Source organism: Phyllostomus discolor, chromosome 2 (assembly GCF_004126475.2).
Source record: "Phyllostomus discolor isolate MPI-MPIP mPhyDis1 chromosome 2, mPhyDis1.pri.v3, whole genome shotgun sequence".
Classification (NCBI taxonomy): domain Eukaryota; kingdom Metazoa; phylum Chordata; class Mammalia; order Chiroptera; family Phyllostomidae; genus Phyllostomus; species Phyllostomus discolor.
In genome coordinates, this window is record NC_040904.2 from 158,228,749 (window position 1) to 158,363,669 (window position 134,921).

At 35.2% G+C, this 134,921-nt stretch overlaps 1 protein-coding gene across 1 annotated transcript; it reads right to left on the reverse strand.

The window, feature by feature from the left end:
• Positions 1-22,108: 22,108 nt before the first annotated feature.
• SLC16A7 (solute carrier family 16 member 7) lies at positions 22,109-112,049 on the reverse strand. Its single transcript, XM_028533417.2, is given in 8 exon segments — positions 22,109-27,982; positions 30,010-30,825; positions 33,591-33,734; positions 82,523-82,769; positions 85,859-85,981; positions 87,149-87,156; positions 110,406-110,559; positions 110,562-112,049. Coding segments are annotated over 8 exon segments (1,863 nt in total). The 5' UTR covers positions 110,667-112,049; the 3' UTR covers positions 22,109-27,716.
• Positions 112,050-134,921: the final 22,872 nt, after the last annotated feature.

The window sequence follows — 134,921 nt, forward strand, 5'->3', positions numbered from 1 at the left end:
TCATCTGTAAACTGCATTGTGTTCACCACCCCAAGTCAAGTCTCCTTCTGTCACCATTTATCCCACCTTTACCTTCTTCTTCTTTCCCCCTGCCCCCTTTCCCTCTGGCAATCACCGTATTGTTGTTTGTGTTTGTGAGTTTTTTTGTTGTTGTTACTGTTCTTTGCTTAATCCCTTTACCTTTTCCATCCATCTCCATAACCCCTTTCCCCTCTGACACATGTCAAATCAGTTCTCTGTGTCTGTGAGTCTGTTTCTATTTTGTTAGTTTATTTTGTTCATTCATTGCACATATAAGTGAAATCACATGGTATCTGTCTTTCTCTGACTGGCTTATTTCACTTATCACAGTACTCTTCAGGTCCATTCAAGCTGTTGAAACAGGTAAGACCTTCTTTTTTATTTATGGCCAATTAGTGTTTTATTGTGTAAATGCACCACAGGTTTTTTGTTCACTCATCTATTATATGGGAACTTGGGCTGTTTATAAATCTTGGCTATAAATAACACTGCAGTGAACATAAGGGTGCAAGTTTAGAAAACTAATGTATGTATCTTAGCAGTGCTACAAGAAAGTACATTATTTAATTTTTATTGGAATGTTTCTTGGTAAGCAAATCACAGTACTTTATTATTATGAGTCATTAAGTATTCATTAGCATTACTTAGAAAAGTCATTTGGACTTGCAGTTAATAAATAAGTATGCATTTGTCACCTACTTTTTGCAAGGTTCTCTCCTAACTACAGTAAATAATGTGAACAATTTGTAAGCTATGTTTCCTGCATCCCCATAACTTGTAATCCGCAGTGATAGTATATAAATTTAACCAACTGCAATAAAAGACAATATGTAAATTGTTGATCATGGTTACTACAGAAAACAAGTTCTGTAAGAGTTCAGAAGAGGTGTAGATAACTACTAAAAGAAGAGACAAACGAGTCTTAATAAGAAAGGTGGACCTTAAGCTGGGCTTTGGGACATAAGTAAAATAAAAGTAGATAAAGTGAGACCAGAATTACAAACAAAAGGGTTGTTTGATCAAAAGTAACCTGATTCTCTTGACAAAAGAGCAAGTTTTGCACAGAAGAGTGGCAGAAAGGCAAATTAGGGATGGATGATTTGAATGACAAGGACATTGGACTTTAAATAATTATTTGTTGCATCGTACTAGAGACATTTAGGGAGATATTGTTGTGATACCATGTGAAGAGTGGTTTGGAGAAGTAGGGATTAAATGCAGAAAACCAATTAACGACCTTTGGCAATGGACTGGTTGTAAATTAATAAAATACTTCACTAAATATATTGAAAAGGTTAATGGAAAAGAACATTTTATTTTTCTCTTGATTCTATAACTTTTTCTGGAAGGACCTTATCAAAGTATTCCTGGAACTTAAAATCCATGTTTGTCTCCCTAAATGCAATTCTGCAAGGCTGAATAAATGAAATGAGTTTCATAAACTTGATATGAACTCATTAACTTCAGTGAAGGTGTGAAAGGCTGCACTTTTACATTTTCCAGCCAAGTGGGATGTCTATAATAAAACACCTATCACTTCAGGGATTTTAAATTAGCAAGCCATCTGGCAGAAAACAAATTAATGAGGACAGCATTACTCATTATGGAGGGCTTGGGTTTGACTCAGTGGGCTAGACAGCATTGGGGGTGATCTGATTATTTGTTTCTAAGTTAGTTTCAGTTGTTATTAAAATATAATAGCTCTGAGGGTCACATTTTAAAACAGATTGCTATGTTGTAAAACCAAAACTATGCATGCAAAAGTCGACAAGTAATTATGCATTAGATGCAAACACCATTGATTAGTTCAGATCTATACAGTAATACTGTGTGGAGGTCTCATCAGATGTTCACGTTCATTATTACCATAGGCACCTGTTAGGGTCCAGTAGTGCCCTATTAAATTTACTTGACTGCAACATCTTAAGTTTACTCCCCTGATGATGCAAGACTATTGCTCTTTGAGAAAACAAAACAAAAGCTAGTGTCGATGAGAGTCGGAGGGTTTATTCACTGCTGGCAGGTAGAAAGGTGATTGATTTAACTTTCAGAAAAGCAATTTAGCAATATTGTTAAAAACAAAAAAGTGTTTCAAACATTTCACCTATTGGCCTCATACATTTGACGATATAATAATTGTACCAATAAAATGAAAAAGTAATCCCGATTGTCTAAGAGTGGGTCCATAAACCATGCAAACCATGCCCTATTCTTGTGCTTAAATAGTGTCATGCTTATGACAGTTGGGAGGTTTTGAAGAGACATTGGCAAGGAGTAAAGAGGTAGGAGACTAGTTTATATTTGAGCTTCATATTCACAGAATCTGAAGTGTGGGCTTTCTATCCACATGGCATAAATGCTGTCATGGGTTTATATTTAATAAAAATATATTAAATATATTAATATTAATATTAATATTAAATGTAATATATATATACACATACACACATATATACAACTTCAAACTTATTCCATACTACCTGATGGAAATTCTTGCATGTAGACTTACAAGTAATATTTTTATATATTTTGTAATACCCAAATTTTCAATGATAAATGTGCATCACTTTATAAAGAGAAAATCAAGCAACACATGCCACAATTTAAAAAAAAAACAACATGAGGTGATCAGCAAGTCTTAAAGTTGTCCTTCCCAATCAGTTGTAATTTGGAATGTGAAGTACAACAATGTAGGATGGCTGATAACAAGCCTCTTAACACGAAAGGCAGACCGACTTTCCCCAACACTAAAATCCTTGCTGTCCAAGTTACGTAGTGTAAAGCTATTTTTATTGCTGCTAAATAATTGTACTTTTCTATTCTTTGTCCTACTTTGACTTCCTAGGCACCTGAGTTAATTGTTATGTATAATTCATTATACATACAAATCCTTATTTTTTCATGGTACATCATAATTGTTTTACTTTGAGTTCTCCCATAAACATAATCTGAGTGGCAAATTTTGGTACAGGTATTTTATTTGGAAGTCCATTCTAGAAAACTGGAGTAAACAAGCAAAATGTGACATGAAGTAGGAAAATGTGACATGAGGCGACACATACAGGCAAGAGCAAGGTCCTCTGATAAATGTATAGGATGCCTCCAGTGTCCACATGGAGGAGGTAAGGGTATTTATCTGTTAGATCTCAAGTCTTCAACCATTAACACTCCTGCACTGCCAGGCAATGCCTGTGTATGAGCTAAATGGGCTTCTGCAGCTTCAGTGAAAGTGATGAGACAGAAAAGCAGGAGAATGGGCAGCTCATGCTGGAGGAAGGGAACTGTCAGCATGCACAGATGTGTCTGCCACCACTGCAGCTGAAAGTAGGGATGAGGTAAAACGATGTGTATCAGGCCAGCAAGAGCATCTGCTCCAACCCACCCTTACACCACTCAGATCTACTTGTAACTCAGCTGCTCTTCAATGTGGTAACCAACCACAGTCTTTTAAGAAGACTCAATAATTATGGTTACTGCTTCATCTTCTTCTGAGACCATAAATAATGTTTGTTATCTTTATCCTCTACCACCCACTATAGATTGTTCCTACCTTTGTCCAACATTGTAGCTGGTCCAGGTACTTCTTTAGTCAGATAATGGAGATCTCTCCTCAGTCTTAGACTCTGGTTTCCTTTTTCTTGCCAATGCTTTGTTGCTGAGAAATGTTCTATTAAGTTCTATATTTTAGGTGAGCTGACTTAGATCTTTATTCCTGAGAGGTCTGAGCATTAGGCTGTTTTTGTTTTCATCCAGCTGTGGAAACTGCATTTTTCTTTTCACTCTTATCAGGCATGGAATCTCCAAGAGAATTTTCAATAACTCCAAGTTCTGGATACACTCCCTTAACAATAAGTCTAGCTATTGACAATCAGTTAATGTTTTTCCCTCACCAGCATGGTAGCTATTTGCTTTGTCTGCTAGTCTTCATGGTCATTTGGGACATATGATGACCCAAATGACCATGCAGCTGTCATAGCTTCAGTTTCAGTGAAAATGTTATTGTGTCTGGTGGTGCAAGTGTTCCTATCCTGAGAAATAAGGACTTCTAATTACCAGAGACTGAAGTTACAGGGATGGGAAAGATATATGTTCAAGTGGGTCTCTGGGACTAATGGCAAGAGGCCTAATTCTACACCAATGCCTTCATTCTAGATCCAAGCACTGTAACTATTTGTGACCCAACAGTATTACATCAGTGCTTTGCCACACATCATTCAAAGACTGGCAAAGTGCTATCTTCCCCACAACTCCTTATCTTTATTTGTACAGTACCACCCGGTACTGTTATCTGTGTACCCTAACTGAAACTGGGGACCCGTGGGTCAGTCTTTGAGCACTGTGTGTTTAAACAAGCTCTCCTCCTTTATGCCTCCTCTTTTTTCTCTGATTTTGTATTTTAAACACCCACTGAAGAGAAGATACCACCTCTCAGGGGAATGTAGCTTGTGGTTAAACAAAAGCCAGCTGTTGAAATGCTGTCCTATCATGATGACTTGTTCTATAGCTTCCCTACTAGAACATTAACTCCTTGAGGACAGGCACCATGTCTGACTGATATGTGTTACTCTCCGAAGAGTGTCTGACACATACTGGGGACTCAGTAAATAAAGGAGAGAATGAGTTATGCATACACTATTTATCTCACAGTTGTTATAAGAGAATAAAAGAATAAAAAATTTCAAAATACATGTTATAAAGTGTTATAATTATCATATTATCATTGTTATTTACTATGACCAAGTGGTTTGTTTTATTGGAAAAGAAGGATATGTAAACAACAGGAGTAGGATTGTTGGGACCTGAAGTTAGGAAGAATGCTCTCCTTTCTGCATACTTCTCTTCTGAAAAAAAAAATTAATGGCCATCGGTTACAACAGGAAAAAGACATGAATGCAAGAATACCGCAAGGAAGAGACCGCGTGTGTTCTGGAATGGCCATGAGCAAACAGCTGTCACTCTTCCATACAGATACAGGTAAACATAGGCATATGTTATTATCTCTTGATTCTTTGTATACTTTATGTCCCAATCTGCTTGTTCCTGTCATCCAATGGTGATGACAAATAGGAAGCCTAAATATGTCATCTCCAAAGTTCAACTAAATCCATGTAAACTGACTTCTGGATATTTTGAACTAGTATAAGATGCATATATTTGATTTTAACCTGGGATCCTTTTACATGTATTCTATGTTGAGTAGCATTATTGGGTTTTTAACTATCTGCTTATCCTCAGAGTCATGATTCATCACTTCACATCTTTAGTGTTGTTGGGTCAAATGTAATGGGACAGAATAAAATGCTAGTAACCGTCTACTCCTTTCTAATCACTGGAGTCCTGCTGAGAGGCTTCTGAGTCATCCTTTATAACATTAGCAGATATCTCCAGGTGTACTTGTGGAGGAACCGCTTTAACTATACACTGTTTTTTCAGTACTACCTAGATTTGGTGTTCTATATCATATATTAATACTCTTTTGTATCCTGGGCTAGTTTAAGAAGGTGTAATTATTTTATTTGTATTAAGACATTAATCCTTACTTACATAAAATTTATTATTGTTATTAATTAAACTATCAAATATTAATATATATCTAGTATGGTATATTATAGTCACAGTTCTTAGGGCTTAGAATAATTAAACAATAGAGGTGGTTTTCTGTATTATGGAACCTTCCTAGGAAAAACAAAACAAGAAACCTATCAACTGCATGAAATAATGATAAATAACGATTGATGCTATCAAAAAAGTAAGTAACTGGCTAAAATAGAAAATATGTACAGGGGAAGGGTGGTGTTGTGAAGGAGTTCTACCTTAGAGCAATTGAGGTGACATTTAAACTGAGAACAAAATGGGGGAAAGGAATGAGCCATTCAGACATTCAAGGGGAAAGAACTGGATCTGTATTCAGTGTCTGGAAGAGAGAAAGCAAGGAAGAGGATGCAGAGGGAAAGCAGGAAAGAGCGCATTCAGGGCATGGTTCGCCATGGGTAACTTTAGTCTTGTTATGAGTAAAAAAGAAAGGATTGTAGAGTTTTAGATACTAACACAATTAATTCACATTTAAAGAGGGGCATGGAAAGAAGAGTGGAGGGTGTGCTAGAATAGGAGTAAAAGGGAGAAAACTGCACTTGAACAAAGATTAAAATTTAAAAAAAAAAAGAAAAAAAAAGAAAGAAGAGTGGAAACCAGCTGGGAAGGGGTCATCGTGGTTAAAGAAAGAAAGGAGCACGTGCTGAGTGAGAACGGTGACAGTGCGGACAACAGGATCCTGGAGGGCTCTGTAAGGAGAAAAGATAGGCTTTCCCGACTGCCTAGAAATTAAAAGGAAATAAAGTTTGACTTGTTATCAGAAGAATTTTGTCTACATGTGACAAATTATATTCTTGTTCAAAATTATGTCCTTTACAATATTTTGCTTTCCTATCCCATTGACATCAGTATTGATCATATCACTTGATCTGAGAAACGAAGTGTGGAGGGAAGTGACATATGCTGCTTCTAAGCAAAAACCTAATGCATTTGTTAGCTTGTGACTCCATCGCTGCTCCTTCCCGCTGCCAGGAGAACAGTCCATCCCAAAGAGGAACTCTCTTCTTGTCTGAACCCTGAAATGAAAAAAAGATGGGGAGGCGGAGCCAGAGCTGATCTGCAAAATACATGTCTTGTGAGTAGGAAGTAAGCTGCAAAGATCTGAGGCTTGTTTTTTACTCCAATTAGTGACCCACGCAATGTGCAATTTTTCAGAACTCACCTTTTAGGTGTTTTGTCACATTCAGTTATATCTATAACTTGATATTTTCCCATTCCTATTAGTTACTGAATATATCCAAGAAAAGTTTGGAAGATCAATAGACCTAACCTCTTTTAAATATTTCCCATTATTCAATTCATTAAGTATCTGGTTATCTAATTCATCATAATTCCCATCATTCTCTCTTTACTTTGCAATATGGCACTGAAAAGAGAACATACAGGTTATTCTGATTTATATTAGCATAAGGATACATTTAATTGTTCTGGCAACATGAACCAATTAGAAGAATCCACTAGCACCATGTCACTTTCAATGTCACATAACGTAACTGTCACATTTTTCATTTCTCCTCACTCAGTCCTCTTGAAAAGTACAGAGAACAGGATTAGAAGAGGATCAAAATATTCTATCCCAAAATATGCCACTTTTGCATAAATATTATTTTGAGCTGAAAGCAATCAAGAGGCAGCAATTGTGGAAGAAGCTCTTTGTCCCTTCCGTGTCTGAGTAAAAGCGGAACATACACTTTCCTTCCAGAAGGTGTTCTCCCTCCCTTTGCCCTTACCAGGAGGGGGCAAGTGGTCAAGTTGTCACCGTGATGGGTCTGAACAGACAAGCCTTACTAAAGTAACCCTCCTGTCACTTGTTTCTCCACAGACAGGGTGGGGAAAAGGAGGTTTATAGTTGTTTGTATGGAACATGATACAGTAATTAATAAATAATAATACAAAAACAAACTGTTGTTTGCACTCACAACTGTAAACCTACTTTTGCCCCACCCTGTATTTGCCTTTCTACAATTTCCAGCCCCTGGAAGACCAAACTCTTTTTTTTTGTCTTGTCACTTCCCAGATTTATCACCATTTGTTAAGACGGTACTTAAGCCTCAAACTTTACCCCTTGGAGTTACTTATCACTGAGCTCCCCTTTATGTATGTGCTGCATGTGTAAGTAAACTCGGCATTGTTTTCTCTTGTTAACCTTTTGTCATTTTAATTTCCAAACCCCAGACATAGAATCTAAGATGGGAGAAGGTTTTTTTTTTTACTTTTTCCCTCTACTATACATTCAAATGTAATAATATAACATTCTTATCAATGGGTTATACCTCATATATGACACAATTCTTGTATACTCCTGACAGAGATATTTCTTATTATTGTTGAGCATTTGACTTGTAGCTGATTAATATAATCAATGGGAAGAAATCTGACATATGGAGAGAAATATGAAGGATGAAAAAACTTTAAGCACTGGTTTTACATTACAGAATGAAGCTTTAGAAATTGAAAAAGAAAAGAAATGTTTTATTATCTAAGGAAGTAGATAATAATTTTAAAGATTACCTGGAGACCAACACAGCAAATTAATGTTTAATATTAACTTATTAAGATTGGTTAAAAGGCAAGACTTACAGATAAATTTCTTCTGGTCTGGCTACACAAATAACTTTCATTAGGTCTGTCAGAAAAAAGCCCAGCTATTGTTAACATAACAAAAACAATTTCAGTGACATTGATGTAACCTGGCAGACGAGGAAAGTGGACTGAAATGTGCATGGGTGAACAATGATGACTTCAATATTTAGTCAGTGGAGGCATTAGACCACAGCTGAGTGAGCATGTGTACTGTGTGGCCATCACATTCAAAATGACAGAGCGAGTAGAACAATGATTCTGCATCAAATTTTGCTTTAAGCTTGAACATTCAAGCTCTAAGCTCTTAAGCTCTAAGCTCTTAAGCTCTAAGAACACTATTCAGATGATTCAGAAGCTGAAGCTACAAGCAACTCGTGATTAGCAACTTCATCACAACCGTGCACCTGCTCTTGCATCATGTCTTCTGCAGAACTTTTTGGCAATACATCAAATCACCCAGATGACTCAGCCCTGCTATAGCCCAGGTTTAGTGCCCTGTGACTTCTGGCTTTTCCCAAAACTGAAATGATCTTTGAAATGGAAGAGATTTCAGACTGTTGATGAGATTTAGGAAAATCAATGGAGCAACTGATGGAGATTAGGAGAACTGTGTGAGGTCCCAAGGTGCCTACTTTGAAGGGGACTGAGGTGTCATTGTCCTATGTACAATGTTTCTTGTATCTTGTATCTTCTTCAATAAATGTCTCCATTTTTCATATTATATGGCTGTATATCTTCTGGAAAGGCTTCCTAGATTTAAAAAAATACTTAATTGATGTGGAAGTTTTTCTTTAATGTATTTCTTTCAAATTTTTCCTGCATTCTCTTTTTTGATCATCTTTGTTTCTTTCTACTTTCTTTTATCATTAAAGAACACAAACATTTTCTTTCATTTCCTTCAGATAACAAAGCAAATAGTCTATTTCTATCAATTATAAATTAGGATCAGTTTTTATGTTATCTCTCTGTCACCCCTTTCTAATGTGCAACTAATGGAAAAACTGGGACAGTTTCTGCACTGGGAGGAAGTTGGATATTTAAATCCTCTTTTTTCCATTACTGACAATATGGGCATGCTGTGTAACTTCTCTCTGTTCTATTTATTTCATCTATAAGTGAAATGTTCTAAAAACAAGATAAAGAGATTTTGTAGGATTACATCTTTTTAACATCTTAAAGGCACTGTGCTAAAAGCCATTATTTTTTTAGAGTTAAATAGACAACCATTTCTAACTTACCAAAAAAATTCACAACTATGGACTTTCTACATATCTTATACATGAGCAGTTTCATAAAGTATTATTTAATTTTTCCCTTCAAAGTCCAGTTACAGTGAAAGGTAAATAAGTATTTAAAAATATCAATATTAAATAGAAACATTACATTAGAGGGCTATCAATGTGATTAGTGTTCTCTCAAATTTAATTTTAAATTGGGAGATGATAGATCTTCATTTCCAAATTAAAATAAGGACAAAACATTTGCCTCTTTATTTCAAAGTTCCATAATAAGAATAACAGGCTATTAAGGATATTTAGAAGATTTTTAATAAAATGTAACCTTAATTTTCTGGATTTTTAAATTTTTCATTTTAGTACTATCAATACTTTACTATGTCACAAGGTTATGCCTCTCTGACATCCTTTCTTATCTTCACAGTATGAACTTCCAAAAACTTATTTTCCCTAGTATAAAGCTTGAAAGCAAGCATTAAAAGTTGATACAGGAAATTCATCCCCAATGTATTCCTCTCTGGCCCTTGCCCCTTGCCCCTTGACAACTATTTAGCAGGTAAAATGTAATTCTCAAACTGGTTCTATAGATTTTTTTTCTATTTGTGTTCCTTGTGTCTTTGTCTGGGGAGGCCCTGGGTCCATGACAGATTCAAGTATCTCTACTCCCATCATTGTCTCAGGGGATTTTAGTGATTGAAGTTGTGATATTTCCATTCAGATATTTTATAAACTTATAACAAGTCAGAGTGATAATTTTCATAAGACATGTTTTAATGCCCAACCATATTGCAAGGCACAAGCAGAATTTCAGAAAAACTTCTTGAAGTTTCAAAGTGATGTGACTTCATTTTTTCTGAAGATCTACAGAAAATATCCTCCTATTTTGTTTCACTTGCTTTCTAACAATGGTTACTACAGGTTAAATAATTTCTCACATAGATTTAAAATGTGAAAAAGTCTTCCCTGGACAATGTGCCTCAGTTGTTTGGAGTGTTTTCCTGTAAACCGAAATGTCATGGGCTTGATTTCCGGTCAGGGCACGTGCCCCGGTTGTAGGTTTGGTCCTTGGTTAGGGCACATAGGAGAAGCAACCTATCAATGTTTCTCTTTCACCCCAATGTTTATCTCCCTCTCTTTTTCCCTCCCCTTCCCTCTCTCTAAAATCAATAAGCATGTCCTTGGATGAGGATACAAAAAATAATTAAAACAATGTGGCAGAGTCTAGTGATCTCCAACTGTCTATGTTCCTCAGGGGGTATAGCAGGGATTTAAATGAAATAATCATAGGTCCTTCTCTGCAACCCTCTCTCTTGCCCCAGCAAGAGAGGTATATATAACCTGCAGGTTCAGAGTAATAAAGATTTTCTCCAGCAGTGTGTCCCTTTCTCCTCCTCCTCCTCCTCCTCCTCCTTTTTTGATCCTAGGCAAGAAGAAATGAAATCTCTCGTTTTATGGCTAATTTTACCAGGTGAAGAAGTTTGATCATTTTGTTGCTTATGATGGCAAATGAAAAGGTGTTATCTAAATAACTACTTATTAATTTCACTTAGCAGCTATAAGATGAAGAAAGATAATAATTATAATTTCTCCCTTTCCAAAGTTGCATTTACATTTGATTTGTATTGATTTATAAATCCTATAATTTTGCTTTTAAAAAGGAAAGAATATGAATATCATGAATGCAGCAATCAGCATCTCAAACTTTTCATAGGTTAGTATTAAATTGAATTGAATCTAATATTTCAAATATGTCACAGAAACAAATGTAGAATATGATAATTATATCCAAAAACCTATGACAAGTATATAGATGAAAGAGATGTAGTTTTACATAATCCCACATGAAAATGAGTAGGGTTCCCTGGATTATAATTAACAATGTGATATGTATGGCTGAGAGGGTAACGCGACCTTATGTAAATTAATAGAAACAGAGCATCCAGAAGAAAGAATGTGGTAGTTCAACTATTTTGTTCACTTCTAAGGAATTCTATCTCATGATAGACACATTTTTGTCTAAGTAATCACAATGATGAGATGACTTTAAATAAAATCAGTATTACATTTTTTAAATGGTTAGAAAAAAAGAATATTTATGGGATGAGGATAAAATAGAAGGAGCATTAAGTTTATTTACTTGAAAGGCAGTTTAATGGGAAGTGAATATGTTCCATACTTACCCTATCATGCATTTCTCATGTCAAAATTTTAATTTAATTCAATTCGTGTTTTGAATGTTTACCTTATTTCTAGCATGATAATGGGGCTGAGAACCAAAAATAGGTTTTAATTCTGGCTACTTCATTCACTATTATATGACCCTGGGAAAATATTTCATTTGTATAAGTTATGATATTTTCAACTTTAATGTGGGAATAATCATACCTATTTCACAGGGTGGGGTCAAGTGTTAAATTACATAATGTATGGAATACAACAGAGGTCAACTCACAGCAAGCACCTGACCTGTCTTTGTGAATGTTGCTAGTATTAATATTATATTTAGTAGGCACCCAGTGGAGTGAACTAGGACCAAAATGTTAAAATGGCTGATATACCAGGTCTGTTCACAAAGTATCCAGTATGCACTGTGGAAAATAGAGATATTTATTGAAGAAGATACAAGAAACATTGTACATAAGACAATTATGCCTCAGTCCCCTTCACAGTAGGCACTTTGTGACCTCACACAGTTCTCCTACTCGCCATCAGCTGCCCTGCCATATTTTCCTGACTCTCATCAACAGTCTGAAATCTCTTCCCTTTCAAAAGTGATTTTAATTTTTGGAGAAGCCAGAAGTTGCAGGGCACCAAATCTGGGCTGTAGGGGGGCTGAGTCACCCACGTGATTTGATGTTTTGACAAAATGTCTGCACAAGATGTGTTGCAAGAGTGGGAACATTGGCATGATAAAACTGCCAATCACCCACTACCCATAGCTGTGGCCTTCTGAATTATCCAAATAGTTTCTTCAGAGGGATGTTCAGGCTTAAAGCAAAATTTGATGCAGATTCATTTCTCTTCTTGCTCAGTCATTTTGAATGTGACAGCCACACTGTACACATGCCTATTCAATGGTATCTACTGCCCCCACTGACTAGTACAGTGAAGTCATCATTGTTTACACATGCACATTCCAGTTCATTCTCCTTGGCTGTCAAGTTACATCAATATTGAGCAGACTGTTCTCTTTATATTAACAATGGATGAAGTTTTTCTGGAAAGATCTCATATATCTACTGAAATAAACAATAACTTTTTTTCACTTTCTTTACTGGCCCTCCTCAAACATTTTTTTGGTTCACAAATGCCTTGGAAATTTTGACTAAAGCTGTGAGTCCTCTCTCTCTCTATATATGTATACATAAGCAAGCATAAACTCAAACACAAAATTTTGTTAATTATTTCAGGAGTTGGATTTGCTCACTGAAACCCTTCCTTAGTATGGGTCTTCAATAAATAAAAATTAATTAAATTGGTAAAATTGGAAATTTTATAGAGAAAGGTAAAGAATATGCTTCCACTAAAAAAATATTTGAGAATTCTATCTGTTGGGAGTTAATATTATTCATTCTATTTGTCTTAGTAATGATGCAATAAGGAAAAAACAAGAGCTTGAAGATGTTATTCCAAGTCCAATAAATATTAGAGTTCATTGAGCAATAGCCAAAGGACTTATTAAACATTTTCTAGACATAGGATGGCAAATGAGTTGAAAATTAATCCTCGTTCATTTGCTGACTTATAGTCATTTTTTCCCAAAAAATACATTGAAATCAGCATCAGAGATTATGTTTTGTCAACAAAACAATTCCCATTACACCAGTTTTCTAAATCTTTGCAAGCCATGGTCTCTTTTGATAAACATAAAAATTCTAATTTCTCATTTAATGTGATTTGAAATTGCGAATAGCTAAATACTTAAATAAACATTAAATCACTGACAATTTTGAAAACATTTTTTGAAATTAAATTGGCTCTTAAAAATTCCAATATGCCTCTCTCCATATTCACTTTCCTTATGCTTTGTCCTCATTAACTCCAAAGCTTGTTATGCACTTAAATAATATTTTTATACTTCTGGCTCAAAGGGAAGCAAAAATAATAGAGAATTAAAGCAGTATTTCAAATTATTCTAGCCAATCTTATTCCTTTGGTTATTATGATACCTAATGTCATTGTCTGCACAGGAGTCCTCTTCCTGCCTTGTGCTAAGAGAACCTGGTCCCTGACCGAGAGGCAAGCATGTGATGAGAGAATCATAACCCATAACTTGGATTTAAGAGATTGATCCAGGTGCAAGCAAAAACTCAGGAAAGACAATAGGAATCACTCTCCTACATTTTAAACTGGAACAAATAAACTCATGCATTGGAGTTGCAAATATTTTGTATACATGCATGTGTAGGTGATCAGGGATATCTCTGTTTTCATGGTCATAGAGGTGTACGAATACATCAGAGGATTCCCTCATCACACAGACAGAATGCAGATGCACACAGATAGCAGCAGAGATGCAGGATGGCAGACTCTCCTGAGAGTGTCCAGTTCCAATGTGCCAGAGGTGCCCTGACACCTATAGATCTCCCTTCAATTCCATAAATCATGCTGTGTCTTGTTAATCAATTTTGTTTTACACAAGCTAGATCAAGTTAAGTTCTTATCAGTGGCAATTAAAATAATTAATACAGTAACTAAGAATTTCAGATTTTTATTTTCTTTGACTTTAAAACTTTTATTTAGAACTTTTATTTGGAATCTTTTCCAAATGAACTAGGAGGGTTCTCCTCAACTCCCCTCCATGAAAAAAAATCCTCGCTTGGATTCAAGCAGGTAATAAGTGTCTTGGTCACTTCCTGGACTTCCCTTTGCCCCAAAGGTGACTTCACCTGCAAAAAGGCCCTGATCTCTGCAAAACATTGTGTAACAATCACTGAAAAAGTATTCCTGGGAACAAAGATAAGAATTGTAATACCATGCTCGGAACGTTGATCTTTTACCTGCGCAAAACAGTCCACTGAACATTTGGGAGAGTGGTGGTGACTTGATTGAAATCTAGCTAGAATACGAATACATCTTCATGAGAGCAAATGGACTGGAGATATTGTCATTGGAGAAAATATATTGGGGGATTAGGTATAAAAATAGACTGTTAAAGACCTGTGTGAACTAGAACACAGAACACAGGTACACTGTGGTAGCATACAATGAGAAGGTAGAACACTATAGATATGGTTGTAGATTTCTACAATTGCATTATTTTTCTTGTTTTGTCATCTATCTTGATGAAAAATAATTGTACAAAATTGCTACTTTCTCTCAGTGTACCAATCAAGTCCTTTATTTGACCATTAAAAACCGATCCCTAATCCCTTCTGAGATCTCATCTACTTTTTCCCTCATGCTCTCTCAGTCCAGCTGGACTGACATCTCGCCTTTTCTTGAACTTGCAAGACATGGCTTAGATCTTTCACACTTAACTGTTTCCTTTGCTTGAAATGTTTCTTCAGAAACCTGCTTGTCTTGTTCCTTTTCTTCAAGTTTTTAGGTAAATGGTGCCTTATTTTCCTTATTTTACATAAACTTTACCTTATTTTCCATCTTTGCTAAAATAGCAACTTTCTTATTATCCTTCCCTTCTTTATTATTTTCCTTAGCACTTCGTGTTTGACATAATAAATTCTTTTTTCTTCTTTATTGTTTTCTCCACTAGAATATAAGTCCTAAGAGGTCTGAATGTTTTACCACTTTGTTACTGCAAACTCAGCACTTTGAACAATATCCCCACAGTTGTAGTGCTCAAATATATTTGTCAAGTGCATAAAGTGGTATGCTTTGCAATGTATGTAGCTGCTTACGAGATTTTTATATTTTGTTCATTGCAGTTATTTATACTTTATGTTACTACCATCTTGTGACTTTGGACAAATCAGTGTATAAAAAACCTCTGGATAACAGAGGCAACTCACCCCTTCCCACTTAACCAGGCCTCCACACAACCTCCCCACTCACCCACCCCAATGCTCAGCCTCTCTCGCTCTTTCTCAGAGAAAATGTGAGGGAAAGAGATTTTTTATTTTGACTTATTTTCAATGTTGAATAGGAGATGAGATCCATCTTAAAGTAAAAGGATATGTATATTTTATGTCACATAGTCTATATGTCTAATATATCACACAGACACAGACAACAGTGTGGTGACAGCCAGAGGTAAATGGAGTGGGGACAGGTAGAAGAGGGTAAAGGGGGGACAAACGGTGATGGAAAGAGAGTTGACTTAGGATGGTGAACACACAATACAGTGTACAGATGATGTGTTGTAAAATTGTACACCTGGGCTCTGGCTGGGGTGGTTCAGTGGATTGAGTGCAGGCTGCAAACCAAAGGGTTGCTGGTTAGATTACCATTCAGGGCATATGCCTAGGTTGCAGGCTGGGTCCCTGGTGGGGCCCATATGAGAGGCAACCACATATTGATGTTTCTCTCCCTCTCTTTCTCCCTCCCTTCGCCTCTCTCTAAAAAAATAAATAAAATATTTTTTAATTAAAAAAAGTACACCCGAAACCTATGTAATTTTATCAACCAATATTACCCCAATAAGTTCAATAAAAAATTAGTAAAAATATCTACATTAGAAAGAAAACTGTGTCCCTTTACAAACAGAATTGGGTGGCAGGGTGGGTGTGGTGGGGGTCACGGTGGGGGGAAAATAGACAACTATACTTGAACAACAATAAAAAAATTATAAAAATAAGTTGAAATAGAAAAGTCACTTTGTAATTAATTGCTATTTAGGTGTTTCAATTATTCCTAAGTTATTAAAATATAAAAGTTTAAATATTACATAAGAACTTCATGAAGATATTTGTCTCAAAAGAAAAATGTTACTGCTTATTGTTTTGCATATGTATCACCTGAAAATTAAATATATAATGCTGCCAAAAAGAAACCAAATAGATTTCCTGAAATACTAATATTAGTTGATGGTATTATGGGTGGTACTCATTTTTTCCTTATTTGTTATATTTAAAAATTTTATACTATTAATGTATAAATTTTAGAAATTAAACAAATGTTACAATATTTAATGTTAAAAAAGAATAACAAGATAAGTCACAGACTGGGAGAAGATATTTGCCAAGATATGTGATAAAATACTGTTATTCAAAATACACAAAGAACTCTTTTTTCCAGCTTTATTTATTTATTGTACCAGTCCATTAGTATTTATCTGCCCTTTACCGGGTCCCACCTCCACCAAACCCCACCCCCTCCTGCAATCACCACAATGTTGTCTGTGTCCATGAGCTCCTTCTCTTTTTTACAGTTAGAACAAAAAATGATTTAAAAATGAGCCAAACACCTAAATAGACACATCACCAAAGAAGACACACAGATGGCAAGCATACAGAAAGATGCTGCCTGTCACACGTCATTAGGAAAATGCACACTAAAACGACAGGATACCACTGCTCACCTGTTAGAACGGCCAAAATCCGAACACTGGAAACAAATGCTGGTGAGAATGTGAAGCAGCAGAAACAATCACGCATTGCTGGTACAGCCACTGTAGAAGACTGGCTGGTAGTTTTTTACAAAACCAAACCTACTCTTACCACGTAATCCACTATTTACCGCTCCTTGGTATTTAAAACCAAGATGAAAACTTATGTCTACACTACAACCTGAAAGTGGATGCTTTTAGCTACTTTCTCATACTTGCCAAAACATGGAAGCAACCAAGATGTCCTTCAGTAAGTGAATTGGTAAACTGTGGTACTTCCATACAATGAAATATCATTCAATGTTAAAAAGACAGGTCTATCAAATCTTGAAAAGATATAGATGAAGCTTATGTGCATATTACTAAGCGAAAGAATCCATATTGAAAAGGCCACATACTATATGATTCCAAATATGCACCATTCTGGAAAAGGCAAAGCTATGGAAACAGTAAAATCAGTGGTTGCCAGGGTAGATACATGTCATTATAAATTTGTCCAAACCCATGGAAGGTACAACACCAAGAGTGAACGCTAACGTGAACTATGGGCTTTGGGTGATAACAATATTTCAAATGTGTCTGTGGGACAGGGAGTGTGCACATAAAACTGCTCTAAAGATAAAGTCTGTTTAAAAAGTTAAAGGAAGGAAACTAGGCTGAGAAGTGGATTAAGGAGAACTTTGGTGGTGCACATTATGCTCTCTTTGAACTGAGTGTGTTCCTTTTGTGTAAATCCATTAAACTGTGTACACATAAAAAAGCAAACAGTAGGTGTTCATTTCAGCCCTTAGAAGTGGCTTGTATTTTGACTATATCTGACTTCCATTGACATAAATTGATTATGTGCATTCAGAAAAAAAAGTAGTGACCTCCATTTAAGCTGATGTTGAAAATTACATTTTGATTAGTATACTATTTAATCTCCTTTAAAAAAGAGGCAGTGTACCAGGTACAAAATAGACAGGGAGAGGTTAAGAATAGTATAGGAAATGGAGAAGCCAAAGAACTCATATGTATGACCCATGGACATGAACTAAGGTGGGGGGATGCTGGAGGGAATGGGAGTATTGGGCAGAGGGGGATAAAGGGGAGAAAGAAATGGAACAACTATAATAGCACAATCAATAAAATATACTTAAAAAGGCAGTGTACATTTTATTTTAAAAAATTAACATGAATATTTATTTGTCATTTTAATGTTAATTTTATAAGCAATACAGCTTTCTCTTACATATTATGTAAATATATATGCACATATTTTCTAAGAAACAGCATAGGTCTGCAATAAAAATTAGTGAGCAGTAAGAAACATTAATTCAAATACAATAATAGTAAAGTACAAAGAAAGATGTACAGTGGTAAGTTGAATAATTCAGGCAACAAATATATCACAATTCCACCCCCTGAAAAAAATAACAAATAAATCTCAGCAGACAAGAGCACTTATGATCATGGTAAATACTGGAAAATAAGTAGCACCTTTGGTCAATAAAATGATTGTCAACGTTTATCTTCAGAAAGCCTAAAGAACATTTCTCATTTTGTAAAGAAAATAAAACTAGTTAATACGTACCATGAATTTAGCTGCTGCATAATTCAGTATTTGCATAAAGTATTTACTGACAAAATAAACCTGAAATCTTCAAAATAAACTATCAATTTCAATATAAAATGCTGTTTGTTTTCTATACCTTACTTTGAAAATTAGCCTGATAATTTTTCTAATAATCATTCAGCCTGTACCCATAGAATAGCACAGTATTAATTTAATAATCTAGTGCCATTGTTTATCTCAATAAAGAAATTATTCTGTGCCTGGCACTTTGCTAGGCACTAAAATTGTTGTTGCAGCTAAGGTTATATCCTTGTCCACAAGGAGCTCACAGTCTAATAAGAAAAGGATAAGCTTGATAACATACTAAAAACTGCTGGCAAAATATGTACCCCCACAGAAGAATTCAACATTTGGTTTCAGATTAGTTATGTAGTGAAACTTAGAAACTACAACAGAGACTTTTCTAAAACAATATGTCAATAAAACAGAGTAGTATAAATGAAAAGTTGTGTTAAATGATTCAGTTATTCAAACAAGTGAGCTTAAAAATAAAGCAGCAGGGACAGATCAAAGGGAATATCATCTTAAAATGATCAATGACAACCTATTCTTGATTTAAATAAAATCTACATTGTGTTTAGCTAAAACCAAAAATATATTGTATGAAAATGCCAATTCTTGCCAAGTTTAGAATTACTATATATAAAATATCAGAAATATGTATTGCAAGATCAAATCACAATCACTTTAAGTGCATTCATCTGTAAGAAGGCAAAAAGTAGAAGGTTCTATTATATGTTTTAACTTTAAAAAGTATTTAAATTAATTACATTGATTTTTTTATTATTGTTGATATTTAAAAAATAAAAAGTATAGCCATGATTTGTATTATGTAAAAAATACTGACTGGGTTATCTCAGATTTCCAGAAAAGCTATCAATTTCACTACCTTAGTAACTGTAAGATGATAGACTACATGATAGTATGATCACTTGTTGAGTGGTGGTTAAGATACGTAAAGAACCAACAAATCAACTCCATTAAATTTTTTTCATTTAAAAATCATAAAAATACAGCCTAAGATAGAATTATACTTTAAAAAATTCTACAGCTTAACCCCTAACTCGAACCCCTAAAGAATTCTAACAAAAGTTAGCCAGGTGCAGCTGCAGCCAAGAAAAATCTTATATCTATATGAGCAATGCGTCATTACATGTAATGTTAAAGTAATACAAGTGGTAAATAAAATGTTTTCTAAAGTTCCTCAAAAATGGGGAATCATTCACTCTGGAAAATATTAGCACTCTATTTTAAAGCATTTGGAGAGAAGTGCTTGTAAATAAAAAGCTTCAAATCAAATATAAATTTTAGCCAATAAATGGAAAGATCCTGCATTTTCATCTCCAAAACAATGTATGCATTGTTGTAGCTGATCTCATCTTTGCCATCATCACAGAGAAGGAGCTGCTCTCTCACTGATGCTGATGCACTCACTGCTGCTGGGTTACACTGACAGCACGGACTGAGTCCATGAACATCAGTTTGGTTTAATCTAACAAAGCACATCACTGACTGCAAATGCATTTAGGGCCCCGTTTGTGAAAGATTTTACTGTGACACATCTGTCTATCAAAACTTTTATTAAAGTGTGTTCATAGAGTAAATATTCTTGATTAACTAAGCAACAAATACTGAGTACAGATTACTGTTTTTACATTTCACAGACCAAATTCCTAATAGCAACTATTCTTCCCCTTTAGGGATTTTTTATTTAGGAGTAATTTTTTTTTCTTTCTGCAATGGAATCAAAAAGGAAAAATCTAGAAAGGATTTCTATCTAGATAGAATGAGAAGGGAGGTAGATAGGACATATCTGTCCTTACTGTTGCAGGACACATCTTAGAGAGTTTATTATTGTTTAATAGGTGAAATGACCATTTAAAAAGCAAGCATTTTTGAGATAGATCCTATATTAATTATTTTATTAACCCATCCTCAGCTACTTAGGTCAAAAAATGTTGAGGTGTCTCCCCAAGATTATACAATGGCAATAGTTTCTTGCAGATGACTTAGTAATTCAACAAATTTGTATTGTGTGTTCTATGCTGTGGCATTATACTTTTGAGAAACCAGTAAGTGAATAAGGCTTCTAAAATAACATATGAACATAAGCTAAAAAAGGGAATTAATGGAATATTGACACACAGATTCTATAAACATATTATCAATGGGTATTTTTCATGACTAACATATTGCTATAACAATGAGTATTGGGCAAAAACATTCATCCCCCTAGTTATTATGACTAATTTACTCAGAATTATCTGTTGTGAGAATCAGCAAATAGTCTTCAAATTAAATTTAAAACCACAGTTTTGTGAGTGACATTCAGTTACTCATGAAGAAATATATTCATTCGGAAACAAAGGAAACTTATCTTTTCCAGACATGTCAGACTACATTTCCAGTAAAGTAAGCACTCACTCAGCAGAGCTCCCCACCACGCACAAAACGGCTCATGCAGTCGTCTAGTCGTGGGACAGGTGTGTGTCCATACAGAGCCCTTGGCCTGTTCTAGCATCATTTTCAAAACTGTGAATATCTAACAAACCTAACTTAGAAGGCTGAGAAGGTGATACAAATAAAAATTACATAGAATGCTTAGAAAATAAACAGTTCAGTACCCATGTCCTTTCTTACTAAACCCAGAAATATTTTATACTTAGAATAGCATGTGGTAGAAAAATAAAATCAGAAATGTGTGCTCTACTTTAATGAACAGCTATGTAAACTGGGTCGAACTTAAAATCCTTTATTTAGATGCATGTCAAAGTAAAACAACAACACACCTAGAATAAGAGTCTTAGAAGAACATTTTAAAATTTAACCCTGACATTCATGTGAGACAAGAATTCCATTCTTTTGTTCATCTGACCAGAACTCTTTACAGATCTACACCTAGACAGAATATTGAGTACCAGTGTTCTCACACAGAGCTTCTCTAGCTGATTTTGCCATATTTGAACTTAAAGGGCAAAAAGCTTGTTATACTGTGTAAGGAAAAATATTTGCTGAAAAGAGAATGAATTTATGATCACTGAGTAACACCTGCTGAAAGACTGAATATTGCACACCTTACTAACAAGTACCTCTGAAGACTGAAAAATATGGGGATTATGCAAAAAATCCTATACTAACAATATCCACAATTACATTAAAAATGCTAAAGAATTTGACCAAAACACTGTAAAAAATTATTAAAAGAAAATGATTAAATATTATTATACAAATAAAAGGAAGGAAGAAGGTAAAGTAGCATGGACTTGGTCGAAATGATATAGTCTAAAAATTCCCGTATGTTCCACTAAAACTGAAAAGCTTTTCTGAAATTTTACTTTTCCTCTTAAGGCAGAGATGTAACATTGTAACTCTCAACACTACCCCAATGATTCTTTCGTGGACTGAACACCAGTCAAATAGTGTGAGAGGAAAGCAGCCAGAGATAAAAGACTGAAGGAAACCAGACCGCAGGGCCCTGCAGAGTCAACACCCACTGTGTACAAACTGCTGGCAGCAGAGGAGAGAACAGCAGAATGAAAGAGTGACAGGAGGTCAGCGAATTATTCAATTTTTAATTATCAACAGAGATAGCTTATGATTTCGATTATATAAGTGTTATAATTACAGATAATTAGACCTCTCGGCTTTCTCAAACATGAGATCTTATACCAGGATATGCAGAAATCAAAACTTTATAAAACTGACATGAATAAAGACTGATTTCAACTTTTATCTCAATAATTTGGATGCTCTTCGGTACTGTGAAGTGTTGGGGTAAGAAATCTACTTAGTATGCTATATCAACACAAGATGGATATTATGGTGTTATGCTGGATGGTAAGTTTGGTTTCTCCAAGTTGTCAGGCACTTTAAGAAAATTAGAAACATACAGGATAGCAAAGGCCTAGGACAGAAAGATCGATATTTATAGATTTTTAAAAATCACGTTCAAGTATATACGTATCATACATAAGGAAGGCATTTTAACAAAAAACTAGAATATATGCACCTTCCTTATCCAGGAAACCTTGCATCTACATTCATACAAGTTCCTTTATTTGTGAAGATGAATGGTAATTGCCAAAAGTATACACTGTTGGCCCCAGAAATATGGCCATTGCCATGAATCGCAAATGAGACCAGATGCAGCATGGTGACATTGTGAAGGATTTAAGGCATTACAAGTGCACCATCTGAAATAAAGTTAAGGAGAACAATATTCTAAGGACACCAAAAGTCTAGAATTAGAGGAAAAAGCAACGGCACTTGTTCAAACAAATGGATAGAAAGAATGACCATGCAGATGTTTATGAAAACTTGAAAAATGAGTAAGGATGTAGGGGCCGTTGCATAAAATGATGGGGATGAATACGTATTGCATAGATGAACCCAACCATTTGTATATCACAAACTTTTTAAAGTTATTTTTGGCAACTCAGGATAATCCTGTAAATGGGTATCATGATTCTGAAAACAATGTTCCACAGTTAAGTACTCTTAATTCTTGAGTCATTATAAGTAGCAACCGATATGGGAATTACTTATCCATAAAGAAAATAACATTTCTCTTCTAAATCCAACCTCGGGGAAAATGTATTATGCTTGAGTCATAAAAATATGTCATTACTTTTATGAAAAAGTCACATTAAAACAATTATGGATATTATATAATCATTAACATAATCTGGGATAATGTGCATTGACTAGAAAGGCAGCCAACTTGAAATTATGTATTCAGGTTATACCAAATGCAGCCTCTAATAAACACTGTATAAATCATAATACAAGCTGAAGTTAAACCTAATTGGTTTACCACATCAGGTTTAAATTGTTTGTACCTGTACTGTATCATAGCTTTGCCTCTACAGCTTCTATTAGGAGGCAGCATGGCAGTGAACACCCTACAGACTCCTCCTGCTTTCGGATAAACCTGAGTTTTAGTTTGGATTCTGCCACATGTTACCTTTTAACATTGGTAATTTGCTGAATTCCTTTGCATGTCTGTTTTGGGTTTTGTTTCACTCATCTATTATATCAGGCCAGTATCAGTCTCTATCTGTGATTTGGCTTGAATATCAAAAGGTATTAGACAGGCAAAATGCATAATACATAAATACTAGTTCCTTTCCCACTTTGCATTCTTTCTCCCTATTAAATTGAGCCTAACAGTCATACTTTTTAATTTGGTTTATTAAAAGTCTGAAATATTATACAAATGAGAGGTTTTTTTTTTTAAGGAAATGTATTTTTTGGATGGAAAATAAGTTTCAACTAACTGATTAAAGGTAACTCTAGCTTTTATAACATCAAGTTACATCATACAAGGAGGGACCAAACCCCCCCCCCAGTATTTATAAAAGCTGTGTATTTACTCTTACATGTTTAAACTTCAGTCACCTTCAAAATACTCTCCATTTGATGTGATACACCTATTGAGATATCGTTTTTCCACTGCTCAAAATAGTTTTTGAACTCATCAATTTTAATGCCTTTTAGTGTTTCCGTCATTTTTTGGTTCACTTCTTCCACATAAGCAAAATGTTTCCCTTTCAGGACTTTTTTCATCTGGGAAAACAAAAAGTCACCCTGGGTGAGATCAGGTGAATAGGGAGGGTGGGATGTGGGAGTCATGTTGTTTGTGGTCAAACACTGCTGAACTCTCAGCATGGTGTGGGCAGGTGCTCTTGCAAATCAGCCATTATGAAATGCACAAATGCACTGAGTCTTCAAAAAAATTCACTGAAGCTGCACACAGCCTCTATCACAACTTCATCTCATACACTGATCCAGGTAGGTTCCTAGAACACTCATGTAGCTAGAGAAGCCTGTACTGCAAGGGGCTCACCCTCCCGAAGATGATTTTGTTTTTCGGGGTCCCCCTTCGTATATCTTGTGGTCTTTTTCTGTATCCTCAATTGTCATGTGCAACCAAAGAAGGATGAGTAAAAAATACCTAGATTTCTAAAGTCACATTCAAGTGTATCAAACCTAACAATTTCACGTATTTCCTAGTGTCTGGGGAAGGGAGTGGAGATCAGGTAGTTGGAACATGGTCCTAAAGAAGTGAAAGTTATGAGCCACATAAAGACGTGAAAGTTATGAGCCACATGAGAAAACATCACGTTTTCCAATGTAAGAGGAAATACATAAGAGCCTCATGCATTGCCTCTTGAATTTGTGCTGATTGGATCTAGAAATGATCAGGAAAGAGGGTGGGGATAACACAAGACAAGTTTATACCCAATATTCTACTCATAAATTAGTAAAGGCATATTTAAGCTGAAATGGTGAAAAATATGGGGAGCTCAGGTACCACAAATGGAAAAATAAACTAGCCAGTGGTTGTGAATTATGTTATACTCTGGTTTAAGAAAATCTTCCTTCTGCACAATTCCATTATGGGGGAATAGGATTGAAGAGGGTTAATAGTGTTCTCTGACTTTGCTTCATGGTATTTTGAACATCAAAATCCCAGTTTCATTAGGAGAAGAAATATATTCTGCACTAATACTTGCAGACACAGAAGCCAGCTACACTTCCTCCTCCATTAGTGTGACTACATAATAATCAATATTCTAAGATGATATTCTCTTTACAATCTTTGAAAGATTCAGCTAAAGCAACAAATATTAGATATTTTAACAAGTTTAAGGGAATGGGAAGAGTGAACCAGTAGAAAATTTTATTTTATCATGGAACAATTCTGAGTCTTGTATGTGAGTTTACATCACTGTTTCAGGTATGTTCTGACTGAATTTTCAATATTTATGTCTGGGAATTTGTGTGTGTGCATATTTCTAACTTTGTGCCTTGTCACTATCAGCCACAACTACATATATCATGTCATGTGCTTTGCACAATTTCCCTTCCCTTTCTATTTTTAACAGTTTATTATAATCAGTATCAGAAATGAAAAGATAATGAAAATAAGCAAGGAATAAATATGAATTGGTTTTTGACAAGAAATTTATCGGTATGTACATGAACCTCCTTTCATGGAGAAAGCCACTGGAACGCACCCACCACACCAGCATGTCTCTACTAGCAGGCGATAAAAAGGACTACAGCCTTAGACCTAAAACCCCACAATCTTTATTTTGCTGTTTAATGCCCCACCACCCAGGTCTGATATCTATATTAATTTAGTTACCTTCAGAGAATTTAAGACATTTTTGGGAATGTTTAAGATTGTAGAGCTATTAATTTATGATGTTGCATTTCTTGTGATGAATCAGTGACATATGAAAATAGATCCTTCAAGATTTAAGATTGGGCAAAATTGAATTTAAAAAATCAGTGTATATAGTCACATTTCCCTGATTAATTTACCTATGGTATTGGCACATATTGTTTTGCTTAATATTTGAAAAATATAAATAACTCTTTCATATGCAAAAAGTGAATGTTAAATGAAATATGGAATTTTATATAACTGCTTAAACAGTGCATACATTTTACAAAGCAAATCCTTAACGTTAAGTATCACAAAAACTTGGTATCCAGGTACAATCTTATTAGAAATAAGAATAGCACCTGCCTCTACTGCAATAAAAGAAAACAACAAATTTCTTTTGCCATCTTAAGAATGACAACACTTCAGTAATCAAGTACTGAATGACTTTTATTAAACATGATCTTAAACTTCAGATCTATAGATGTACTTAAATATTTATAGCTTTAGTCTCAATGCACAGTTTCCTTCTTGGTTAAAAGCAGAACTATCATATGCGACTGTATTCAAAAGTGATTCAGAGTCCCAGATGTTTTCACATAGTTATGAAAATAAGAAACTGTTCAATTAATCTGGCTGCAGTTGCAAGCTGCTTGCTATAGTGTTATACACGAGCCCTACACCTCCAAAATGTGTACCAAGTCACACACAGCTTGGAACCTAGACGTTTTTTGTTGCTCTTGTTGTTTTGTTTTTGTTTTGTTTTTAACAGTCTCCTGGCTTAGTTGTGTTCAGAGGCAGCAGGAAGTCAATCAGTAGAGGGCAGAATTTGCAAGTGCTGCCATTCTTATAGTGAGGCATTTTCAGTGGCTGAGTAAAAGTCTATTTGTGATTTTTGTTTTTTGCTTTTGCATTTTGGGGAAGGGAGGAGGATGAGACTTCAGAGGGTTCATTATAAGCACCTCCCACTCTTAGCTTTATGCAGTTGGATCACTGATTACAGTACACCACTGATCACCACTACATGTTGGGAAAAATTAGAGCTTGGCCTATCTGCATGACTGTCTACTGGATTCAGGCTGATTCCACTTGATGTCTCAGTATGAGTTCTGGTTAAAATGAATCCCTGGTTATTACTTTCTGGATTACTAACAAAAATCCTTTTTAAAATCAATGGACATAGCTTATTGCTTAGAGTAATGTAGGCTTTTAATATAATTTACACATTAGGTAAAAATTCTCAAAATTATTTGAGGATTCTATTCTCTAGCACCAGGTACTAATGGCCCTTTCAAAGAAATCATGTGCATGGATTAATCAAATCCAACAGTGTTCAGAAATAATGGTTTTAAATGGAGTGCTTTTTTCAATATTATTTTATGTATGCAAATGCTTTTCTTTTTTACAACAGTTAGCTATATTTTCAAATTAAGATCACCTCATTTTCACCCATGTTCATACCACATTGCACAGTAGTATACAGATATAACACACTTCATTTCTTGTTTCTCCATGGATTTTTTTTTAAGGTAAAAAAATATAATTAGTGATACTCCTTTTGAAATTATTTGTCTTGTTCTCCAGAGACTGCAAGTGGAAATTCATTTTCCTTTAATTCCATTTCACACTTTAATATAAAAAAGTGAAATGTGGAGAGGGAATTCTTATAGGATTAAACGTACTCCTAACTACTTAAACCAGGAGTTCAGAATTTGGATCTCTATAATCAAGACTGGAAGTCACTGGAAGAGTTGAAAGTTATTTTAATTATCACAATCAGAACTAAAGTCCTTGCATTGATTCTTTATATGCATAATCTCAAATTTACCTGCCTAAACAAATTTTTAAAAGGAAACATTTAAGATCTGCCACTGAGAAAAGTCTCATATCCATTGTTAATTATGGAGTTTTATTTCAATTAAAATCCTTTCCGATATTTTGGAAAAAACACTCCTAAAAAAGTCATAAACACTAAAATCAGAGATGTGATTCTTGCTACATATTAGTTTCTCTTTCTGAGAAATTACTCCCTCCTCCCGTACTTTTGATATTAACGTCACATTCTTTAGACTGCCTCAAGGGTTCAGATTCTCTGAACACAGGCTTATGAATTTTCTTTGCTTCTTCCAATTGCTTTTCCTTTGCAAGCAATCTATAGTTTATAGCATTGCCAACAAGCAGCCACACACTTGATAAGAACACAATAGCTCCACAGGCCAGATACATATATTTATATTCTCCAGTTTCGTCCACCAATTTACCTAAGAGACAAAAAAAACATCTTTTAGGAAAAAATAATAAATGAGCCATAAATAATGAAATTTTCAAATAAATTCTTCCACAAAGTACTTATTTCTTAAGTTAATATTAAATGATTTTTAATAAAGCAAAAGTAGTCTAGATAATACTTTTATATATGTAAATGAAGGCACATATGGGAACATCCAACATTATATTACCAGTATATTAAAATTATTGAGGGAACATTATTTCCCTCAATAAAAATGCACAATTAAGACAAAGTAAGTATATATGCTTTGGGGTGCAATTTCATAAATACATACATGTGTGAGATACATTTTTATATCTATACATGTAGAAGTAGATATACTTACCTATCTATTAACTTACAGCATACATTTTTAGATTGCTTCATTCCTTTCCATGCTTCCTATCTTTTCAATAAAGGGGAAAACTATATTCTTTAAGAAAGATCCAAAGGCTTTTATAAAGTTCAGAACAGGATGCAATGTTTACTAAATTCTTTTTCTATGCCCAGCATGAGGCTAAACATTTTTCTTTGCAATATCTCATTTAATCCTACCAGGTCACTCTGAAGAAATCTCACCTGGTTACATAGTCAGAGAGTGGCAGAATCTGGTTCAAGTCAAAGTCTGTATGAATCTCAAATTGGTAACTGATATGTAAAATGGCTTCACCAAACTTCTGGTTAAGTGTTAAGTCACTCCTGTGGCTTAATCACAGTTTTTTTTTCTAGTTTATCTGAATCTAAATTATTAAGACACTAATCAGGAAGAATTTATTTCATTTGATTATTAAAAACATTTAAAAACTAACCTGGTACCCTATAATCTGAGGGTTTATTAACTTTAAAAAATGTTTCAGTACACAGTTTTGCCTCTTGCTTTTGCAGAAACTTAAATCTTAACAATAATTATCAGAAAAATTGAGTGTACACAAATTCATGTTTTTACTGTCTGCTAATTCCTGGTGATTCTTACATAGACCTACTTGTTTAATCAGAATCTCTCTCATTCTGACTAAAATCTTGTCAGTAGTTAACATTAAATGTAGCTGCTTATAAAATTATCTATGTGGACAGGCTTCCTTGTTTTAACTAGGTAAATGATGGAATAGGTTTATTTGAATAAATATGATGCATACATGAGCATAAGAAAAATAGCATAATTTAATTTTCCATTCTAATTTTAAGTCAATATTTCTATGCATACAGTGACTATGATACTTCAAAATACATTAAAAAATTAGTTCTGTGACACCATCAGAGGTAATGTCGCCTTGGGCTACCATAGCTACATACTTTCTAAATGTTTTGGGAATTTTTTATCATTATCAGGGAACAATACATGATTTCCAGAACTAAAGTTTCAGCTCTGTGTGAGCACAGCAGTGAAAATTTGGGCTGAAACAAATTAAAACCATGCTTTCCCTACCCCTTACTGCTCTACTAAGAAGAGGAACAGAGACAGCAGCCATTGTGTGAGAAGTAACTACAGCAAGACCCATCTGTTCAAAAGTACTCCCAGAGTGCCAACAGAGCGCCAGACACCACTTGTGGAGTGTCCGGGGTAGCAGGAGGCAGAAACAGGATGAAAAAAATGGAAGTATTCTGGCTATAGGATGAGAGCTTCAAGAAGGCCCACAAATCAGTTACTGTCATAGCCACAGCGGGTGCCATGGTTTGGCAATATTAACACGATAATTAAAAAGTGACATTTTTATGATACATTTTTAAAAGTATAAAACAAATGATATGGGTAAAAACCTAAAAATTATGCTACTAATTGTCAGTTTAACTTAAATTCTTAAGTTCATATATTCAGGTTCTGAAACAAATTTAGATTTAAATTCAGCTAATTATGAGGTTTAAAAACACATAATAAAACCTAAAATTAACACACCCACAGCCTTCCAGGCTATTAGTATTTTTTTCCCTTACAAGGCACATTATGTGCTACAAAGAAAGTCTCAATTAATGACCATTGATTTTCTGCTTTTTGTTTTCCTTGATGGGAAATATTCTTACCAGCAAGAGGAGGCCCAAGAAGAACTGGGCAACACTCCACAATTGTGACGAGTCCCACAGCGCTGGAAAATCTTTGAGCACCAACGAGGTCCATGAGACTTTCAAAGAGGACACTGCTAACACTCCCAAATCCAAGGCCAAAAAATATAGCATAAAACACCAGGCTTGTGTAGTCCTGTGCCAGTGGGCACAAGAGATGACACACTCCAGTGAACATGACTGCAAAACTGAAGAAATACTGGATTCGAGGTCGAATGAGTTTGGAGTTTGCAATAAATCCTACAGAAGGCCTTGCAAACATATCAACAAAAGCCATGACAGACAGCAAGAAGGCTGCAGAATACTCATCAATTCCCTTATCTTTAGCATATGGAGCCAAAAATATAACGGGGGCAAAAAATCCTAGGAACATAATGACATTTCCAGATAAGTATATCAAAAATCCCCTATGCTTGAAAAGGGAGAAATCAAAATATTTATCAATTGTTTTCCATATTGATGTCTTCTGATGGCTTTTCTCCACACTTGCCTCATGTGCTGTCACACCAATCTTAGTTTTAGACTTAGCAGTTTGTGTGGGTCCAACGGGTCTCATGAGGGACCCCGCAACACAGGCATTCAACAATATTCCTCCCAAAATCAAGAAACTCCCTTTCCAGCCGTAAGTATTAAAAAGGAACTGATTGAAAGGAGCTAAAGTACTTAAGAACACAGGACTTCCTGCCATGGCGATTCCATTTGCCATTGGCCGTTTTTTATAGAAGTATTTGCCAATGATTGTTAAGGCGGGTTGCAGGTTGAAGGCCAGACCTAAACCTGTAAAGAACAAAACAAAAGGAAAAGAAACACACATGCGTTATGCCACTCACAAAAGCAACGACTCCTCACAATGTATATTGAACTAGGTGAGGCAGAACTCGAAATGCAGTAGCAGGTAGTGATTTTTGTTAATGACATAATCAATAGAATGTCACATACAAAGGTTCTCACACCTGGGCACTTGATATGTCCAACAGTTTCATAAACCTTTCATTTCAAACCACAAAAGTAAAACCAAAAACTTGTACTGATGTTTAATCATAGAATAGACTGAAACTAAGACAAAATGATTAGTTCTTATAATCACTTAATTCCACAGATTTTCATCTCTTTTTATACTGATATTCATATACATGGGATAGATTTTTTTCCTTGTGGAAAAGGCCACATTTAAAATGCTTTCTTTTCAGAGTTGAACAGACTAGAACCTTTGTCACTTACAAACAATCTTGGATGTCCCCAGAGATATATCTTCAAAACTATGCAAATAATAAAATAATAAAAAATTAATGCCATTAGTTTCAAGTTCTTTATCCTTTACATTACACATCTTGTGAATATAGATGCACATGTGTGTTAGCTAAAAAAAATAAATATTTGGGCTTGAAACATATTCTTATTTCAGGGAGTAAAGGTTATTGCTTATACAAGTCAAAAGTTCCTGCTGTCTAGGGAACTCCTTGGCAGTGCTAAATACTGCCTTTGAAAATGAGATATTTCTTATAGTTTGCCAAGGTACTATTTAGCAATAGTAACAAATAAGTCTGTTTTAAAAGTACATAAAATTGATTTATAGAAATTATCTGTCTTTCACCCTTAGCCTAAGTATTATTCCATATTATTTTAAGGGCTATAAAAGAATTCTGCATTTACCAGTTTATGTAAATTGAGACAGTACTGCAAAGTAGTTAAGTATGTAGATTACGGGATACTCAGTTCTGAGTAAAAATAATTATTACAAACATTTAATACAAATTATTTTCTTTTTAAAAATATGTTATTTACTTATTTTTAAAGGTGTGGGGAGAAAGAGGAGAGATACATTGATGTGTGAGAGAAACATCAATTAGTTTCCTCTCACATGTACCGCAATTGGAGACCAGGTTTGAAACCCAGGCATGTGCCCTGACCAGGCATGTGACATTGTATAATGAATTGTGATTAGTATTATTATTTGCTAATATTTATGTAAAAGTAACAAAATGTTGGGCAATATAAAGTATTATATGTTAATATTTTCATTTAATTATTCCAAGAACTCCCAAAGAATAAAGATATCATTTTCCCCATTTTAAAGACAAAGAGTACAGGGCACAAGGAGGTTAATTTACCCATGATCAAAAAGCAAATATGTGCTACATCAGGTTTTCAAAAATATCTGTCTGATTTCAGATACCGAAATCTATTGACTGGTGATTACTTAAGATAAATTTCTTGTAGTTGTATTTAATGGTTGACTCTAGAAGCACCAAAGCTGTCACAACTCACAGGAATAGAACTGAAGTTAGAATAATATACAGGGTGGGGTAAAAGTAAGCTTACAATTATTTGTATGGAAAATGATACAATTTTAATAAATAATAAAATAACAAACTTTTGCCTACTCACAACTATAAATCTACTTTTGCCCCACCCTGTATAGTGCTGTTGATATTTATAGGACAACAATACCAAAATCATCTTTTCCCTACTACATCAATTTGCTTTATTTTCATTGTCAACTGTAGTATTTCAGCACAAAGGAAAGGACATTCTCTCTACTGTGACAATTTGTAGATATAATAAGATGCTCACTTATAAAAGGTGTTTTAACATATCAAAAAAGAAGAGAGTTGTCAATAGATAGTAAAGAGAAAGATTTTTACCATCAATATGTTATAGGCTTTAATGAGTCTATTTTTTTATCACATGATATATAAGTGCAAGATTAAGCTGATCTAAAATCATAGTATAAAGAGAAAATATTTATCTTTTTATCTGTGGGCATAAGAAAAGTATTTAATTTATATTTTGAAGTCTAATCTTTCTCAAAATGGAGTACATGTTTGTTTGATTCAATTTATTATTGAGGTTAAAAAAATAGTGTTTTCTAAACGTACATATTCAGGTCAGTTTCAGTCCAGAGACTATGCATGAGAAACAACTATAATCAAATGGCAGTATGTCATTTGAAAATGTCTGTGTTTAGTGGCAAATGGGCCTTGTAGGGTTTTTAAACAGAATCCTAGTAAGGAAAAAAAGGGCACCATCACCAAGCTCTACGTAAACAGAACACAGACACCAATAATTTTATTTCTAAAGCTGAGTCAGTGCATCCAGAAAATACCTTTCTGGCACCATTTTCAACCTATTATAAATGTACATGAGATACTCTAAATAGTAATAAGTAATGAAAAATACATTTTTTAACAATGAAGCTATTTATGTGCCAGAAAGTCTCTGTCCGTTATCTTAACTGGTTGAAGAGTAAAGGGTAAAACAATGAAAACATGCCGAAGTTGTTCTGTTTTTGACATTTATATCACACTGCATTACACATCTGATAAATCCTTTTTTCTATCACTTAAAATGATTTTGATTGGACAACCCATTGCTAATATTTCCATATACTAGGTAAAAATAATTGAAAAAATAATTTAAGATTATATCTGATATAAAAACAAATTTTAAGGAAAACTGTGAGATATTCTCTTGTTCATGCTTTTTAGAGAGCTTTGTAAACAACATCAGTGTTAAGACAACAAGCTGAAAACAAAACTTACCTCCAAGGAGTCCAACAGAGAGGTAGAGCTCTATCACGCTGGAACTAAACGAGGCTGCAACCATTCCCGCAGAGCACAATAAGCCTCCCACCATCACCACTGGCCTGCTACCATATTTATTCACCAAAATACTGCTTAAGGGACCTGAGTAGAGATGAGAGTAAGAAATATTCAGTTGCTGGGCCATTTATTTATTTTTAACATTGTTAATTTTGAAACCTGAGAAAGCACATTTTAATTATCAAAGAAAAATTGTAGTTCACACAGAAAATAATGAAGACTTTCAATATTTCCCAATTAGTTTGACTGGTTATCTTTAGCCATACATAGGAAAAGATATAACATAATAAATTAGAACTGCTTAATATATACTTTATGACTATAATCATTCAACTTTTGATGGAAAAGTTTTTTTTAACAAGACATAGCTCAACTGTCTCAGTATCTTCATAAGTGCAGGTAAACTTATGTAACAAAAATCTAGGCATTACATAAATGACTTGTGTGTGTTAGAGTTTTATTTTTTAGTATACTATGTGCACACACACACATGCTCTTAATTAGAGTTCAAATTTTTTATTAGAATCCACTATGATTTTTCTTTAATACCATGTTTCTTTGATTCTAAGACACCTATTGTTGCCATATCTTATTATACCCTCAACATTAGAAATAAGGATGTTTTACACCTGATGATCTTTTAACAATTTCTTTTCTTCAGGGTTCAGTCATAGGCCTATGAATGCTTGAGCTGGATTATTATTTCTGTGGCTTGGTTGCACAATGGCAATAACTCACATTTCAATGAAACTACTTAAGGGCCATTTTAAAAGGAATATGCAATCCTCACTGTTGTCTGAAAAATCTTCTGTTGTTACACTCTGGTAAGGTCAAAACAGTACCAGCAGCAAATGTACAGAATGGATGCAGTAGTGTACATGGAATTACTAGAGAAAAATGATGGGTCTCTTAATTAAAATATGCTTCCTCAAGGGTGAACAGAACAATTTCCTATGTGAAACAGGAACATCGGGGACTCAAAAACTAATTTAGAAGAGACAGACACTGACTGGAAAGAAGGTTTTTAAATGCCTTCCTCAACCTATTTAATATACATGTTCTAAATATGTGTGTATGCATAAAATATTCTAGAGTAATTAAAATGATTAAAATAATCTGTTTAAGTATGTCTAAAAAGCTTTTTTGGTAATTATAAAATTAAAGTTATAAATATTAATAAAGTGTTGCATCTTATTTTAATGCACAGCATTTTTTTTCTTTAGTGGTGCTTTATAAAATAGTGGGACAATGTACCAATTGAGCTTTAGAATCGATGAAAGTCCAGGCTAGTTTATAAGACTTGCCAATGTGTAAATGATTTGATTTCATATTCCCTTTTTAACTTAAAATTATATTTCATCTGAAACTTGGGGCATTATTTTTCTTAAAATTACTTTACTAACTCCATTTAATTCAATTTAACTCAAATCAGTTTAATGCAGTATTTCTTTTTCTTTTTTTTTTTATAGATTTTTTTTTAAATTTTTTTAAACATTTTATTTATTTATTTTTAGGGAGGGAAGGGGGAGAGAGAGAGAGAGAGAGAGAAACATCAATGTGCGGTTGCTGGGGGTTATGGCCTGCAACCCAGGAATGTACCCTAGCTGGGAATCGAATAATGCAGTATTTCTTGAGCTCCTAGTGTAAAACCAGTTGACACATAAATAATAATGCTGAAGATAAAATAATACAAAATGCTTATCAATTACTTGGGTTAATAACAATAACATTTCTTCTCAGTATCACTGATGTCATGTATACTATTTTCTATGTGGTGCCTCAATAATTAATGTTAACTGATTACTACATTTTATAAGTTTGCCAAAAGTGCATACATTTAAATTTGAACATAGGCTATGATTTACAACTCATTTGCAATGAATGTGAAATAATTATATATATATATATACACACACACACACACACACACACACATATACACACACATGCACACACACATCAAGGCTTCTTGTATCACTGTGGCTCATTAAGAGTAGAGACTAAAGAAAGCATTCAGAGGAGCTGGCATTTGTTTTTTGTTTTGTTTTGTTTTGTTTTGTGGTAGCTTTGATAATTTCTATATTGGAATCAGTCAAGATGCAGGAAAAGTTATAATTTTAACAAATAATTTTATTTTAAGTTACGTACTCTAGTTGAATGATGTCCTGTATGAGATATATTTACATAATCCATCTATAATCTTTTTTCTAGCAAAAAAAGAGGTGCTTTATAAATGGTTTAGAAATAATCAAAGCTCCTCACTCCTTAATATCAACCATTTATAAAATATGTCTACTTGCTAACAGTTCTGGGTTAAAATTTAAATTATGATATAAAATAAAGTATAATCATCTCATAAAAATTACTAAATGCTTAATATTAGCTTGAGGAGGCATCTAACACATGTAAAACAACACCATCCATTACTTCTCTCCATCCTACAAGCAACTTAGTTTATTGTTACTAATAAGAAAGATAAAATAAAAAAGATCTCATCACATATGATTTTTATTAAACATGAGCTAGCTTCCCAGGTGTCCCTGTTGATGAAACATAGGCTTAATTATATTCTGAGCTCATTCATTCATTTATTTATTAATTCAATCATTCTGGAAGTTTGTACTCAGCTAATGTTTTCCAAGTAGTCATAATATTTAATCATTAGTTATGTCAAAAAAAGAAAATTCTGTACCTGCTTATAGTTACATCTGGATCTATAAGTACAGCAGTTATTCATCAAAATTCATTATTCTATTTGCCCATCAAGCAGTTATAAAAATGTCATGCAGGAATAATATCTTATTTCCAACAAAGTCACAAAAGCATTAGGCTGTATCTAACTCAGACTATCTACCCACTAATTTCTTCAGATCCTGCTTTCCAATCTAAGACTTTTCAATGTCAAGTACAATGGTACATTCACGTTAACTATGAAGCTGTAAAGGAGAGTTTTCTCAGAGAGTAGTGTAACTCAATATTGGCACTTATATTTCAGCTGCTTCTTTTGTTTTCTGAAAGCTACTTCTGTCAGCTACTCTATCTTTTATGGTTGTGGCTACATAACAGGTAGCAAAAGAATACATGCTCTGGCAAGGCAGCTTTTGTGGGTTCTTATATATTGCAGTGTTGCAACACTCTTACAACTCCTATAGCACTTAGAGTTGGTAACACATACACAACAACACACACAAAACATTTACCCTCCATTTCATTTGTTTGAATCATGTTCATACATTCTATTCTAAGCTCTGTGAAGGCAGCTGCCATATATACTATTATTATTCATCAATATTTATTGAGTTATTACTATTTGTAATCAGTGTGCTAAGAGTTGTATGTGCATTACTGCATGTGATTTTTGTGGTCATCTGATGTTGTTTAATGGAATCTGATGATATAATTGCCTAATTAAAGTTATATAACAGTTGAAAAAACTGAGGTGTGTGAAGCATTTAGATAACTTGTTCAAGATCACATCAGTAAGTAGCAGAATGTGGGTATGAGCCCAGGGTCATCTGATTTTAACACTGTGCTATTAACTTTGTGCAGAAGAGAGTCAACAATAGCTGGGCTAAACCACCATCCTTACAAAGGCCTGCTTGCAAGGTAGGCTTTTGGCTGGCATCTGGGAACTTGGATTTCAGATGTATTCTCATCATCTTCCAACTGATAAGAGTGTCTCACTGTGTCTAAACTATTTTATAAACAAAGTGGTTTATGCTGAATGTCTGCTTTTCTTCTGGGAGTATGGAATTTGGGTGTATGCCAGACACAGAATGTCTATGCAACCAGTAACCCAACAGAAACCTTAGGCACTGAATCTCTAATGAGCTTCCTTGTTAGACAGCACTTCACACATGTCAAAATTAGTTGGTAAAGAAACTAAGCCCATCCTTTGTGATTCCATTAAGACTCTTGGAAATTTGTGACTCATTTCCTCTGTACTTTGTCCCATTTCCCCCCTAATTTTGTTTTGCCCCCTTTCATTGTAGTAAGCCATAGCCATGGAAGACATGGTTGAGTTTTGTAAATCTAGAAAGTGAACCATCAAACCTGATGTAATCTTGAGGACTGTGAAAATAGCTACTGTACTATATTTCTCCTACTGCTAATTTTGAGTTTTCCATATAGTAAGTACTTATAAATAGATGCTAATATTTAATTTTTTTATTTCATTGATGCTAGAGATAGGGGAAGGGAGGGAGAAAGAGAGGAAGAGAAACATCGATGTGAAACACATCAATCAGTTGCTTCCTGCACTGACTCCAACTGGGGACCAAACCCGAAACCCAGGCATGTACCCTGACCAGGAATCAAACTGGCCACCTTTCAGTTAGTTAGTAGGAAGACATCCAACTGAGTCACACCAGCCAGGGTTTTGTTAATATTTTAAAAAGATATGACATATGTATATATGTATGTATACTGTTCTATTGTTTTGTATATTGTTATCCTGTTCTGTAGACATAAACTCATAGTGCTTGTTTTTATTTCTTTTCTATATTGCATGAGTACATAATAAATGCTGTGAGAAAATTTGGAGAGTATGTTATGCAATGAACTGTTCATAAAACATATTTGATCAAACTAAAACCATGAATTGAAATTGACTATCAATTTTTGCAATATAAAATTTTTATGCATAGTATAAACACTAACAGAAGAAATGATAAACTGCTATAATTTATTTTTCATTTGCTTTATTTCCAATTTGTATATGTAGTATCCTGTCAAATCAAATGATAAAAAGCACTAATGCAGAACTGAGAAAAAGTTGCTTGCAATTCCAGAAATTTATTTGTGTTTACTACCATAGTATTTTTCTTACTAACAGGGACTTTCTAAATTTGAAATATATTTCAAAGAGATTGTTTTGAATTAAAAATCTGTTGCTATTTTAAGTTGCACAGAGTATGGGCTCCTCTTCAGTAACTACTTGCATGCCTGAGGTTTATCCGTGCACTGAAGTTGGGATTGAAGTCCACTGGTTTCCCTCGCCATGTGATTTGTTTCCATTTAAATTCAGTGAAAAACATGGGGGGAGAGACCCTGATAATTAGACGGCAACTACTGCATTTGTTTTTTGAATGAATGAAGACATAAATGTTGCCTAGATACAGCATCAGTTAGCATGCTGCTTGAAGATGAACTAATTCCAGCTCCGCAAAAGATAAATCTTTATGTCAGCTGAAGATACTCATAGTGTATTCACTCAGCATTTATACAGTATGTTAAGTATATAAAGGGGTTGAGTAAGTGTTTCAAGTAGCTGCAGAAGTCAAGAAAAAGATTGATTAACATAGTAGGTACACTTGGTGCATAACAGGGATAGAAGGTGACAGGGTCCACAAACTCATATTTTTGCATTTGCTGTTCCCTCTGTTGGGAGTATTCTTCTCTTTATATGTAAATAGTTTATTTTTCACAAATGCAGGTGTCTGCAGATATATCAACTTCTTAGAGAGACTCCTCAGCATTCCAAGAGGTGAAGCTATCAAACTTTAATGAGGTACTAAAGACTCTTGTAATACACACCTATAAAACTATCTCCCATTTCCATACCTTCTATATTAAGTATTTTTTCTATTTTCACTTATTTCAATGCCTGCTTGCCATTGGCCTGGTTGTAAGACAAGTTTTCAATTTTATTTCAATAAGATAGTGCCCTGGCTGGCGTAGCTCAGTGGATTGAGCGCGGGCTGGGAACCAAAGTGTCCCAGGTTCGATTCCCAGCCAGGGTACATTCCTGGGTTGCAGGCCATAACCCCCAGCAACCACACATTGATGTTTCTCTCTCTTTCTCTCCCTCTCCCTCTCTCTCTCTCTCTCTCTCTCCCTCTCTCTCTCTCTCTCTCTCTCTCTCTCTCTCTCTCTCCCTCCCTCCCTTCCCTCTCTAAAAATAAATAAATAAAATCTTTAAAAAAAAAAAAAAAAAAAAAATAAGATAGTTAGTTTTAGGTTTGCCTTTTCCTTCTCTGTATTTATTCAACCACAGACTGTCCCAACTAGGCACCATCACAATTGTTTAAAAGAGTTAATCAAGCTATGTATATTTGGGGGCACTGGACAAATTGACATCTTATCAAAATTTTTTTGTACAAATCAAAGGGTTTGAAAGTGATTATTCTCTATGCCCAAGGACAGAAATGCCGAGTACTTCCTTGGGGTTTATAGGTTCCATTATGCTCACCCAGGAAAAACATTACCACTTGTTTAAGGCTGGTACAATAGCTACATAATAATAAAAATAATATTTCTTAAGGACTTGGCAGTTCTAAGCTCTTCACATTATAAAATCACATTTAATACTACAACTCCTCTAAGAGCTATTATTTCTTCATTGCTGTTTGTTTTATTTTTCATTCCCACTTCATAAATAAGGAAACTGAGGTGCAAAGTAACAACTTTCAAGGATTGCTCAAGCAGCCTGCTCTAACTCCCTATTTTCTATGGGAGGAATGATTAAATATAGTTTACATGCATGATGTTCATTCTTTAGAAAATTATATTTAATACATTGCAAAAAATCATATTTGACAATCTCTGTTCTTTGCAATGATGTTTAAGAAGATAAGAAATAAGACTATTTAGGCCCTGGCTGGTGTAGCTCAGTGGATTGAGCATGGGCCTGTGAACCAAAAGGTTGATTCCCAGTCAGGGCACATGCTTGGGTTACAGGCTGGGTCCCCACTGAGGGGTCTGCAAGAGGCAACCACACACTGATGTTTCTCTCCCTCTCCTTCTCCCTCCCTTTCCCTCTCTTTAAAAATAAATAAATAAAATCTTTAAAAAAAAAGACTATTTATAGAAAGTGTTGGTTGCCTACCCAAGAGCCACGCTCTATTCTTCCATCTGAATCCTGAGTGTGTTCTACACAGAGCCTCTTCTGTGAGAGGGGGTGGGGCATCATAAGCACTACAAGCAAATCGTGATTAAACCATTCCCACTATCAAATACTGGCATGAACGCAAGCATTTTGTGGCAATTTAGATAGGGAGGAGTTTTCTGGGAACTGCTCAGAAAGTATTTCCTGTCCTATAAAGCAATAAAATGCCTCAGTATGTTTTTGTGGCAATGTGATGCCTGGAGGAGCCACAGTCATCTATGGACCATGAAGAGTGCTTGAAGATTGGGCAGATACCTAAGCCCTTAACAGATCAAAGAGCCAGTAGCCGTCTTACAGACTTCTTGCGATCTAATGTCATAAAATTTCCTTATTAGTTTACCAGTGGAGACTGGATTTTTCCTTATTTTCAGTCTATAATATCCCAACTAATGTAATCATGAAAATTCAATTTCTATTAATAATTTCATAAAATCTGTTAAGACTGTATCACAGTAAGAAGTAGTTAACATCTACTAAATACCTTTTTTCCCCTCTAAATCTTGGAAAGCTACTTAATTTCAAATAATTATTTCAGTGTGATCTAACTAAAGAACATTTAAAGTGATTCTGTCATTTTCCAATTTGTTATACTTAATTAAATGTTGAAATACTTCAATCCCAATAGGATTTTTGAAATGTGGATATGTAATTAAAAATGTATCTTAAATATATATATTTCCATTAACCAGTAAAGAAAATTCAATTTGTAAGTTGAAGATGTATATCAGTGTTAGGCGATGAATAAACAGCATGACCATTTCCAAAGGATGCTAAAATGCATTTCTAATCATGAATAGGTTCCCCTCATAACTCTTATTGTACATAGAATACTGAATGAAGTCTTATAAAATTGCATATTTTTTCCTCCACCTATTCCTCAAAATTAGTTTTAAATAGCACTGCCATAGTGCATTCCCTGAACCCATCTGCCTAATGTGGTCCCTCTAAGCTTTTAACTGCTATGTTACTTTGTTCCTATATCTCTTAAGATAGTAATAGCATTTTACCTTGTGGTATATTTATTTTCATATTTGCATTAATCACTATAGTTCAAATTTTTGAAGGGCAGAGGTATAATTTATTCATATTTATAATTTACTTAGGCATAAGGGAGATAATTTATTCCATATAGATAGTGATTATCTTAAATTGAATTATATTAAATTGTTTACTAAGTTGATTTAGGATTGTCATATAATGCTACAATTACTTAATTAACATGATATCAGTATTTATCAGAGAAAAGGTTTTAAGAGGATATTTAATCCACTAAGTTATTTTCTCACCTACACCATAACAATACAAAAAAATTCAACCATATGCCAGGATAAAGGTCACTTTAGGGACATATATATGATCTCCATTCATCTTATTTCTTCTCTTTAAAAGCACTTCAGTTTATGAATAAAGATGTTTTAAGCAAACAAAATTCCCAACTAAAGTTATGAGGTCCTCTTACCCCAATATCCTTGCTCCTATTTACTAGAGCATGTACAGTACATATAACACAGAGAGAGACGGGTGTGTGTGTGTGTGTGTGTGTGTGTGTGTGATGAATACAGAAACCTAACACCAAGAGAATGTGTTCCTAGCATCCTTTGTGCACCTTTCACGTAAGTTCTAATATGCCATAAAGTACTACAGAGTAATAATAGTTACTGTTCTCTACTTATTCCAGGAAGTAAATAACAACTAATATTTAAGAGAGTCCTCCCTTGGATAATACTCTTGGTTATCAACTGTGCATCCATTTTCTCCTGCTTCCTCTTCTGGGAGAACACAAATTCCTCGCAGGTGTCTGCTTCTCACCATGCAGCCATATGCTCACAGAATTGCATTCTCTACTGAGGTGGTAATCACTCCTGTTTTACTAAGAAAGCCAATCATGAAAATCTCATTCCCCTCTTCACTAAACGATTTAGGGCTGGGCTTATGTTACAATTCTGGCCTATGAGACATTAGTGAAAATCTACTACAATTTCTAGGAAAAGGTCTATTCTTCCAAAAAGGCACAGAGGAATCACTAAATGTTGTCTTATATACAGATGTCACCTTGAACCACAACAGCCATCCTGTGACTGTAAATAGAACAGCCTTAGATAAAAGCATAAGTAGAATTTTGGATTCAGATGTGGAAGGTTTTTGTTTGTTTGTTTTTTGCATTTTATGCCAAGTGGTACAATTTTTGGGAAAGAATTGCATTATTATTGAAATATAACCTCCTTAATTATACAGGCTATTTAATAAAATACTGTACTTTGATGGTCTGGTAATTCACTAAAAAAATGAGAGAGGGATGGAGAGAGAGAGAGAGAGACGTGGTTTAAAGAAAAAGCTGAAACATAGAAGCTGGCAGTTCCAGGAACATCACAGTGAAGTAAGCTTGGAACCCTAATGATGTCATTCTGTAGTCATCCTATATTTAAAATTTTTATTAAATGAGATAGTGTGTTTACTTAGTATATAAGCCTACTGAATGTTTAAGCTGAAAGTATCCTCACAGATAAGCCTGCAGTAAAATAAATTATTTTTCCTTAGACATTGTGGTACAATGATAAACTAAATGATAACTTTAAGTTGACGAAGGTTTATTGGTTTTCTGAACTTCATGAAAGTTTAGATAAAATATGTGACATTACCTGGATGTGTCTTTGTGTTTGCCTTTAACCTCTTCATAACAAACTATCTTTACACATACATACACACATTACTTGACAAAATTTTAAGAAAGGTTAAGAATGGTCTCTAAAGTCTCACTATTTATTCTTAATTGTGGGACATATGTGTTCTAATCTATAAAACATGGCTATTAACCTAGGAGACAATGTTACTTAAAAAATCACAATAAATCATTTTATATCCTTTGGCATTGTCAAGAACCTTCATGAGCAGATCCAGCTTATTAGTGTTCGCAAAGTAAATCTAAAATGAATCAGTGAATGAATGAATGAAACCCACTGTTCAACAATAAACAGTGAGTGCTCTTCTAATCTGTTTGAATAAGGAATCAACACATTCCAAAGACTATCACATGCTACCTGTAGCGACAGCACCTGTGATGAAGGCCCCAGAAAGAGGAGCATCTGGGCATGTGGGCAGCAAACACTGTTTTCAGAAGCAAGCTCGTAACAATACTTAAGAAAGAGAAGAAAGCATTTGCAGTCTATTTTGATTTTAAAAATCTTAGGCAAAATGTGAGAAGTAATATAAAAAGTGAAGGAATAACTATAAACATCTGGAAATGTGAGGTCAAATCAAAACCAAAAAATTGGAAATTATATATTTAATAGACAAAAGTAAGAATTACTTTTAGTAAGTAAAGATCACTTTCAGTAAGTTTAAGATCACTAAGAGGAGGTCAGTGGGGGCTTGGGGAGAAGAGATGGAAAGCCTGGAGAAGAGTGATAACATAATAGTTCTGGGAATTAAAACCAGAGTCACTAAGAGTAACCCAGAGGAGGGAGACAGCACGTAAATGTCTAACACCTGAGATGCTCAATAGGCATGAGCTTCAAATCTCAGAAAACTAAAATTTTTATGGAGAAAAATATGTGGAAAAGTAAGGAGTATGTATTTCTACTCTTTAGTTAGCCAAAACTATAGGAAGTGTTTTAGTGGTCTACCAATTATAATATCAATTCCCAGTCAGGTTAACATTTTTATGTTGACTTTAAGTAATAAAGAATTTGTGAATACCAAAAAAATAAAATCCCCCCAACTACATTATCAGAGCATATTTTTTAAATATATATATATTTAAGGTGTACATGACGATGTTTTGATATATGTATACACTGTGAAATGATTACCAGTCAAGCTAGTTAACCTATCAGTCACCTCACATAGTTACTTTTGTGTGTGTGTGTGTGTGTGTGTGTGTGTGTATGTGGTGAGAACACTTGAGATTCACTCTGTCAGCAAATTTTAAGTATAGAATACACTGTTATTAACTAGAGGTCCATACAGTACATTTGGTCTCCAGAATTATTCATCTTACCACAGAAAGTTGGAGCAACATCTCATTTTCTCCATTCTTCCAGCCCTGGGCAACCCCTGTTCTATTCTCTGGTTCTAAGTTCAACTTTTTTAGTTTCCACATATAAATGTATCATGCAGTTGTTGTCTTTCTGTGTTAGGCTTATTTTACTTAGCATAATATCTTCCAGGTATCCAGTTGTTGCAAATGACAGGATTCCTTCTGTTTCTCTCTGTTCTGTCTCTCTCTCCCTAGGGGACTGTTGTTCTTCCTCTTACTACCTTACTTCCTCACCTACAAGCTGTCCTTCTTCTCTACACTATATCGTTCTCCTTACTTCCTCTTCTCCTTCTTCCTTCCTTCTTCTTCCTTCTATTCTCCCTCCCTCCCTCCCACCCTTCCCTCCTTCCCTCCCTCCCTTTTCTAGTCCTGTCTTTCTTCTTTCTTTCTTTTTTAGGGCTGGATAACACATGCGTGCGCACACACACACACACACACACACACACACACTACATGGACACTTAGATGTTTCCAGAATTTGGATATGGTGAATAACACCACAATGAACATGGGAGTGTGGTTATCTCTTTGAGATGACAACTTTATTTCCTTTGGATATATACCCAGCAGTGAAATTCTTAATCATATGGTAGTACTATTTTTAATTTTTTGAGAAACTTCTATATTTTTTTCTGTAATACTATAAAAATTTAAATTCCCTCCAATAGTGTATGAGTATTGCCTTTTAACCTCAGGGTCACCAGCATTTGTAATCTCTTGTCTTTTTAATTAAGCCTTTCTAAGAGATGTAAGATAATATTTCATTGTGACTTTGATTTGCATTTCTTTGATAAGTAGTAATGTTGAGTACCTTTTCATATACCTGTTGGCTATTTGTATGTATTCTTTGGAAAAATGTCTTTTCAAGTCCTTTGCCCATCAGGGCTGCTTAACTGAGGCAAAAATCTGTTTTTTTAGGGGACATTTTAAAATGTTAGAGAATGCATCTATTTTCATGGAATTTGATGCACTGGTAGTATTTGGAGAAAGGAATCAGAGATGTTAAACCTTCTGCAATGTGTTAAGACCTACAACACAAAGATTTGTCTAATCCTAAATACCATTAAGCTCCCACTGAAATACTCTAGCCTACATAAATAGAAGTGGATTATCTAAAGAGAAGAATTCTTTCACACGTGAGCACTTGATACAATGCTATATGAGAAATGGTTGGAAAAACATGATTTAGAAAAAAACATAATAGCTTCCTTTCATTATTTGAAAACTTTCAATTGAGAGAGTTATTAGATAGAACAGACAGAAGTTACAAAAGGTTGATTTTGTATAAAAAAGATAGTTTTATTCTTTAAAAGGTAGTTATTGGGCCTGAAATTATTCAAGTAAAAGTTATGTGATCACATACTAAGAATATTGTAGAGCAACTTAGGACTGAAGATTGGTCAGACATTTATAATTTTTTATCCTAAGGTTTTCAAATAGTATATTTTATGTAACTTATAAATAAAAGCTACAATTTAAAATATGTTAAGTTATAAATTACTTACATGACCAATTCTGGTGCAGTTTTGACATTATTTATTTTAATTAAATTTATTGGAGATTACTTTTGTTTCATTGTTATGCTGTCTACTGGAAAGGCTTACATTCTTTAAAAGCATTATATATTACTTATCAAAAATTATTTCCTACAATAAACATGCAATGTGTAGATTCACTATTAGGTAAAGAACTAAATCAGCTTTTCTATCCTGTTGATTTTGCTATATTTTAGTATTAACAGTCATTTATGACATATTTATTATAATTTTATTTATACCACTTTTGAAAATGACATGATTAGAAAAGAATGCAGAACTTTAAAAGCACAGAACTTTAAAAAGATGCAAGTAAATCTCAGCATTGTGGAACATACATAGCTCATTCCTGTTCAAGCTATTAAGAATTAACTATATTAATTAATTGCCCATCGCAAATTAGAAGTTTAACAATAGAATACCACTCGGCCATAAAGAAGATGAAATATTGCACCCTGGCCAGGTGGCTCAGTTGGCTGGAGTGCCATCCCATGCACCAAACTCTGGGTGCTGACTGCCAGTCAGAGCACACAGGTCATAGGTCAATCTCATTTGGGGTGTATGTGGGAAGCAACCAAGGGATGTTTCTCTCACACATTGATGTCTCTCTGTCTCTTTCTCTCTCTCTTTCTCTCTCTCTCTCTCTCTCTCCCAAATCAATAAAAATATTTTTAAAATTAAAAAAAGGTGAAATAATTGCCATTTGCAACAATATGAATGGATCTTGAGGGTATTATGTTAAGTGAAATAAGTCGGACAGATACAGATAAGATCATGATTTTACTCTCACCTCCATGTTTCCCTCTCTCCCTTCTTCTTTAAAAGCAATGAAAAATAAATGTCCTTGAGGATAAAGAAATTAAAAGGATTCTAAGAACAATCGAATGCTTTTATTTCTGTCAAAGAAAAGTTCAGTTCCCTTGACTGAATGGTTGTCGAAAACCACACAGCTAAGTGATTTTTAAGCTTTCAAAGACTGACAATCATATGGCTTGGTAACTTGCTTTGTAACTCATTTATTCAATCAACAAGTATATAAACAGTACTTTATATATACCAGATGTTTTAAGTGCTTCTTTAGTTGCTGGGGATTAAAAAGACCCTACCTTACCCTACAAACAGGTGAGCAGATTGTACTCAAAGGAACTTGGAGTTTAGTAAACAAGAGTGGTTCAGACACATAAGAAAACTGTAGTCTGACACTGTTATTATGGAGGTTTCAAGACAGCTATAGAAAAGGAGCACTTAAGGTTGCCTCTGAGAGTCAGGGAAACAACAGTGGATGAGAGGGAAAGCACTGTATCAGAGGAAAAAGTGGTATGACTCAATGCACAGAAACATCTCTAGATAAGTGGTTTTCAAATTAAGCTGAACTCACTCTTATAGATAGTGGAAAGTTTCCAAAGGATGTATGGATGTTGGTATTTTAAGGGATACAATTATTTTAATCCACAATTTTCATATGTACTAAATCCAACTATCATGTACTTTTTTCTTCCCCACCTCAGTTTTCACAAGAGTTTATTGCTTAGAGATGTTAAAACCGCTAAGGCACCAAAGAGATAACTGGATAGAGAATTTTCCTAGATGCTTTTTAATAATTAATAAAGCACTCCCACAAACCTTCTATGAAGCTTCCTAACTGTCTTACACATATTACTGTTGAAGGTATGCAGGCTTTTTATCCATGGGGATTCGGTGGCCTGTTTTTAAATGGTCAGAAACCATATACATAGCAGTGTAGGTAGCAGAAGTGATGGGAATTTTTGTTCAATGACTTCATTCTTCTAGCTATGAAGCCACTAAGGGAGAATTAATACCATCTAGCTATGAAGTTATTAAGGGAGAATCAGATGAGCATGTAAAGAGACCATTGATAAAAACTAATGTTAGTTAAGGAAGTTGTTTCAAAATTTAAATTAGTTATTTCCATCTATTCTCTTTACTCTTAGAACATGTCATTAGTTAGAATGAAAAGCAACTTTGAACAACTGAAAGTTCAAATCACTGAAATTTATTTTTTTAATTGTAACTGAGATGTTTACGAGGGCTACCTTAAGATTGGTTATCATTGTGATTCATTAAAAAAAACCAAAATAATTTGTTAGTCAAACAAAAAATAAAGGAATTTAAAGGATTGAATAAATAGACTCAGAGGCAACAAAGTTTAAGACAAGTCACTATTTTCTACATCTTTATAACATCAATTAGGAGCAAGAGAATCTCAAATACATTGAGATTTTATGTTCCATTAGAAATAATAAAGAAAGCATTTGTATATCAATCTAATAGAATTTGGAACTATTGTTCTTCAGAATCATAAACTAAGCAAACATCCCATCATAGTACTTATATAAAGAAGTATCTACCTAATCTACCAATCTATCTATCTCTATCTATCTATCATTATTTACCTACCTACCTTTCCTTCTTTAAAGATCTATTTTTCACAGGAGATTATGTTCCTAAAATATTTAACAGTCATTAAAACAATGTACTTCATATTTATAGGCATCATTTTTAATATTTCTGGACCATAAGTAGGGAATTTTGAAATTATAAATTCTCCCAAATATTCAATGACTTAGAAACCTATTATCAGACACTGAGAAAAAAGCTAAACCCTATGTATTGATTATTTAACAGTGAATCGTTCTGCATCCCTGGGACTCACTTGAAGTTGCACTGAATGAAGGCTGTAGAGACCAAGAAAAGTTCTCCCTGCAAACACAAGAACAAGCAATGATACTTGAAATTAAAGATTATATTGTCAAGATACATGTTAAAAAATTTTTTGCAAATGGTTATTAAATATTGGTGATATGGAGAACTAGCTTGATTGAATATTGAAAAACACACTTGGTTTAATATTTAATAGGAAAATGTGTGTACGATGTTACCAAATATTTAATTAATGATAACAAAGCCACTGGCCAACCCATCTGCTGCACCCTGGCAGGCGCACTGTGAAGCCAAAGCAGCTGAGAAGCAGCTGAGGTCCAGAGCCCTGCACTTGCCAGGGACCCTAGCAAGGTCATGCATTTAGTGCAATACCTGCAATGATGCTTTTATTTCTTTTCTCAAAAAGTTCTCCCCAAATGTTATGATATTTCAGGGACTATAAAATCTGTAACTACTCCTAGAAAAGCTGCAACATAACTAAAATCTCAGTTGAGACTTAGTTTCACAAATACTGACTCTGAACTGTTTTGTTCTTAGAGTAATAGAGTGATCATGTTTGTGTACTTCCTAGCAAGTATAACCTTTGATTTTTAAACTAATGTGATCCACAGAATTGAAAAATTCTAACAAAAACATAATCTTCATTTCTCTATGAACACTGAGAACACAGGGCATCTATTTTTGTTCAACAATAACTCTCATTAGAAAAACATAATGGCTAGACTTAATGTAATGCTAATATTACTAATGCACAACGGAAGAAACAGAGTTTATAAGAACTGACTTGAAATCATTTTGCTGAAAAGACAATTTTCAATATTTGCATAATTTACTTCTAAATGTACCACTGCAATGTCTTATCATTCAGAAGCAGAACAAAGCATTTGAATTAAAATGTTTCCTCATTTTAATCCAACATTTATCTAACAAAATATTTCCTTTTGTATCTTAAACCTATAAATCTCTAAACAGAGATTTATTTCTATTTATTAAAAAAACCTCAGGTAGATATGATAGTCTCCTTGAAGGGTCAGTGAGTGCATATGGTTTCTCTTTATTTTACAGTACCAATCATGGACTACTATTTGTACTAAATAAATGTCATTTTAGAGTTTAGGTTTACTGTAATGTTGGTGTGCATTTAAATGTATGGCAATCTCCATTACATTGAAATTATATTTTACTTATTTTGAAGTAGTTCATGATAAATATATATGTTAAGAAACAGTGTTTCAAAAAGTGATGGATATTGAACATTAAATTTGTGTTTGAATAGAATGCAAAACCAACAGTGCCCTAGTCTCTCTTTCAAACAGACCCTCATTGTTTGCCATGACCAGGCACAGGGTAATACAGCATGATGTACGAGAACTCTTACACAGAACTGTCAGTCTTCTAACCTAATCCCATTTTATGGCAGACGTTTTCCTTTTATTTCTTTTGAAATGGGTATATTTTCCTATCTGACACTGAGAAATAAAATCAAGCACAAGCAGAACTCTCACTTCCTCATGAACTGTTGTAAAGCAGCTCAGTCCTTTCTCACGGCTGCAATGCATCATAAATTCAAAATAAATTACTGGCCATTAAGTCACAGACTCCCTGCCATTCATATTACAAATGATGGCTAGACATCAGGCATTACTGGAACCACCCTTCATCTGAAGAGTAATATTGATCATCTTAAGCCAGAGCACATGAGCGTGTTATGCTTGTGATCAGAATATTATTTAGGTGCCCCAGTAGCAAAAAAAAATGAATTCTTCCTATATAAAAGTTATGTTTTTGAGGTAGAAGTTAAATATATCTCAAATCAAAATGACTTTTCAGAAACCTCATAATGGTATACTAATTATAGCCCAGCTATTTGCCATCCTAAGCACACAGGGTGCTCAAAACATATTCATGAGCTGTAAAAGACAACTTTGCATTCATTTCTATATCACGTTTTAAACTCTTTTCAATATGATTTAATTATACAGGAAATACGCAAGGCTTTATTGTTGGTGTCATAGAAAAGGAAACTTCAAGTTGAATTTTAAGAAACTAGAGAGTAATTCATGAAACTATAAATTTTCAGCAGTATGTGAGGATTTTTAAAAATGTGATCATAAACCCAATAAACAACTTTCCTTAATTTATTTATAACTTTTCTTTAGAATATAACATTTGAAGAATATCTAATTACATAAATAATATTAAAATTATAATTATCTAACTCATTGATGTCCCCAAATCCACATCATCAACCAAAACCTTAAGGGAATTTTAGGAATATATGTGAGTTTAATCTAAATGCCCCAGAATACAATGTGAATTCCCCTCCACAGTCAAATAAGTCAGGCTTGAAGTGAGATAACCCACAGTACTTGCACAGGGATGGTGTAGAGTCATCATTTACATATGTTTGTTCACCTCTCAGAGCCTATCTTGGGTGTTCCTTACATTGGGAGCTTCAGGGATTTGTTTTCACAAAGCAGTGGGAATGAATGCAAACTTTTCAACAAAGGTGTTTTAAAGTGATCTCTTAGGTCAACTCTGATGGAAATCAACCCTTCATCTGACACCCTTCTGTTTTGCAAAACTGGTGCTGGCAGGGAAGGGTAAGAAGCCCAGAGATGACTAAGCTGGGAGTCTAACTGGATCTAGGTCAGCCATGCAGTCACTTTCGTGGAGTGAAAGGGGTGATGGATTATACATGAAGGGAGGAGTCAGTATGAAATATCAGTTCAACTTTTACAAAGTCCCATATAAAGCAGCAGAGAAAAGAATTCTGAGTATTTGAGAACAGTAAGAAATAAAAGATGAAAGGAGTTGAAACTTTCTGAGAAAGCCAAAAAAAAGTATGGAGATAAGCCAATTTTGGTCACATATGGTCTTTTTGTGCATAGTACCCTTTCACATACCTGCTTTGGCATATTTCCTTTAGGGCGCATTAAGATTAAGAACCATTATGATTTTTGATATAGGACGAAAACATGTAATATTTTTTAAGTATACTACACACTAATGAGGCTTTTCTCTCTCTATATGTATATTTGCATAGCACCTTTACAGTATATAAAGACCTTCACACTTTTGTTTATCCCATCTGATTTTTCATAACAATCTGAGATATATAGATATCACTACTTTAGTAATATAAACATCACTCAAAAATCATTATTTTACAATGGCCAAAAGAGATTCTCACATTGGTTCAAGGACTTGCCTGGGATCATGTAGTTTCCAATGGTAAAATTAACGTTTGACCCTCTGCCTTTGCCTGTGGGTGAAATCCTTATGCTAAAATGCCACAGTGTTATGAAATAATACTTCTTTACAGTTTATAGCAGTGCTCAATGCTCTCCTTTCTGGGCATGGGTCACATGACCTCAGTGGCCTGAACTAAAAGCTGCCTTGTAACCACACTGCAGATAAGGAAGTCAGACTCAGAGAGTTTAGATGACTTGCAGGAGGGTCACATGGCTAACAAAGAGTGGGGCAAAGACTAGCATGCGGTCTTTTCATTTTAAATCAAAGTGTTTAGATAGCCAATGAACTCAAGGATTTGAAAAAGTACTGATAAAAGTTAATAGGATTCGTATCTGGGACTCTCATCTGCTGTCAAACACTTCAAAGCACTGAGCTTGGGGCCACAAGGCTCACTTTCCTACAGACCAGTTCTGTGATCTTCTGCTAGTCATTTAACCTTCCTGAACTTCAGTTCCGTAATCCAGAAAATGATGATCATGACTTTCCTCAAACTCATGAGTTGTTAAAAATGCAAGTGAAGTTATACATAAATATTAAAGAATATTATAAACTTTAGGATGCTATGTGAATATAAAAATATTACTGTTTTTGTCACATAAGATTTTCTGAAAAACTCTTAAGGTGAAAGTAGTTCTTTCATAAGCTTTGAACACACATAAGAATAAAATGTAAAAATCTAAAAAACTAAACATGTTTGAGTTTGCATATTTTGTGTTTAATTTTATGTGCAATGTACATTATTAACTACTTATTATATAAAAGAAATTAGATCAGGCCAAAATATGCACTTGGCATGAAGACATTTAGGATCTGTCCTGACAGGGATTGAATATATGTATTTGCTTTAGATATTCATGAATATTGTTTTGTGGAGTGATATATTTTCTTTTCCTTTTGTTTCTAACTTATTAATAAGGCTTTTATGGGTCTTGGGACATGTGTGGCAAAGCTCCATGGGAAAACACTGCAGTAGATAAGCACAGGCGATAAAGAGACTTTAGAGTTTAGAAGTTTCTTCCATCTATTAACAGAATCATATTTTAGTAGAAAAACATAGTACCAAAACACTTCATTCTGAAAAGTTTGTATTTCAAGAGGGAGTTGCTGAGCACAAATGTGCCACTTAGAATCCAAATACATCTTAAAATAAATTAAGAAAAGAAAAGTAGCATAGATAGACTTTGCCCAGACTCTGTAATACAGCCACGAATCTAGTCCTCCTTGGCTTAGTCATTCCCTATTACTTCTACGTCATTCCTTTTAGTTACTTCTTTTTTGTTATTGTTAAATAAAATTGCTTTCTGCTTTACCAACATAATACTCAGCTGCAGCAATATGACAGTAAATTTTATATATATTTATATGCTAGCATATCTAATTCTCACACTTAAAATAATTAAAATATATTTGTATGCCAGGTCAGGATATAGGGGAATCTCTAGAAAGTCTAGTAGTTTATCATTTTAGGAGTTGTGTCTCCTGATTATTAATCATGTTAGAGAGCCCAATCTTTTAGAGCACATATAATACAATTTTGTGGAAGGAACTAGGGATTAAGAACTCTCTTTGGTAAATGCTGCTGACAGAGATATGCCTAAATTAGTGTCAGATAGTCTTTACCTTTTGTATTTGAAATTCCAAAGAATACTAACAATGATCAGGAAAGGTGATAGCAATAAGTGGTATGGACACCTGCAAAGTAGGGCTTCAATAATTGCTAGGAAATTGTGAAATATTGGTGAAAATCACTATCCTAAAAATTCAGTCTCATCCCTAGAAATCATTGGGTCACAATTGAGGTATGTGTAAATACTGAAGATTCTTTTTGCAAAGAAAACTTATAGGGTACCTACTTATTATAACAAAAGTAGATCCTTAATAATTATCAATAATTTGAAAGAATGATTCTCTTCCTAGAACTACTTTTAACTTTACCACAGAAGCAATTGGATAGCACTATTCAGACAGTAAAATCATTGAAATTGCCAGCAAACCTCATTGTGCTATTTGAAAGCTGTGTTTAGCTTTTACTAAACTATTATTGTATCTTCAGATGCCTACTTTAACAGGCCAAATTTTAGGTGACAGATTATACCTAGTGAAATTGAAGCAGTAATCAAAAAAACTCCCAAGAAACAAAAGCCTTGGATTGGATGGTTTCACAGGTGAACTTACCAATATTCTGAGAATAATTAGCATGTCTGCATCTTAAACTGTTTCAAAAATTCAAGAGGAAGAAAGCCTCCCAAGTTCATTTTACTAGGCCAGCATTACCCCTAATTCCAAACCAGACAAAAAATATATAGGCCAATATCCTTGATGAACATAGATGCTAAAATCTCAAAAAAATTAGTAAACCAAAGACAGTGATACTTCAAATAATCATACTCCATGATCAAGTGGGACTTATTCCAAAATTGCAAGTTTGATACATTTGCAAATCAATAAATGTGATTCACCACATAAATAAAATGAAGGGGAAAAACCACATGATCATATCAATAGGTGCAAAAAGATAATTTGATAAAATCCAGCATCCATTTATGATAAAAACTCTCAGGAAGGTGGGAATAGAGGGGACATAACTAAACATAATAAAGGCTATATAAGATAAACCCACTGCCAGCATCATAATCGATGGGCAAAAACTACACGCATTCTTCTTAAGATTCCAAACAAGACAGGGATGTCCACTTTCACCTTTCTAATTCAACATAGTACTGGAAGTCCTAGCCATAGCAATCAGACAAGAAGAAGATATAAACGGCATCCAAATTAGAAAGCAAAACTATCTTTATGTGCAGATGACATAACATTGTACACAAAAGACCTCAAAGATTCCAACAAGAAAGCACTAGAACTGACGAATGAATTCAGCCAATTAGCTGTATACAAAATTAATACCCAGAAATCAGTTGCATTTTCATGTACCAATAATGAACTAACAGAATGAGAAATTAAGAAACAATCCCATCACAATTGCTTCAAAAAGAATAAAATACCTAGTAATAAATCAACCAAGGATGTGAAAGACCTGTACCTGGAAAATTATAAGACACTGAAAAGAAATTGAAGAAGATACAAATATGTAGAGGCACATACTACTTTTATATATAGTCAGAATTAATATCATCATTGAGTGTGAAAGTTCAAATACTATTTCTGTCAGTACTCTGAGAGCATATCTACATTCTTGGAGGAAAACTCATATCAACCATTTGCCATCCTAGTTCAAGCCACTATCATTTAGTGAGACTTTAAATGCTGACTAAAGAGCTGCTCAGAGCCATCACAGCCATACTGTTGTCTATAGCTAAAAAGAGAATATGCAGTGGGTACCACCATGTTTCTATAGGAAATATTTAGGAGCAGAGAGCTAGAACTTTGTGAATGGCCACACTCTTCTATGTGGCCTAGTCCCACTAGGTTTCAGATTCCTGTCCATCCTAACCATCCCTGAAGTGATCTTATATATCCAGGCTGGTCTATCAAATCCATCACCCAACACTCTTTACTTCCCACCTTTCTACTATACTCTATGGAGCTACAATTCTTTGTTGTTGCTGTTGTTTTGGCTTTTTGAGTGTTGCATCTATTCCACTATAAAACTACTTCCCTTAACACCCTTTCAGTTGTGAACTATTTTATCTCCCACACAAGTGCTTCTGGGCCAGGAAGTGGCATGAATGCTTTGCCTATCCTGTCAGCCTCTAAACTTGCTCTCTACCATTGCTCTTTCTTCTATAAGTCCACATGTTCCATTGAAGCTATTTCCATCAAGTAATACCACCCTCTCCAACCTCTTTCTTGCACCTTTCTTCCACTTTTTTTGCATCTTTGGCACCTGGCTTTCTCATCCCCTCACACTTTCATGGCTAGCTCAAGGCGAAGTGTCTATCTCCACTTCACTGTCTATAATCTTTCTTTGAAACATCAATATACATGTATAAGTGGCTTCTCAGTTTCTTGATCTTTTTATATACCCTGTTCTTTGCCCTTATTTCTCTTTGTGTTTCGTTCTACTTCAATGATGCACTGAATAGTGATAGTTAAAATCAGCCAATATGGCACTACCTTCACCCTCCCAATTCAAATGTAAATATGCCCTTCACTAACAATGGACAATTCATTTCACTTGCTCCCACTCTCACTATTAACAATTTGTCAGTCTCATCAAGGTTTCCAGTCCATAAATGTTATTGCTACCCCTCCAACCTCTAACATACATCAAGTTCTCCTATATTTCTTTCCCTTGTAGAACCCAAACTGGATGGTAATTCTTACCACAACTCCTTTGAAAGCATCCTTGACTCACTTACTCCTCCCACCGTAATGTTCATCTGAAAAATAACCAGCCCAGGATGCCCTCAACCATAATCCCTTTCTCACACACAAAAACTAAAACTAGCCATAGAGAAATCATAGGACTGTACTGACTGGTGCCTTTAAAAAGCTTCAAATGTTATTTTATCAGTGTCCCAAAACTGCCCCACACATTTCAAATATTATAGCTTTCCCACTGTCAGAGAACTCACACACCATTCCCTCTGTCCTCAAAATACCTAGCTTGCCCCTCCCAGCATCCACCTTTCCACAGGCAGCTTGTAGCAGCGCCACAGAAGTCATCACCAGGGACTAATTCATCTTTCTGTAACTAAACACGCCACTCTACCTGAATATGCACTCTTATTCCTTCTCAACACAATATTTATTTCCACTTTACATTTTCAATGATCTTGCTAAGAGAACAATAATATTCAATATCAGTTGGTGAAAGTTCACTCACTACTGGATACTATTTGGAGAGAGAGATACTGATAATTGTGCCTCACAACAAATCCTTTTGAATATCATTCTTATTTGGATAAGTAAATGAATTTACTATGATTATTATTACAGCCTAGAGATCCTTTCTTATCATTAAAGATAACTTTGCATATCTCTATTTTGACATTTATGCATTGACCATAGAGTATAAATCTCTGCACAATTTTATTTCCATGTATTGTGTCACACAAAGTTCTTAAGCTTCTTTCAGTGATGTAACTAATGATTACTCAGAGGTGAGCCTTTGGAAGAGTTGGACTGCAGGTGCTAGATGTAGGACAGGAAGGTGAAGGGGAGCCCAACCTGTACCACCCCTAACATCCAACACCCCTGACAGCCTGAAGGTGGGGTATCCAGTACTAAAAGCCAGACTTTCTGCCTGGTTCTGTAGCCTTTTAATTTTCAATGTTATTATTAACACACTCACTGTTACAGAGTCATTAAAACCAGTGGATCAGAATTGGCCAATAAAATTTGGGACCATATATTTCAATATCCAAAAGCAATGAAAAGAGTGATAAGATGGTTTATTAATCTATACCTAAAAACTTTAAATATTCTTTTTTCAAAACAGTTCCAGATGTTCATTAAACACACACACACACACACACACACACACACACTGACCAACTGAAGACAGCCATTCTTCTTACTCCCAAGGCCTTTCCCCAGAGTTTAAAGTTGCTGTTATTTCCTACATGAATGCCACTGGAGATCTAGAAACCCATAGGTCAAGGACAACCAAAATTAGCCCCCTGGGCTCATTTCTCATTATAACTGAGATAACTTTAAACATGGTCAGGGTGAAAACAAAATTGAGGTGAAAAAATGCTTCTGAACTCTGCTCACTAACTCATAGTTTTGATCTCTTCCTCATATCCCAGACTTGATTGAAAGGGTTTAGTCCACATTCTCCCTGTGGCCTGCTGAGACCACGGTAAACACAGTGTGGCAATTGGAATCACATCTCTAAAAAGAAAGATGTTATGTTTTGAACAATGCCAAGTAAACTGTCAATGCTCCAAAAATAAATTACAATAATAAGAACAGGTAGGAGGCAGTTCAGGAAGAAACAAGTGGACTGTCTAAATGGCTAAGAGGCTGATTTATGAGAGATGATTAAGAGGAAAAATGAGTAGCTTGGTCAAACGGTACTAAGGCAGGTGATGGAATAACTGTTCACACTATTTGAAAGGATTAAACATGTTGAAAAGTAAAAGCAGTATTACTCATCAAGTAGGATAGCAATGATAATCACTATAGAGCTTAGATTTGTTTAGTACAATTTTCAAAATACATCTCACATAAGACAGTTATTTCTGATAGAAGAATGTTACATTTTATATTTTTACTAGGAAAGGTAAAGAAGTCTGGCCTAGCAAGGAGAAATACTCCTGAAAGATGGCACCATACAAGCCCTGAAGTCAGAACCAAGTGCCCTCAGTCCTACACCATTGTTCTCTGTGTGGCTTTTGGAAAACTCTAATTTAGTTGGTTTGCTTTAACTGTAGAGTATGGCAGCAATTGAGTGAAGGAGATTTTTCTTCCCTTTGTAAATGAATATGCATATATATGATTATCATTCAAAGTATGTAATGTTTCTTTAAATATTAAATTATGTGGAGTTGGAAGTGGATTTTAGCTGTTGAATGATAAACTACCCCAATAACACAATACTAAGCACTCACCAGCAGCATTCCAACTCTTCAGTAATGAAGATGAGCAAAAGTTATTTCTGTATCTCTTTGATTAAATATGGATATGTTCTTAAGGGAAAGCATTATTCAACAATATTTGTGGAGGTAGACTATTATTTGGGGGTACTGGAATATCAAAGCTATCATTTTAAGTGACTAATTATATAGTAAAAAGCATACAATATTTTGCATAATTTATCTACTGGTATTTTCATAAACTAAAAACTTTCTATTTTCACCTTCATTTCACAGGTTAAAAAATTTGTATGAGATTGTATTTTCTCTTTTGTAACTACTATGTTTTTTAAATTATCATCTAGTCCCCTTATACCTCCTCTCCCCCTGCAATCACCACACTGTTGTCAATGTCCCTGAGTCCTTTTGCCCTTTTTTTTTTTCAAAGATTTTTTTATTTTTATTTATTTTTAGGGAGGGAAGGGAGAGAGATAGAGAGAGAGAGAGAGAGAGAGAGAGAGAGAGGGAGAGAGAGAGGGAGAAACATCAATGTGCGGTTGCTGGGGGTTATGGCCTGCAACCCAGGAATGTACCCTGGCTGGGAATCGAACCTGGGACACTTTGGTTCCCAGCCCGCGCTCAATCCACTGAGCTACGCCAGCCAGGGCTCCTTTTTCCCTTTTGCTCCATACTTCCATCCCCTAAACTCCCTCACCCGCTTTGCTTTTATCTTGCATTCTATCTATGAGTCTATTTCACTTGTTAGTTCAGTTTCTTCATTAGATTCCACATATGAGTGAAATCATGTGGTATTTGTCTTTCTCTGACTGGCTTATTGCACTAACAATAATTTTCTCCAAGTCCATCTATGCTGTCATGAAGGGTAAAACTTTCTTCTGCCTTTATGGCTGAGTAGTATTCTTTTGTATAAATGTCCCATAGTTGTTTTATCCAATCATCTACTCATTGACACTGGGGCTGCCTGCATATCTTAGTGATTGTAAATAATGCTGTAAAGAACACAAAGGTGCTTATATTCTTTTAAATTAGTGTTTTGGGTTCATTTGGATATATATTCCCAGAAGTGTGATCACTGGGTCAAAAAGGAGATCAATTTTTAATTTTTTGAAGTTTCTCCATACTACTTCCCACACTTGCTGCACCCAATCTGCATTCCCACCAATGGTATGAAGTGTTCCCCTTTCTCCACATCCTCACCAGCACTTGCTGTTTGTTGATTTATTGATGATAGTCATCCTGACAGATGTGAGATGGTGTCTCATTGTGGTTTTAATTTGCATTTCTCTGATGATTAGTGACATGGAGCCTCTTTCCATATGTCTATTGTCCATTGGTATGTCCTCTTTGGGGAAGTGTTTATTCAGGTCCTTTGTCCATATTTTAATTCGGTTGTTCTTTCATTGTTGTTGTTGAGTTTTATAAGTTCTTTATAAATTTTGGATATTAACACTTTATCAGATATATCAGCAAATATGTTCTCCCATTCTTTGGGTTGTTTTTATTTTGTTGATTTTTCCTTTGCTGTGCAAAGACTTTTTCATTTAATGTGGCCCCAATTGTTTATTTATTTATTTTTGTTTCCCTTGCCTGGGGAGATATATCTGAAAAAATATTGCTACAAGCAATGTCTGAGATTTTGCTGCTTATATTTTTTCCATGATGTGTTATGGTTTCCGGTCTAAAATTTAAGTCTTTAATCCATCTTTAATTTATTCTTGTGTGTGGTGTAAAAAAGTAGTCTAGTTTCATTTTTCTGCACATATCTGCCCAATTTTTCCCATTACTATTTATTGAATAAATTATTTTAGCTCAATGTATATGTTTGCTTCCTTTGACAAATAATTAATTGGCTATAAAGGTGTAGATTCATTTCTGGGCACTCTATTCTGTTCCATTGATCTATATGTCTGTTTTTAGGCCAGTACCTTGCTGTTTTAATTACTATGGCCTTATAGTATAGTTTGATATTAGGTAGCATGATTCCTCCAACTTTGTGCTTTTTTGGGTTGCTGTTGCTATGCAGGGCCTTTTGTGGTTCCATATAAATTTTTGAAATATTTGTTCTAATTCTATGAAATATGTCATTGGGATCTTGATAGGAATTGTGTTCCTATAGAAATCTATAGATTGCTTTAGGTAGTATAGACATTTCAATGAAATTCATTTTTCTTATACATGAACATGGCATGTGCCTCTACATATTTATATCTTCTTTAGTTTCTTTCTTCTGTGTCTTACAATTTTTCGAGTACATGTCTTATATATTACATCTTTGGTTAAGTTTATTCCTAGGTATTTTATTCTTTTTGAAGCAACTGTGAATGAGATTGTTTTACTAACTGATTTCTGGATATATATTTTTATGTCCTGCTACATTGTTGAATTGGTTTATCAGCTCTAGTAGTTTCTCGGTGGAATCCTTGGGGTTCTCTATGTACAGTATCATGTCTTCTGCAAATAAAAGTAGCTTTACTTCTTCCTTTCTAATTTGGATGCCTTTGGATTTCTTCATCTTGTCAGATTGCTGCCGCTAGGACTTCCAGTGCTATGTTGAATAAGAGAGGTGAAAGCAGACATCACTGTGTTCTTCCCTGTTGTTATATTCTTAAATGAAGGAATTCCAGACACATCTCTATTTTAAAGAAATTATTTCTAAAATACAAAAATACTACAATCTCTTGAAATATATTGCTAATGAAAATATCTCATGACATCTTTAACTAGTTAATAATACTCCATATAATTAAAGTACAGAATCACATTTGTCTTAAATTCTAGCCCTATTCTGTTTTGCAGGTTGGCAAACATCTTAAATAACAGCACCTAACTAGTTCCAGAAAGTCTACCATAAGTTCTTTCACATAAAATACAACATATATTTACTTGGGAAGTAATGCATCAGACCAGCAAGTCCATTACAATTCTTTTCAATTGTCTATAACTGATATAAAATTCTGAAAATAAACCTTAAGAAAAATTTGAGATGTAGTTGTTTAAACATATTGTTAATATTACTTTTATTATTCTTATTTAATAGTTTTATTTTCTTCTTTCCTTATAGATGTATGCACCTGAAAATGGATATTGAACTATGACAACAAGCTAAGGTTTCAGGGCAGACACCCAATATGTTCTTTGGCTGGTGTGAAAGGTGAAACAGCACCCTGCTTCACTGCACGAACAGTACTCTTTCTTCCACTGTCACCTAATCCTCAGGACTAGAGTGAGAGGTGGACATGAAGCTGTATTCCACTGATGACCTCTCAGAAGCCATCCTGCACTTCCACGGCCATTCAGGACTCTCTGCTCTAAAATTTTCTTGGAAAGTATGTATGAGTCCTGAGGACTTGATGAGGTATCTATAATATTAACATATGTAACATTAGATATTATATAAATTTATATTTTATAGCCACAATTAAATTTTTCATTATCAAGATCATATAGCCTGTATGCCTGTTTAGGGATAAAAAAGAAAGATTTGTAAAATGTCTACTAACTATAAGCAGAGGAATGGTTCTTATACACATTAAAAAAAGGCAATGGAAATGAAAAAAGCAGTATAAACACAGGAACAACAGTTTACAAAACTTGTTTTAGAAATTTGTAATAGACAGTAGCTGAAGGATTTCAGAAATTTTATGAGGATTTTCTGCATATTTACACTGTGGCCTTATAATAGCACATAAAGTCATATTATACAATGCCTTGCAGTCACATATCCTATAGTTTCACATTTTATTTTAGAGGGAGGAATTAATTTCAAATATGGTCTCTCTTACCCTATAATAAAAGGCTGACTCTAAACATTTCACATCCTCTCTGCCCCCAGGAAGTCTTGCTACCCCCACTCCCACCAACTTTGGCTTTGACAGTTTGGGCTGCCCTTTATTCTTTTCTCTTCTGCAAAAGCAGTTAATACCTTTGTCTTTAGAATTATCACACAGATTTAATAATTTTTACTTCTCTTTCTAGATGGACAAAACTCCTTGGTCAGGGACCATGTTTTTTCATCTTTGTATATCAATATCTAGCAAAATTCCTGGCCCATAGGAAGAGCTACCTGCATGTTTATAAAATGAAAAGAAATATGAATGAAGAAATTTCAGTCCTGAGACAAAAATCAACTCCTGAAAACTCACACCATTATAGAGTAGCATATCTAGGAATAGAAACTATCTTTCACAGTCTATTTATGATTATTTCAATATTTTTTATAATAATTCATTTCTTCATTCCTTCAAAATATATTAAGCACCTATAATGTGCCAGAGCATATTGACCCACTAAGGATATAAAAGTGAACAAAAAGGGGGAAAATTGATTGTTAATATTCCAGAGAGAGGCTGTAAGATTACCTTCTAAATCTGCACTTTCTAACATAGTAGCCATTGGCCAACTGAGGGTTTTTAAAATTTAAAAAGTTAAGTTAAAATGAAATATAATTAAAATCAGTCCCCTTCTTAAACTCACTTGAACATTTCAAGAGTTCCACAGCCACATGTGAGTGCTAGATAACATATACTGGGCAATCAAATTTAAAGAACATTCATATAATCACAGTAAACTCTATAGGACAGCACCATTCTAATAAAAACTGAGTAACAATTAAAAAACAAAATATAAAAAAATTTAATTTTAGATATATTTAATAGGTATGTAGTACTATCTAGTTGTGGTTTTGCTCTGCATTTTCCACAATGAATAATAAAGTTAGCCATCTTGTCATATGCTTAGGAATAAAACAAAGTGAATGAAAAGTTCTAAGTAAGCATAAAAAAGAAAAAAAAACTGAACAGCAGTGATAAGTGCTATACAGAAAAAAAATAATGCAAGAAAGAAAGTCAGGATTTTATGTGTGATATTAACATGGAAGCATACTGTGTTCATGGATTAGATAAATTAACATCATCAAAATGTCCATACTACCCAAAGCAATTTAGAGATTCAACACAATCCCTATTAAAATACCAATGACATACTTTAGAGACATAGAACAAACATTCTGAAAATTTATATGGAACCACAAATGATCCTGGAAAGGCTTAGCAATTTTGAGAAAGAAGAACAAAGTAGGAGGGATCACAATACCTGATATCCAACTATATTATAAAGATACTGTAATCAAAGTAGTCTGGTCAGGCATAAGACCAGACACATAGATGAATGGAACAGAACAGAGAGCCCAAAGGTAAACCCATGTCTCTGTGGTCAACTAATATTTGACAAAGGGGGCAGGAGCATAAAATGGAGTAAAAATAGCCTATTCAACAAATGGTGCTGGGAGATCTGGACTGGTACATGCAAAATAATGAAACTTGACGACCAACTTACACCATACACAAAAATAAACTCAAAATGGATAAAACACTTCAATATGAGTTGTGACACCTTAAGAGTCCTAGAGGAGAACATAGGCAGGAAAATCACAAGTATTCAATGCAGCAATGTTTTCACCAATATGTCCCCTAGGGCAAAGGACATAAAGGAAAAAAATAAACAAATGGAACATCATCAGATAAAAAGCTTTGGCATGGCTAAAGAAAACATCAGCAAAATGAAAAGAGAACCAACTGTATGGGAAAACATATTTGCCAATGATACCCTGGACAAGAGTTTGATTTCCAAAATATATAGAGAATTCATATGACTTCACTCTGGGAAAACAAATAACCAAAGTAAAAAATGGGCAAAGGACTTGAACAGATACTTCTCCAAGGAGGTCATACAGAGGACACAGAGACATATGAAAGGATGCTCAGCATCAGTAGCCATCAGAGAGATGTTAATTAAAACCACGAGATACCACTTCACACAGGTCACAGTGACTATTATAAACAAATCAACAAACAACAAGTGCTGGTAAGGCTGTGGAGCAAATGGAACCCTGGTACACTATTGGTGGGAATGCAGACTGGTATAACCACTGTGAAAAACGGTATGGAATTTCCTCGAAAAACTAAATATTGAATTGCCTTTTGACCTGGCAATTCCACTGCTTGGACTATACCCTAAGAATCCTAAAACATCAATTTAAAAGAGTCTATACAGCCCTGGCTGGTGTGACTCAGTGAACTGAGTGCTGGCCTGTAAATCACAGGGTTGTCAGTTCAATTCCCAGTTGGAGCACATGCCTGGGTTGTGGGTCAGATCCCCGGTGTGGGGCATGCAAGAAGCAACTGCACATTGATGTTTCTCTCCCTCTCTTTATACCTCCCTTCTCCTCTCTCTAGAAATTTTTTTTACAGAAGCTTATACATCGGAATGTCCATAGCAATGCAATTCACAATAGCCAAGTGCTGGAAACAGCCTAAGTGCCCATCAGTAAATGAGTGGATCAAAAATCTATGGTACATTTCCATGATGGAATACTACACAGCAGAGAGAAAGAAGGAACTACTAGCCTTTGCAACAGCATGGATGGATCTGGAGAGCGTTATGCTAAGTGAAATAAGACAGGTGGTTAAAGACAAATACCATATGATCTCACCTATAAATAGAGCCTAAACCACAAAACAAACAAGCAAGCAAAATATAACCACAGACCAGAGATATGGAAATAAAGAACAAACTGACAGTAACCAGAGGGGAGGAGGGAAGGGGATAACAGGGCAAAGAAGTGGAAAGGTCATCAAGGAACATGGACAAAGGACCCACAGAGAAAGACAACAGAGGGGGGGAGGATTGAATGTGGGAGGTGGGTAGGGTGGGGGAGAGTAATGGGGAGAAAATGGGGACAACTGTAACTGAACAAAAATTAAGAAATAAAATAAAATAAGTTAGATAAGACAGCTCTGGAAGACCTCTCTGGGAAAGTGAATTTTGAGAAAAGACCTGAAAGAAGTATAAGCACAGAGGTAGCCATTTACAAATGCAAGGGAATGTCATTTTAGATAAAGAAAAGAATAGGTAAATCTGTGAGATGAAAACATGGCTGACACATTCTAAGAATAGCGGGTGAACATTATAACTAGGGCAACATAAGAAAAAGGGAGATTAATATTCAGGATGTATTAAGGGGGAGTAGATATTCAAGGTAGGATGGGATTCCTTGTGTAGGTTTGTACAGGGGACAAGGCTGGATGTAGGTTATAAGAGAATCTCACTGTTATCTATATCCAGAAACAGGAAAACCAAATCATAGGCTTTAATGCTATTGTGACTTATAAATAATAGTGCCTTAAACAAAGTAATGGCAGCAGAGGTTTTGAGGAGTGATTAGATGTTGGATTTATTTAGAAGATAGAACCAAAAGATGTGCTAATAGGGATTAAGGGGAAAAAAAGAGAGAAATCAAGGAGAGCTACAAACTTTTTTGGCTTAACCAACAGGTTTGGGGATAATATCAGGAGGTCAATTTTATTTTATTTTTAAATCTTTATCATATTTTTACATTAACTTTTAGTCCTCTACACCCCTTTCCCCCCAGCAATCACCACACTCTTGCTCATGTCCATGAGCCTTTTTCTTTAGGAGGCAAATTTTAGACAGGTTAAGTTAGAGAAGCTTATTAGGCATTGGAGTGGACATGTAGAAAGGAGATTTATATGCAGTTCTAGAGTTCAGGACAGTCTGAGACTGGAGATAGAAATGTGGAAGCATCCACTTATAAATAATAGCTCAAGTCATGAGAAAGTATGAGTCACCTATGGGCCAAGTACATATAGAAAAGAGAAAATAAAATCCAAGAGCAATTCAATGTTGAAGTCTAAGGAAGTAAAGAAACATAAGAAATAAATATTAAAATGATATGGCTAATAGCATAAAAACATAAGTACTCTCCTTTACAAGTAAAATTAAGAAACTGTTTAACAAAAGAGAGAGTGACCTACTACTATATCAAATGTTGCTAAAAGATCCAGTATGATGAGGACTGAGAAATGACAACTAAACTAATAACAAAAGTCAAGAAAGATCTTAAAAACAGCAATTTCAGATGAGCAGTGGGAACAAAAATCCAACTGGAATGGGAGTAAAAAAATTGGAAAGAGAGAAATTAGACGTAATTAACATAGCAACACTTTTGAGAAGTTTTGCTTAATAGAATGGAAATACAGTTGTTGCTGACAGGAAATATGGCTCTGGAGAATTTTATTTTGTCTTTTTCCAAGTTGGAAGATAATATGTGTATTATGAGAATGATCATGTTGTAATGGAAACTATTGCTTTTGAAGGAAAGAGAAGCAAAAATTTCACCTGCAGTAATGTCCTTCAATAGGTGAGCGGTAAGATAAAAGGCATGAGTAAGGGGGTTGCCCTGAGCTGGAACGAAGACAGAATGGAGAGAAGGTGAAGGATATAGGCTCAGAAGTAAAGGGTGAAAAAATGTGGTAGTAGAAACATGTGGCAACTCTGACTACTTCAACTTTCTAAATGAAGTAAGAACTGAAGTTATCACCCGGGATGAATGAAAGAAGAAACAACAGCGAATTTTGTGAATGATGATTCAGTGAAAAATAATCATCTCATAGAAAAGGAGAGAGACTGGGGTAGGGCAACAGAACATACAGCAGCATGGTTATCAGGCAGCTGGAGGGCCTACTCGAGATTACTGATCATGAATTTAAAAAGCCCAGTTAACCCTGCAGCACACATTCCTTCAGTTACATATGGCTGTGCAGAAGTAAGTGCTGAACAGGTGAGAGCTAGCTTTAATCAGTTTTGGTTTCATCACTGTATACAGGAACATTAAGAGTTACAGGAACAGGAGTGGTGGGTATGTGAGTTAAAATGGTAAGAAAAGAAGTGATAATTATTGAATCTGACAGTTAGGTAAGGAGGGTAAAAATGGCACAAGGGAAGCAGTGATAATGTGGCAGTATCAGTAGATGCATAGTACCAGTAGGGTTAGTAGAGTTTGGTAAAGTTAGTAGAATTGGGTTAGTAGAGTTTGGTAAAATTAGTAGAGTTGGGGCACTAAAAAAAATGGGCCGGAAGATAAGACCTAGTGGTGAAGAGTAAGCTATTAAAAATTTGAGGTTATGAAGAGTTTGAAGTTGTTGGTAATGATAAGTTTAAAGATGCAAATGTGGGAATTAGGGTCTCCCTGATGGGAAATTGGATAGTAATGATGATGATGATGATGATGATGATGACAATGATGACTATTTCATGCATTACCTTTGCTATTACAATAGAACATCTGAATTAGAGTCCATAATTCTTTCCCATTTTGTAGAGAAATCACTGAAGCTTAGAGGGGATAGCTAACATGCTTAAGGAAATATTGGAAACAAGAAATTCCTAGGACTACCTGACTTCAAAGATATACTTTCTTTCCTCTATTTTATTTAAGTAATAAGAAGTTCACACTATCATGATTGGTTCTTTTTAATAATAAAAAGATATCTATCTATCTATATCTATCTATATATATCTATATACAGATAGATAGATTTAGAGAGAGGGGAAGGGAAAGAGAGAGAGGAAGAGAAACATCAATGTGTGGTTGCTTCTCATGTGCCCACTGCTGGGGGCCTGGCCTGCAACCCAGGCATGTGCCCTGACTTCTTTTCCCTGACTGGGAATTGAACCTGCAACCCTTTGGTTCACAGCCCATATTCAATCCACTGAGCTACAACAGCCAGGACAGAAAGATATGCTTTTATTAACATGAGAACTAATTATGTGTTCACAAGACTATATCCTATTTCAAGAAAACAGACCAAATTCATGAGTGTGTGCTACAAGAAAAAGAAAATATGACCTTGTAAGAAATTTTAGTCAACTAAAATACATAAATAGCAATAATAAGAAAATTCCAAACTAGGAAAATCTATTGTCTTTCCAAATCTGTGTTCTTTTGACAGTAATGCCATAAATGGATTTGATGAAATATCCAGCTGTTGTACATTATCCCAACCTGGAGATTAGGAAAGAAAAGAAGAAGGGATAGTAATAAGAAACTCATATAATTAAAATATAAGAGTGAACAGAAATGTGAGTCTTGTTTCCAATATTTCCTTGAAAGTTTAACATGATATCTTATTGTTAGTAAGTTCATAATTCAACAGTCTACAATAAGGATGGATTGATAAAGAACATATATTAAATGCCTTTATTTCTATCTATATATATATCATTCATAAACTTATAAAAACTTTAATTGCTTCTGTTAAAAATTTGGTTTAATTCATTGTTATTGGGATCATAAACTCTATTGGATTATCATTCACCTGTAGTATAAAATTTATCTTCGTGGGCTTCTCTTGGACCCTACATTTCCTTCTCCTCTCTCACTGCCATTCCAATACTGTGCAATTAACATATCCATTCATATAATCCATATCTTTGAAGACTTCCTGCTATTTTATTATACCTTTTCTTAGACTTGGTATTTCTACTCTGTAAAAAAAAATCTGATTTGTCTTTCTTAATAGAAGAGGTATTCTTTATTTCAAAAGCAAACAAGCTCACAAATTCTGCTTCTAATAAATTTCACTTCTCTGTTTTGAATTTTCACTGGCTGCATTATGTTACTGCATTTGATGCTCATTTTGTACACATATTGTATTAAAATCTCTTAAAAATGCACAACCATTTGCAGCTAAAGCACATAAAGCATAATGGTTTCTCTGCAATGACAATGAATTTTGCAAGTCACTTAACCCCATGTCAGATAGCTTTTCTCAGCCATTGCATTAAAAAGTCAAGAAATGAGGAGAAAAACCTAAAAGATATATTAAACATAGACTAAAAGTTAGAACATCTAATTTAGAAAATTTCTAGAAGAAAAACAGGCAAAATATCATCTAGGCATTTTGATGGACCTTTCATTTTTATTTCTATAATTTTTTCAAGTTGAAATCGAAGGCAAAGTTGGCATTGTCAAATGATACTTTCCTTCTTAATCCATTTTCCTAGTTTCCACACTGGAGATGATGTTTCAGGTCTTTGGATAATTTTGAGTTTTCAAAACAGCTTACAAAAGTTCAATGCTGGAGCATTAGCTTAGCATACACAGGGGAGGTGGTAAGTATGCTTGCCCTGATAACTCACTGTTCTTTCCGTTCTTTTTGTTTTTAATTACAGGAGATGAAAAGAGCCAACAGAGTGTTCATATACACACATAAAAAGAAGTGTAGACATTTTATTTATAATACATTGAAGCAGGGATGTATTAAATAACTTGACTGCATGACTGAGCTAGTAAGTGGCAGTGCTCGAGTCTCAACACAGCCCACATCCAAGTCCACAACCTAAACCACCAGTCCACTAGGTTGTTCTAGCTCTAAAAAGGGGAAAGACACACACAAAAAAGACTACTTTTGTTTACTAGGAATTTAGTTAAAAAAAAAAAAAAACATCAGCCCTGGCTGGCTGGCATAGCTCAGTGGATTGAGCGTGGGCTGTGAACCAAAGTGTCGCAGGTTCGATTCCCAGTCAGGGCACGTGTCTGGGTTGCAGGCCATGACCCCCAGCAAGCACACATTGATGATTCTCTCTCTCTCTCTCCCTCACTTCCTCTCTAAAAATATATAAATAAAATCTTTAAAAAAACATCAGTTTTTCATCTTTGCAAGGAGAATTTTCACTAATGCCAGTCATTATGCAGTTCAAAGAAATAAGTGAAACAGACTGCCAGTAGCAAAAGAAACACCTCTTAGAAAAAATATAACAGTTACAGTTGGAAGGTCGTGAATATTATGTATCATTGAAGGTAAAACAGTTACGTAGCTTAATATCAGCCTTATTTAAGTCATTCTATGGTAAATAAATGTTTGTGACTTAGCCACAGAAGCAAAAATCATTGTCTGAAACCAAACAGAATTCAAATTCTTTGTGAGATACTTTCCTGCCACTATTATTGACTTTCCAAGGAAGGATAAATGCCAAAAATATAGAAAACAAAAAACATTTCTATTTTCAAGTTTGTTTCTTCAGAAGTACATAGATTCTTAAAAATCTATATATAATAACTATGCATTATACATGTATTATATATAACACAATAACAGCTGCTTTATTCATTTTATCTAAGAGAATAAAATTAGTCAAAATAAAAAGGAAGAGGTACACAAAGACGACTTTAAAATACACAGTGAATAAAAATGTTTTCCTTTTTCCCCCATGAGCATATTGTGGAATGTTAATAGTATATGTGGACCAGGCTATTCCATCAGTGAGAGAGAGCAGTTTCACAAGTACTCTTGAATTGTCTCGAACTTTCAGTTCAGTTGTGTTTGAAATGACACAGGAGCCAACGTTACAGAGTAGAGGTTATGCTGCCCTTGGAATGTTTTTTCCAGCTCTAAGACATATCATGTTTAATTTAAAGAACAACTCTAAGTAATATTTCTGACACAATGTGAAGGTATTTAATACCACTTCTTGATAGGAGCAGTGTTCACGAGAAAGGCTTTAGTTCATTTTATCTGAGTCATCTCACTGAACTTGTTTTTCTTTGTCTGAACATGCAAACCTAACTCTACCTAGATGTGTTCCATGCTCTCTAGAGTAATCGTGAAATATTCCTCCTATCCAAGAAGCATTTGGAAGGTTAATGACAACCTCAAAGTCCTCAAGGGTACTCTAAATGAGGTTATTAAATTTTAACTCTTTGCATGTTTCAGATAGAGGGAAAAAACCAAGTATGTCCCAGAAAACAAGGGTCAAAGAATATCTGGAGGCTTTGAAAAGTTTCTCAATCTCTAGATTTATGTGAACTCTTTGGAAAATGATAGAAGTCTGCAATCCTGAGACAGATCTCTGTTTCAAAAACACTCTCCATGGCCCAGTTCTTGCCCAAAAGTCAAATAAGCAACCATCTGTTATTTGCGCCACATGGGTTTCACAAATGTCATTTCTACAGCACACACCATTTCATTTTCCCACTAGTATTACAACAGCTTACACCAGCTGAGGAAAAATCTCAAATATTTCTAACTTCCAATTTCTTTCTTCTTAATTAAAAGAACTAAAATGATGCTTTTGTTATTTTGGTCTATAGCTGATTTTTATGCTTCTATATCAATCAGTGTAAGTCATAGACATAAATATTGCATTATCTGGTAGAAGCTTGGAAAATTTAAAAGAAAGTCCAAATCACTCATGCATACACAATGTTTTTTTCCCATCAAGATTTCACTCATGCTCTTATTTACAGATATGTTGTACTCATCATCTGAAGAAAACAGGTGAGCCTAAAGTATTTCAGAGCTCTAGTTACTGGATTTATTCCTATTCAGCCTTCCAAAACTGCACATCCATTCTGGGGGGTGCTGGAAAAATATAAAGGTTGCTTCCATATGGCCTCTCATACAAATCTCTATTCTAATCATTAATTGAATGAGTGGTGAGGCCAAACAAACCAACATGACACTAGAGTCACCAGACACTCCCAGGGTGTGCCGATCACATTTTAATCAGAACAGTGCATGGCCATGGAGCACCACTGTAGCATCGGTCTTCAAAAACCTATTAACACTTCCGAGAAGCTTTCCAAAGCTTTGCACTTAATGCCCCCCTGGTGACCAGAAAGATTCTAAGTGTAACTATTAATACTTCAGAAGTATGAGAAAGCTGTATTCCTTTAGTAAGAACTTCAGAAAATCTAGGATGACAATCAGTGTCTACCTACATAAATGCTGATGTAAATTGGTTTTCTGGTTGTGCAGACTTATCCTGCTCTTAGAAACAACAGATAAAACAAGTACAATAAAAACATGAGTAACTCCAAATTTTTTTATACAGTACAAGAAACTAATTCTACCAGAGAAAAAGTCTATAGGTATGACTGACCTTCATTATGTTTGGATTCCATGTTTTAAATTGCTTATTCACTAACATTTATTCATAACCCCCCCAAATCAATACTCGTAGTAATTTTTCAGTCATTTATGGAGATGTACACAGTGGGAAAAACTGGAACCACCTAACATGTATGCCCCCAACCAAAGTCAAACAAGGAGACATTGAGCCTTCTTGTTCTCATACTAAGTGTCCACTTCTCTATTCAGTGCCACATCTTCCACATGTTTGTACTTCTTGTTGGTGATTTTTCTGTTTAAAGTGGCCTTAAAGCCTAGTGCTGAAGTGCTGGCTGGTGTTTCTAAGCATAAGAAAGCTGTGATGTGCTTTATGGAGAAAATATACCATATGTGTTACATAAGTTTTGTTCAGGCATGAGTTACAGTGATGTTTGCCATTATTAGTCCAAAGTAAATGGATCAAAATATATATTAAATAGGTGTCAAGACACCTTTCTCAGACACACAAAACGATATTATGTGTTCATCAGTTGAATAATGTGACCAGAGGCTTATAGGAACCTAACCCTGTATTTCCCCTAAGACCAGGAATTGTATTCATTTATTCAGCCCATAAAAATTTCATATAACATTAATAATGCAAGTGAAGAGAATTAACTACTTTAATACATTTTGAATTATGAATATACCCCTAAAATGGAACAAAGTGGGGGAGGGCACTCAGGGCTGTGGTCTCAGCACTCCAGATGCCTGCCTTGGGTGCTTCCCTGTGGTGTCTGCACGGACACCAGGTGTGTTTCCCAGGATCACTGCCATGACCACACCTCTGCTCATCTTGTGGTCATGAGCTCACACTCCCCTCCTTTGGGCCACTAGGACACTCTATAACTCTCCCTTTCAGGGCTTTCACTTACACCATTTCTTCTGCTTCAATTTTTTCCCTCCCTTTGATTAATGCTGCATACTCATCATTTAGGTTCAGTTCAGAGAAACATTTCCTGATCACCGAGCTATGAGATGTTTCATTTTTAAACAGTTTCATGGCAATCACAGCGTTTCTTCACTCATATGTTTCATAACTATAATTAAATAAAGAAAGGTGAAAATGTCTCCTTCGTATCTTGTCAGCACAGCCTGTATCTGATGGCCTGGTATGGCTTTCCCAGTGCCAAGCCAGTACTAGGCACACTGTAGGTGCTCAATGCCTATCTGTAGGATAAATAAATGAATGGGTAGGATTATATAAGGTTTTCTTCCCAGTTTTGACACTGGATTGATTACTTACGCATCCCCCCACCTTTTATGGTCACAAACAAATATTTGAGCAATAATCGGGCAGAGCTAGAGTTTTTGCCACAGCCAGAAGCCTCACCTAAAAGTTAGCTCTATGAACCCCACGTCTGCATATGTAATTCCAACCAGAGGAGTGCACAGCGCAACCACTCGGCCAAAGTCACTACTGTTAGAATAAAGAAAGAAAGACATAGTCAAAGAGTATTTCCACTTCTGACTTGATCCATTAAACTTAAGTCATTCACCACATATGAAATATAAATTTCTATTTTTATAAAGTCCTTTTAAAGCAGCTATTGAAAAAAACTGTTGCATGTTCTCAACCCTAATATTCACACTCTTTGAGGGTGTGTAGAATGGTTTCTTCTTCTGAAAGTAATACTGGTAGAAGTAGTTCTCGAATCAACCAGTACAGCGCAGGGAAGTATTTCACACTAGATGACCTTAGGACCTCATAGGAACCTAACCCTACACAAATCTATCATACATCTATTCTCCTTGAAGGAGGATCAAAGAAAACAAGCTGGACGCTGCCCGTATTTGTCAGCTTGGACTACCGTAACAAAATACACTGAATGCCTTAAATAACAGAATTTTTTTTTCTCATAGTAATGGAGGCTAGAAGTCCAAGACCAAGGTGCCAGCCAATTTGATTCCTGGTGGTAGCTCTCTTACCGGCTTGCAAACCAGCTGCCTTCTTGCTACCATTATGGTCCTTCTTTGGTATGTGGCATGTAAAGAGATCTCTCTCTCTCTCTTCCTCTTCTTATAAGTCTACCAATCTTACTGGAGTAGGACCCTACTCTTTGGATCTCATATTTAATCTTAATCACCTCCTATCGGCCCTAACTCCAAATACAGTGAGAATGGGAGCTAAGGTTTAAACATATGAATTGAGGGAGAGGTAGGTACAATTCAGTCCATAGCACTGCCAAACCACATTATAAAACTCATTGCATCATCATTTTCTCCTCTATATCCTTTATGGGGATGGAAAATAAATAAATAACTCACTCACTCACTCATTGCTCCAGTAGGCACACCATTGCTGCCACCAGTGGCGACACACCCCACAGCCTATTTCATAAATCTCATGACTTCAAACATTGACACCACTTCTGTGCTGCTTTAGGATCATGGATTATCCGCAACCACCTCACCTGAGTGTTTCTTATGGCATCTGTTTCTGCTCACCACTAGTTTCTGAATCAAACCCAGCCTTGCTTCACTAGGTTAATGGGCCCTGGGTGCCAGGTGCAAGGAATTCTGAGAAAGTGAATGTCTGGCTTTTTACCCGGGAAGTCAGGAAATCAGAAAGCTGGGGATCTCCTGAATATAACAAGGATTTTTAAAGGTATACAATGCTCCAAAAGAATGACCACTATCTACTTCACCACCTTAATAGTAGGAAGCATAAGGGAAATGTTACAGAAAATATGAGTAAAGACCATGGATTTTCTTTTAGAACTAACTATTGACCTATTTATTCCTTACTTTACCCTCTTTTTTTCCAAACCTAATTAGACAGGTAGCTCTCTAGTCAAACTTACTATCCATGTACCCAATCTGTGGTTTTATTCTACAATGGTTAATATCAAGATCAACAAAAACAATGGAACATTTCATAAGCATGAAACTCAGTACTTTATATATACTGAAATCCTGATATTATAATTCCTGACAATGACCCTGAGCAATAGATACCACATGTGCATATACGTATGTTTTCCTTTTTGTGATTTCACAGGTGGGAAAACTGAGGATCTAAGGTCAACCAGGTGGCCCAGACAACAGAGTGGCAAAGTCTACATTTCTTATGTTATTCTGGAGCTCATTATTTTAATGACAATGCTCTTTTGCCTCTCACTGGGCCATTAAACCATTAATAAAGCCTCCTGAAATTTCCATATCTGAGCTCCACTTAAGAGGTCAACCCTTGCAAAGTTCAATCCAATTCTCTGGATGGCTACTAAGTACTATAATCCATGAAGCAATCAAGTTTCTAAATATAGTATGTGCATTCTGATGTATAGCTAGCTAGCTACTTGGCTACAGAGAAATGAACTAAATGCAAAGTTACCAATGAGTGATTAATTCAAAAGTAATACATTGGTGTTATTTCTGGGAAATCACATACTAGTTTATTTTTTAGAAGTAGAGCAGGGAGCACTTGTTTTGTCCCTTCAAAACTGTCCTTCCTCTGGGAACAGTCATCCTTCTCTTGGGAACTGCTCCTTTTCTGATCCAAATATACATACTTCCACTCAGGTGGCCCTCATTCATCCACTGCCTGGGAGGGCAGATGCAAAGCAGGCCATATCCTAGCAACATTTACGATCTGCCAAATTATTAATTTAGAGAAGAGGGCTAGTCTTTCTTGTGTCAAATTTGAGACTGAAACACGATACTGAGATGCTTGTAATTGTCTTCCCTGTGTCAGGGGGAAGATACCAAAATAAATAAAGTTACCCCCTTAAACAAAGCAGAGGGGAGAGGAACAAAAGCAATGTGACAAACAAATAAAAATCATTGGTGTGTGTTGACCTGGAAGACAGGGCACCTATGCTGCTCCTCTGGTTTACCTGCAGGAGTGTCTGTTTAGACCTGAAGAATTCTGAATAAGATTTCTGCTGTTTGCAACTAAAATGTATCTGCATAAAACATGTGATGATATAATAAATTTTTAGAGGAATTTTAAGCCAAAAACCAGAAAAGATAATCTTGCCAGGTCATATAATAAGTAGAGTTTTTTAAGTTAGTAAGTGAAATGTTCACTATCTAAAACACACATATAAAAAGGAATTTCAATAGTTTCTTAATTTTCTTTCTGCTGAAATTAACATTTAGTAGTGCTCCAATATTATTTGGACCTGATTATCAGCCCTGTGTAAGGAAGGTATCTCCTGGAAACGTTTCACAGACCTCAGTATACTTGCGATTTGCCCTTGACCCCTGTCTCCTTCCATCCCTGTCTTGAAAAGGACAAAAAGAACTTTAATCATAGAAAGTGGCAAGGGCATGATTTGATCCTTACTTCTGTGCCCTGAAGTACCACTTCTTACTTTTATTCCCATTAAAACTGTCAGTGATGATTTCTACTTACAACTCTTCTGTCTGAGTTACTGAAGGCTTCCTCTTCTCAAACAGAGACCTAAAGAAGTAGCACATCTACAAATCTTCTCATGACATAATATATGCTAACTGACTAAGGGCATCTCATAGTCTGTACTAGTCCCCACTTAAAATTTACATAATTTATATTGTAGCTACACAATAGTCTAAGAAGCCTTCATGTTTGTACTGATCAGTATAACCTAGGTTGTTCTTCGTAGCACACCACAGAAGCTTAACAAAATTTGTTTCTTACTCATTCACAGTATAAGGTGGGCCAAAGCTCTTTCCCTTGAAGCCACGCCATATACAATTAGGCTGCTGCAGGAGGTAAGAAGGAAAAGGAAGATGCATACCAGCTGGAACTGCCTAGTCCAGGTGTCCAGGGTGACTTATATCCCTTCACTCACAGTTCATTGGTCAGAACTGGTCATGTGGCCTCAACCTAAGTGTAAAGAAGATGCAAAATATACAGGAGGCCATGGATGAATGGTAAGCATAATGGTTTCTGCCACAATGCACTATATTTCCCAGGACAACTTTAGCGATATCCATGTTCCTAGATAGAAGAAAATCTACCGTGGTATAGGTATTAGAAGAACCCAGCCTGCTTGCACAGAATTGTCCAAGTGTACTGGATACTCTCTGGCTTTTGTAAAGCTAGGATGAAAGCCTTAGGTATTTCAAACACAGGAATGGAATAAACTTTTCAAATTTTATATAACATTTTAATTTTTATTCTGCAAAATATTTACAGCATAAAGCAAAATAAAACAATGTGTTTATTTAGACTTGAGAAAGAATAGAAAAATACACATTGTATGTCATAGTCACAAATCTCCTATGCCTAAGATCTTTTGCTTCTTGGGCCTCCAGTAAAACAAACCCACTAGTCTAATGTTTGGTCCCCTGTGTAGAGCCGTCCATTGTAAAACTGCCACCCTTGTTGTAGCACAACTGGCAGTCACCACCCACGTAAAACAGAGGAGTAAATCACCAAGGAGGCAAAGCCAACTCCCCTTTCCAAAATGGCTGACTCTTCCAAGTGGTAACGAGTATTACCAGAAAAATAACATGAGGTACTCACAGACCTGCATTCAGTAATTATGTAGCTAACCATGTATACATTATCTTTCAACAGAGTAGCAAAGATCAAGATTGCACTAAAAGATAATCCTATGTAATCAATCTTCACATGATTAGGTCCATCTAAATCCTCATGTCCACCTAAAACAATATAGAAAGTTTAAATTCCAGTATGTTTTCTACTTCTACTTAGTGTTTTATTAATGGGGTGACCACTCTGCCCGACCTATTGCTGAAATTCATCAGAACTCCAGGAGACCATATGGACAAGCAGATGGGTTGTGTAATGTAATGTCATTATTCTAAGGATGAAAGTAAGGGATAAACATAATTTGCATTCTTTCCCATCCTTCCTGTATACCTTTTATTACTTTCATTTTTAATTCAGACATCAGAAGGGAAGATAATACCTTGCTACAAAGGCCCAGATGCCAACTAATTACTACAAGAAGCTCCAGCCCTGACATCACAGGCCAGGCCTCTGAACACACTCCATCTTTCCCAGTGACCCCTCCATGGTGATTAATAGGTTGAGTGTCAAGCCCTAATGAGTGTGTCAGATCTTAGATGTTCTCTACGCTAATATAATTAGCATCATATCGAACAGGGTATTTCAGTCACTTGGTAGAGAGATTCATACTTTATAATAAATTATATGTCTTTTCACCTTATGGTCTTTGAATTTATTTTATAATCATCCATCTTAAAAGGCCTCTATAAATAGAGATCTTTCAAATATTAAAATAAAATTTAAATGTTTTCACCAAATATTTATTTTCTTGTACAACAGAGAATCCTTATGTTATATAGAAATAGTTTTCAGAAATGCTGGTTGAAATGTAAGTTTCTGGACTCTACCAACAGAAATTCTGATAAATGGGGTTTGGGGTAAGATTCAGGACTATGCATTTTCAGCAAACTATCAGAAGTGGAAAATCTGTGGACCACACTAAAAAAAACACTGCCCCTTTAATAACAGGACCTATGTCTGTGTCCTTAACTAATTAAATCTATTGGACTTTTTCTTGTAAACAGTTATGTTTCTGAAAAAATTATTTGCACCCATAGAGGAGGAATTGTTTTTGTATTGAGATTACAGTTTTAAATGTGACAATCATATCTTGATAAAAAGATTAAAAACTGCCCTGGCTGGCGTAGCTCAGCGTATTGAGCATGGGCTGTGAACCAAAGTATCGCAGGTTCGATTCCCAGCCAGGGCACATGTCTGGGTTGCAGGCCATGGCCCCCAGCAACCACACATTGATGTTTCTCTCTCTCTCTCTGTCTCTCTCTTTCTCCCTCCTTCCCCTCTCTAAAAATAAATAAATAAATCTTAAAAAATAGATTAAAAACTAATTATCAAGAGAAGACATGGATATCATGTCCAATAAACCTCCTAAGTGTACAAGGTCTCCATTCAGCAGTGGGCATGGCAGAGAGTAACTTTCCTATCCCATCGACAGTGGGCCTGGAACTGCTTTTCTGCTTCTAAGGGGGAAACCAAGGGTAGCAGAATTTCTGTAACTCCTGACTTGTTTCTGTGGCCAGAGATGACACGCAAAATGCCTGGTGACTAAGGACCTTAAGCCAAATTCCAACTACTTACCTGGATCTCACCTAAACATTACCATCAATTGCTACATACTAAGTAATTTCATGTGTCTAGCCTGGCATTGCTTTCTTAAAACAACCAGATACAAAATGCCTGTTTATCTTTAATGACATGTTTTATTTATCTATTAACCTAAACATTTGAGGTAGTTTTTTCCAAATTGGTAACTATTTAACCAATCTACCATTTTCTTGAACTTGAAAGGAGTTCTTCTTTGTACTTCTAACATTTGTACTGAATGTATTCATAGAAAAGAGAATGAATAAAATACAAAATCTACTTAATGATAAATATATTATAGGTATTTACTTATAAATTGATACTGAGACTTAGTGCTTTGAGAAATCTATGCCTTCTTTTAGACCCAGCCACAGAGTAGAAGGAAGGCTGTCACCTGACCATGGTAAGTCCATAAGCACATTCTACTTTCACTGAGTATGGAATGAGTGTCGGGGTATCCAACTCTGTCTGAGACTCATTGGAAACTATCCTACTTTGTCTCTTCTGTTAGGAAGCCTGTGATTCCCAGCAACCCGAGCCCCTGCCTCCAGGTAAGGAGGTATAAGAGTTCTAACCAGCGAAATGTGTGCAGAAATGACTTTTTTTTCCCTTCCAGACCTGGCCCCTAAAATATTCCATTGATCTTCCACACTGTCTGAATTCATTCTCAGTCCAGCTGGATGGAGTAGCTTTGGGAACTACAAAGCCTTAAATGATGGCACAACCACTGGGTGAAACAGTGCTTGAGCACATATTGCTTGAACAAAATAAACTTGCATTGTGTTAAGGCACTGGGATGTTGAGGTTGCTTGCTTAAATCTAATAGGGTCAACTAAGGCTTCACTAATGTTAAAAGTTACACAAAATTTTGCCCTGACTGGTGTGGCTCAGTGGGTTTGGCATCATTCTGCAAACAGAAAGGTTGCTGGTTTGATTATTGGTCAGGGTACATGCCTGGGTTGTGGGCCAGGTCCCCCCATTGGGAGGTGTGATAGAGGCAACTGACTGGCATTTCTCTAGCACATCAAAATGTTTCTCTCCCTCTTTTTCTCCCTCCTGTCCCCTCTCTCTAAATATAAATAAATAAAATATTTTTGAAAAAATAAAAAGTTATACAAATTCCTTTCTTGCTTATGAATTCATCAGTTATCTACCCAACAGACAATTATGAATCTGTAGGACCTGAATTACTAATTGAATAGACATATTAATCCACTAGAGGAATTGTTTCAAGTGTATTTAAGAGGCAGGATAAACTATGTATCTTAACATTAGCACATTTTGGAGCTCAGGACAAGATGACTGTTATCTTGCAAATCATCATTATTAAAGAACACCTGACCTATGAGGTAGAGGAAGAAAACCCGAAACACAATATCACTACTTCTATAGTCATCAGAAATGACACAGTTATAAGCCTTAAAGCAACTGCTCAAAGGAGAATCTCAGAAAGCATTTTAGGAGTAGAATTTCTTTTCCTCACACAAGGACATTATTTTCATTACTTTTTAGAAAGAGAGAAGGTGCAGGGAGGAGATATTGAAACATCCATGTGAGAGAGAAACACTGATTGACTGCCTCTAATAGGTTCACCAGCTAGGGGTGGAGCCCACAACCTAGGTATGTGGCCTGACAAGGAGTCAAACCCATGACCATCCAGTTTATGGAACAACATTCCAATCGTCTGAGCCACACTGGCCAGGGCTAGAAGTAGTATTTGTCCTAACATATCCAAATAGCATTTTAAAGATACCATTTGTTACTGGAACAAAAATGCATCAATTAAGCTAACAAAAAGCGTAAGAAAGACATACACTGAATTAATGTAAACTTGCTAACATAAAGTGGAAAACATATACACAGGCAGGAATATTGGAGGATCAAATTTTTACATTGGTGTGCAGTAGGCAATAGCCTAAAGAATAATTATTATGTCACTAAACAAATGACCATGGTGGGCGAAGCACCTGAATTGGGTCTGCAGGAAGCAGAGCCCAGATCTGGCTCTGTCGTTTTCTGCAGGTAGGGAGGGAGGTGTGAGAAAGGCAGAAGAGCACAGTAGTGAAATGTTTGGGCTCTCAATTTCTATCTGCCACTAATGAGCTGTTTGACTTGAAAAACTATTTTTTCTCTTTATGTCCTCAGCTATAGAATGGAGAGAAGATAATATTTATTTTATAGATTATTAAGAAGATTACATCACGTGACACATTTAGAGAGGCTTTAGCTAAAAGTTAATACTAATAAATATTGGATACTTTTAGTAATGATGTAGCTCCATCATTATTATCCTCACCTGGAAAGTGAGGAACTGAAATAGATGATTGGTATGTGTTCTTTAAGCACTTATGTTCTGAGTTTATACTTGTCTCTTAAAGTCACTTATGCAGTTGAAAAATAAAAACTCAAATATAAACATTTTAATTAATGATGTTAAAAAATCTATGAGAGTTTGGTGTGCTGTTGATATTGACTGAAAGAGAGGTGACATACAAATGCACTAATTAATTTATATACACATATATGTATTTTCAACATTCAGAAATGATATGGTACTTTGATTTATTCATTATCCCTCCTGACTCATACCCTCCTTTAACATGAAAAGTAACAAAATAATTTTCAGGCAACCATTTTCATTTTAAAATGTCATATTTAATAAGTACTACAGAGATAAGGAATTATTTCAATTGCACAAACCTGAATGAGCCCAAAAGGAACATGATAATGCTCTACCTTTATGGCTGAAGGTGAAGTACTTCCTAAGCTGATAGACTGTCAACAACTTGACTTTCTTTCTTATTCAGAAGAAAGCATTCCTACTAACTGTAGCAATAGTAAAGGATGATACTAACAGTGTAGTATAGACCTCAATCCAAATTAAATGCAAATGTGCTTAGAAGTTCCAAAATTTAGTAAATCTTCATTTGTGCAAAGAAATCCCAGTCAAACAATATTCTAGCGAGACTCAGAATGATGTGAGTAGTTTAAGATACTGAATCACTGAAATTATTAAAAACTCAGTTCTGATTATTCTTTTAGTTGATTTGAGGTGGCAATAACATGAAAACAAGGCTTTGATGTACCAAGACACTACATGTGAAACATCATGGCATGGAGGAATTGTTTTCTTAATCCAGAATTCTGTTTATGGCAAAGAACCTTACCTCCTGCATACATAACAGCCAGCATGATGGATGATATCCATGCTATTTCACTGTAGGTAGTGTTGAATATATGCTGGATTTCTTTGAAGAATACTGTGATGGCTTTGGGGAAGGCGTATGAAAATCCAATGCAGATGAAAGACGCTCCAACCACTACCCAGCCCCATCCTCCATCAGGAGGTGGATTCATTGTTGGGCCGCCTGTGGGTGGCGGCATTTCTGCTCTTCTGTGGGAAACTTAGGTAACCTATATTAAAGAAATGAAGTAAAGCTTAAAACCATATTTTCATTTTTATATCTCACTCTTTATAGTCACTAAAACAGTATTTTCCAGTTATAACTACAACTATATAATGTTTCATGAATATTTTTAATACTCTTGTACTTAGAAAGTTAGCAGAAAATTTACCAAAAATGTTGGGAACCGCCCTGACTGGTATCAGAAGCTGAAACCCCCGCCTAGGCTAAGGCTAAGGGAACGCCGTTGGAACCGTAAGCCAGCAAGGAGACAAGGGCTTGTCTCCCTGGTAGGAATGCTGCTTCTGCTGCTTTATTCATAACTGAACCCCAAAAAGCTTGGTCGGTTAGCCAAAGACGGGTAAGATTCCCCACGGGGGGGAACGACCTAAGCCAGGCACGATCACTTTGGGAAGCCCCCCAAAAGAAGGATTTGGGGGGCTGCAGCAAAAGAGGGTGATGGACCCTCGCTCCTCGGCTTTGACATAGCCTGAGTTCTCATCGTCTGGGAGAAAATCTCCTTATTGCCTTAGTCCCCAACTAAGCCTGAAACAATGACAGGGTGGTGTAGCTCTGTGCTGAAAGGGCAGATTCCCTGGTGATCAGGCCTAAGAAAGAACATGTAAATTACTGTGAAACCTTCTTTGTTTAGAATGCTCTCAGTTGAATGAGAGGGGTCCAAGGAGGAAGTTTGTTCCTCAAAGTCTTACAGCTCTTTGACCCCGACTCAAAATAGACTGGCAGAGTTCCTTGTTTTCTATAGTTCCTTACTTCCCCCTAATGAGTACTGTACTTTACCTGAATTATTATGCAAAATGAGCCCAATAAAATCAGGTATGGATGGTAAATCGGCACCCCCCACTAGGGGCGGTGGCCATTTCTTCCCTACTTCCCCACAGAAACTAGCTTGTCCCTGTGCATGTTTGTTTGTTTCTCGCGTGTTTTTCGGCGAGCCATCCACAGCGTTCCGTGGTCACTGCTGGCTGGTGACCCACGCGCAACACAAAAATATTAGGTGAGGTATGCAACTTTGTTATGTGCTAGGACTCAGAAGCATTTAATATGTTTATGGAAGCAAAAAGTACTCTAAGGGAAGATTTCAGATCTGTATTGAAGTACCAGCCAAAAAATTAAAAGCTGTCTCAATCTGGTTTCTAAGAATGAAAAAGTGGAGCCATCTCCACTTAAAACAGAATTATTTTCAAATCCAAATGTTTGCGTTTTCACACAAAGGTTAAAAGGGCCCATTTATTAAAGCCAATGAATAATAAAGAATTAAAGAGTACAGATATTTTAGAACTTCACTTTTAATAACTGAGAGTACTTAAAATATTTTAGTATAGATCTGTTTTGTAAAACTATAAGATTAGAAATTGTATTGTTCTAATGAAATAAGTTCGTTTTAACGCACTTCCAAAATTGGTACTATTTCCTATTATTTTACATGTTTTTTTGTATCAATAAAATTCAGTCAGATGGACGGTATGTTGTTGTTTATTACAAGAAAAGTACTGTCTTTCTGGATACTCTAGGATCATTTACCTGCTAGGTTTATGGTATAGAACGACCACTATCCAATGGAAGCAATGATCACACATAATTTCACAATTCATAATGTTAAAAATATCTTTGTTCCTTACCATCAATGTTCCTTTGTGTTCTGTAACTTACTGAATTTATTGATTAGTTCCAACAGTTTTTTGATCAAGTCTTCAGGGTTTCTGTAATGTAAGGTCATGTCATCTGCAACAGAGACAGTTTTGCTTCTTTCCCTCCATTTGGATGCCTTTTGTTTTCTTGTGCAATGGCTCTGACTAGGACCCCAGCACTTAAGCAGCACGTATTTGTCCTGATCTAGTCATTGACACATGCTGATGCCATGAAAAGATGTGTGTCTTCCGTATATTTACAGTCTGCATTTCTGGCAAGTTTTGTTTTCTTAGAAATAGCAAAAATCATCTATTTCATGTGAAGTTAGGTTTCTCCTTCGCTATCAGTTAACCTAGAATGATGGTTTAGAGCATGCAAGCATTGGAAATAATACTTTTAAAAAGTATAAAACTTAAGAAAATAAAAAAGAAACATTGTACCTATTGGTCAAATCAGCTGAAAACAGCAATCTGGATCTGAATTTACATACTATTGGAGTTTGTTAGTATATTTTACAGTAGTCAACTTTGTTATTTCTTGAAAATATCTTTTTTAATACCTAGAATATTGAGGAAATACCAAAGGGCATTTGAGTGGGTACCTACTTTTTTTTTTATTTCCAAAGTATAAAAACAATTACAAGATTTAAAGTCCTCATTGTGCAATTTTTCTGCTTGTATAAAAAAATGTCTTTTGTTATTTATTCATTAGTTTAAACTATTGCAGTTTTTATTATAGGTGTTATAGTAAACACTTAAAAATATAACTGGATAATCTATTTTTAGTAATTTCAAAAGTCAAAAATAACATTTCTAAATAATTTTCAATGTATATATTTAAATAGTTATATCAATGTGAACACTGAATTTACTGATACACAATTGTGTTATAAATATTAATATTAAAATTTACTGATGAGATAGGTTAATGTTGAGATTTCCATTTTATAGACAGAAATCTATGCTCACAGAGAAGTGAAGGGGCCTTTAAAAAATCATTATAGTATTGAGTTACTTTTTTCTTTAATCTTCTTTCTATTTTTGTAGGGTTATTTTTTCATAATTCACCAGTTTCTTAACATATGATCTTTTGTTCTCCGTTTCCAGCATATTTCCTTAATTTTAATTATAACCACATACTCCAGATTGCAAGTCATGCTCTTATATCTCTTCGTACTTCCTTATCTCCAACCTGTTTTGTTTCTTCCACATAAATTGAAATCTTATGACTTCTTAACTAAATCATTGCAAAGTGAACCCCAAACCACTGAACCTTTGAAAATTTCTACTTTCAAGATTGTCTCCTGTTTATTATTAACAACTCTTAACTTAACTAACAGTCAAGGTCTGAATTATATAAACTCATTGGACTCATGTTATTTTCCTATACAACTTACAGCTTTTATTTGTGGGCATAATCAAGAAAAACAGAGTTAAAAGTATTATTTACCTGTTGACTGATCCCCACTTGAACAGACTTCTTTGGTTTATATGTGGGATGGTTAAGCCCAGTCACTATTCCTGCAGGTGTGATATTTGAAGGCAATACAGAGGATGAGAGGTAGAGAAGACTCTGGATTATCTAAAGAAACAGACATACAAGGGTTACATGAAAAACTGAGTTCCACAAGCCTCATTGGATCCACCAGCTATAAGTCACCCCAATAAATTGTGACCATCATTTAGTATAATTAGCAAAATTGAATATACAGGGTTAGGCAAAAGTAGGTTTACTGTTGTAAGTATGCAAAACACAGTTTATTCTTTGCCCTACCCTGTCCATATTTATAAATATAGGTGACATCTATAGATATATGTGTGCATATATCCATATTTATATTTCTTTGTTAATCTATTGATAGAACTACTAAGGTATAAAAAATGATTAAACATGTACATGAGAAACAATAAAAAATATAAAGTGAAAAATTAGTTTCTTAAACAATAATTAACAATAGATTACATATCTACCAACATGAGAAGAAAATTTATTGGAATTCACTGAGTATAATTCAGTTAAATAAAATATCCACTGTCAATGGAAATAAGTAGAATGTTTAAAAGAAAATTATTAGAAATACTATCAATAATCCACATGTCTGACAATGACTCAAACTAGGCCATAGGAAAAAAAGCATTTTGGGTTTCTTCTGATTTAGAATTCACACTTCCTAATCAAGTCTGGGCAACAGATGAACCTGCTAAATCCCCCTAATACATAAAATACTTTTATTTCATCTTAAACCTGGCAATGAGTATATGGCAGCTAGTATTTAAGAGTTTATTTGATTTGGGCCAAGCATCCTGTGCTTAAATTTAGAGCTAAGAAAAAGTCAGCTCTTTCAATGAAATAACCAGTTGCCTGCCTTGCATGCAGGGCCACTGTCCTGCAGTGCTCAGTGAAAGCAAGGCAGCCACCACGTCAGACGAGGTTGTATGAGAGGATGAGGAAAGTGTGTTCTCGCTGCCAAGTCAACAAGGAACTGAGGGTAGGGACTAGAATGAAGATTGGTAACAATGAGAAAGTCATGGATAAAATTTGAGAAATAAGGCTAGAATTAAAGTTTTAACTTGTGCTAAGTATGAAGAGTTATCTTAAACGGGTCTCTTAGGTCTGGGGTAACAGTAGTGGGGTCGCATTCTTGAGAGCCTCTGTGACAGTATTTTCAGACTATAAGACAGAATTTCCCCCAGATTTGGGGGGAAAGGGGGTGCATCTTATAGTTTGAATGCAGCTTACCTGGGTCACTGTGGGGGTAAGGCTATGTTATTTATGTTATTAAATATTTTATCACATTTTTTGCTTCAAAAATTTTTTTCCTATTTTCCTCCTCTAAAACCTAGGTGTGTCTTACGGTCCAGTGTGTCTTACAATTCAAGAATGGCAGCTCCATCCTACTACAAGTAACCAGCCCATCCAAAAACAGAAACTCTTTTTTTTTCTCCCCTTCCCTTCCCTTCCCTTCCCTTCCCTTCCCTTCCCTTCCCTTCCTTCTTCCCTCCCTCCCTCCCTCCCTTCCTTCCTTCCTTCCTTCCTCCCTTCCTTCCTTCCTTCCTTCCTCCCTTCCTTCCTTCCTTCCTTCCTTCCTTCCTTCCTTCCTTCCTTCCTCCCTCTCTTCCTTCTTTCCTTCCTTCCTTCCTTCCTTCTTTCCTTCCTTCCTTCCTTCCTTCCTCTTTTTTATATTTTGAGGAAATACATTTTCTCTCAGTTTTCTCTGGCAGAGAGAGCTGCCCTGAGTTCAAGGCAAAGCCTCAGAGGAAAGCCTGAGGCTTTCCTGAAAATTGGACACTGTCCCTACAGTCTGTGCTTAATTATCATGGTGGTTTACAGAAGCCCACAAAATAACAGAGATCTTGACAATCCACATTCTAGGAGCCCACTGACATTTCTACAAAATTTTCACAGTGCCTTAACCTAACTGGCCTATTTTCTTCCAGAAAGACCATCCCAAATCCAGGTCTTTTTTCAACAAATTGGCCAATAATCCAGGAACTCTCTGCTTGATAGATATAGCAATAATATACTATTTTCATCCCTTTCTTTACATCAATTAATATACTATATTTTATATACATTTATGCAGATAAAGTTATACAATGCATATATTGGCCTTTAGCTTTAAAAATAAAAGGCATTACTTTAGAATTTGTGTCTGACTAAGGAAAAAAAAGCAGAAGACCAGCACTCCCTAAAGCAAGCTGAAAGGCTGTCCATTAAATTGGAAGAGCAACTATTTGGGGAATGGCTTCCTGACGTACAAGTAGGCATAAAGCTTATTCTACTCTCCTCTACAAAAGCAGGGTTAATGCTGTGGCGAGAAGCTGGGCAATTGTATCAGCAAATTTGGTTTATTTGTAATTCACTTATATCCCATGGGTTTTACTTATAACAGGGTGCATAGAGAAAAGCTTAGAGTGTTCAATTATTTTCTAAAGACTCAATTAATTATCATAATCCCCTAACTAACAGGGAGTGGTATTTTATAAATCACATTTATAACCGAGGGCCTAAAGACTCAGAGGTGTGGAGTCATTTTTCCAGAGTGATCAAATTGGTACCATGTCAGGCCTGTTATTACTCATTCCACTTTAATACACCAACTTGGAGGCTGCTCTTCCTGCTTACAAATATACTTTTTCAGTTTTCCTTCCCTGGTGAATTTCTAAGTTCAAGTCTTGCACAAAACCTCACCTGTCTTGTCCACTGGAATTCAAACACTTTTTCTTTGGAATTCTAAATCCCAGTTATCTGTCAAAGTCTTTAGAAATGTACCATTGTTCCAGTTTACTTATATCTTTTTATAATGTTTTAGAGTATAAAGAATACAATATATCATTGATGGTAATGAAAAGGTGACTTAATGGCTACTAAAAATATTTGGCTATTTCAAGTTGTTGGGGAGAAAGAAACTTGCCTCTACCCTCAAGGTTCTTCTGACAAGTCTAATAATCAAATGGACATGACACAGATTAGCAGGAGAAAATGACCAAATTTAATACATGCATAAGTATGGGAATCCCAACTAAATGAGAGAGTCAGAGACCTCACATGCACAAGAGGGTCAGAGGCACAAAGGGGGATTGAGGTACTGAAGTCTTTCTGAGCTAGGGATGAAGTAATGCACCCTGAGGGCTTCAAAGGGTCATTGCGGGATAAGAGCAGACCTTCAGTAAATACAAGTTTTCCCAGCTCTATAGATAGGTCAAAAAGTTATCTCTGATAATGTCTTTATGAGCATGATCCCCTAAATCAAGTTCTTCTAGGTAAAGGGAGGGGCAGAAGTACCTCTTGAGCCTGTGACTAAGGTTGACTCGAGCTCAAAGACATCTCTATCACAGAGGCACATGTTGTGCTGGCTTGTTCTAAGCTCTCACCAAGTGTTTTTCAAAAATGTATGGGGTGGCCTATGTTGCCACACTAGAACTTCACCTTGTCTTCTAGAAATCAATGCAGGTTGATTACTTTATGGAGAAGAAGATGTAGGATAAAAGAGTAATTATGCTATTAGCGGCGGTCAATAGTTAGACTCTAGTGTTATATTCAGGGACCTTTCTCATTCAGTTGTACAGAATATCAGAATGTTTCTTTACATGTTTTATGAATAATTATTTCTTTAATTTCTGAAATCTTAATTAGGATGCATCCATTCTATGAATCCTTATCAATGCTTTATACTATTCAGAATTTTATGTTTCAAAATATAATCCAGAAATAATGTACTCAGAAAACTAGTTCCAAATTAAATCCATATTAAATCAACTTTTGGCTTCACCGTAAATTCTTCTAGATGGTCTATAGATAAAACATGAGCTGTTCTTTATAGCCTATCTATAAAATAGCCCATGTTTTCTCTTAAAAGAATAAATATGTTCCTTAAAGAATAACAAACTAGGGTTGTTTCTTTTTTGCTATTTCCTCTTTCTTCTATAAAAAGATATAGTGATGTCAAATTAATATACAATGTTTAAGTTTAGGTGACAACTCACCTTAATTTTATAACAGGAATTAAACTGAACCAAATATTTTCTTTTCCAACACATAAGTGAATTAAAATTAAAGTCTAATCCCAGGAATCTTTTTTTTTTCTCTTAAAGTAGACCATCTTGTAAATCCTCTTGACTGATTTACTTTGACAACTAGACAAGAGAGGTATCAGCAGGGCATGGCCCACAAAATGTCAATAATATAAAACCTATTTTTAGATGTAAATTATCATTGTACTTAAAAGGACTCTGAAAATGTTAATTGTAATAAGGTCATACTAACTAAAGAATTTTTTTTTTTACTCACTGAAGGCTCAGACACTGGTTAGCATTTTTAAGCAATAAAGAATTTTTTAAAGATTTTATTCATTTATTTTTAGAGACAGAAGGGAAGGTGAAAGAGAGAGAGAAGGAAAGAAACATCAATGTGCAGTTGCTGGGGGTCATGGCCTGCAACCCAGTCATGTACCCTGACTGGGAATCAAACCTGCAACACTGGTTCGCAGCCCGCGCTCAATCCACTGAGCTACACCAGCCAGGGCAATAACCAAAGATTTTTTATAAGGCTAATTAGAAAAATAATAAGAACCAGCACATAATTATTTATGAAAAATTGGAAATTGACATCTATTACAAAAAAATCTCCTAATTTCTAAAACACTACATTTAGAATTGTGTAAAAGCAATTATAGTTGCTTTTTACACAATACGGTTGAATAGTTGTTGCCAAAAACTATGTCTGTATCCTGCCTTAATTCCCACAACCTGTAATATGCCTTATATGGTCTCATAGGTAAAATGTTTGTGCTCCCCCCAAATTCTTATGTTGATACCTAATCCCCAAGGTGATGGTATCAGGAACTGGGACCTTTGGGAGGTGACTAGGTCATGAGGGTAGAGCCCTCAAGAATAAGATTAGTGCCTTTATGAAGGAGGCCCATGAGAGTCCCCTTGCCTCCTCCGCTGTGTAAGAGGACACCAGAGGATGGCCACCTAAGAACCAGGGAGCTGGTTCTCACCGGGCACTGAATCTGCTAGTGCCTATTTAATCTCCAACTTTGCAGCCTCCAGATAGCCACCCAGTCTGTGGTGCTTTGTGACAGTGGCTCCAACAGACTAAGGCTTATGGCAAAAAGGTGTAATTAAGTTAAGGATCTTGACAGAGAAGTTTATCCTCTATTATGCAGGTGATCTCGTAAAGCAATCTCAAGTATTCTTACAAGTAAGAGGCAACAGGAGCTGAGACACAGACACACAAAAGAGAAGACACAAAAAACAGTGATATGAAAAAGGAGGCTGAGCAGAAAGTGATGTGGCCACAAGTCAAGGGACGCCGACTGCCACCAGTAACTAGAAGAAGCATCAAACAAATCCTTCCCTGGAGCTTCTTTAAAAAGACACCTGGGCCTTTGGAAGTGTGAGAATAAATTTCTATTGTTTTTAGCCACCAAGTGTATAGCAATCTGTTATAGCTGCCTTAGAAAACTGATACAGCAGTGGTGGTGACATCATTTATAAAAGCCACAAACTCAGGAATTCCACTGGAGGATATGTTCCTTAAAGGTAGACATGCACAAGTCTGCAAAGAAACGTGTACAGGATGTCTAGGGCAACATCACTTATAATGTGGCGAACCGAAAGTCACTAGAAAAATGGGTAAACTGCACATTTATAATATACTATATCATTATAAAAAGAATGAGGTAGATCTATATGCACTGATATGGAATGCTGTTAAAAAATGCAACAAAAGTGAACTGTAAAGCAGGAAAATATGATTACATTTATCTTAAATTGTATACACAAAGAGAAATACTATATAGTTGGATAGGTATAGAAATTATTTAGAACAAGACATATACATAAATAGCAGGTGCCTTTGGAAGTAGTTACATATAATTTATATATTTTTGAAATGTTTAAATACTATATAATGAGTAAATCTTATTTTTCTATTAAAAACTTTGTTTTGCATTTTTATTAAGTTTTTATTTATTTTTACACATTTAAAAAATCATTTTTCAATTACAGTATGTCAACTGTAATTCAAAGTATTTTTTAAAAGATGTAAAAAATAAAATAAAGACTTTACAATAATGCAAAACACAAAATTTTAGTGTGCAAACACAAATGCATTCCCTTATATGTTAACATGATTGTGAGATGTAGTGGTTACTTCTGTTTGAATTAAACATAGAATTCTCATCTTTATTTTCTCATGCTTCATCCTGTTAGCTAAATTTCCATAAGGAGGTAAGTTCCAATTTATAAATCTTATCCAGTGGTTCTCAAAATATGGTTCTAGTTCAGCAGCATAAGCATTGCCTGGAAACTTGTTAGAAATGTAAATTCTGAGGCACCACCTCAGACCTACTGAGTGAAACTCTGGGGAAGATCTAGCCACCTGCAGTTTCATGAGCACTACAGGTGATTCTGAAATGCATTAATGCTTGAACATCACTGGTCTGGGCTCTTCCTCTAACACTGCTGCAAATGTTGTTTTAGTCATTGTATTAACCTTTTTGTGATTTTGAACCACCATGATGTTGCACAACTCCTTGTCCCATTTCACTATTTCTTCCAACTGAGGTGTTCCTCACCACTCTCTTCCTCTATCCAACATGTTTATAACTGAAGATACAGAGACATCAGCTGCCCTATTAGTGAGGGCCATCTTTGATAGCAATCCTAACTCCCTATGCACTGTGCATACTTTTACCATCACATGTATGTCACATGACTTAAAGATACATTATGTGGCACTCTACCCTTTCCTTGAGGGCAGGATCTATACATTATTTGACTTTATTCTCAGAACATAAAAGGTGTTCAATAAATATTCTCAAATGAACAAAAGTGAAAAAGAAATTTATTTATTGGAAATAAAAATGTTTACTTTTTTTCTTTTTGTTGAATTTATTGGGATGACACTGGTTAAGAAAATTACATGTATAATGCACTCCTGTGCATTATTTGCACCTACATTTTTGGCCCAAACTTTCAGGAAAAAAATCTTTTGCTTTAACTTTTAATTTAATTTTTTATGTATTTATATTTAGAAACAAAACCAATTATCATATTCCAGGATATTATTTTGCATATGGATATCATTAGTGCTTTCTAGAGTAACACTTTTAATGCATAAGCATAAATAAAATAATTAAAAACACTTATATAGATATGGAATTAGTGCTACTCATATATAATGTGCATCCTTATTTTTCCCTCAAAAATTTGGGCAAAAAAGTGCACATTAAACACGGCAAAATATGGTAGTTGCAAAGCCATTTCTGGTAACTTTCTCACTTCTCATATTTAAGTGACATCCCCTGGTAAACCTGAAGAAAAATGGAATGACATTTAAGAGATTTAGGGTCTTTCATTTTGCATTTAGTCTTCAAAGAGTTTTTGGTGTTTCATTTTATCCCTCAATTTGTAAAGGTGATTAACTGACACTAGAGAAGGAGAGTTAGACAAAACTTCCTGGGTGTTTCTAGGAAGAAAGGCCAGAGAACACCTTTCTCACTTTCCTATTTAAAACTCCATTTAAAAAAAGAATAATAAAAAATTCATAAGATTTCCTATTACAAATGATGAGATTAGAAATATGCTAGAATTCCCTAGAGATTTCTATAAAATATAATGCCACTGGGGGCAGGAATAAGAAACAGTACCATGGGAAGGTAAACCATCCTGGCCAGGGGTGTCAAGTACCATGGTCTTCCACTTCAGCATGATAAGCTTCCTGGGTGTGACGCCTTTGCTTCGCAAATGGCTAAACCTTCCTGCGACCCATGGCTCTTTCCAGAATTCTGAACATATTTAGTTCTATCTGTGACATATCTCTTTGTCACCTAACATTCTATCAGCTGTAATCTCATGATTCTATGACCCCAGCCCCCTATTTCCCTTGAATGATCATGTTTATAGTACGAAAAAACTAAAAACAAAGACAAAACCAAACAAACAAAAACCCTGAATGCCCAACCTTGAGAAGTGATTGAATATATTATTGTAATCCATTTGATAGACTCTTATACAGACATTAAGTGACGATGATAAAAATTATGTAACATGGGAAATATATAATATTCAGTAAAAAAAGTTTGATATAAACTATATGATAGCAAAATTTAAAAATACTATATGTAACAAAAGAGATGCATAAAAATACATAGGCAACAGTGTTAGGATGGGGCTTATAAAAAATTATATTTCCTGAATAAAAAACTATATTTCCTGAATTATAATAGCTTTATCTTAACATATAAATATTATCTTATCATGCAAATAATATTATCTTAACATGTAAAATAATTTAGGTTAATATTACACATTTAACTATCTGCCCTAATTTTGGCTTTTATATCTGCTTTGAAAAATGACTTACTTTTTTGTCTATAACTAATTCAAATATGGTTATTGTAAGATTATACAGTGAAGTTAGAAGCTGTATTTTCCTTAAAGATCTTACTTCCATTTTTGTTTCCTTTTTTATTTGTTTTATATTATTTTGTTTTTAGTTATACCTAAATAAAATTATGAGGGTCTATATAAGTTGTAAAGAGTATACCCAGTGATTGTCCCCCTACATAAAATTAGATATAAATTACATTTGCTGATTATTATCTATGCAAATAACAATTACTGTTATACCTTATGTTCAAGTAAGCATCACTGATTAAGACACTTGATAATTTAACATGAATTTTTTTCATAATTCTATTTAGTACCTATTGCCTCCATTTTGCAAACAATAAAAAAGAAATTCAACCAGATCAAATATCTTTTTAAAAGTCTACCTCTAGTATTTGTTTTACTCTAGGGCCAGGCTCTTAAAGAGCCATACACTTCCCACTATCTTTATGTTCCTTTTCAACCATGAGTTACTTCAAGTTCAGATTGCCACCCTTTCTCCACCCTACTGTAGTTTGCCTGGTGTAATACTTGCTTTGCACAGGTCAGATGCCTGGGTGCCCTCCACCCATTCCCACTGTGCTTCCCCAAGCACTTTAGGTGGTACTCAATTACTTAGAAATTGTCAAAATAGAAAGAGAAAACTAGCCAAAGCCCATGAAAATGAACTAACCACTGAATTTAGAGAAATGGCACCAATTAGGATTAAGTAATTTCCAAGGAAAGGGCTGTGGAACCCAGGAATCTAATCATGTTATCAGTTGTCTTCTACTATACACTAATGAGTGAATTGAATTGGTGTTTTTCTGTTGTTCATAATTATCTACTACCTAAGCTCGCCCCGTGTCCCTACCCACTGACTCTGGGCCAAGCCATATCACAAGGAAATATAAGCCAATGACATGTAGGCCATGTGCAGCAGTATACTTTACATGTGTTTGCATATGTCCGCTCCATACCTGTGGTCCTTACATTTCAACATGACAACATGTACTTTAGTTTAGATCCCTGAAAATAAGAGCCTGTTTGAAGGTAAGCTAAACCCACAAGAGCCAATGAGAGCTATAGCTGACCCATAGCCTCCAGGTAGCACGAAAAAGAAATAAGTATCTGTTATTGTAAATCCTAAAATATTGGAGTTGTTTGACAGAACAACACAATCTCAGGTTGGGTGTATAAAATAAAAGTCTGAAATATATGGCATTGGCTTTGAGGGTGGGCAGCTGGTGGTGAAGACCTTGTTAGAAGAGCTTAGAAGAATGACAACTTACGTTAGGCAGTAGCAAAATATTTGGTAATACTTTTGTTGTGATATCTTGAAAGGCAGAAAATACACACAGTGCAGTTGGGGTAGCAGGATAAGAAAAAAATGTCGGTGCATGAGTTGGTGATCGTTAGCTATGTTCAACAGATACTAGGAGCAGCAACGAGGTCATAATAGACTTGACTTGCTTGCAAGCAGGAATGAAAAGGGCAAAGGGACAAAACACGTATTACAGGACTTGCAGGGCTGAAAGATATATTCCACCCTCCAACCCCCAATCTTCAGTCTGGTAAAAGATCCTCAAACACGGGTTTACAACCTTCTCTTTAACCCTCTTCCAAGCTAAAGTCAGCAACCAGTAAATTTTTCCAGTTTGCAAAATAGTTATGAGCGTGGGTGGTGAAAAGATCAGTGGTATGGTCCCAGGAGGTCTAATTAATTTTTCTGTTATTAAGAATATTTAGGAAAACATGTCTCACAAAGAACTGAGAGAGTTACTATTTATACTAACTAGAATCAAATAATTTTAAAAACATTGTTCAAAGGGTTATACTATAAGATGTCTTGAATAAAAAGGAATAGTGACTATTGTAAGTATAAAATGATCAAGTTGTTTTATGTGACACACAGAGATATTACACCATGAAAAATTTAAATACATACATCACAATAAATGTCACAGTACTATAATAAACTGTTGTAAACCTTCAAGCTAGTAACAGTCACCCTGGCTCTTAGTTTCCTTTTTTCGTAAATGTCCTCTGAGGCCCCTTTGTAACTCGTGTTTGATTCTGTGACACTAAAATAGTTCTATTTATAGACTTTCTTAGTATGTGAAAAACATATTTCTTTCTTTCTCTGAGGAAATACTTCAGCCATTCCAAAATAACTAATGAACAGAAACACATTATTTGAGCAAGTTTTCTAAGTTTCTAAAAGCTGAAGTCTGAATGAGAAAAATGTTTTTAAAGAGCTAAGTGAGAGAATTCTATTATGTGAGCAGACAGGGCCATGGGGTTCACACAGGAGAGGCTCCTGCAGGTCAAGTATTTGTTCCTTAAGTGCACTTAGATTTTTACTCAATTCCTAAATCAGAATTCAGTTTCCATAAAAGATACCATATGACATCCTCAGAGGATGTGGTATACATTCGAATAATTTTTCATTTATCAGGATTAAAATATTGAAGTATATTGTCATGTTCTTTAAAAAAATATGTTCCCATAAAAGTGGGATGATCGGTTCAGTATTACAAATAAATCACATGAAGATTTTTAAAATATATAATACAAACAATACCTCACAATATTATATACTCAAAATGTTTTAAAGAACTATGTAATATTTTAATTCATACATTGTACATTTTTACTTCCCATGTATCCAATTCATATCATCTTAAGTTAAAAAGTATACTTACCATACAGCTACCAAATAGGAATCATGTCAATCATGCTTTGTTTAGTAAACAATCATGCTCATAAAATTTAAATAAGATATTATTAATGATGAGTAAGAGTTGACTATTTACAAACTTTCCAAAAGATACTCCTCTTGTCAAACTTATATGTAAATGTTATGACACCAGCATCCATGGGGACGGTCATTTCTTGTAAAAGAGCAATGGAACCTAGTTGAACTAGGAGGCAGAGCTGAAAGTGATCACTTTCATCATATTTTTCACGTTCTGAAGATTCACTAGGAAGACTCTAAGGAGGCCTCACTGTGAAGTTACACAGAATCCACAATTTCAAGCCCTTGCATGTAGAATGTGATGTTCTTGTTCTTTAATATTCACTGAACATTGATGATGAAGTTAGTGCTGACTGGAACCAAAATGAACCCAAAGTTAAACACAACCTAAATGCGAGCTACACAAGCTGTTGGGAATAAATCAACAGGGTTGATCCTGCTTATCACTTCTGGAAGTGATAAGAAAGAAGCACCATCACAAATGCAGGGGAAAGAAAAACTTCTCATTTCCTTTCTCCTTTTCTTACTGCTGAACTAGTAAAGCCTGTGAACCCCACAAAAAACACATAAATAAACAAACAAACACAGTTGTCAGGGAACTGATGACACATTCATACCACAGCAAATTAGAAGTAACTAAACTACTGGAAACATTTCACCATAGCTGCATTCATTTTTTCTCCTCCTTAGCTTGAGCTTAAAGGTTGCCCTCTTTCAGGTTTGGCTGCAACTGAGCAGAGAAGACATCCATAATTCCAAGCATTGTCTTGATCCTAATTTAATTTTTATACATTTTAACTATTTTAATTAGTTAGATTTTGTTTCTACCTTTCCTTTTTCTCATATATCGTGGCATCTACCCATCATTCCAGGCGAGAGATTCTCCTGTCTGACTGGTTACCACTCCAGTACAAGTAATTCACTCATGTTTGTTCTGACTTTGCTTCAGCTTGAATGAAGAGCTCTCACTCCTTTGTCTTAATGCTTCTTTTACATTCTTTCATGCTCCACCAGAGAATGTTATGCTTTCTCTGAGCCTTACACCTCAGCCTGACATGACAAGCAGCTCCCCTCCCTGCCGATCTGCTCACTAAAACGACAACATATTAAACCTGGGAAAAACAGCACAAAAGGGATTCCTGTGGAAAAAGATTTTTTTAAGATTGTATATGTGTTTGAAAGAGGGAATAGAGGGAGAAAGAAGGGGAGAAAAACATCAGTGTGGAATAGAAACATCAATCCGTTGCCTCTTGCATACTCCCCAAACTGACTTGAAACAGAACCCGCAAACAAGGCATTTGCCTTGACCAGAATCAAACTAAGGACTTTTTCCTTTGGGGAACAACATCCAAACAACTGAGCCACACCAGTCATGTTTGGACAAAGATTTTTAAAGACAGAAGGCAAAGAAACTGTTTCCTCAAAGACTTTGAGACTCTGTATACAGTGATGTTTTAAGATTCAGAAGATAGAGTTTGGTATAGATCTAAGCAGGGGACACTTTGGCCATTGCTGCTTTCACCTCAGCTTTGGTCCTTGAGAATCAGTTGCTTTGGAGCATCAGGAGACATGAGCCTTTACATAGGCAATAATGTTGTTTCCACTGAGGTCATTAGCAATGGTGAGAAACAATAGTGGAAAAATTCATCTGATCTCTCGCTCATCTCATGTGATCCCCAGACAGTGGGAGACTCTTTTAGAAAATTCAAGGTTTTTTAAAAAATTTATTCTGTTTTTTGAGATAGGGAATATTTAGTTAGTTTGCAATTTAGGAAACAATCCTAAAGATAGGGTAAAGAAAATGGTTGAAAGGAGATAGAAGATATATCAACAAAATAGTAAAATTCTATTGCAGTAGGCTAAATAAGCTAGGACAGAGTAGAAGGAAAGATTTATTTAAAAAAAAATAACTTCCCTGGCTGGTGTAGCTCAGTGGATTGAATATGGGCCTGCAAACCAAAGGGCCACTGGTTGCAGACTGGGTCTCCAGTAGGGGGCGCATGAAAGGCAACCACACCATAATGTTTCTCTCCCTCTCTTTCTCCTTCCCTTCCCCTCTCTCTAAAAATAAATAAATAAAATATTAAATGAAATAACTAATAATTTGTTAATGAGTACAAAATGCAGAAAAAGGTAAGTTGTACTACTAAAAACATAAAAGTTAGGGGGAGAGGGAGTAAAAGTTAGGGTTTATATATGCAACTGAAGTTGTTATCAACATAAACCAGACTTATATCTGTAACATATTTTATGTTATCCTCATGGTAAGCACAAAGGAAAAACCTACAGAAGATACACAAAAAATAAAGACAAAGACATTAAAACATATACATAAGGAAAATTATCAATTCATAAAAGAAATCAGAAAGAGAGGAGAAAAGGAATATTGGAGCTACAAAATAATAAAAAAAACAATAAGAGAGCATTAGTAAGCCCTCACCCATCAACAATTATTCCAAATGTAAATGCATTAAATTCTTAATCAAAAGGCATAGAGTGGCTAAATGGAAAATGTGTGTGTGGTAGAACATCATTCAGCCATAAACAAAAGGAAATTCTGTCATTTATGACAACACAGATGGACTTTCAGAGCATTATGCTAAGTGAAATAAGATAAAGACATATACTCTATGAATTCACTTACATGTGGAATCTAAAAACATCGAACTTGTAAAAACAGAGTAGAATGGTGGTCACCAGGGGTTGTGGGGTAGGGGAATTGGAGTGATGTGGAATGAAGGGTACTAACATCCAGTAAAAAGATGAATAAATTCTGGGGATCTAATATTCTGGGCACTGTGACTATAGCTAACCAAATTTTATCATATACTTAAAAGTTTCTAAGACCATAGATCTTAAATGTTCTCACCACAAAATAAAAAGGATAATTATATGATGTGATAAAGATGTTAACTACCTCTCTTCAGGTAATCATTTTGCTACATATATATGTGTATAAAATCATCATGTTTTACATCTTAAATTTACAAAATGCTTTATCTCAATAAAGCTGGGAAACACAGAAACCTCGTTGCCCAATCTCCCCTACACACACATACACACAAAAACAATGAGTCAACAGTAAGTTTTAAAAAATGGTTTTATCTTTGGGGGTAGGTTGGGGATGAAACAGAAGAGGAATGAAATAATTTCAAATGATGTTTTTAGTAATTATTCAGTTGAATGGTAGGATGTAGAATATTCATCACACTAATCTGTTTTTTATTTTATGCAAATGTTACTTAAACTTGTTTGTATTTATTAAATATATATGTGATATAAAAATATGTAACAAATAGTAATGTTTTGTATCTGCTTAGTAGATGAAAATACTGCAGGAAGGAATTATACAGTATTATCCCCATGCTTTCATTTACTGCATTTTGTTTCCTTTCTTAATGTGACATGTTTAATTCTTTAAAAAATAAATTTAAACCATCATAGGTATTCAAAGTACTTTGAAGAGTAAGAGAAAAATGATTTCTTAGTTTTCTAATTCTCAGAAATCACAAGCTCAGTTCGTGGGGGACTGTACATAATTATCTATGATTGTCAAGTTCATTTGCTGTATTAGGTAGACAATGGTAATAAAATCCAATAATGAGTAAATAGATTTTTATATAAGTATTAGTGTTACTGCTAGGTGCAAATTTTTTTTTAAATCAGAAGCTAGTTAACATCAAAAAAAGAAAAAAGCATAATTATGTCAGCATACTAAATAAACACTTAAATTATGTCTTTTAAAAAACAAAAATATTTTAAAATTAGTTTATTCTAAAGGCACATGTTTTTAGTAAAAAAGAAATTAAATTTTTCATCCAATTAGTAAAAGAACATAGTAAAAATACTAAAAAATGATGTAAATTGTTTTTACCTAGAAGCATAGTAAATCAGAAGCAAACTCTGTCAAATGTGAGTCATTGAGAACATCAATCCATACAATGACTCTGCTGTCAAGTTCAGGTTAAGGCTTTGCCATTTTAGAAACAAAAAAGCATGAGTCATATTTTACCCAAGAGACTCAGGAACACATATTCATGCGAGTACCCTCATACATTTCTTGACAATTTTCTGGAAGGTCAATTGACAATGAAATAATAGAGATTGTAAGTTTTAAACAGATTTCATGGAAGTGGATTTAATGATTATTTAGCCTGCATTGTCATTTGGACTCATGAATATACCCACTGGAAAATATGAGATGGTCTGCAAAACTAGGAAAACATATAATAGTCCTGAAGTGCACTCAATAATTAAATGCATGATGTGTAAACACTGAGTAACATCAGAATATCTGACTCCAGGTCATTTTTTCTAAAGAGTTGGCTTTCCTTTTTAATGTTTTATATCCAAAGAAGTATAATTCATTAATTTATGATAACTACACAATTTTTATTGCCATGTGTTGTATTTATTCAAAGACTATAACACGATTATGGTCGATTGCAAAACTGGCCACAAATTGTTCCCCTCCCTGTATTCACCTCTTTAAATAGTTCCCTTTCACATTTATTTTGGGCTTAGCCTGTGACCTGCTGTGTGCATTAGTCTCCGTGGGTCGTCATAACAGAGTACTACAGATGGCTTGGCTTAAACCACAGAAATCTATTTTCACACACATTTGAGACCAGAAGTCTAAAATCAGGGTGACAGCATGTTCGAGTTCTAGTAAGAGCCTCCTTCCTGGCTTGCAGAAAGCCACCTTCTCACTGGGTGTTCACCAGGACTTTTCTTGATGCATGTGTGCAGACTGAAAGAGATCAAGCTTGCTGCTGTCTCTTCTTAAAAAGGAAATAATTCAGTCAGACCAGGTCCCCACCCTCATAACATAATTACCTTTCATAGGCCCCATTTCCAAGTACCACTACACTGAAGGTTAGAACTTCAATGCGTGAATTTTGTGGGAACATAAACAATTAGTCCATAACACTGTGGCCAATGAAACAGCAAGAAGATACTTGAAAACATTGTGTCCATTTGAGCCCCCCTCTTCTACTGTCCTTGGAACCCTTGTCATTACTAGCCTATAAGGAACCCAAGCTAGCCTGCTGGATGAGACGCATGCCCTTGCCCCATCTTAATCCTTGCTAACCTACACTGGTTTGGTTATGAATGGCATGGCCTAAGAGCTGATGATCAGTGCTATCACTCTCTGAGACAATTATTACTACAGGTTAGCCCCACCCTCCCCACCTGCTGGCCCTTTCAAATATTAACACTAGTTCATATATCACTGAGGCTCACATATCCTTCTTTGGATGTGATGATATGAATTACTGGTTACCTTAAACAGGTCTCCCATCAAAGCTCTGCCAGAAGAAGCTCTCTTCATTTTATCACTTATTACTCTACCAACCCCAACATGTAAGGAGTTCAATGTGCTAGAATTAGGAGTGCAATGGTGGAACGAGATACAATCCATGCCTTCACAGAGTATAAAATTCTTTGAGAGAATTAACAACAAATAAGGCAGGTAGGGGTTTATAATATTCTGTGGCAGCTTAACTGGAGTTATCTGAACCATCAAACTATAAAAGAAGACTGGAATGATTATTCTCAGTTCTCCCAATTATGTTACATAGATATTATGCAACTCAATGCATAGAAAATAATTCAATCCATTCTAAGACTTATGGCATTAAGGTGTAATTTTCTCATCATAATCTAGATGAAGACAATTGGTCTCTGGTAATAACTAATGTATTAAGAAGTATAATTAAACCTGCCAGAAAAGATCATAAACATAGTTTCACTAAGTTTTGAATGAAGAGCACTATTTAATCAAGTGAAAAGAAAAGATGAAAATGACCCAGGAAGAATATACTTTGCAAAGGTTCTTGGTAAGAGAGATACTGGTTTACTTAGAGAACTAACAAATGAAGTCAACTCCCTCTTTCTGTTAGACAATCAATGGTGCCCCAGAAAAGGTCACAGCAAAGTCCAACAGAGACTGATGTCATTCAGAAGAACTGATACACAAAATGAAACTCATAGTTTTATCTTCGTAAAATGTGTCCAATGTTAAAATCAGTGCTATGGGTAAGAAATGTGATGTTTTCTTCACTGGTGCCTCTGTCCTAGATTATATGAGACAGTGATTTACTATTTCTATGATTACAACCTACAGCAAAAAGAAAACACATTACATGTTAATGTAAAATGTTTATTGCTAAAAATTAAATATCCTAAGGATTACCAATGGACAAAGAAACCTACATTCACTAACAACTTGTCTAGTCTATGTAACATAGTATATCACCTTCCTGAGTTAGATTTAATTTTGTTCAACATCATGAGATTCTTACCTTCAGTATTTATTCTATCTATGTTGACGGCACAGTTGTACTGGTATATTTCAGAGCTAGCCTCAAGTAACAACTGAATCTATTGGCTGATTACAGTCAGAAAGAATAGCTCAATGTTAATTATGCTGAAACTAACTCATCATTTCTGGTAGATGCTCTACACCCAGATATAAAGTGCTAAAAATTCTATCCAACAGGTTAGCTTTGTTATCAGCAAAGTATTATGTAGCAAAATAATCCTGACATGCACATTATACCGCTCAAAATTCTAAATTTTATAAAGCCTTGTAAGTTATTTTATGATAGAGGTGATATAAATAGAAACTTCCTGCCTATAAAATGTCCCAAGTCACAATCAATATGGCCTTGTTAAAGCTTCAGTTCAAATAATTCACTAGATCTAAAACTGCATTTGAATTCAAATCCTCATGTTACATCAAGTACTCTTACAGAACCATATCAGTATAGAGACGGCGAAGCCTTCCATTTAGGTAAGAATACAAGTAGAACTCTTTAATTTTTATACAATAATTTCACTTTTGCAATGTACCCCATTAGAAGAGAAAGCAGATCTCTCTAATCACAACAGACAATATGGAACTGCCAACCATTTCAGTATTGGTTATTTGCTATCCAACTTTAGTCAAAAGTCAGTTAACAAACCAAAGAAGTTCTATAATTTGCATTTGGATATAACCCCAGTGCTACAAGCACATGGTGATGAAAATTAAAATCTGAAAAGCAAAAACCAAATTAACCAAAACAATAATGACAACCACAAACACCCCCGCTGTCCAGAAGCACACTGCGGTAAAACAATGAGTCTGCTGGAATCTGGAACCAGAAGCAGTCAATGAGGGAGAAGTTCATGTTCTGCCTAACAGAGGGGACTGAAGTGAGAGTCTGGCTGACCGATGCCAGCTGGGTGCTGAGCTGGGCCTACCTTCCATACCTTCAATCCCTCCTGAATGGAGAAGAAAAAAATAAAACTGTTCCCCATCACCACTTGGGACAGTTTTCGTTTTTACCCTGGAGTCAATGGAACACAGGCAGAAATGGCATCAAAAGCCAAACAGCGCAGAAAGAAAGAAGGAGCTCTTACACTTTGCGACAGCATAGATGAAACTGGAAAGTATTATGCTAAGAGAAATAAGCCAGGTGCTGAAAGACAAATACCATATGATCTCACCTTTAATAGAAACCTAATCAACAAAACAAACAAACTAGCAAAATATAACCAAAGACACTGAAAGTGAGAGCAGGGTGATGGTGACCAGAGGGGAGAGGGGAGGGAATTTTAGAGGAAAAGGGTGAAAGGTTTGCAGGAGCAATTATAGAGGACACATGGACAATAACAGGGGCAGGTGGAGGTGGGAGGGAGGTGGGGAGGGCTAAGGGGTTAGGCTGGGGTAGGGGTAAAAGGCAGAAAACTGTACTTGAACAATTAAAATATAGGGGAAAAATGAAGCTACTCCATGGCTTAAATTCTAGATTTCTTTAGCTTCCACAGAAGCACAGGATGTGGAATAGTGGTAACTCCCTCACACTTCAAAAACTGCCCATTGAAGTTGTACATATATTACAATCATAAATTTCTCTCCCAGATGTGTGCAGAAAATGTATAAAAAAATTGTTTACAGCAGCATGGAAACAGGACTTTAAAAAAATTAGAAACAATTTGACTATGTATAAAAATACATAATTAAAGTTTATATATTCATAGAATAGAATTATAGAGTTAAAATGAACAAGCTAAAGCTATGTTTTAGGCATCTTAAAGAAAGCATATAGCAAAAGGAACCAGAACTTGATGGTTTAGAAAATTCTCAGCCTATCCAGATAATATGCTCCAAAAATAGTCCAAAACAACCTGAACCCAATCAATTATCTCAGTAGGAGTGAGAAATAGAGATCCAAGTATCCAGAAAAGATCTGCGGAGAACCCTCTTATCTGATGACTTCGGCGTTCTGAATTACATGAGAGAGATGAAGTATTTTTAAAATGTTGTACCAGCATAAACACTACCAGCCTGCATTGAAAAAGAACAGAGACAGGATGAGACAAAGAAGAATGACTCTGAGGGGAAAACCACAGATGCAGAGGCCTCAGCTGAGGGCCTGCTCAGTTCTAGAGGCAGGGCTGAGGGTGTGAGGCCACGCCAGCAGGACCAGAGGACAAGACACTGGCCATGGAGAATTGTTCTCAAGCTTTGAAACCTAATGGAATTTGCTCTGCTAAGTTGCAAACTTGCTTTAGGCCAGTGACCCCTTTTCCCTTCCAATTTCTACCTTTTGTAAAGAAAATGTCTATTTTATATCTGTCCTACTACTGTATCTTGGGAGAAGATACTTGTCTAGGTTTCACAAGTCCACAGATGGGGAAGTTTCCCTCGGAGGAGCCATACCCCATGTCTCACCCATACTAATTTACATACAAGGTGATGCTGGAATGGTTAAGACTTTTGGGATGTTGGAATTGGGTGAACAGATTTTTACATGGAAAGGACTTGAGCCTGGGGTGAGTTAGGAGGCAGACTCTTCTGGGTTCACTGGTGTCCCTGAAAAAATAACTACATCCTAACCTCCAACTCTTCAGAATGTGATCATACTTGGAAATGTGTAATATAATTAGTTAAGATAAGGTCGTACTGGAGTAGAGTGGACTCCTCAGCAAATATGATGGGTGTCCCCATAAGAAGGTGGCTGTGTGAAGACAGAGAGACACAGGGAGAATGGCACATGGAAATGGAGACATAGGTTGAAGTAACACTGCCACAACCTGGGGCCATCAGAAGATAGAAAAGGAAAGGAAGGATACTCCCCCTGGAAGCTTCTAAGAAAGCACAGCCTAGCTGATACTTGAATTTCAAACATCTAGTCACTAGAACTGAGAGAGGGCATATTTCTGTTGTTTTAATCCAACTTGTCTGTGGTTCTTTGTTGTGGCAGCCCTAGGAAGCACTCTGTAATAATTTATAGTCTGCATGGTAAAGTTTTATATAAATTCACATGGTTCTCATACTAAACAAGTGAAGGAAGCACTGCTGTTATTGTTATAAGCCTTGTTTATAGGCCACTTCACAGAGGTTATTTCAGGTTATGTGATTTACCCAGGATTTGCAAAGCAAGTTAACTGAGAGGCTAGGATTTTGAGCTAGGTTTTCTGATGCCTACTCCTTTTACAACATTGAAAACACTGATATTCTCTCTTTTTATTTTTTTAGATAGATTTTGTGTGCTTGTGTACATGTGTATGTCTTTAATATCTACAGGTAACTGCCAAAGGGCCTTGGTGAACTTTTTAGCAATTTATGGAATATATTGGATAACGAGCCAAAGAAGCATAGAGAAACTGTTTGATGGTAACCTGACTCGCATATTCCCAATTACAAAACCCTGAGAAGTAGGTGAATATCTAATGAACACAGTGAAGAGCACCTACATATTAAATACGTAAAGCCAGGTTCTGAACACAAATATCTAATATTAGAAGATGAATTGAAGAGTCTACTAAAAGCATGATAAGACATCTATACATACTCAACTTAAAAAGACAGTCTTAACTGCTAAAATCTCTTAGTTTTTTAATCATCGTAAGTCAAATAATTGTTTTATACTTAGATTTATACTTAGTTTTACATTTATAAATTATAAACCAATCTGCATGACTTTACTGTGTTTCAAAATGAGAACTGGTAGAACTCCCTCCCTTACCCTGAGGATATAAATATACATAAGCAAATCCATATTCAGACAAGAAGGACTAGATTATGTAAATTATAATAAGTTGATACGCAAATTTTAGCGATGCTAAGGGTGAATCTGGAAAATATCACTTCACATCTCCACTTCGAACACCAGTGCTGATCTAGCTATACCTCCAAATGGAAATGTATTAAGGAATAAAATATGACTTCCCTTTCAAAAACATCATCAACATGGACTAATAAACCATTAACTCTATTTGTCAGCTGGTAAGTAGAGACTTTGATTTCAGTCCCAGCATTCCCAATAATGGCTGTTACTCTGACTCTCTGGACTCAGTCCCTCGTCTCTAAAAGAGGATGTTCTCTGCATTCTCACTGCACAATCATCAATCACTGTCTGACATTTAATTTCATTTCAAGGGAAATATAAATGGAAAACTGCATATGTAGCACCATAATAAAGTTTAGCTTTTGATGCTTGTTTTTCTGTATCACTTGGGTCTACATATGAGCAAAACAAGTTTTATTGGCCTGGAATACTTGCTGAATGAGAATAACAATGGCTAGGTACTTTAGAAAAAACAGAAACTCTCTAATAAATTTATCTAATTTGTAGCTTTAAGTGGTTTAAGCAATGTATCTCTTTATATTGAGAACTCATTGCAGAATATGATTACTCAGTAAATGTACAGAGCAGATACTTTTAGTTTTAGAAACTAGCTTTGAAAACTGAAAAATTTATAAATCAATGGCTTTAATTATATATAAATTAAACAGATGACATCACCTGAATGTTAACTATACAATAAATGTATATCTTGCCATAATATGATCCCACAGTTTTGGGGAACAAATTGCCTAAGCTTCATAATAAAACCCAATTTATTTTTACATTTTGTTCAGCAAAGTACACATACACATTTATAAATCATTATGATTTTAAAAAAAAAGATTGCTTTTGATATTTTTATATTAAGCAAAAGTGAAATTTTAGTGGTTAAAGATTCAGTGTTATTTTAAAACTTTCAATGTTAGGCAAGCTTTAAAACTTTCGTGACTAATGAAGACTTTGCAGACTTTAAAAGGTACTATATCATTTTACATAGCTATGATTAATACATCTGACAACCAAGAGGTTTAAGGATGACAACAGTTTCATTAAAACATTTAAAAATTCTATTTTCCTCATACAAGCACAGAGTGCTTCATTAGTTTGAACTCAGTACAACTCAAAAGCAAAAGCTTTTTTCTATCAGCCAACATTTATAGAGTTTCCATTATTCTTTCATCAAGCTCAGAACATGAAATCATTCTATGTTAAAGGAATTAAAAAGCCCACATATCTATAATCTGTAGTATAGTTTAGCATGGACACGATTTGTATAATTTAAAAGTTGCCTCAATAAAGAAAGAGCATGAGTTTGACACTTTTCCCAGGGCTCAGAAACAACTGATCATTAACATTTAGCCAGAAGCAACCTTGCACACAAATCTCAAGACTTTCTGTTTTGCCCTTCCCACTTCTGCCTCTCAAAGAGGGAAAGGCAGCTTTCTCTCTTCTTCAACAACTTGCTTTGACATGCACAATTAGTTTATACTTTCCACAGTTAAAGTTAGCTTGGCTTAAATTACAACATATCCTGTGTCAAAGAAGGTGACCAATCTGGCAATTTGAACTGCTGAATTTAATTTTCTGATTCTCTTTCTCTGATGTTGATTCAGCCACACTTTCAACAACAAAGCAGCACATGGGTTAATATGTATAGAACATATTGTAAAAGTACTATATACATAATGAGTCAGTGAATCTTCACTGCGTCTAAGACTAGATAGTTCAGTAAGTTTTGAACAGTAATAAAGAAGCCAAGGTCATGTGCTGAATCCCCTGAAAGCCAGTTAGTTTCATTTCATTTCCTAATCACATGTTGCAGTCCTTACTCAGCCAGTCATTCTGTACATGCGTGCCATCTGCCACAAAAGTCCTCCCTGAATGATGGTGAATCTGATGGTGGGTCAGTGTTGCCATATTTGCTTTGGGAGAAATTACAAGAACCTTTGCAAAAATAAAGAGCTATCGTTTATTGGGTATTTCTCATATTCTAGGTAAGTTTTTACCAAATAATTTAAATCCATGATCATCCTATAAACCATATAAAATAAGCATTATAATACATAATTTAAGTATGAGAACACTAAAGCTCAGAGTTTTGATTACTTATGTAGGTCATGTCATTGATAAACATTGGGTCCTGGATTCCAGTTCAAGTTCATATCCAAGTTCTGTTTTCTTCTCCATGAAACAGCAGTCCAACTTTTTCAGTCAGTGGGTGAGGGAAATTGATTTCCCATGTGGAGGATACCATATTTAGATGTAGGCATTAAGCAATAGCCTGTTGTAAAATGTGCTTCCCAAAGATTTTGATAACTGCATTTCTAAATACGTATAATGTTTACAAGAATAACATAAATAATCTCTGGACATTTCCCATAATTTAACCAAATAAAGCAAATACCTTTAGAAGATAGAATATGGCATTTTTCTGTCCCTTCTAGTAAAAACTTTAGTTCAAAAATTAAAAGCATCAGGAAATTTTGTGTTGCTCACAACTAAACACATGCTTAACGCACCGACCAAATTGCAGTGTGGGTAGCACAGTTACAGTTAACTGTGGGTAGCACTTTCTACAGTTAAAAAAGAAATACAAAGATATGTCCAGTTTTATATGTAACATTATGTTATCAAGAAATTAACTTAACCACATAAGATCTGTAAAAATTAGAATTGGGGGAATGTGAACAATATATTTTGTATAATTTTGCTTATTGTTATTACAGTATTAAATGTTTAAAAATTACTATAGTAAGTGATAGAAACTGTGGTCTGTTAACTTTATAGAGCCTTTTAGAAAAGTTTAAAGAGCTCTAATTATAAATTATATATTTGTTTCTATATGTAGAATTCATTTTTCTTACTAAATTACGTTAACACCTTAAGTATTCATTTTTAGCAAACCCACCAAAAATTCAAAATCACCTAACTTAAACATAGTGTTTCCTGAAGTAGAAAAAAAATAGCAAATATAACTTAGTGACTTTAATATGCAACATATAACACCTGTGTAATCACAGTAAAATTTGAACAATTTGACTCATTTTATTTATAAGAAATATCTGAGTGAAATCACAGAAAATCACATTATTAAAGTTGAACAACTGAGTTCTGTGTGTTGAGAGATAAATACAGACAGTTGTGATTGCTACATAAACCTTTGAGAAAAGAAAAGCCAAATGCAGAAAGAACTTGTTCACCACAAACCTCAGGGGAGAAAATAGCTGAAGGTGACTAACCTTTGCCAAGGTTACAAACTCTCAAGAGTAATTCTAAAAGTATGATAATGTGAGCTCCTATTTTTAATTCCAGTTTCCAAAATTTCGCAACAATGCAGGTACCAGAAAGAGAGGAAGTGTAGTCTCAAGAGGAAACCTTGATGAAGAGCATGTGTGCTCCTGGGACAGGCTATTGATTCTGAGTGGGAAACACAATAATAGGGTCTTGGCAATGAATTTGTTTGTAGTAATATTCCCAAGTTCTACGCAGCATTTGCACATTTCCCTTGTGAGATCTTGATGTTCTTTGCATTATGACTAAGGAGTGAAAACGGAGTTAATGTGGAAAGCCCAAAGTTTTCATCTGAATAAAAAGTGCAAGAAATTCTATAGGACAGAAACCTCAGACATATATTTTGGGTGAAAAAAGGCAATAAATAGTCAGAAGACACAAAAATCAAAGTCCTCATAAATACTATGGGAATCTTCCAATGGAGTCCTTTTCTCATTTGGATAAACTTTTTCCTGTATTGTTCTCCTGAAAAAAAGTACCATAATCTTAATGTTCGTTTAAGCAAAACTGACTATGATCCTGTCTATGTTCTGAATTCCAGAATCATAGTAGAGCTAAAAGTCAGCATATACAGGAGAAAACAATGCAAATGTATTCTCTGATTTAGTTATCCCTCAAAGTTATAGAGTAAAAATGAATGTTTAACCTTGATAAGCATAAAAGCAAAAAGTCTTTAGTTAAATTTGATTTCATAGAATAATTCCTTTGAAATGAAAGGAAAACATAATGGGGGCAAGATAGACCTAAACAGAAAATATACAAGAATTGTATCATTTCAACAGATTTCACCATTTTTGTTGATGACAGTGGCTCACTACTAATAGAAAAGAATTACTAGAAGTGATTTGAGTACATAGAACATTTAATACCTTTCCTTCTTTGAGTGCTGTCCAGGCAACAGAGGATCTTACTATATTCAGCCAATACAGGAATAATGTTCATAAAGAAAGTGCTTTAAAAATATCTTCTAGTCCAGAACTTTTGATTTCACTTAGTCCCCTGACATCATCCTCAGCATGTGCTGTGGTCCCACGGCTTTCTGTTATTCAGCTCAAAGTCTCCCCCTCCCTAGCATCAAATCAAAGTTGCCAATCCTAGTTGATTCCACATGTGTTAATGTAGGTAGCCATTTAGGCATTAACAAAAGAGAAGGGAGCAAAACTGGCTGATCCTGATCAGGTTGGGAAGCTACAGCTTCACAGACACCCTGGAGGACAGCTGCACCCTCTGCCAAAGCGACCATAATCAACCACCAAGCAAATGAGAAAGCCTGGCTTTCCGATCTCCCTGGGGAGCAACCAGCCCATTTGTCTGGGTTCTGGGGGTTGGGGGCGGGGGGTTGCCGGGGACAGTTTAACAGATAGGAGGAAGCCCTTCTACTAAGCACATGCACAGTAGAAACTAGATAATGAGAAAAACTATGAAGCATGTGCAGTAGGAGCCAAAATGGCAGCCATAAAGGAGAGGAAACCCTGAGAAAAAATCTGACAGGATAAGGGCACAGAACCCAAGAAGATCCAGGAAAGGAATTGAAGAGGGGGAAGTACCAGCCTAGGCCTGGGAAGGTCCAAGAAAGAGATCGGGTAGTTTGAAAGAAAGCTAACCCTTCCCCAAACCCAAGAAAATATAACCAAAACTTAACAAAGGTCAGAAGCATGTGTGTTCTCTCCCTTTAGTAGTCACGGGGGCCAGAGTGCGCTGCTGATGGCAGGCTGGGTAGGAACAGAGAGTGTGCTGGACTACCAGGGCCTGGGATGCTGGGCTAATGGTATGACACCTCTGGGTGTTGGCATCCCCCCTGGGCTTGGTGGGGACGAGTGCTGGCCTGCAGGCCTTGAAGCTGGACTTCTTCACAGTGAGACAAAGCTGAGCCACCTGGTCTTGGATGCGACATCGGGTATGATATACCTGGGGGCAGGCCTTTGTTTCTACTCCAATAAATCTTTCCATTGCACCTCAAATCCTCCTATGCCTGTATCCTTGAAATGCATTTCATGCGATACTGTGGAAGAATCCTATTTCCTTCAGTAAAACAGAGACTCAGATCTATTTCTTTTTCTTTATTCCCACAGGCACCACTTAAGTTCAATCAACTTGGTAACTTTCCAACTGTTATGGCAGACTCCAATCTCTCTCCTTGTGCATAGCCTCAATATCTCTTACTAAATTTTACAGCTAATACAAGCTTAGACCAGGACATACTGCTAGTTAAAACAAGTCAATAACTCTTTACCTCCCCTTTCCAGCGCCCACACACCACAGCCAGCTGTGCATGTGTGTGCATGCACACACCCCTCCAAATACTGGGAGATATGTTATCAGATAATATGATCTTGCCTGTAGTTTCTACCTGTTGTTACAGCCAATAATATTACCATGCAGAATGGCTACTGTCAAGAAGACCAGAGATAACAAAGGGTGGCAAGGATGTGGAGGAAAGGGAACCCTGGTGCACTGTTGATGGGAATGTAAATTGGTATAGCCACTACAGACACAGTATGGAGCGTCCTCAAAAAATTAAAAATAGAACTACTGTGTGATCTAACAGTCCCAACTCTGAGTATGTATTGTAGATAAAGAAGAGAAAACCACTGTCTTAAAGAAATACCTGCACTCTCACTTTCATTGCAGCTTTATTCACAGTCACCAATATATGGAAACAACCTAAGTATTCACAGATGGATAAATGGATGAAGACATATATACACATGAGGAGGGCCCCAAAAACCAGAATTATCTACTGGGTGGCAGGTCCCTCCTAGTACAAGCTTCTTTCGATAAGTAAGTGTTCTAGGAACCCATCTGTATCAGTGTACCAGATGGTGTTGTTATGAGAGGCTGCATTCAACTTCAGTGAATTTTTTTGAAGACTCTTTCAATATATGTGCCCATTTCACGATGGGTGATTTATGCGTGCACTTCCCACAGTGAGCTGAGTGTTCAGTAGTTTTTGGCCAAAAATGACATGACCCCAATGACATGGCCTCACCCTCCTTATTCACTCCATCTTGCCCTAAGACGCTTTACTTTTCTTTCCCCAGATGAAAAAGTTCTCAAAGGGAAATGTTTTGCCAATGCAGAAGTGGTGAAACAAGAAACAACAGAAGCACTAAAAGACATCAAAATCAAGTTCAAAACTGTTTGGGGCAATGGAAAAAACATCTTGCATATTGCATCAAATGGAGAGTAGTTGGAAGGAGACTGAAGTTTAAACATGTAAGAATAAATACACATTTTTTATAAATAAATTGTATATTTTTTAGTCCTCCCTCATATGTGTGTATATATACATATATACACATATATGTATATATAATAAAGATAAAGACATACATATTATATATAAATAATTCAGATATAGAAAATTGAAACTGCCTTTTCTGACAGCATGGACGGACCTTAAGGGGTTCGTACTAAATAAAGTCAGACAGAAAAAGGTGAATACTGTATTCACATAGGAATCTAAGAACATCAAACTCACGGAAACAGAATAGAATGGTGGCTGCCAAAAACTGAGGGGTGGGGAAAGGGGAGAGGGGTGGGAGCTGCTGGTCAAAGGGTACAAACTTCCAGTTATGAGGCACATAAGTTCCAGGGATCCGAAGTAGAGCATGCTGACTATACCTAACACTACTGAATTGTTTACTTCAAAGCTGCTAGGAGAGTACAGCTTTAATGTTCTTGTCATAACAACAACAACAACGATGTGGCAATTATGTGAGGTGGTGGATGTGGTAACCAACCTTACTATGGTAAACATTTTGGAATACACACTTGTTTCAAGTCATCTCACTGCACATCTCAAACTTACATATGCTATGTGTCAACTGTATCTCAGTGAACCCAGGGAAAATAAAGTAACCTAAAATCATATGGCAAAGGCAGTTGATAGGAGTCAGCACAATGCCTAGTACTTGATAAAAGTGCTATGGGTTCCATGTTTTATTCCTCTCTGTTTCCCTGTGTAAACTAGACTTTCTCGGTATCCTCCTCAGCAGAAAACAAAGCCCATGGGCTTTTTCTGCTTTTGTCTGGCCTCCTGACAGGACACGGGCTCCTCACTAGGCTTGATCCCTGGGGAGCCAACTATTTCCTATAATGTGCGGCACAGCTCCTGCTATCCTTCTTCCCCCTTTTCCAAAGCATTCTTTCTTTAAAAAGTATTTGATTTAACTTCGGTTCAAACCTACACTCTACATCTTACCTTGAGCAGATAGATGACATAACCTCTCTGAGTTCCAGACTTCTCACCTACCGGCTTCCTATTTCCTAATGGAGACACTTCTGGTAAAACGCCACTTTGGTCCACACCCAATTACTGAATTCGGGAGAAAAATACTAAGCAAGTTTAGTACAGATATTTCTTTTTCATATGTGCCTTCCTAGAGAGGAGGGTGCATTCTAGTTTGACCTATACCATGTGATAATTTTGCTATGGCAGGTTCTGCTCCTACAAAGGGAAGCCTAAATTTGGAAGGTAAATTGAAATTAGGAACTCCATTCAAACATATATATATTGAAGCCACATTCTCTAGCTCAACATCAGTTTTAAGAAGCAAATAAGTGAGACAAAGGGACTAGCTGAATCTATTTAACCAACATTTAGTGAGTAGCTAGCATGCAAAAGTCATGGTGTTATAAACAGCAGAGATGCCAGAATAAATACTACAGGTTCTCTTTTCTCAAACAGTCACTTTTTCATGATAATAAATTCATATATAGTTAACAAGCCAGAATTATTATTGCTGAAATAGAGATATAAAGTATTATTAGAATTCTCATATACTATAATACAATATATAATTTAACACCACCTCACACATTCACATATTCTACAGATAATAAACAAAATCATAAAACCTATTCAAGACATCTGCCATAACACCATAAAGCTGTTCAGCATTGTTAGGATTTCATTATCAGGATACTATAATACAAAAGCTCCCCTGTATCTGAAACCAATATGCTTATTAACCAGATTTTCCATGGACACATTAGCAAATGTGACCGATTTGCTCATAACAGGAAGTCTCAAGTCATTATTTCTGGACCATAACATGGAGAAGGCTAAATATAGAATTTAAAACTTTTCCGAGGCTTCATATTCTGCCAAAAGTGTATAAATTTGGCCAATTCAGACTAGAGAAAAAAGCCTGACCATTTGGTAACCAGCACTGACATCTATCCACAAACCCACAATTTATGTAAAAGACAAAGCAACACAGTGGCTGGGTCAGTGAAATTTTTAGTAGGCAGAATATTATGGGGTCTGCTCTGCTTACCTCCCAAGTGATTTTTTTGTTGTGGTTTCAAGGTAGAATGCTGCATAGTAGCCAAGAAGACATGGCAATATATTTGGTACATAATTTATTTGAAATCTTCCACTAACTCACTACAGTGATTTTTGCTGAAATAATTCTCTCTGTCTCTCTCTCTCTGTCTCTCTGTCTCTCTGTCTGTCTGTCTGTCTGTCTCTCTCTCCATTGCTACCTTTCTGTCAACTGCTGTATTAAAGTTAAAACAGAGGCAAGAAAGAGCGATATGCTTCAGTGTTCAAAAGTTTCTCTGAGGCCACTCAAAGATCTCATGTACATATTTCCATACAGTTAAGTGCCCTGGAGAAAGCCCTTCTTAATTTTCTGTAATTTTTAGCTGCATCCAGGCAAATGAGATGCTTATGAGTGATGTGTGGGAGTAGTGGGGCTGTAAAGTAGATATTGAAGGAATTGACCAAAGGACAACATGAAGATGCCAAATGTATTTGAGGAAAAACAGAAATCTCATTTAACTGAAGCACACAGTGTCATTATTTGTGTTTGTGTCTTAATCACATATTTCAACAAGCCTGTGACTACAGCTGATATTCAGGATACATAGTCTGTGTTCTCAGCTCATAAGAAGTAGACACAGGCAAATCAATTCCCTTAGCAAACCACGTACGAAGGGAATGCATGATGTGTTATGAAGAACCTCACAAATCATACACTTAGAATGGGACAAAAATTAACAAATCAACAAGACCTATTGTCCCATGATTGACCTAATGTCACTCTGGCATCAACCACTCTTCTCTTAAACTTCTAATTTCACAGTGTGAGGTTGTTTTAGTTTTCTAGTGTTACTGTAATAAACTACCATAAACCTAGTGGCTTACATCAATACAAATGTATTACTATATAGTTCTCGAGGTCAAAAGTCTCACTAAAATCAAGATATCAGTGGAAGGCATGGAGGACAACACTTTCCTGCCTTTTTCAGCTTCTGAAAGTCACCTTCTTGCCTTGGCAAGCTGAACCTTCTCCCTGCTATCACCTATCTTCCGCTTATCAGGTTCCTAGTGATTATACTGGTCCCATGCATATGATCAAAGGTTATCTCAAGGTCATTGAATATAGCAACTAATTCTCGCTCACCGTATTCACTAGGTGTGGGAATCAGAATGTAGGGAGCTCTTATCCTGCCTTCCTCATGGACATACAAAGATTTGGCCTGAATCTGAGGGAGAAGACAGAATACAATCATAAACTTGGTCTAGGAACTTTTCATGGTAAACAGGTAAAACCATTTGGTAAATTTATAACACTACTCTCCTAGTATAAGGGAAAATATGTAACAATAAAAATGCAAAAAAGCATGGTTATAAGAACATCTGATTTCAAACTCTCTCACAAATTATGCCATCTTGAGCAAGATATTCATGGTGCTGGGACTTAGTTTTGTCATCTGCACAGTGGGGCTGATAATTCCTGACCTACTTCACACTGGGATCAAATTACATGAAGTCATTAGTGTGGAGACTCTTCGAACATTCAAGGCCTATACAAATAAATCATAAATATAATAAATCCAAATATGGTCATTTTTTGTTAAAATACAGTTATTTTTTAATAGGGTATCAAGACAAAGGTAAATAGCCTTAAGTATGTACATATAGCCTCTATATTTACTTTAAGCCCAGCATTCACATTAGTAATAACATAATTATTTTAATTATGGAAATTTATTATTTATTACCTTTATAATGTCCTTTTGATGAAAGGTTTATACAAAATTTAGCTCTATTTTATATATGGAGAAACTAAAGCTTAATTTCTTGACTAAGATTACACAGTATACAGAGTCATAGAAGGACTAAAGGCTAAAAGTACAAACTTCAAAATCCATTCTTTTTTTGAAAATGATTTTAAAATACCAGATAAGCCAAAACTCCCGTTCACATTATGATCCACCAGTTCTACTCACAAAGCAGTTCTACTCATTCAGAATCCTGGAGTCCTTGGCTTCCAAGATTCTAAGGTTTCAGAGGAAAGCATCACATATTAAGATTGACTCCTGGAAGAGCTGGAGATTAGAATGACCATCTACAAATTGAGATGCAAATTTTTAAAAAATGAAAAGGGTATCCAACTCCATTTCTGCAAGACTTAATAACTAGCTTTCTATTTTACTGGCTGAAGATGCTGCTTGCCTTCTCTAAATCTTCAAGGGTTTATTTATAGGCTCCCTTTAGAAAGAAAAGACTATTTAGTTCAATAACTGCACATCACCACTAACCCTGTATCATAACTTTATGTGTACCTGACTTTACATTATCCATCCCAAACCATATTTCCTAAAGTGCAGAGAAGTTCAAAGAGATTCACTTCATTCCAATGTATTTGGGATTTCAAAACAACAACTTACTTTTAAGTTTTGGGAGACTTCTCCCTCTGCTTTTAGTAGGCACATACAGTGATTTTCAACCTTTTTTCATGTCATAGCACACATTAATTACTAAAATTCTGTTGCACACCAAAAACAATATTTTTGACAATATGATGAAAAATATAGGTATAATTTTGAATCATTCACACCGACGGCTGTTGTTGTGTTGGCTGTTGTCATATTTTTTTTTATTTGACAATCTAAGGGGAAAAAGATCAGTATGCATTACTAAATAGGCACGTATTGCATGTTTAAAAGAATTCTTGTGGCCCACCAGTTAAAAATCACTGGGCTAATATATAAATGCATGCATATGTGTGTGCTTATAAAGTAACTTGAAATTCTTATATAAATACACTAAAACTCTATTACATTAAGTGAATTAAAATTTTGAAATAACATTTTAATAAGATTTATAAGGTCAATTAATAAATCAGAATTACTTTTTTATTTATTTTTTTAAAAATTGTATTTATTTATTTTTAGAGAGGGGAGGGAGAGAGAGAGAGAAAGAGAGAGAAATATGAATATGCGGTTGCTGAGGGTCATGGCCTGCAACCCAGGCATGTGCCCTGACTGGGAATCGAACCTGCGACACTTTGATTCACAGTTCGCACTCAATCCACTGAGCTACGCCAGCCAGGGTAGAATTACTTTTAAAAATCATCAAAATTTGACCAATTCTTGGAGGACTAGTATTTAACTCAAAATTTTGACTATTAAGTTAGTTAATATTTGCAAAATATTAGCATAGTGTTTTGGGACAAAATAAAAATAATAACAATAAGAAGAATTATGAATAAGAGCTACTTAAGAAAGAGAAAAAAATTATTAAACCAATATAATTAATCAAAATTCACATAAGATCCAGAAAAATGTACATTGTTTTACAGTAGCATAGTGTAGTGCAAATACTATTTAAATATATTTCAGAGGAGCAAAGACTAAGGGGAGAGAGAGAGGTAATACAATGTCATTCAAATGGCACTCGTTACTAGATTTAACCAGAGAACTTTAATACTCTAGTCTAAAATGGAAGGAACATCAGACTGGAAGTCAATCTGCTTGCTGCGTAAGTTCCACGACTATAGTAAGCAGATTATGAACACATAACTATCTAACTGTCTCATTTAGGAAATTGCACATGAAAACTTGTCGATTTCACATGCCAAAAACTTCCTTATAGTGATCACTTAGTTAATTTGATTTTAGAATCAATATTAAAATATATTTTATAAAATTAATGGTATTATTTATACAATATAAATTTATATAATAAAGTTAACACCTTTACATATATAACATCTTACTATAATTTTCTTGCTTACTTTAGTGATTACCACTGAAATATATCATTCTGAATTCATTTCACTTACAAATATGATATATCGGTATTATTTGCTACAATCCACTTTTGCCTGCACAGTTATGTTCCTTACCCCATGCCTAAAAAAGCACCCTTCATACATGTAAGATAAAATATTACTAATATTTGAGAATGAGAAAGTTTGTTCTTTTCTTTTTTTTTCATTTTATTTTAATTATTGTTCAAGTACAATTTTCTATCTTTTACTCCCATCCCGGCCTACCCACGCAGCCCTCCCCAACTCCCTCCCATTTCCACCTGCCCCTAGTTTTTGTCCATGTGTCCTTTATACTTGTTCCTGTAAACCCTTGCCTTTATTGCCTGAAAATCCCTCCCCCTCCCCTCTGAACACTGTCAGCCTGTTCTCTATTTCAGTATCTTTGGGTATATTTTGCTTGTTTCTTTGTTTTGTTGTTTAGGTTCATGTTAAAGGTGAGATCATATGGTATTTGTCTTTCACTGCCTGGCTTGTTTCACTTAGCATAATGCTTTCCAGTTCCATCCATGCTGTTGCAAAGGGTAGGAGCTCCTTCTTTCTTTCTGCTGCATAGAATTCCATTGTGTAAATGTACCATAGTTTTTTGATCCATTCATTTACTGATGGGCATCTAGGTTGCTTCCAACACTTGGCTATTGTAAATTGTGCTGCTATGAACATTGGGGTGCATAGGTTCTTTTGGATTGGTGTTTCAGGGTTCTTAGGATATAGTCCCAGCATTGGAATTGCTGGGTCAAAAGGCTAATCCATTTTTAGGTTTCTGAGAAAATTCCATACTGTTTTCCATAGATTGTACCAATCTGCAATCCCACCAACAGTGCCCTAGGGTCCCCTTTTCACCACAACCTCTCCAACACTTGTTATTTGTTGCTTTGTTTATGATGGCCATTCTGACTGGTGTGAAGTGGTATCTCATTGTGGTTTTAATTTGCATCTCTCTGATAGCTAGCGATATTGAGCATCTTTTCATGTGTCTCTGGATCCTCTGTTTGTCCTCCTTGGACAAGTGTCTGATCAAGTCCTTTGCCTATTTTTTAATTGGGTTGCTTGTCTTCTTAGAGTGGAGTCGTGTAAATTCTTTGTATATTTTGTAGATTAAACCCTTGTCTGAGGTATCATTGGCAAATATGCTTTCCCATACAGTTGGTTCTTTTTTTATTTTGATAGTGTTTTTTTTAGCCATGCAAAAGCTTTTTATTTTAATAAGATCCCATTTGTTTATTCTTTCCTTTATGTCCCTTGCTGTAGGGGACATACCAGTAAAAATTTTGCTGCGTGGAATATCTGAGTTTTCCTGCCTATGTTCTCCTCTAGGACTTTAATGGTGTCGTGTGTTATATCTAAATCTTTTATCCACCTTGAATTTATTTTCGTGTATGGTGTAAGTTGGTGCTCGAGTTTCATTTTTTTGCACATAGCTGTCCAGTTCTCCCAACACCATTTGTTGAACAGGCTATTGTTACTCCATTTTATGTTGCTGCCCCATTTGTCGAATATTAACTGACCATAGAGACTTGGGTTTATTTCTGTTCTTTTCTTTTTATCTCAACTATAAACTTATTTTTAAAACGTGAGTTTAAAAATTCTATAATTTTACTGTAGAATATTAGACTATCAATTAATTTTCACTTACAATAATTTGTCATGCAATTATAATTTACAACATTTTGTCATGCAAAAATTGGGCAGAAAAAGTTTTCTCATTTGTACATTTTTAAAACGAAAGCAAAAGACCTTAAAAGGTAGGTGTTTGTGGGCCAATATGTAAAAAAAAAAAGGGCTAATTTTACAGTTATATGATCATATCTATTAAACACTTTTAATTATATTTTATTGACTTTGTCAATTGTAGTTGTCCTAATTTTTCCCCTTAGCCCTCTTCCACCCAGCACCCCCAGTCCCTCAGGCAATCCCCACACCATTGTTCATGTCCATGGGTCATGTGAGGTTCTTTGGCTATTCCCTTTCCTATACTGTATTTTACATTCCCATGGCTGTTCTGTAACTATTTGTACTTAATACCTTCACTTCTTCACCCACTCCCCCTCACCAACCTCCTATCTGGCAACCATCAAAATGCTCTTTGTATCCATGATTCTGTCTCTATTCTTCCTTGCTTAGTTTTTTTTTTGGTTCAATTGTTGATATATATATATATATATATATATATATATATATATATTGCCATTTCATTATTCATAGTTTTTATTTTCTTCTTTAAAGAGGAACTGCTTGGGACTGCAGAAATTTCTTCCACCAGCTCAATCCCCATTGGTTTTGCAGCCCAAAGTTATGGGGACTTATCTTCCTATCAAAGGAACCCTGGGCTATAAGGTTTAGTGTGGGGCTGGAACTCCCAAATGCTTATCCACCACATGTGAATGTGGGTCCAGCCCCTTCTGTGTCTCTCTTCCTGCTAGTCTGGATGGATGTGGTTTCTTTAATTCCATAGTTGTCAAACTTCCATTCAACTTGATTTCTGACAGTTCTGAGTGACGGCTGTTCTATATTTTAGTCATAACTTTGATGTGGTTGTGCAAGGAAGCGAGTTGTGTGTACCTATGCCTCCGTCTTTACTGAAAGTCCCTAAATATTTTTTAATGAGAGGTATTTAAAAATAAATAAAATGTTTTTAATTTGTTTTGACATGCTTTTTGAACTTCTGAGTAACTTTGAACTTGTAAAAAAGTTAGTATTTATAACCTTTTGAATCGTGCATGTCAAATCTATAGATATGTTTTACAAAGACTTTACTTATTGAAAAAAAATACTTGCTTTATAATTCCCTTAATATAAACCCCAAAGTAAAAGTTAATATTGTGTTTTTAGAAAATTCCAAGAGCTAAGAGAAATCCCTTGATCCATTATGCTGAAAATCAACACAAATAAAAAGAGGAGGCAAAAATACAGGACAGTCTCAGCCTCTAGACGGCTATATTAATGTCCAATCTCTTATCCAATTATCAGGTAGGAAAGACATGACATTTTTAATTCTGTAATTTGAGAGACCATTACTTAGGTGATTTAAATGGTCATACTTTTTAGAAAGAACCAGCAGCTATTTCAATATTGCCTTTTTAATACTCTGTGGTGCCATAAAGCTCTGTCTGGTATATAGTCATTTCATAATTAATTGACTTAGAAATTTTAGTTGCAGCTAAAATGCATTACCCAGGGTTCATGATCTTTTCCAACATGAACAAATTTTAATTAAGATATAAATAAAACATTTTTACTAAGGTATTTATTGAAGAAGCTAAATATGTATGATGTACAAGAGGAAAAATATTTTATATGTTTACCTATGGTTGGTTATTACCTACAGAGTAATAAAAATGAAAAATTATATCAACTGAAATAGGTAATTTTATTGATATATTTGATAAAATAGACAAAAATCCTCCTAAAATAAGGAACTGGTTTTAGAAACCAAAGTAAAGTTACAAGGATTATTTAATTCTATGTCAATCCACACTCAAATTTTCAGGAGAAACAGAACATAATCCTACTCTCTTATGAGAGAGAATATTTCCCTTTAACTTAACAGCATCAACCAATTGTGTTTGTAAATATTCAGTGTTCATTGGGGCTTAAGAAAAAGTTTCTTCAGTGAAATATTCATTAACACTTCAATCATAATTTCCTATTTCATAATAGTTCTTGTTTGCTTAGTTTTTTAGATTCAGTTGTTGATATGTATTGCTATTTCATTGTCCATAGTTTTGATTTCCTTCTTTTTCTCAAGGACCTTAAACATTTCATATAATAATGGTTTGGTGATGATGACCTCCTTTAGTCTTTGGCATTACCCAGAGTTCCCAATTTTTTCTAACAGTTCCTTATTTTAGTAGTTGTCATTGTTTACAATGAAGCCAAAATAATTGAGAACCCATCTAGTTTTTTCTTTTAAATCTCCTTCTTTCCCACCCACAAATCCAGAAAACATGTTTGTTTTGGAAACAAAAGGCAAACACTGCAAAGGGACTTAAAATGAGTGATAAACAGCCAAGACAAAACTGTGAAATCACATCAGCTGATCAGTTTGGCTGACTGACCCAAGGTTGAAGCATATGATGGCATTATGACATACTGAAGAATGTCTTTTGTTGTTAAATGACAGGCATGGGATACCATACCACCTCACACTTTAAGATATCCAAAAACAAATATTTTAAGTTTGCACAACCATCAGAGGTTATCTTTGAAAGTCACAGGAGGCAGATTCTCTAAAGCTTTGCCACATGTAAGTACAGAAACACTCTTTACAACTACTTAATATAGCCATTGTCATAACCAACATCAAAGAGATCTATGGCACCCCTTAATAAGTACTATCACCTAAAATTTCTAAACAAGTGCAATGAAATTACATGAGTGGAATCTAAGGAAATGACTTATACCATCTTGCAATGAAAATAAAGTGAGAACACTAAGACAAATAGTTTTCATTGCAGAACTTTAGCAAAAATATCGAATGCACTGATCTTATTCACATATCTTTGTTATGGAGAAATAAATTGTCTGCCCTTCTAACTGAGGAAGTCAAAGATGAGAGAAAATCAATTGGTATTGAAAACAAATATAATTTCATTAGTACCACACTGAAAATTTACAATGACGAAGGACACGGCCAAAACACATTTTGAAGGCATACCTTAATGAGCTTGTCTGGTTGATGTGTTCCTATGCTTAGTTTATCCTAGCTCTGCGATGCAGGTGGGGGTGGCTTGTATGGGGAAAAGTGAAATGAGCCAAAGAGAGAGCAGCTTGTATTAGCCACCATCTCTCTCATGCCCAAACTGACATTTATCTTTTATTTTACCAAGCAAACTGTATACCAGGGCCTTTATCAATATTATTTTTATATATGATTAGAGTGGACACATATAGTGTGGTGCCCTTAAGGGTGTGCCTCAAAGACCTCTGACTAGAGAAAGCTTAACTGACCAAGGGCCCAAGCTGCTGAACTCTGAAATCCATTGCTGAGTTTGCACAGAGTCCACACTTCCCACCAGCTGCTCCCAAGCTACACCTAAGCAAACAGGGACACTGAAGCAAGTCATTCCCAGGACATATGAAGCTCCTCTGATGAGTGATTTTGCCCAGGGATCCCTGCATCACCTTACCTGCCATATGCTGGATATTCATTAGTTTTCTTTAGGAAAAATAAACTATTGTTATTACTGAATGTCAAAGCCCAGGTTGTTGCATAAACATCAAAAATTGATCTCAGTGTCAAAGTTAATTTTAAGATAATTTTCAGCTTCTTAATGTAGTTTCAGGAAGCTGAACTATAGCAAATGGGTTAGAAAAACAACAGAGAGATAGATTTCTGTTTCATGTAAATATAACCTCTGATAGTGAGAGATTTCTAAAACTTAATTGGGCTACTTCAATCTTCTCAAATACTCTTTGATAATACTAACATCCCATTTTATAGAACAGGAAAGACTTGGCTTGGAGAAACCAAGTTCTCAAGGTTATAGAATTTTAAGAACAGGAGGCAACATTTCAACCTCAATTTTGCTCACTTTTTCCACATACCTATACAGTGAGAAAATGTCTCTTTCATGAAAAACACCCTGAAAACAGTCATCAGCTATCAATGGGTGGTTGGACTCTGTGATGTATAAAATACACTTGCAATACTGAACTTTGATGACTTGTGTATGAAAATACACTTGAAAATGTTGTATTTTTCTTATAAGCCCTTATTTCATACAAGCCACCTTTCTTTTTCATATGTTGTAGAACAGATAAATCTATAGACCCAATTTAAATTTCTTAATTTATGTTATAGTTATCAAAGTGCTCAGGTAATACTATGTTGTTTTTAAATATATAAATGTTACATTGCTATATTTAAAATATCACTAAGCAGGAATCAGTCCTAATAATCCAAAAATAATGATATATAAATCCTAAAGACTAAATACTAAATCATTGCAATACAATGCTTTGAGTAAGTGAAACAGAAAACCATGTCTATGAAATACATACTAACATCAAGTTTAGAATTTTTTAAATAAAATATCAACTAAGGTCACAAACCAGAGGTATAAGTCCAGTTAATTTCATCCAAATTTTTCACAGAACTGACCAAGAAGAATGTGTGTCAGCCCAGCACCTGCAGCGCTCTGGAAGGGACCACCCTCTGTCAGCTCACACACTGCTGTAGATGACTCAGGTCATGGCACTACATGGAATCAAACCAGCAAAACACCTGTAAACCAAAGCTCCATTTTCAAGCTGGAAGCCATTGAATTCCACTGATGATTTGTTTCTGTCACTGTCAAACCCTCAATAAACTATGTCCTCTAATCACAAATCCTCTTTCTCAAACTCACCCTCCTCCAACTATGTATTTTTTCTCACCTGGATCATATTTTCCACACCACCACACCCCTTTGGATGTCTGTCCCAACATTTACTATTGTAATCTTTATGGCTCTTTTTTTTAAAAAATAAACCTACTTCCTCATTCCTAACCTGGAAATTGAATTATGTTGTCTCTACATCCTTTCCCCCTTGAGGGCATGACTTAAATGAAGTCCTCTTGAATGCTTGCTAATTCCATACCTTTAAGCCCAGAAAAGAGGCGCAGCATAACCCCAGTTCCACTCAGTGCATTTTGTATCATTACTATTTCAACTCATGGCAAAAAAAATCTTTCTTCAAGTTCATTTGACTAAGCTATATCACCCCAAATATTGAGACTCGTCAGCTTTCAGGTAATTTCTTCAAAATCCATTTCTCTTCACTCCAAAGTCCCACTGTAATCAACATTCATAATCAATACCCACGCACTGCAATGTCGAACTGAACCAGGGGATTCATGACCCCTACTTCCACTCTCATTTCAATAACCCGCTGCCACCTTGAAGCTCATGGCCATTCTGAATGGTTCTATCATTGGAGCCTTAAATGCTGATATTCTATTTCCCAATTATAGTTTCTTATCTTTCATTCAACCTTAAAAATATTATTCTATCAATGCTCTTCTGGAATCTCCTTGAAATTTTTACTTCCTGGATCCTTATATCTTTTAGCTCTTTTATAGCCTCAATTTCTTCTCTGCTCAGCTGTAACATTGCTCTTCACTCAAATCCCAGTTCTGCTACCTACTTACTGGTAAAATATCTTTAAAAAAATACTTAACTGGATCCTAAATTGTTTCAAATTGAGAACAATATGTATAACACATAAGAAAGAAGGGGATGTGACAATGTACCTACTTTACTAAGTTCCTAGCACATTTTCAGCATTTAATAAATATTAATGTCACCTATAATCACCAACATTCCCAAGTCACCCACATCTTGGTCTTCCTGCAAAAAGCAGTCTGAAACTTTCAAACTCAGAACAGGCCCTACAACTATAGTACTGAGTAGAACCAGGAAAAAATGAATTAACTTCACAGGTTGATGCCATCACACATTCATAGATTCTAGTTTCAGCCTGATTCTCAATGCCTCTCCAGTAAGCTTTTCTCAGACCTCGAAGTATCTTCCTAAACTTTGCATTATAGTTGTGAACACCTTCCTCTCTCCTCAAGTTCCCTAACCACTCTCAGTTATCACCTGCAGTTGATTTGACTTTATTTACTTATTTATTTAAGTTTTTTTTTAATTGTTCTATTACAGTTCTCCCAGTTTTCCCTTGTTGCTCTCCCCTGTCCCACCCCCACCCCTCCCACTCCCAGTCAATTCCCCTCTGTTGTCCCTGTCCATGGGTCATTCATACATGTTCTTTACCTAGGTCCTTCCCTGTCTTTCCTCCCTTATTCCCTGTTCCCCTTTGGTCCCTGACAGTCCATTCTTTGTCTCTGTGCCTCTGGTTCTATTTTTTCTGATTTGTTTGTTTTATTCATTAAGTTCCTATTATAGGTGATATCATATGGTATGTCTTTCGTACACAGAGAAAATAAAAACCATCATAACAGGCAGGAAGTCTCACAATGTCTTCTTATTACCTGTACACATTTCCATATCTCCATTAACCCTTCACTCATTTTCTCCTGCCCTGGTAGTAGAGGTAAGCTCCTTCCTAGTCATCAAATACGCCCTCACTTGCTTTGTGATAATTTCTCCTTGATCTTTGATGTTTTTGCCATCTCACCTGACTTCTTCCCCTTCATTTTCCTCTAGTAGTGGTTCTTTCCCTTGTACTACGTTCTAACACTGAATTAATTTGTTTCCACCTCATCACATGCAATTTCATTACTTCATGTCTTTACTGCCTTAGTAGATGTCCATGTCTGTCAAGAAATCCTTTTCTCTCTTTTCTATTAGACAAGCTACTACTTATTCCTTAAGATCCAACTTAAGAGTTCCTCCTTTGTGACAACAGCATACAAGAAAGACATAAGGGAGAGGATGAGGAGAGGTACCGACCCAATGAGGAAGTTCCAGGAAAGATGATAACAGGGAAGACTCACATTATCTTGACTTGACAGATAATAATGACTTTCAGTTATGATACCGGATTTTTTGATTAACTTCTGCCTTCCATATACACTTATACTTATTTCATGAAAAAGTATTTCAACTTCTCTCTGACAGCTAAGAAATAGTCTTAAGCCTTTCAGATTTGCAGATAATTACAAAAATATCTCCAACTGTCAGAAAATTACCAGTTTTCCATCTGTTTATGACGAGGTTTTGAAAGGTGAGAGGGGAAAAAGAAGTTAAGCTTCAATGCACATTTCTTGGCAGGAAAATCAAAACTAAATAAACAGAGATCATTGACTTTGACTTTTCTGCAATTTTCACAAATTCCTTTAGTACCAGTTACTTATAAAATCATTATAATACCAACCTAAGTTAACTTCTGAAACTGAAATTTAGGATATAAAAACCTTTGAGCTACAATAAAGCTTGAACCTATATTGCAATTAACATCTGGTAAAGTTTCACATTGTTTTGCATTTTTGTGTTCACTATTTTTTGCTTGTTTTATTTTCATCTTCCAGGTTTATTAAGTTGTAAACAACATAAATTCTCCTGTTTGACTGCTATTTAGATTTTCTGCCAAATGTTAGCAATAAGTGAAGCCAAATATTCAAATTCATGAAATACTCAATATTTCTAGTTCAAAATCACCCACACGGTCAGCTGCAAGAGGAGAAGCACTGCTCTCTAAAGGGCAGTGCTGTTGTCTCCATGGATCTGTATAGTTTTTTTAAAAGATGTAGGTCATTGTTGAGATAGTTCCAAAGTCGCCTTCCAAAGGTGAAATAAAGACGTGACATTTGGCCACAATTTTCTTCAGTTCACCAAAATTTCTTCAGCTCTGTGGAAAGGCTGCTGGAAGACCAATGTTTTCAAACCATTCAGCTTGATTACAATGGTGTGGTACCACTTACCTAAAGCTATTTTAAGCATCTTCTTGGGTTACAGTTAGCTATATTACAAATCTAGTAACACTTCCCCACAGGAAAGTAAGTACATGCAAACTCTGCTCTGTAATCTACTTAACAAAAGGCACCATATTTTTCTTCATAGCATTTATCAAAATTGTTATTATACAGTTCTTTATATTTCTAATGCCTGCCTCTTGCAAAATAAATTCCACAGGGTTATGTGTTGTACATGCAGTAACTAGCACAGTGCCTAGAGGGCTAACAAATGTCTGATGAATGAATGAATGAATGAATGAATGGGTTACCATATACACTATAACAAAATTTGTATACACTTATGCTTGTCACTTTACACTCATGCTGGAAATGTACGCATATTTCATAGACTCAGTGGGACATAGAACAGTGTAGAATAATAACAAAGCACTGACTTTCAATTCAAGTGAAGTGAATCTCATCCCAGATCTGGTATTTAATAGTTTGGTGATCACTTTGGTGATCAAAGACAGGTGAATGAACACTATTTTCTGATCTATAAAGTGGAAATAATTGAATTGGAGTTCAGTATTATAGATAATACATGCAAAAGTATACAGTACAGTCCAAACATCACTTATTAATATTTTATATAGATTTTAAGTATATTATGCTTATTTAAATTATCACAAAGCTTTTACAAATTAAAAAATGTCCATTTTGAGCACATGTACACAGTAATAATTCATTGATAATTTATGGCATTAAAATAAATTTTCCAACAACTTTGTGACTATTTTCTCAATTATTATAAGCTATTTCAACAACTAACTTTCAAATGATTTCATCATTCTTTACTCTGTACGCTATTTCCAAATTCTTCACAACCATTCTGGAATCTGTCCTAGTTGGTCCCCATGACCATAATCTTAATACATGCTTAGAGTGATTCTCTGACCTAGATTGTATGCCCTTTTGCAGACAAGTTTCAGCAAATTACCTCTGAAATGAATCTCCCTTCTGGACTATACTTTCAAACAATCCAATCCAACAAGGTCCAATTTCACTCCTTAGCATTTATTCATCCATTTATTCAATGGACTTATACTGAGCACCATTTATGTTTTGATTTTAATGTTTGTGTCTCCTGAAATTCATGTTATAGTAAAAAACCTACTGTCTAAGGTGATGGCATTAGGTGGAGCTTGGTGCTTAGGAATGGGATTAGCACCTTATAAAAAAGGCTTCAGAAAACTACCTTTCCTTTTCCACTAAGTGAGGACACCACAAGAAATCTGTGACTTAAAAGAAGACATTCACCTGACCATGCTGACACTCCTTTTGGATTCCAGCCTCTAGAACTGTTGTTTGTGAGCTTCCCAGTCTGTGGTATTTTGTTAGAGCAGCCTGAATGCACTAAGACAATCTATGTGCCAGATACTGTGTCAGATTATAGAGTTACAAAGATGAACTAATAAGGTCACCAGTATCAAAGAGCTCACAATATATTTAGGGGATGCAAACCTAGAATTAGGTAATTATGAAAAATGTAATAAGTAAATGAAATAATTATGTGTATGGTCTTTTGAAAATACAAAGAAAGGATATCTAAGTAGCCTGGGGTAAGTAAAAGACAGTGACAGAATTCTAGAATGACAAATGCATCTTAAATATAAGGAGGGATGAATGCACTAAAAGAACAAGGAGAAGGGCATTCCAGGCCTGAGGGTCAATATGAACAATGGAAACAAATAGTAGTGCATTCATAAAGGAAATGTTAAGATAGAAAATGTAATATTTATTTAATTTATTGGGGTAACATTAATTAATAAAATTGTATAAGTTTCAGGTATACAATTCTATAACACGTCATCTGTACTCTGTATTGTGTGTTGCTCACCTCAAGTCAAGTCTCCTTCCATCACCATTTGTTCCTCTATGTGCTCTTTGACCTCCCCCTACCAACTTTTCCTCTGATAAAAATTTATTTTTGAAACCCTTGTTATACCAGTTCACAAGGTATGTCTGCAGCACAAAAATGTATAGGAAAGGGCTTATTTTACGTGATGTTTAAGAAATTACAATTTCTTAAAAATCTGTAAATTTAAACACTTTTCCTTCAACCATGTAAAATAATATTAGGAAACATAGCTTTGTTAAGGTTTTATGCAGCACTTCAGGTTATATGGATAGAGTATTGATATTCCAAAAATGGTAGAGTACTAGTTTTACTGTACATCTTCCCATCAAAGACAAGCTCAAAGCTGCCCCATTAATGACATCCAGAAGAAGCTACAAACTGACACCCATTGGAAGACACAGTCAATGAAGGTTCATTAAGCCCAAGGCTGCAGACAGCCATGAAAACTGACTCCCTCTTCTCACAAATGGAGCAAGTAAAAACCAGAGACACCTGATCATTTCAGTGGCTCTCCCCAAGTCAGAAATATCCATGCTAAAATGATGTCCTTGAATGTAAAAGTAAAAAAGTCATATTTTTAAAAAACAACATAACAAAGACTACCTTTATTTATATTCTGATACATGTATAAATAATAGTCCTAGAAATAATTGTACAATTACAGAATAAATTTGGACTCATCAAAAAAATTCCCCTATTAATGCAATAACTTGTTTTGTGTTCCATGAAGGAAGGGATTTCATTTTTGTTCATCCCACTTTCTGTATCACAAGTGAAGTAAGTTCTAAGAAATATTTTTGAATGAATGCATGAATGAATGCATGAATGAATGCTATGTATAAAACTAAACTCAAGACAATTTTATAGCAAATAAATACACAATGCCTCTGCCCTACCAGGAAATGCAAATTAAATTAAAATACAAATTGAGAGAATAAAAGAAGGATCATATGAATAAGGGGTGGGGGGAATAGCTCCTTCAGCCACTGTGTTTAAGGAAGGTCTCTGTGATGGAAGAGGTGGGGGAAGGGTAGAGACCTAGGTGAGTACTATGTATGTACTGTGTCATACAGTTCTCACCACAGTGTATCCTGGCAGCTGTCATACCTTCAATTTACAGGCAGAGAAGTTACAACTTAAAGAGTTTAAACAGACTGCTCATATGTATCTATATATACGTATACGTATATATGTACACACACATATACATATGCATTGTCTAAAATTCTATACAAAAATTGTCTTTAGTGTTTTGTTCAACTAGAAACTTTTTTAGACTTCTTAATTTGCCCATATAAGTCATTTTTCATACATGCAGTTCTTCTCAAAATACCTGTACAACATTAGTGTATAGGTTCTTAAGGAAACTTTGCCCAAGCACCAAAATATTCTCTTTAACATATTTTTTAATTTTTAAAAAAGACATTTACAATATCAGCCTCTTTATTAGGCTGCCAAGTGGAAAAGTGAGAATTTTCAGTAGCTAATACATGGCAACAGTTCTTTCTGGATAGGGGTTGCCAATGACTTTCATTATATGTCAATCAAATGGTAAAAAGGGGGGGAAAAGCATTGAAAAAATCCTACGCAATCACAAACACTTGGCATGATAAACAGTTTTAGTAGCCAAGGGTGGTATGAATCCTCCTGCTATTTAGGTAGATAAAATCCAAAATTATTTTAAGAAAAGCACTACATCGTTTTTTTTTTCAGAATCTCAGTCATTTAATTTCACAAAACAAAAATAATAATCACATGTTTGGAAAGACAACATTCTAAAGTAATTTTTTCTGTCAGAGTGCAAAGTTCAAGTTAGCATAAGCTTTCATTTCAAATAACAAAAAGGGAGATTTATCAAAACTTAAAGAGAATGTATAAGTTGAAATCATATGATCCTCCTCACTCTGAAAAAAATCAATTATGAAAAACAAAGAGCAAATCACAAATTTCCTTTGGGTCTGCTTACTAATTACATAAATCCAGTGTCTCCTTTGTTTCTCATAATTTTCCCAAGTTTCCTTACAACCACTTAAATTAGGCACAAGGCTCAGAAATAAGCATTATCTGTTAAAGCTGCTCCAAGTAGGGATATGAATTGTAAACCCGTGATTAGAATAATGCCGTGAAAACGACTGCTATTCTTCATTGGCAATATTGCTTTTGCTACATCATTTTGGTTATGCAGAATGGTTTCAACTCCTTCACTGTCACAAGGGTTTTGTGTTCTAGTTTCAGGTGGCTTTTATGTTTGTCTGTTTGTTTGTTTTGCTTATAAACTATTATCTGTGAGAACATTCTAAGAACAAAAAAGGAGCAAAACAATGCACTGTTCTGTATCAAACAAAAATTGGCAGAACAAACTAAAAACAAATCTCAGAATAGAGAATGAAAAAAACAAAGAAAGATGGTAACAATTAGAAGAACATTTTGAAAAATTAACCGTGTGGTGACTGCAGCAGGGAAAAGACTATAAGGGGAATGACTAAATGGTAATGAAAAAACATACGTTAAAATTATTTTTTAAAAAGAAAAGAAAAATTATCTTTCAACTCCCAAGTCAAGTCTTGGAATTGCTATGAATCTTTAGAAAATAAAATCATCATATTTTCTTAAGGCTTCAAGGTCAAAGCCCATGAGCCAAAGGATTATAAAGTTTATTCACGTATGTATTACTGAGTTGATACTTCCTAGTGATAGATAAAAACTGGTTAGGATTGCAAGCTATTTAATTCATAATTAACTATGAGAATTAGAATTAACTATTCTAATTCAGATCATGTTGAACAATCAAGGTATAATGAACCTCAAGTATTAATAGAAAAGGTACAGAAATATGTAGTAACTCCTCAGGGCACATGAAAATACCTATGGTGGTTTTATAATTTGACAGTCATTTAGTACTAAGTATTATATTTCCTGTGTTAACTATAACCAAACAAAGCTATCAGAGATTCTATACACTTTTTAAAAGAGAAATATAAAACTTTTTTTCTTGAAGATTATTATGGAAGAAGTTTTAGTATTTATACTTAATGACTGGAGAAAATCTTTAGGAAATGTTTAATTCTAAGATATCTAAGAATTGTTTTAATAATTAAGAGTAAGGCTCTGTCTCTTAGGTCAATCACTAATAAGCTTTGTGGAGCTGGAAAATTTAGTTAAACTCTAAAAATGAAAGTGTACTTATTTCTAAAATTGGAATATATCCCCTAAATTACTGAAAGCATAAAATAATATATTGTACTACCTGAAGACACTTAGCATTGGCATGACACATAGCATTACTAATTATATTTTTCCAGAAACAAAGGACAGTATTGTTAAACCTTTATTTTTAAAATTCTTCCTCTATGTAGAATTGTAGTTCCTATAAAATAAGAAACACAAGATTGGAAAATAATGGCAACCTTAAAAAAAAGGTAATGACTAGAACCACGGGACAAGTTTGTATTTAAAGGGGACTGTTGAGACAGAAAGAAGAGGGAGGAAATAGGACGAGAATGATGAAAGACCAGAGAGGCCGCAAGGAGACAAAGAGGTGGAAATGGCTAGTCGCCATAAAATATCAGATTACTATTACATTCAAAATAGTTGGGGAAAAAGTTATCTTGCCCTGAAAGACATTCCGTTAGTGTCCTTTGAGCCTTAGGCAAGTGTGCAAGGTACTTCAGGACTGAGATTAACATGTGGTGGTGTCCTCAATTTATTTACTTCTTAAAAATTTAAGTATTTGTGACACATTTCTTTGTCTTCCTATGTGCACACACAAAGAGCCAAGAAGCAGCTGCTGCTTTTATTTAAGGGCCTCTGAGATTGAAATAAAAATAACCTTTTTATTAAACCAGAAAAGACTAGATTTGCAATTGAATAGTGTAACTTGTTAGTTTTTCTTTAATACTGAAAGGGGGAAGCTGACCATTCTTAACCATTAGTATGGTCTCCATTTTCTGTAAAGCAATAAGCAAAAAAGTCGATGGTACTTATTGGTACAGACTGCTACTGAAAATAGGAACAAAATTTTCTAAGTTATTCAAAATCAGGGATTATTTTCTCATAATCTATATACTATCTGAAAACTAGTATGTCAAGTGTATATGCTGAGAGTGTAACATTTGATTAACACAATGTGTCTGGTGAT